The 144,179-nt window shown below is 40.4% G+C and overlaps 2 protein-coding genes across 4 annotated transcripts in view; one reads left to right on the plus strand and one right to left on the minus strand.

The window, feature by feature from the left end:
* Positions 1-2,799: 2,799 nt before the first annotated feature.
* LOC131239956 (ATP-dependent DNA helicase Q-like 5) lies at positions 2,800-72,375 on the plus strand. Of its 2 annotated transcripts, XM_058237919.1 has the most exons (20): positions 2,840-4,177; positions 4,275-4,394; positions 4,480-4,533; positions 23,424-23,533; positions 23,803-24,015; positions 24,131-24,209; positions 44,246-44,299; positions 44,421-44,495; positions 44,647-44,700; positions 44,935-44,979; positions 45,075-45,169; positions 45,323-45,452; positions 52,841-52,939; positions 53,330-53,385; positions 53,465-53,567; positions 69,657-69,785; positions 70,462-70,640; positions 70,797-70,821; positions 71,382-71,497; positions 72,045-72,375. In XM_058237919.1, exons 1-20 carry the CDS (start codon positions 2,882-2,884, stop codon positions 72,130-72,132), a joined length of 3,120 nt encoding a protein of 1,039 aa, XP_058093902.1. In that variant the 5' UTR covers positions 2,840-2,881; the 3' UTR covers positions 72,133-72,375. The 2 variants fall into 2 exon arrangements, with proteins under 2 accessions (XP_058093903.1, XP_058093902.1); XM_058237920.1 differs by lacking the exons at positions 70,462-70,640; positions 70,797-70,821; positions 71,382-71,497; positions 72,045-72,375 and adding an exon at positions 58,780-58,850 and having other exon boundaries at positions 2,800-4,177; positions 69,657-69,787.
* A 68,784-nt stretch (positions 72,376-141,159) lies between these two features.
* Positions 141,160-144,179, minus strand: part of LOC131239957 (kelch repeat-containing protein At3g27220-like) — a 14,356-nt gene continuing 11,336 nt past the window's right edge. For both annotated transcript variants that reach the window (XM_058237921.1, XM_058237922.1), the window contains exons 6-7: positions 143,813-144,019; positions 141,160-141,442 (exon numbers count right to left, since the gene is read on the minus strand). In XM_058237921.1, the coding sequence (XP_058093904.1) occupies positions 141,278-141,442; positions 143,813-144,019 (372 nt within the window). In that variant the 3' untranslated portion in view covers positions 141,160-141,277. The remainder of the gene's footprint in view (positions 141,443-143,812; positions 144,020-144,179) is intronic.

A 144,179-nucleotide genomic window follows, 5' to 3' on the forward strand; every position in this document is an offset into this window, starting at 1 on the left:
TTGGGGCACACGACCAACCTGAGATCAGGAGTTTATTATATTGAGTCTAGCTATTCAAATTTAGGTATGACACTGGTTTAGATAGAAGTCCCTTATGATGAACCCCATAGCTTACGATACCACGTACTATCATCCCGACTGCACACTCCGGCTTTGTCATTCATTTGCATTACATATTGCATTGCATCCTCGGTATATGACATTTGAGTTACTATAATTCTGCATTACATGGCCTAGACATGTCATCAGCTTATTATGTTTTTACATTGTATAACCTGAATAAGGCTATTGGTATTTATGGACTTGCCAGCATGTTTCCGCATTACTCTGATATTTGTATTCTGAGCACACTTATATTGCGCACAAACTAATACCACCCTCTAAGCTTTCTATAAGCTTATGCACGATAGATGTGTGCAGGTGACATTATGACGTAGTCGAGTTGAGGCAGGAGCATGCGACTGAGCTTCTGGAGCTTTTAATATTTCTATAGTGTATTTCCCTTCATCTCTTGTACTCGAAGTTTTTTATTATAGTGGATATGTGGTGATGTTTCTTGTTATTGATGTGGGTTATGCTTGTGGTTATGCTCCTCCTCATGAAATTTTATTTTCAAAATCCTCCTTGTAGAATCTCTGGATTGGAATCCGGTATATGGGCACTGGGAGCCGAGAATAGGGTTCTACGGAGGTTGTTGGCGCTGGATTCGGCAATTGAGAATTTTATGAGCCTAGTTTCCGAGTTTGGGGCGTGACAAATCCGATTGGCCTATGATCCTGACATTTGAAACACTTTTTGATGTATTAGCAACAATGGTGGGTCTGTGTTGACTACATGGACCTGAACAAGGCCTGTCCCAGATACAATTTTACTCTTCCCTGAATTGATCAACTTGTTAACAGCATTGCTGGGCATGAGCTACTCAATTTTATGGATGCTTATTTTGGCTATAATCAAATTGTAATGCATCCACATGATAAAACAAAAATTGCCATTGTCACCGACAAAGGTCTCTATTATTATCTACTCATGCCTTTTGGACTAAAAAATGCAGGTGCCACTTACCAGTGACGGGTCAACAAAATGTTCGCCTATCAAATAGGGCAAACGATGGAGGTCTACGTTGACGATATGCTTGTCAAAAGCATCAAAGCTACGGATCATATTACTAATTTCGAGAAAATGTTCCTCATCCTTCATAAATACCGGATGAAGTTAAATCAGAACAAATGTGCCTTCGGAGTTAGCTCAGAAGAATTTCTCGATTTCTTTGTCAGCTAACGAGGAATCGAAGAAAACCCCAAGAAAATCAAAGCTCTCCTTGATATGGATTCACCAAAGACAACCAAAGACGTTTAACGACTTACAGGGAGGATCGCCGCTCTCAATCGCTTCGTGTCTCGAGCTACAGATAAATGTCTCCCCTTATTAAAATAGTTGAATAATCTGTCTCCATCATCAATTAAATGTAACTCATCCTTAAGATCTTTTTAGTCATCATGTGACCATTCATGTGCAAGCTGCACACTTCATCGTGGACTTCTAACATGATTTTGGAAGCTTATAATTTATCCATGCACCATAAGAGGATTTGACTGAAGACCACTTGCAAAAGATTTCACCGCTAATAGTGAATTTGGGCTGTTAAACATTGAATGGCGCGACGGTCTATTGGTGTTGCGACTTTTGGGTACGTCTGACTCTCTAGATATTACTTGATGTCAGCGTACCAAGGATGGTCATCGAACATCACTTCTACTTCCTCGATGCACAAGCAAAATTCCAGGTCTTTTTGAAGCTTAACTATGAGTTCCCACTATGCTACTCTAGGGATCTCCAGCATAGATGCAAGGGTGGTAAGAGCATTAGTCAATTGATTCTTTGAGCACATCATGTGTGTGAAGGTGACTTCATCGAAGTGGGGCATAAAGTAATCTATCTTCGAAAAAACCCAATCCTCTAATTAATGCCTAATCATATCAAATTCTGAAGGTGGCAAGTAACTGACTAGTTTTTTGAATTTGGTCGTATACATTCAATACGGATGTATCTACCAATTTTAACTTGATCAGTTTAAATCAAGCTGCTGCATCCATTTATTTTGGTTTGATTGCTTTGAATCGGGATGTTGCATCGATTATGGCATGCCCGCACCACATAAAACAAACCAAGCGACTAACAACAACACGTGATTAATAAATCAGCGTACACTAAGACGAAATCGGATAGCGTACTGTTTTTCTCGGTATGCTCTTATCGTACTGAGTAAACTTAGTTGGGCCCACCTTGAATGTATGTGGTATATCCATGCTGTCCATCCATTTTTCCATCTAATTTAAGGGGTTGAGCCTAAAATTGAAGCATATCCAAAGATCAAGTGGATCATACCACAGGAAACAGTGGGGATAATGATTTCCACCGTTGAAACCTTGCTAGTTCCCACGGTGATTTTTATTTGTCATCCAACCTTTTCTATAAAGACATGGATGAAGGGAAAACACAAATATAAGCTTGATCCAAAACTTCTGTGGCCCCCAAGAATTTTTCAACAGTAGATGTTCATTTCAACTGTTTCCTATGGTGTGGTCCAGTTGAATATTGTATATGCTTCATTTTTTAGCTCAAGCCTTAAAATTATCTTATAAAATGTATAGACGGAACGGATAAAATAAACGAATCAGGATGGACCTCACAGAGTTTACTCAGTACGCTAAGCCCAGTGAGTTACTCACTACGCGATCCGCTTCCAACTAAAGGCCCGAAATCCGGACGGGCGTCCTATTACAAAATACCGGCCCAGTGGTCCGATTACTCGCCGGTACGGTTCTCCGAAACCCTCCGAAAATAAACCGGTTACCCCTTCATTCCGGTCTGGCCGATAATGAGATATTTACGACCTTGCCATCGACATTTGGCGGGAAAATCCCAGCACTCAAAAGAAAGAAAGAAAATCTCCTCTCCTCTCCTCAGTTTCCCTCGTTTTTTCCCCTTCTCTTCCATGGAATCCGATACCGACTCCGGTTCTTCTCACATCTCCGCAACTCCTCCAAGAAAATCTACGCCTCCTCAGACGATTCTCCTCTCTTCTTCTCATAAGAAATCTAAGGTCAGGGTTTCCTCCCTCTCTTCAAATCCCAAATCCCTTCCCTCGAAGAGGAAAAAACCCCACCTCAAAACCCAATCCCAATCCCAATCCTCCGTAGGACCCGAATCCTCCGATCCTTCTCCTGCCTTTACCGCTGATCTCTCTGATATCTCCGGCTTTTCCCTCAGGATTCACCGCCCCTCTGATCGGAACTCTGCTGTTTCCGCCCTCAATTCGGTCGATCAGCTCCCTGCCGGCTATTTCTCTAAATCTGCATCCTTCTCATCCCGCTTTAAGACCCGATGTCCGTCTTTTGAGCCAATTGAGATCGAAAAGGATGCGGATTGCGATCACCCCACTGCATCTCCTTCCCTACCTGATGCAGTCCCTCCTGCAACCGGTACTCAATCCTCTCGCCCGGGCCATGTTTCCAAATCCACATCCTTCTCATCCTGCCTTAAGACCCCGCATCTGCCTTTAGATCCAATCGAGATTGAAAAGGATGTGAATTGCAATCACCCTGTTGCATCTCTATCCCAACCCGATGCAGAACCTCCTGTGACCGGTGCTCAACCCAATCGTGCTGTTGACCGTGTCAGACTTGTAAAAAACCACCCTAATTCGATCTGTGCTACTATATGCCCACTGCCAGTGAAACGGCCGAAATGTGTCAGCGAAGGGAACTTTGTCAGGCTGAACATCAACGGCTATGGGCACAAGTTTCGAAAAAAGGGTGGTAGAAGAAAATATCCATTGCCGTCATTGTCACGTGGTAGGAAATCTCAGTGGAGAAGCAAAGAGAAATCCAAATCAGGAAGTGAGACTGAAGCGGTTCTTTTTGACGAGGATGGTTTGGTTTCCAAGCCTTTGCAGCAGAATGGAAGCTCGGAGTTCAATTTTGAGTTGATTGAAAAGGCTGTGATTGCTGCTCGGGAGGAGCCTTCAGATCACAATTTGAAGAATCTGCTGAAGTTGACTCATGGGTATGATTCTTTCCGGGAGGGGCAGCTGGAGGCAATTAAGCAGGTGGTTGCAGGGCAATCGACGATGCTGGTGCTGCCGACAGGCGCTGGGAAATCTCTTTGTTACCAGGTAATTTCGGTCTGTTTTCTTGTGATTCTATCCAATGGATTTTTTCTTTTTGGAAGGACCATTTGCTGATATTGAGAAGTATGCTTCCTTTTTTCAGTTGCCAGCACTGATTTTACATGGGGTAACTTTGGTAGTAAGTCCTCTAGTTGCTTTGATGGTTGACCAGCTAAGGAAACTACCTCCTATGCTTCATGGCGGTCTTCTTTGTAGCAGTCAGGTGATTGAAGACTCTCTCTCTCTTTATCTCTCTCTCTAGATTGTAGGATTGGCTTACTGGATTTGATCTTTTTTCGTGGTTTCAGACAAGTGAAGAAGCTTCAGAGACACTAGAACACGTTCGAGATAGAAAAATAAAGGTAATAACGTTTATTCACCCTTCTATTTAACTGTTGTGAGAATGCCATAAATAGCTCGCAACTTGTTTCCACATCTCATCATCATCATCATCATCATCATCTGAGCCCTATCCCAACTAACTAGAGTTAGCTACAAAAAATCCTGTTATGCTTGGATGATTACTTGGTTCCATATCTGACGCACTCATAGTACTGTATCTAAATGCAATAATTTGGTGATATCCTATTATGTGTTGCTTTTGAACATAAATTGGATGGATAATGAGCTTAGCTGGTGTTCTCTATTTCATTGCATTGCAAGTTATGTTGCTTCGAGGTCGTTATTGTCTTCATTGGAGTATAATATTACTTGTCTTTTAAGGCTGACATAATCTGTGATGGACGTTAATGTAGAAGGTTTGATAAATATCCAATATATGTGATGCAACCAAGTTGAAGGAATTAATTTTGAATTACATACCTTTAGATGATCAAACCTCCAAAGATATGGATAGGCACGAATAATGGACTAGAGAAACACATGCTGAAGTGAAATAGAGCAGCCAATGCTAGAACTAGAGCTCGAGCAGCCCATGCTGTAAAATCTCAAAAGAACTCCATCAACAATCCATCCCTATTGTTCATATGCATGGTTCTCTCTTATATATAGCCTTTACAAAAGTTGAATATTTAATGCTAGAAAGCCAAGGAAAATTCCTATTGCTCACATAAGCCCTTTCCTAAACTATCTCTAAAGAAAGAACTAAAGATGCCAAACAAAAGAGTCTAAATCTGTTATAACTCTCAAAATACCATGCACATGTCTTCTATATACAGTAGTGTAAGTATCTTGGGCTTTACAATTTGGTACAAAGCTCTCTTTTGACCTCACATTTTGTATATAGACTCCGCACTTGATTAAAACTCCTATATACGTATACATGCATGTGTATATGTATATGTATGTTGTGTGGGTGCATGTGCATGCGTGTGTAAGATGATTAGGCTCTTGTACCCTCTTTTAACCTCACATTTTGTATATAGACTCCACAATTGATTAAATCTCCTACACACACACACCCACCCACCCACCCACACGCACACACATATCTGTGTTACTCCTATATACATACATATATATCTGTGTAACTCCTATATACATACATATGTATGTGTGTGATCACTTAATCCATCTAGGAAAATTTAATGCTAATAGGGACTCCAAAATCAACTAGAATGCCACACACGCATATATCAACTGTATGTAGCTTGCATGCAATTGTATAGCTGCATTTTACTGTATGGTTGTATGGTTACCATCCTATACACAACTGAAGAGACTAGTGGTGCTGACTGTGCTGTACAGCTGCTCCAAACACCTTAAAAGAGGTCTATGGTTGTATATAGACCATATAAATACTGCAATTGACTTTGTGGGACCACAGTCCGATTGGCTTTCATTTAGTACAGGATTCATCATATGTGGGGTCCATCTTGACAACCACCTACAACTTATGTGTGGTCTAGCTGCATCTATATGTAATGCATTGGCAGCAGTCCTAGTCATGCTTGACATGGTTTATGATGTGCCGATGCAATGCAGATGTGCAATAGGCCACACCAAATTTGGGCATTGAATCAATTCCTCTCTGAATTAGTGCAAACCTATAATCAGTTGATTCATGCTCAGAATTGGTGAATCGGTCGGTTTTGTTTAGTTTTCTAAGATTTGGGTATACTAAAGAATTGGTTGTTGTTCATTTTTGTGTGAATCTGGTATTATTTTTGGGACTGGAATATGGTGATAGTTCACTGCCATTATTTTGTGTTGTCTCATCCACCCATGGTTTAAAAAATCATCCAATACAACTCAGCACTGTCTGAGTTGTATCGGTCTTGGTGGGAACCGAGATGAGTTGACTGGCCTGTACGATGGAAACAAGCGACTTGGTCTTGACTCGGTCACTCGTTCTGATTTGGGATGTGTCAGTCCAAATCAGGATGAGTTGACCTGATACAGACAGTATTGGCCAACTCATCCTGATTCAATGTAGATGTGTCTCGCTGGATGTGTACACTACCATGACTTTTGGTATATGGCGTGTTCACAATGCACCCTACCTGATAAATGGCCTGGTTCCCTAACACGTGGCCAGAATCTCTAGCACATGTGACATTGGATGGTGGGAACTAGCTTTATATGATAAGAGATGGGAGAGGAGAAAGATGGGGTTATTTGATGACATATTGACACCTGATTTGATGGATGACATTGAAAAAGGTGGAGAAAGACTAAACAATTAGTTTACATCTACCTATTGGAAAAAAGGTAGAGTGAGAACGAATATTTTTTTTTCATCATTTAATGTTAATGACACATTGACACTTGATTTGACAGATGATGTGGAAAAAAAGGTGGAGAAAAAATAAAAAATTAATTTACATCATTCATTTGAGAAAAGTTGGACGGTCAATAATGAAGAAACAAGTGGAGAGAATGAATATGTATTTTCACAATTTCATCTCAAAATGGAGGGAAATAATAAAGAAAGCCCTTCCCTCACTTTTGGTACCCTTGTGAATTGTGGTTTCAATAATATATTATTAATTAAAGTGGTTTGCTTAGAAAGTTGTTGGCGTGATAATGATTTGATTTGGCGTATATATGTGGATTGGCTTTTGATAAATGATAATTAGTAACTTGTTTGAGCATGCTTATACTTGAAAAAATGAATAATCTTTTAGGCATTTTTATATTTTTTCCTTACTATTTACCATAAAATAGAAGTATTATGTAGTTATGCTACTTACGTTACATGCTATGGAGGGCTAAACGCTATGCAACACACTGGCCACTGCTGCTATTTAAAATACTGCTTGTGATTAATGTCGATAAAGAAACTGTTGTAGGAAATGGGGTTTACAATGAATCTACTTATGCAATTATTTTGTGATAATTAAGCGGCATCCCATATTGCTAACAAATCCGGTCTATCATGGAAAAGCTACATATAAGTCGACTTTTCCTTCATAGGTGAGGTCTCTAGTGGAGAAATCTCTGCACCACATGTTGGATCTCAGGATCAACTTGTTGATGTATTCATGAAGGCTTTTCATCACAATCAGGTTACAAGCATATACTCCAAGCTTGGCATCAACAACATCTATGCTCCAACTTGAGGGGTAGGATGTGGATGTGGGCCATACCACTATATGGCCCACTTAGGCTCACTTAGATTTTTTGCTCTTTGCTTATAATAGTTTAGGACGTGATGGGGATTCTTGCTTTTATTATTAAGGGCACTTTTCATTATATAAATAGGGAGAGTGGGGGCATCAACCCTAATTTTGGGTCCCTCTCTTCTCCCAAATCTTCTCTTCTTTTTCTCTCTTTCTTTTCTTCTTCTTTTTCTGTCTAAACTTTTATAATGAGAATGGAAGGTGCAAAAGCAAAAATGTAGATGCTGAGGAGTGGCCAATCATGATGATATTTCTTGTGGCCATGCAAATTGATAGGTTGGATGAGGAGGGAGAAGAAGAAGACATTGAAAAAATAAAATTAATGGATCTGATGTCATGTCTCGAAATTTGGCATCCGGGTTGGCCAAACCCTGATCCCATATCCCAAGACATGATTCAAAATATAAGCATTCACAAACCAAATTCCACAACACAATCGATTATATGAAGATATTTTTTTCCCCAAAAGCCATGAACAGAATCTTATGAAATATACATCAACTAAAATCATCACCACCATTAAACAAAGTCGTACAAAAACTTCTTATTCCAGGCTCTTTACAACATCTAAACTCTAAAAGGAACTAACTTTAACACCAGTAAAGACCAAGGTGTTCTGTAACGGCCACCACCATTACCTTTATGATATGGGTCGTAATGGTTGTTACCGCCCCTATAACGGCCGTTACAGTCTCTTTTTTTATTGAAAGAAAATCCTGAAAAACCTGTATCTGTCCCGTAATGTTGATTAAAAAGTATGGAAAACCTATATATTCCCCATAACAGACAATTACGGGGCTGTTATGGCCTTTATACGGGACGTAACATGCCGTTAACGGCAATTACGAGTCATTTTTTTCCATAACGCTGTTATGGCCGTTACGACCCCGTAACGTGTAATGGTTGCCACTGTTACCTTTATGTAACGGCCTTTACGACACACCATGGTAAAGACAACTACGCCTCCACTCATGCTCTGACTTAATCCTAATCCTAAAATTTTAAAATTCCAACAAGAGTGCTGTGAAGCCCAATGAGAGAAACTTGCTAGGTCCAAAACAATGGTTACTTTTTTTTAAAATTTTTTATCTAAAAGTAGAACTTTCTAAAGTAAAACTTTATATAAACAATACTTTCCTTCATGAGCTCACTTTTAAAAAATAACTTTCTTTTCACAATAACTCACTTTCCAAAGATGACACTGTATTTAGAATAACAAATTTTCAAATTTAGCAATTTGTCCAAATATTGTAGTTTTCCAAATATAACAATTTTTCCAAAAATAGCTAAATTACCAAAAATTTAATGATACGTAACATTTGCAATTGAGAACAATCGCAAGATAAGGATCAAGTTTTAATTTCAATAAGAGATGCTTTTAAATATGGATGCAACATGAATGCATGTGTACTGAATGCTTTCATTCCCAATACACCAGCCATCAGAACACCTAGGCCTTTTATGGTAGGCCAAAACCCTCCCAATACAACACTCGTCCTCTAGTATTAGTTCACAATCTTGACATGTGTAACTCCACCCGGACTAAGGTGAGGGACCAATTTAGTGTGGTTGAGCTAAAACACCCATATTCCAGTGGGAGTGTCATAATCCTAACATGCTTCACTCCACGCAGACTAAGGTGAACCAAGAGGTATTAATTAAGGTTTAAGGTCTTTCAACCTAAGGGTCGCAGAGCCCCACGTATTTTGCTTTAAAGGATTTTCGACTCATAAAAGATCAATTTGCCCCACTATTTGCAAGTGTTTTGGGATACTTAGTGCATGAATTCCTCTTGATACATATGTCCAACAATATGGAATCTTTCTTGATATAAACTTTTCAAAGTATACTTTCCATAATACATTTTTTATAACCACTTCTAATGAATTTTGATATTTTGGGAATAAGCCAGGGTAGAGCACCCATAATCTTTTAGGGATAACCTAGGGCGGAACACCCATAATCTTTTAGGAATAATCTAGGGCAGAGCACCCATAATATTTTATAATGAACATGCTCTATCAAAACAATGTGTACACATGCTACATACTTTACATGGATGCGATAATCACAAAATTCATAAACTTCAATAATAATTTTAAAAATAAAGCTCGTTGAAATTATAGTGAATTTACATAAAAGTCCCTCAAAATTTGATATTTGCGCAATGGTGTAGAAATTTTGGGTATACAGCGTTGTTGGGTGTAATTTCGGGTGAATCACTTCATGAAACTTAGAATTTAGCTTCAACCACTGATCAATTTAATTAAAATACAATTCATGCAATCTATTGGCACCTATCCCATTAATGGATCAGTGGACATTTATTGGACAGTGAAAAATGAAAAATATCAAATGGTCCTATTTAAAAAAATAAGTGTCTACAAATTAATGGTTAGAATCATTCAAACAATTTGACTTTGAGATTGTGACTTAGCAACATTAGTCCCATAAGTTAATTGGTTAATTTTGAGTTGATACATGCTTCATGTACAATTTTTTTAAGGCCCTGTACATGGGGCGCACCTTGATGTATGTATTGTATATCCATGCCATCCATTTCGCGAACTCATTTAAGGGCATGGTCCAAAATGAGGCAAATCCAAATCTCAGGTGGACCACTAGTTGGTGAGGTCTTGAACATGGGGCCCACCTCGATGTAATTGCATATCCATGTGGTCAATCTATTTTGCCAACTCATTTTAAGGCGTGGTCCCGAAAATGAAGCAAATCCAAATCTCAAGTGGACCACTAATGAGTGATGCCTTGAGTGTGTGGCCCACCTCAATGTATTTGTTGTATATCCATGCCGTCCATCCTTTTTCCCAACTCATTTTAGGGCATGGTCCCAAAAATGAGGTGGATCCAAATCTCAGGTGGACCACTAGTGAGTAATGCCTTGAATGTGGGGCCCACCTTGATGTATTTCTTGTATAACCATGCTGTTCATCCTTTTTCCCAACTCACCTTAGGGCATGGTCCCAAACATGAGGCAGATCCAAATCTCAGGTGGACCACACAATAGGGATTGAATTCCCTCCATCAAAAACTTCTTAGGAACAAAAAAAGTTTTAAATCAAGCAGCTATTTGTGTTCTCCCTTCATCCAGGTCTATGTGACCTTATCGGAAGGTTCGATGGCAAATAAACATTATAATGGGCACTAGGAAATTTTTAACAACGGGCATTCAATCGCTACTGTGTGGTCCACTTGAGATTTGGATTTACTTCATTTTAAGGACCATGCCCTAAAATGAACTGGAAAAACTGATGGACGACATGAAAAAATGCAAGTGCACCAGCAACATACACCGCTGAGTATTTAAAAAAATTTAAATGCGTGGTTGTGAAACAGCCATGCCATCCATTCATTTTTCTAAAGGGGAGGAAGAAGAAGAAGATACAGGTATTTTTCTTTTCATTTGTTTTTTGTTTTTTTTTTCCTTTCTCTTTTCCCCTCAATTTCTTTAATGTTACCATGCGTAGCAACTGTTACAGGGACCGTAACGGGTGTTATGCCCTATACATTGTAGTTTCCATTTTTAGGGGGGCATTGATTTGACCTTGTACTGCGTCACAATGTCTGTTAGGGAGGCGTATGTCCTCCCCCAAAAAAAAAGAAAAAAAGAAAAAAGAAAAAAGACACCACACATAAGAAGACTTTTCAATACCGAAAGTAACATATACCTTGGATAGAGGGCTAAAAACTCTATTAGTCAACTAGAATCAAGCCCTATATATGATGTGAGTCAATCATCACCAGGTGATTGTTGCACATATCAACTCCATAGAATTAGTAGAAATCCTTACTTAAGTGATCAACAATTGACATGCCAATTCCTCCTGCCTTATGGAAAGCTCGAGACCAATATTACCTAGATCATCAATGCCCTTACATTTTCCTTTCTGAATCTCATGAGATGGGTTATGGGTCATTTGCCATTCATATCCCTATTATTACATGTTGAGAGTACAAGCTCCATGTCTTGTTTTATATTTAGTCTTGTAAGTTTAGTCTCACATCAGATACATGTGGGGAGTGGGTTGTAATTCTTATCTATATAAAGGAGCTCAAGTCATCTAGACTCATGAGTGGAGAGCGTAAGCAACGCAGAACATTATCCACCTAGGAGCTCTAATCTAGTAAGAAGGCTCCAACCCTTCTTTTAATATAAATCTTTGTATTTTTACTTGTTTAGTTTGTTGAACAAGGTATTAGAGAGGGTTAGATGTAATGGCTGGGGATTCTGTAAGCCTTTGTATGCAAACATACATGCACACTTACTTTTGTTCAATCATACACGCGTAGATCTACCCATTCATCATTTACACATGACTGACAATGCATCCATTAATTTATGCAAGGTCTGACCATTGATATGTGTGATTGATCTGTTTAGTATTAATCGTTGATTTATATATAATTAGTATGATTTCGTGTATATGTATGAGAATGTACACGCTCACTCTCACCACTCATGTGCACAAGACCACCTGTTCATCCTTAATCTAGCCTAAATCTAACCATTGAACTTTCCCTAAACCTACCCGATCATGACCCACAGCCCTTGTATCAAATACACTTGATCATGACCCTCATTAACACCAAAATCTGGCTTAGTTAGATTTCCTACTTGGACATCAAATCAGTCTCTTCTAAACCGTACAATCTAAGCTATAATGATCCATAGCCAACCCATAAATTTCGAGATCTATCTGCCTTTGTTTGACCCATGATCACTACCATGGATCTAATGATTATTGAACCCATAAGATAGATCAGCCCAGTGAACCATGTGATAATAGATTTAAACTATTCGAATCAATCCATTCAAGATGGTGGACCAATCCCTCCATTTTTATCCTAAACCGACACGTGCATTCATCCGAACGCTCACCCTACGTTCGTCATGCAAGATCTTCCAATGTGATAAACCATCCTCAAAACCGATTGCATACTTTCATATCTACCCAACAAACCATCATGTTGACCACTCACTTTTGATTTTCAAGCTCATCCAACCATTCATTGAGCATATTCATCATACCCACCATAATTACCAAATGGCTCATCTAAACATGATTTTAATAGTCCATTGGGTAGTATGAGTCTTTATCTTAGAGTTTACCGGTTTAGTTTCGAGAGAAACGGCTCATACATCACGTAAGATCCATGTTAGGGTGTAGGCGTTTTTCTAGTGAAGAAGTAAAAGAGGAAACATCTCATGTTCCTAAATTTGGGGAAGAGAGAACATAAGTAGGTTGTGAACCCTTTAACCATCCCTTCAATCTTACATTTTGGGCTGACCTTTCTTCAATCAAAGCCATCCATTTGCTACAACCTGTAGCCACCCATATATAGTGTAGATCAGTCCTCTAACCGCCCACCCATGAGCCAAAACCACAGGGACCATCCGTTTAAAATCACCCTCTTAGAACCCTCGTTTGAAAATTCGAAGAGCCCATAAGTAGGACCATTAGTACGATTGCCACATGTATGGTCATCATTTACACATGAGCCAAAACAAGTATTAAAATAGTAATAAAAAAAGGGTGCAAGCACGCAACAGGTGGTGTTGTCCTAAATGCGGGACCAACGTCCAACACTCCTACTAGACGTGGTAAAGAGAGAGAGAAGAACAAGAAGAAGAAAGAGATGAAAAGAAGAACAGAAGGAAAACCTTTTTTTTTTCTTTTTCTTTTTCTTTTAGCCATCTTCAGGTGAGGGAATTCTCTACTTTCTCCGTGTATTAGTTTTTATTTTATTTTTTATTTATTCATACAACGCAATCAAATTGTATATATACATTGCGTCGTTTTCCTTCTATTTCATTTATAATGTGGATTAGTCATGAATTCTTGTGTTTTCCTTCACTATAATGCTAGGATTAATGCTTGTATATTTTTATTCAATTTTCAAATCCATCTATCGAATATTACAAGAAATTAGTGTAGATGTGCTTGTAAGTTGGAATCTCAAGGGGGAATTGTTTGAAGATTTTTAATTCCAGGGGTTAAAATATAATTTCTGAAATTATTGATAATCTAAGGAGTCGTTTGGATGCCTGTAAAGTCCTTAAGTTGTAAAGGGATTACAGGGGCTATTTGGATGCCTGTAAAGGCTTTACAGGTTGTAAATAGATTACAACTTTTAGCTGCAATCTGAAACCTGGTAAACAACCATGTTTTATATTACAGGTAAAGTCTTTATAGCTAAAAAGGCATTATACATATTAGAACACAATGGTTAATATTCACTCATGATATCTGAGGCCTGCCATAAGGTGTATGGTACATCTAATCTATCCATCATGTACTTCCCTTGATGCTCTCTTGTGGCCCTAAAAAACAGCTTGTCCATTATCAAATGGACCGCATGAGGGAAGGATGAGACGTCCACCATTAAAAACTTCTATATTGCATTTGGGGCCCATTGTGATGGGTGGAAGACATCCAATCCGTTTAGTGTGTGCATGTTTAATGCCTTCTTACGACCCTAAAAAAATCAAGTCTTTCTTATGTTATTTTTGTAGATTTTGAAAGGTTCACCGCCCAAGCTCTTTAGTATGAATACCTACTTTATTCATGTTAAAATGAAATGTACGTGAGTCGTGAGGTATGTAATACACCAATACTATAAATAATACTAAAACCGACAATTGTAAGATGTTTTGGTATTGCATTCATTCTAATAAATTTATAATTGATATTATATGGTTAGAAAATTAAATATAAAAGGATTACAGTCAATCCTAGGTTGCCAGGTTCATAAATTCATCAGATAGTTCGATACAACATTCTCACCAAAGAATGGACCGTTACACTACCATAAAAATGTTTAAAATAAAAAATGAATGCATATTTGGAATATTTTCATTTTTTTTTTTGGATTTTTTTGGGTATTTTTTAAAAAAGATTTTTTTTGAGAAAAAACAACAATCGATATGAGGGCATATGGGCTGTAACTCCCCCTGTATCAGCTGTTACACCGATACTCCGTATTGGTAATGATGGTGACCGTTGTAGCTGCCATTATCGATATAGAACACCTTGACTTTGAGTGAAGGGTTACTATCAACATCACAAACTTGCCACAAAAGATTGAATGGACAAGAGCTTCGATTCAATCTTATACTTCATCAGCTAAGAGGTGTCTGTCCTTTTTGTTGAATTTGGTTACCCTTCCACAAGTGGGCTCTGCTGACTTGCTATGTATAGGGTATGGTAAGACGGTGGCTCCTAGAGTGAAAGAAACTTAGAGAGGTCAACTTAAAGGTGGTTGACAATTGGGAAGTTCGCTGGGGAGAGTATTGTGGTTGGTTAGGTGAAATCAGGTTTTGAAACAGATACGTTAAATAACACTTATCTTACCTTCATTGGTACTGAGTTGTACTCTTTGAATAATATATAGGACATCAACTAATGGGCAGGCTAGGCTTTGTTTTAGTTCCTTGAGCTCATGAGGCAAGGACAAGCTTTGGCCTTGCCCAGTTGTAGTTGTAGCCATTCATCCCATCATTTTTGGGTCGTTTTGTCTTTCCCATGGTAAAAAATCTTAATCCTCGTTGTTTTCTTTAAAAAGTTCTTTGTCATCTTCTGTTGTAACTCAACAAATGTTGGTTGGGGAATAAACCATTTGATGGGAGCGCACACACAAACCCTTTAACAATGTTTTAGGTATCTTTATCATTATTTGTATCGCACCTTGGCGTATCGAAACTTGTATTAATTTTGTCAATAATATTGCGTATATCGGGATATGTATTGCTGCGTGAGGGAAAAATTAGGAAATGGTGAAGTTTTCATTGAAATTTAGGAAAAGTAATTTAGGGGCTTACACCAGGCTTGAGTGGGGTAGCCCATGGGATGCGAGGACACACTCGGCGTGGGTGACCCATGTGATTTGGGGCCCACGGGAAAGGTCTCGTGTTCGAGACTCCTCACCAAGGGTGATTAATGCACATTTCACACCGGGCTCGAGTGGGGTAGCCCGTGGGATGCGGGGACACACTCGGGGTGGGCGACCCATGTGATTTGGGGCCCACGAGCCCACGAGGGGGTTTCGGCCGAGGTCCTAACCCATGAGATGTGGGGCCTGGGCTATGAGATAAAGGGATTAATTCGCCATACTCTAACAGTTCGAGCTTTTAGAGCAAGTGGTTAATTGTCTTGCATCAAATTGGTATCAAAGCGGAAGGTCTCATGTTCGAGACTCCTCACCGGGGGTGAATAATGCAGGGGCATTTTCACATCGGGCTCGAGTGGGGTAGCTAGTGGGATGCGGAAACACACTCGAGGTGGGTGACCCATGTGTTTTGGGGCCCATGGGGGAGGTCTCGTGTTCGAGACTCCTCACTGGGGGTGATTAATGTGCATTTCACACTGGGCTCAAGTGGGGTAGCCCGTGAGATGCGGGGACACACTCGGGGTGGGCGGCCTATGTGATTTGGGGCCCACGAGTGGGTTTTGGCCGAGGTCCTAACCCATGAGACGTGGGGCATGGGCTATGAGATAAAGGGATTAATTTGCCATACTCTAACTGTAACGCCCTGAACTTTTCGATACTCGACCATCGAAAGTCCTCGAGCGTTACCGTAACATATACGTGGGTATGTTACCAATCCAACTATTCTAGCCTTACATCCTTGCCCTGTCACTAATCTAACCGTTGGGAATGATCTCCATTCATAGATCAAGCCATCTGACCGTTGATTTTGTGACAAGACCATCCATCATGTAATTTGACGTACGTACCTTCTTTTAAATGAATAGACGAATAACTCCTTTTCCATGACGATTTAGATGTAAGTTCTTTTATAAGAATTACTTAGAAACGTGCCTATAACCATATGGAGCTATTAAATTTCACAAAACCCCCATATCAACAATAATTACGAGAACGCCATTAGTAAGGGCCACTGGATTCCAGACCACAAGGTTCGGTTCCCACTATCCGTTTAATGCGAAATTCTATACCATACCTTTATATCATAAAATAATCGTACGTGTAAAATTATAGCACTTAGATCATCGTAAAACGGACCCAGTGGACAGATCGAACATTAATAGTAAAATTTGGGGCCACCTGATTTTGGATATGCTTCAATTTTGGACTCAACCCCTTAAATTAGGTGGAGAAACAAATGGACGGTGTAGATCTCTCAAAAACATCGCTGTGGACCCCAACTTGAGTTGTGTACGCACGCAACACATGCACTCCGGCAGTGCACCGGACGCTAGAGGCGGTTCAAACGTATTTGAACTGGTCGAATTCGGATACGAGAGGGAGTCTCTCTCCTCTCTTCGTCGTTCGTCCGCTAGGATCAGTTGTGGACCGCCACAGTCGTCCAATAGCATAATTGGAACTGTCCATTGCATCCGGGAGCAGGGTACCGTGTCCGTTACGATACGGGCGTATCGGCCGATACGTATCGGTAACGGCCGTGGCCGTAACGGTCACCTGCCGATTCTGTAGCTGTAACGGCCGTTACAGTAAAAAAATGGCCTTTTTTTGCTTTTTAAGGTATGTTTTTTCACTTTTTTTGGAACTTCTTTCTTCTAAACTCTTCCTAAATCATTCTATTGCTATTTTCGACCACTCTTAGCTTGATATTACAAATAAAAACAACTTATATTAAGGATTTTCTTGATTCTAAGCTCTGTGGGCCATTTTCTAGAAATTCCTCAAAAATAGGTATTTATACTTTTTATTCAATGTTTTGCTGTTTTAATGGTAGAATATGATGTGTTAATCATAATAGAAGATATTAATGTCCATTTTACAGATTGTTGTTATCATTTTATATTTTTTTATAAATTTTTTTCTATTTACGCACTATTTTCGGCCTTTTTTTTTTTAAATTCGAAAAATTATTTTTTATTGAATGTTTTGATGTTTTAATGGTAGAATATGATGTGTTAATCATAGTAGAACATATTAATGTTCATTTTACAGATTGTTATTGTCATTTTATATTTTTTTATGAATTAAGAAAAATAATTGCAAACACCTACACATGTAAGATATTCTCATATTACATTCATTCTAATATATCTATCATTGATAGTGGATAGTTAGAAAATTAAATATATGAGTTTTACAGTCAAATCCAGGTTGTTTGGTTCATAAATTCATCAGACAGTTTGATACAACTTCTCACCAAAGAGTGGACCGTTACACCACCATAAACATGTTCCAATTTATAATTGAATGCATATTTGGAATGCTTAGAATATTCTGGATTTAATTCATATTTTTTTGGCTTTTTTTTTATTTTTTATTTTTTTAACCACTGTTACGGGCCATTACGTCCCCGTATCGCCGTTACGCCCTGGTATCCGTATTGGTATCGGAGGGCATCGTTACGCCAACCGATACCGATACGGGATACCTTGTCCGGGAGGTAAAACCTACCAAACCCATACCGTCCATGAGCCCCCATGCACACGCATGAGGTCACAATGTCAGATGAAGGCGATGCTACGTTGATTATTGGTGTGGCCCACCCAGAACTTGGATCCAATTCGAATCTCGACTCGTGGCCTAGATTGATATTGAGAAACCATGGAGCGACCCGGATCTATTAAAAGATCACCACAAGTGGGCCCCATCGACTCCAATGGAGAGTCGGACCCAGATTCTTCTGCAACACGTCCGTTTGGAGCACGCCGTGGCCCACTGTGACCACCCATCTCAGAGATCCGAGTCTTTCAGATGGTGGGCCATGCAAACCCGATCCCTTCCACGTCGGTAGCATGGATAGAAACGAAAGCTGGGATCTTCACACCACCTCCGATCGTGCTGCGTAAAGAAAACAGGGCTGCGTGAATGCAGCCCAATATGCACCAGTTTCCGCAACCAAACAGGCGTCCCTTACGCAACATACGCAAGAAGGTTCTAGAGAACCCTTGCCGGTATAAAAACCTCCCTATCTCACTGTTGGGAGAACATAGTGAAGGGGAGAGAGAGAGAGAGAGAGAGAGAGAGAGAGAGAGAGAGAGAGAGACCGGCCAAGTAGGGAGAGAAATGGGAGAGAAAGGGACGTGAGATCTCAGTCGAGTAGCAGTAGCAGGGTGAGATCCCAGCCGAGCAGCAGTAGCAGCAGAAAGAAAAGAAAGAAAGAAAGAGAGGAAGAAAGGAAGAAAGAAAGGAAGGAAATGAAAGGAAAAGAAAGAGAAAGGGAAGGAGAAAGAAAAGAAAAGAAAAGAAAAGAAAGAGAGTGTGCATTGAGTTGACTCATCGAGTTTTGGACCAAGTCAGGGTCGGGATCGAGTCAATTTTTGGGTCCTACGGTGCTAGAAACACTGGTGAGGGTTTTATCCTTTAGGCTTACGCTAATTTAAGTTGAAAATTTTATCCTGCCTTTTTATGCCTTCATGAATTTGATCTTGCCTTTGCATGTATTTTATCTGGCCTTTTACATATCACTTTGAATCTTCCATTCTATTATATGTTCACCATCAATTATTGGCCCGTTTGAGATTTTTACATGATATCCATTATAAGAGACTTTCTTGGATTCACGGGAGACTGGATACAAGCCTTACTCTTGCCTTACCATTAATCTAGCTCTGCCACTCTCCGTTACCAAGAATTGACGGTGGTCGCTCTTCTAATTACAGAGTTGGTCGTTGCCACCCTTATTAAAGAATCGGCCGTTGCCGCTCTTCTATTTATTGAGCTGGCTTTAACCTCTCTCCTCGTGATCGAGTTGACCTTCGTCACTCGCCTCTTATTCGAGTTGGTTATTGTCACTCGCCCCTTTTTCCATAAGGGCTCGGCAGGTGTCTTGATATTCTTAACCTTCCATTGATAAAAGAATTCTCTCTTGGTGCAAGTACTATGTTGGGAATCCGTCTTTTAGTAATCGATTAAATATTGTGGACATAATGCGTTTTCGGTAGCGGCCCTGAGGCGCCATGTAATTCCAAGGTTCTCAGGTGATGTTGCACTGGTTGGTGTACGTGAACCATTTTGTATACGCAGTACATCAATTCCTTTCTTTGGGGGGGTTGGTTGTTGCAAATAGTCGCTCCAATCTCTGGTTGCGTATTCACCTGGTCATGTGTTATGGCCGTCTTAGGATAACTGTGTAAAACCATGTTAAGCGTGGGACATGCCAGCGAATCTTTGTAGTATGGGATGCGGGGCGAGTCAGATAACTTTAATCATATTCCACATTGTAACCATCGCTAAGTGTGATACACCGCATATACTTTGCTAGGCATGCATCTCATATAGATTGATTGCGCATTGATATCTCTTGTAGTATGGAGTACTTGACGTATCAGAACCTTTACAGTGCTTTATGAATCTCTTGAATTACTGTTAATCTTAAAGGATAACCTTCACTATGAGTAGGGCGTTGACCCTCTCCCAACCATACAGTTGATTTAGGTGACGTACAGATTAAAGACTTAGAGAACTACTTCCCTATAGAAGATTATATGAAAGAATGAGAAGATAGATTTATGATTTAGTTTTATACTTCCGCTGTGAACTCGATAAATGTAATAAGCTTCCATTGGGAAGGCCGTTGATTATTCTTTTACTCTGATGAAATATAATCAATACAGTTGATTTTATTCTTGTGAATGTTACCTTCATGAATGTATCTGGATGTAAACCAAACGAAAAAAATAGGGTGCGATTTCAGAGCATCTAGTTTGTACATTATTAACACCCGCTTTTCTCGGCAGAAGTATAAACTCTGGCCGTGAAATCTCGGGCTGTTACACTAAAAGTTCGAGCTTTTAAAGCAAGTGATTAAGTGTCTTGCATCAAAAAGTTAAAGATACACACCCATGACTTGAGATTAAAAATAAATATCTATAGTAGTTTCCATCGCTTAGGGACAAAACCATGTGTTGTTGACCATAAATGATGCAATTATATCCAAAATGGGTTCAATATCATTAAAATGTCATGCAATACAAGTAATAAAACACAAACAATAAAACTGGACACTAAAATGAACCAAAACTCTACCTTGGCCTTAGACCCACATGGAGTAACGAGGCAACTCAAATTGTCATCCCTATCTCCACTGGGGTGGCTATAGTCTTATTGCTCCATATATAAGCAATACTGTGTGTTTGCTCATGAGTTAACGATAATAAGCCATGTACTCTCAAACATCTTTGGTACTCATTCTCATCGAAATGTACCAATATGCCCATCATTGGATATTGATTTTGCATCGTAACTATTACCTACACTCGCATTTGCACTTATTGTGGCCGGATACCTCGATACTCACATCCACATTCTGGATCTATAGCTATAATGTTGTCTACATTGGTACCTATACTCTTGAGTAGGCCTAACAACTCTGATGAGGACATCCGAGCACCATACCAGAGGACGAGGGTTGAGCTAGTCTCCTTATGGCTAGACAACCATTACATGGGCTCACTTGGCCCAATTCACATTCGTAGCCACGTTGAAGACCCCATGTGCATGTTCATGTATCTTTGAAAACCCAACACTAGGAAGATGCACGTGGGCTGCATATAGGAGCTTGATGGACACATCAGACCATTGGATTGGGTGGACACAATGATCGGACCATTGGAGCATCATCATCGGACATCTTGATCGTAGACTCCCATGGGCCACGAAATAGTTTAGTTGTTTAGATTGTTTACATGCTTGTTATTTTTGGTATACCTTATATTTGTGTTGAGATTAGGGAGTTAGAAACAACTTTTAATTTGTTAAGCGTCTTTGTGTTGAGAATCTTATCTGAGAGCATCTTTTTGTAAAAGGTCTTTTCTGAGACTATAAAAGAGAAAGATGGGAGTGTGAAGCCCTAATGCTATTATTTTGAAGAAAAAAAAAAAAAGCTTTGTGTTTTCTCTTCTTCATGTGATTTGAAGAATACTCCATGTGATTTGGAGCTTGGGTGTGGTGTGATTCCATTCCCCATTCAATGGAGGTGCGGGGCTTCCATCTGTCTTCTTCTTTCTCTCTTCAATTCTATCCAAAAGAGGTATTTTCTAAAAATAAACTTAATTTCTCTTTTTCCCTTCTTATCCAAAACCATCCAAATTCTTTCTTCAACTTTTCATCATCCAACCTCAACCCCAACCAAAATAAACCATTGAGGACCCAAAAACCCTAGCCAACGACTCACATGTGCGAGCTCCTAGGCTGATCGTATGGACAACCGCTCAATCCTTTGATTTCCCCTCGCTTCCCTATCAAAATCTCTTGATTCCCCATCCATAACCCTATCCTAAATCCTAGATCTCCAATTTCCTATTTTCCTCAATTTCTAAAAATCCTAATTCTAAAATCCCAAATTCCCATGAACCATAATATTCCAAATTTCAGATTTCCCCCTTCCTAACCCCGTCATAAAACGAACAAGTCAGTCCCTTGAGTGTGGAACGTGCCTATGCTAAATTGGAAGTTCTATCCTTCCATCGGGCCTAATTTTAATTGATTTATGTGATTTCTTAGCATGCGGGCATGTGATTTAGGTTAAGTCAGGTTTTATTTCCTATTGTTTACTCTTAATTACTTGGTGGGTTAACATCTTTTGTTAATTAAATTACTTTATGGACTCTTTTATAATCTCCACGTTGCATGCTAGCATTAAATCATGTGTCCTGCATCAAACTCCTCCCTAATTTCCCTCCCGTGTGGTTCTTGCTTGTTTGTGCTATACTCAAACACAATAGGTTCTTCATTTGTGCACTCCCCTACTTTGAAATAGTAGAGGGGTCCTACACGTTGCGGTAATTCCCTACCAGGGTTCCAGCTTGAATCTGCTCTTGGATTGCGGTTTTCCCCACCCAATTCATGTTTCGATGTGAAACAACTCCAGTGGAGTTGTTACAACACACCTAGGAACAGATTTTCCGAAATTTTTTGGCAAAAAGAGAAGTATTCATGGATTATATATATATATATATATATATATATATATATATATATATATATTTCTGAATTTTGCAGGTATTACATTGTTATCGTTGCTACATGCATTGTATATATACTAAAAGGAAAAACGCTGATTACTCTCGATATTTTCGATATTCCGAGATATCGGAATTTATTGTCCGATGATATCGATATTATTGGTGATATTTTGCATTCTTTATTATACCATTTTTTTTATTTTTATTTTTTGTTTTTTTTTGCATTGGTTGGTTGGATATTGGTAATATCCACCGACATTTATCTGTCGTACCGCTGGTATATAGAACACTGCTCTAATCGTCTATCACAATCAATTAAAGCATAGAACTCCCACAGGTGCAATGCGATTGACTATTACATAGGACGATTACAATCAACCGCTATGTAATAGTCTATTACATAGGTTGATTACAATCAATGAATTATAACTATAATGTATACATTTTAAAATCATTATAAATCACTCTAGTTTTCATTTTCCAGTTTTTCTAAGTTTTTCACCAACTCTTCAAGTCTATCCAACTCAATGGACTTCTGGGTCAAGTTTATTTGAACTCTGCTACATAAAAATGTTCTGAAAGACAAGGGGTTCACCCCTCAAGTGTCAATGTATACCGTTAGTTATACACCTGTTACACATCATGTTTCTGCAATTCCTCGTCTTATTTGGGTCTAGTCATATCGTCTAATAATGGATGAATTGAATGATTGTTGTCATATCTGAGGCAGCATGTTTTATGCATCAGGTGCTTTTTGTTTCACCAGAGAGGTTTTTGAATTCAGAATTCTTATCAAAATTAGGAGCCATTCCACTATCACTTGTAGTTGTTGATGAAGCCCATTGCCTTTCTGAATGGTAAGTTTTATCTTGTACGACATTTACTCGTCTTGGTTTTGGAATCATTAAGGGGTGCATCATGATTTTAGATAGTAAAGATTGGTACTTGAAAATTTACTTTTGACCAGACGCATGTTGCATTTATATTTCCCAGTCATTATCACTCGCAAATCCTAGTCTTCTATACTATAACTTTTGCACATTTATAAATTAGATGTATTTTTTTAAAATAGCAGAACTCGCTCTTTTTTGCTGTCAATGTCTATATTCATGTTTTTGCTTGACAGGTCCCATAACTTTCGGCCTTCGTATTTGAGGCTTAGGGCATCACTACTTAGAACCAAGCTCAATGTTGAATGTTTTCTTGCAATGACTGCTACAGCAACAACCAAAACCATGCATGCCATTGTGTGCGCTTTAGAGATTCCCTCTACCAATATTATTCAAACTTCTCAAATAAGGGAGAATTTACAGCTGAATGTCACATTAAGTGGAAATAGGTAAGTATATCTCATTTTGCAAATTTACTGTACTATGCTTCTTAATTTTTCTTATGCCTGTCCATGATATGTATCTTGTATGCCCTTTGTTTGAAATATAACTTACATTTTGTAGAATGAAGGATTTAATAGTGCTGATGCAGTCATCTCCCTTAGTTGAAGCTAAAAGCATCATTGTTTACTGTAAATTTCAGGTATGTCTTGCTTTAGTAGGCTTTTTAAACCCCCCCACAATGATGAAATTTACTTTAAGAGGACAGAATATTCATTGTCTTACATATGGTACAAGAGAGGTCCTCTGAAAGAAGCTACAAGAAGGATAAAGATACTAGTGATTCCCATTGTTCGATTGTCTAGGGTCTCCATCTTTCTCCAAAGAGTCCATATCTCATTTTCTCTTTATAGACAAAGTGCAAGGAATATAAAGACAAATGAAAAAAAAAAAATTGTTAATCTCTTCCAAACTGCCTGCAGGTTCCACTACACTACATACTAATCGATTTAGTCCATCTTGCAAAATTCAGTGTTTGCACTTAAAATTATTAGAGGATCAACGGCCAAAATTAAAATGGATGAACCAGGGAGACCCACATCATTCATTAACTTTGGTAAGCATGTATACATTAGCAGTAGTTCCTACTGAACTTGTCTAATAACGAAGGTAGGTGAAGAAGCTTTTGTCTTTGAACAAACATAAGCACACTGTAATAGACTATTAGATAGCGGTTGATTGTAATCATCCTATCCAACAGCGTATTATATTGCGCCTGTGGGAGTTTTGTGCTTTCATTATTGGTCCCAAGCTCAAATAAAAGAGGGTTGGGTCACTTTAGTAGCTGGCGTCAAACTTATGCCATAACTTCCATTATGAATCCGATGGAGCAAGATTCATGTAGCTGACCCCAATTAAGTGGGAAAAGTCTTAGATGATGATACACACACACATACACACATACATACAGACATACATACATACATACATACTTACATATATATATATATATATATATATATATGTCAATATGTGAATTAATAAAATATAAAGAATAATAGAAAAATCTAGAAAATGTAGAATCTAGGAAAGAATCTATTGACTTGAAAATAACTTGACAACAACTCAATGGGAACTTGTGAAAATGCGTTTCTCATAGAGCCAACTCTAAATCCAATCGTGTGGAGTAAACTCGGGTGATATTCAAGTTGACTTGAGTTTTTAATTTGTGTATTATGTAATAAAGATGTGCAGGCATGCCAACTTGTGTTGGCACGAGGAATTATTGGCCTGTTGACAAATGGTGGTAATGTCACGCCCCGAACTCGGAAACCGGGCTCACAGAATTCTCGATCGCCGAATCTGGCGCCGTTAGCCTCCGTAGTACCCCATTCTCGGCTTCCAGTGCCCATACGCCCAGATTCCGATCCTGGGCTCCTATAAGGAGGTTTTTAGTGTGATTAAAAAAAAAAATTAATTAATTATTATTTTTTTTTTTTTGTAAAGGAGCATAATCACAAGCATAACCAAGTCACAAACGACAACATCAACACCGCATATCTACTAATAGAAACATTCGAGTACAATGCCGAAAGGGAAATACATAAATAACAAAATCTCCAAAGTGATCTGCCAAAAGCTCCTGCCTCAATGCTGCTGCGACCTAGTGTCACCTGCATGCAATGGTCGTGCATCAGCTTATAGAAAGCTTAGAGGGTGCTGTAAGTGTGTGCATAAGATAAGTGCCAAGCACACAAATGTCAGAGTAAGCGGAAATACTGGTAAATCCATAAGTTATACAATATCAGAGTATGCAATGTAGATCGACTATGCAAATGCGAAGTCATAGAGAGCCAAATATCAGATGCTGAGGATGCAATGCAATATACAATTCCTGGCGAGTCCATAATACCATCAACCTTATTCAGGATATGTAATACAGAAGCATAGTAAACTAAATGCTATGTGTTGAGGATGCAATGCAATATGCGGTGCGAATGAAATGACCAAGCTAGAGCGTGAAGTTGGGATGATAGTACGTAGTATCACAAGCTGTGGGATCCATTACAAGGGACTTCTATCCAAAATGGCCCATACCTGATTTGGATAGCCGGACACAATGTGGTAAACTCCTGATCTCAGGTTAGTCGCGTACCCAACTGAAATCATGGCCATTGCGAGGGTACACATAACAAATTAGTTGCGCACCACTAGCCCGAGTGGTTAGTGAATGAATGAATGAATGAGTAAAATGTTGAGTATGCAACTCCTGCTTAGTAAGTCCACATATCAGTACCTTACTTCTCTAGAATCATCATCAGGGTCTAGTACACTCTACGCCACCTACTGCCCCATCAAGCGCACGACTGGGTAAGTGGAAGAGACCTCACTATCCGCCTGCCAATATCGGCCCGGCTCGTCGATAGCGGACCCATTTATGAGCTGGTCAGACTTAGCCTAACATTGCCTACTCCCTCGGGCGAGTAAGGCCACACCCCATTCCAACCGACCACAATGCAGTGGGAGACGCGTCCTACTGGTATATGACCCTCATGCGATTATGTATTTTCACTCGGTCTAGACATTTGAGCGTCCTCTGGTATCAAGAAGGTTTAGGGAATTTCACTCAGGATATCTATAGCACCCCATGTAGAAAAAGATTTCCGGTGTCCCATCTGGCCATCCACAATATGCCTGTGGAGGCTTCAACTTTGATGTCGCTAGGGCATACGATGGTCATATCACAAAATGCGAGATGAGTCATACCATGCAGTCATGCATCAAACCTGCGCGTACCGCGCGCTCATGTCGGGGCAACTCCGTTTCACAAGGAGTCTCATGGTAAACCAACCCAATAGCATATGCTATGATCAATCACTCCTCATAACATGCATACATATGATGCGTATGGGCATGTATCATGATGTAATAAAGTACAAAGACATGATTATCTGATAGGGCAAACACCAATAATCCACAATCGACCATCATCGACATATCACATACAAAGAGTAGGAGCTAAACGACATGCCCCTTTTATAACTATAGGAGTCCATGTGGTATGTCCTATGTTAGATTAGCCTCCCAAAGTACTAATATATCATATATCCCAAGACGGGGTCCACTGGAAGGACAGTGGGTCTAACCCATTTATCGAGATAGGCTCTACACAGTGGATATACTAAATCGGATAACACATATTCTCCCATATACAGTAAGAGGTGATGGTGTACTATCGTCAAGGATAGGCCTCACACTTGTCCCAAAGAAGTAAATGGACGGTGTGGACGATATATACGTGACACTGAGGTCCTAGCAACTGGATACAAGGATAAGATGTCTCATGGGGCGAGTCAAGTGGGTATACAACAAGTGGGCTTCCTCACTCCTTTTATCATGACAACTGGGCTTTCCAATGAGGGCCTGATACGAATACAAGGCGGCCTTTGGTAGGATCCACACATCCAGGACTACGTAACCCTACAAACGGTCCTGCTCATCATCTAAGTGGGCCTCGGGTTTGGGTTACTAAGCTTGGACAAACACATCAATCTAGGTGGGCCACATTCCCTATGGAAGGCTCGGTACGAACACAAGATGAGCTCCAAGGCTTGGGTGGTCCTACATGGTATGGTGGAAAGCATCATTATCAAATGGGGGCCAAACAGATTGGGATAGCCTAATCAAGGGAAAGATGGGTAATATAATCATCAATGGTGGCTCAACGGTTTGGGTTAGCCCATTAAGGGGAGATGAGAATGGGCTTAACAACGGGCCCTAGGGAAAGTTACAATGTGGACATTTAACCATCATTGCTCTTACAACGTGGACATTAAATCATCATTGCTCCTAAGGCATGGCCCATTTAATATCATCTAGGAACCTAGATGGGCATCATAAACATCATTACATACATCCTGGTGGAATCACACATCACAATGGGCCTCATATACATCACCTTGGGCCTCACGCAAGGGCTTTATATACATCGCATTGGGCCTCACTCATGGGCCTCATATAGATGCCATTGGGCCTCATACTTGGGCCTCAAATACATCAAAATGGGCCGCATCACATGGGCCTAATACACATCACAATGGGCCGCATCACATGGACCTAATACACCTTACGATGGGCCGCATCACATGGGCCTAATACACATCATAATGGCCGCATCACATGGGCCTGCGGGGTGGCCCATTTGATGGACGGCTTGGATTCAATACATACAACGGGTTTGCCCCACCGTCCCATGTTGGGCGGTGGAGATGAAACACACATATAAGGTGGGGTCCACAAGTTTGGGTAGTGTAGATAAAACCCATAGGTCACGTGGGCTACAGAGATGGACGGCTTGGACATAACACATACCTCACGTTCAGGCCACAGAACTTGCTGACGTCCATACAGATGGACGGTTGGGATATAACACGTACCTCATGATCGGATGCACAGAACTTGCTGACGTTAATACATCAGCTATATATCTGGTGGGACCCACAGAGCTTGTTGACGTCAAATGGAATGGGACCCACCATCCTAGCTCTGCTAGACGGACGACTTAAATATATAATACATATATCTGGTGGGCCCCACCCTCACACACGTGGGGTGGATCCCACGTCCTAAAAATGGACGGGTAGCTGTTTGATACATGCGCTGAGGTGGGCCCCACCCATCCCAGCCTATGGACAGTGTGGATAAAATAGACCCATCATGTGGGTCCCACAGATGGATGGTTGGATAAAATATATATGTCAGGGGGTCCCACAGATGGACGGCTGGATGAAACAATACATCAAGGTGGGCCCCACCCGTCCAGCAAATGGACGACGTGGAGGAGACCCATACATCACGGTCGGCCCCACACAACAGCATTGTCCAACACTTTGGATGGTGCAGATATAAAATACATACATCAATGTGGGCGTCCACGTCCCAGCTGGACGGTGGAGGTCCCACACGTGCTGAGTGGGTCCCATTGTCCAGCAAATGGACGGACAGTTGGGATATAACACATACCTCATGATCAGACCCACTGCACTGGCTGGCGTCCGTACAACAGCTATATAGCTGCACCAGCCAATTTGCTTCCAGGCAGGTGGGTCCCACCGTATATAATAATAATATATATTATTTATTATTATTATTTTTATAACTGCTCCAGCGTCCAAGCCTACTGGACGGCCTAGACACAAAACGTCCTCAAGGTGGGGTCCACGTGCTGGATGCACATATCTTCAAGGTGGGCCCCACGTCCAGTGGGCCACACATGTTGCTATGCAGCATGAATGAAATACATATATCACGGTGTGGCCCGTCAGATGAACGACGTGGATGCAATAGATGGATGGTGTGAATAAAACCCAAATATCAGGGTGGGCGACCCTACAGCTGCTGGACGGTGTCCAGCAGCGTCCCATGGACGGTCCAGTTGACCGTTTGGACAATAAGATGGACGACTTGGATGCATTCCACATCGAAGTGGGGTCCACGTACATGTGGCCCACCGGCCTTTAGATCAAAGCTGATATTGGTGTTTTCCCATCATCCAAACTGTCCATCTGGACGGTCAGTCCAACAGGGTGGATAGCAAGGCCGTCCCACTTGCTGGACAGTCCGGATTGCCCCTAGGTGGGCCAGCAAAACAGGAAAGAGAGAGAGAGAGAGAGAGAGAGAGAGAGAGAGAGAGAGACGTGTGGTGGAAAGGAGCTCTGCCACTATGAGCTCCTCTCTATCATACAATGTACACATCAAGATGGGTCCCAAATCATGTGGGCCCTAAATCAAAAATCAAGATCTAATGCTATGAACACCCACCGATTTCACTTCTTCTTGGCTCCTTGATCTCCCAAGCTCCTAAGCTTCCTCTTTGATGGAGGATGATGAAGGTTAAAGGGTTGGATGATGAGATCTTGGGATAGGAAGTGGGCCACACTTGGCTCTCCTTCTCCCTTGGAATGCTTGGACGATTCCTCCCTTTGGGTTGCTTGGGATGGGTAGAGAAGATGAGAGAGAGGACAGGTTGTTGTAAGGGAGATGGGATGGAGTGATGGGTGGTATGGGTTGTGTAAGAGAGTGACATGAGAGGCATGGATTGTGTTGACTTTTGGGTGGGAGAGGGATGGGTGTGATGGGATGTGTACTTGACTGTACTAGATTGATTGATGTGATGTTTGGGTAGAGATTCTCTCGAGATTCGCAACGCGAGGCGTTTTCCTCGAAATATGCGCGGGCCCACAACTCCTGGCCTGGGTATTGTATCGGTGCGCAAGTCGCAGCGTTGGAACCGCAGCGACGGTGTGGTCGCTAGGGTACAAGTCTCGGGTCGAGTCGACTCAGATATATGGGAAGCGACTTAGGGCCGCACACAAACGTCGATTATAGGTCGCGGGTTGCTGGAATTCGACGGGGAGGATCGCGGAAGTCTAAGGAATGGTACGGGTTAGGATATGGGCCTTACAGGTAATGTATTAATGTTTGTGCAATCGTCTAACCATTTTTTTTTGTTTAATTGCTTTCTATGTTCCATCAACTTAACTTTGAACATTTGGCCCATTATTGTAGGAACTCCGAACTTGAACTCAATATAGGAACTTAGAATTGAAGGAGCTTTGAAGAGAATCTATGATAAGATTGCATATAATTTCTTTTTCTATCATTCTTCAATTCCATTTATTGCCAAAAGTTGTCGTTGAATCACCTGAATGGTTGAAAGGACTATGGATTATTTCTTTATTTGAGAAATAATTGTGGCATTTGGAGTAAGTTGCTAAATAATTGATATACGGCCTATTTCACATATCCGTCCAAATATCAGACATGTGTGCGTCCATTTAAATTTCATGACTTGTTAACTCCGTTTACATATCATCCAATCATCTTTAAGCTGTATAATATGATGACGTTATAGCCTAATCCAATTGGTCAAGGAGAAAGGGAACTAAATGCTTCAAGAAGTCCATAAAGAGGAAACTGAGGACACCAAAAAGTTGGAGGGAACTTGTAAGCCTGGAATCGACAATTAGTCGTGAGTCAGGATCTAAGTGGAGCAGTTTGAAGAAGGGTAGAGGGGGCGAGATTGGTTTCCCAATGAAGCTAGCAAGTCAGAATGTTAGGGGCTTGGGAAGCAAGGATAGAAGGCTTAAGGTGAAGGACATATGCCGAAGGGGAAAGGTTTAGTTCATTTCCTTGTGGGAGTCTAAACTCCAATTTGTGGGTGCTAAGCTGATGGACTCAATTTGGAGAATTAAGCACAAGGACTGGGTGGCCTTGGGATGCGGTTGGCTCAATAGGTGTATTATTGTGGCTTGGAACGAGGAGGTTTGGTCTAGGGATGACTGGTGGTGTGACACTTTCTCTTAATCAATGGTTCTAAGGGATGTGGAGTTGGGATTTCAGTGGTTGTTTACCTCAGTGTATGACCCTTGTTAGCTGGAACAGATGCATCTCTTATGAAGGAGCTGAATTCTGTCCAGGTTAAATGGAAGAGGCTGTGTTGTGTGCGGGGTGACTTCAACGTGATTAGATTTTCATACGAGAAGTCTAATGGTACTATGGTAGCAACGTTGTCAAAATCCTATGATTTATGATTTGAGTTAAATCTTAAGCAAAATGATTTGAATCCCACCTTGAATCCCTTTTTAGATGAGTCATACGTTTCTATGATTTGGATAGTACAATTTACTATTCAAATTATGCTTGTTATTCTCTATTTAAGTTTTACATGCCTTTCATTTTATGTTTTTATATTTGTGGGGGCTTTAAGAATAGTTTGGAAGAGGTCAATTATTTTATTATCTTTGCTACAAGAGATTACATGATAGATATTCTCTTCGATGTTAAATCGTTTTACATTTTCTTATGATTTCTTACTTCATAATTGGTTGAAACACCATTTTGATATAGTATTTCAATAACGGTAATGTCAGCCATGAAGGCCAGCCTTATGGCCGTTACACTGTGGATCATAATGGTCATTACACCCTTGTAATAGTTGTTATGGCCCTCTCGTGCCCCAAACCCAGTATTTCGTACAACCAGTTCACAACACCTGGACCTAGTGCGTGACATTGTCGAACCCCGAGCTTGGTACCCGATGCCCATACTCCCAATCTTGGCTCCCGACTATAAAATTTGGATTTTTTCTTTGTTCCTTTGTGTAATGGTATCAAAATCCGAGATAAGTAATTACTGTATACAAAATAACCTTCACTATGTATACAACATCTATGTACAAAGAGTTTGAATACAAACATCTATTTACAAATTTCCAAAATTCAAAAAAATAAAATAAAAATAGAACACTATTTCAGGTACGTGATCCTTTTTCTCTTTATTTGCTAGATTCAGCCTTGTACTCTTCCTTCATCTCGATGCGTGGAATTTACAAGTATATCCATAAGTTTAAGGGCTTGTAAGGTATGTGCGGGATGCATTATGCTTACTCTAATGCAAAATGCCTCAATGTCAGGAGATGAGTTTAATACTTAGCCAAAATGCAAGAATGCACATGATGCATGATTATAACTAACAAATCCACGGAGTGAATGCCAAACTCAAATTGTAATTCAGTGGGCCGCCACAGTCATAATCGTACTACATAGTCCATACAGTCGCTGAATCACTTAAGAACCATTGGGGTTGACACCCATGCTTCAGACACTAGTTGTCGATCTCGCTACCCGCTAGTGGGGTTGTATACCACCACTAGGCGCGCTAGTGATGGACCCTCTTTCGCGCTTCTCCTCGCTGGTGGGGTCAAGCCGGTCCATGTTCGCACCTCAGCCCTAAAGCAGGTTGGACTTACCCCATCTCATCTTGGCCTCGGCAGTGGGAGTCAAATCCATGACCCATGTGTCCACCTATCCCGATAGAAAGGCATCCCTAGGTACCCTCGGGGTTTAGGGACCTTCAACCAAGGGGCCTTTTTTACCCCTACTATTTTGCATTTCCGGTGTCCCGCCCTTACAAGGATAAACAAATCATATCATATCATCACCAACATCAATTTACCAAGTATTGTCTATATCATACGGTATGACTATGGTGGACTTAAGTATAATTGGTGTCATGCATGAAATCAAGTATTCATGCCATATGACATTCATCCAAAGCAAGTGGTACTCATGTGCACATGGATGACTTAATCAGTTTTCTTGAAAGGGAGCTCATACAATTAAACTAGGAACCACTTAATGCATAATCAAGGATATGAGGTAACACTACCAAGCACTTTATGAATGTATCAAGCATTCATGAGTTCATCATACTCATGATGCATGAACCGAATCTATATGCAAATATGCTATCACGTGCCTTAATTAGCCCATACACATTTACCAAACCGCTCCCTCAATCATGATCATTAGGCCGGCTACTATCCATCACTATATTAATACAAAATACTATCATTACTACCGTTTATAGGCACTAAGATCATGACTACATTGATTGCCTTATTAGTTTACTAGTAATCTTTTTCATGACTAGGGCGGCAAAGAATTACCTTGCCTTTGATTGTTTCATTATTTAGTCCCAATTAGTTCTTAAGTTAGCTTTAATTGTGGTTTCACCCTTTGTATTTATCATCACACCTTTAATTCCATTAGTAAGTGGTTGATTTAAGATGTACATAGTGGCCCAAGTGAAGGTCCGAGCCCACTCTAGTCGGGTTCACGAGAGGCCCATTAGCTTTGTCTGGGCTTAGGCGTTTGGGCCCTAAGATGTGATTTTGGGTAAGGCCCAAAAGAATCACGTTGGTTAATTTGACGGTGTAGTTGAAGGCAAAGGCGAGAAACTTAGGCCAATGTATCGATAAGTATTGCCAATGCATTGATATCGTCAAAGTATCACCAATATTTTCAACTGTGTAAATTCTAGGTACCGTTTGTATTGCCCATGTATCAATATTGCTAATGTATTGCCAATATTTTTGACTGCGTAAATTCCATGTGTTGCTTGTATTGACAGTGTATCAGCAATATTTCGATAATATCGCCAATGTATAGATGTCGCTAAAAATCAGTTTATTATAAAATTCCCATTTCATATTTTTTATATGGGCACATGGTTGTATGCAATGTTCAATTTGTTGACAATAATATCACGATATTATTATTATCGTAACATGGGCGGTATTGAGACTACAATTTTTTGTTTCCTTTCCAGTTGTCGATGATTTATTGGAAAATATTGTGTTGCTGATATTTTGAAATATTAATGGATGTTTGGATGGAAGGTTGGAGGTTGGATGGATAGATGGGATGGTTGGACTGATTTCTTAAGGCATCACATGCTTTTAGGCCTCTATTAAATGGAAACTTATCATGTATGCATTCTTTTTGCATTTTTTTAAAACTTAAATATGCAAATATGTATATTTTAACATCTCCTGAAGTTTCACTAAAAACTTCCACTATTTCCCCCCATGTTTCCCCATATATCCGGTTAACAGCATTATCAATAATATTATTTCCATATCCTCGGCCAACAAAACTTGTAGTGATACCGACACTTCGAACATTGATAACACATATTTCATGATGGGTGACTAGGGCTTGGAATCCAGGGGAGAAAGGGAATAAAGTGAGGAGAGAAAGGGGGGGGGGGGGGGGGGGGGATTTCACCTTCAGCCTTTGGTGGGCTACACGTTGGAGCACAATGTGTGGGCCTCACACAGTGGGGTCCACTCAAAAGGGTCCAATAGAATACATTAAGGTGGGGTTCATTTAGGTCCCTCATTAAGTAACACATCAAGGGGAAAGAAAGAAGGATTATTATACAACAAATGGGGTGTCCTGCAGTTTGCGTGGCTGATCGTCCTTCCATCTTGGCCCTTGATCTTCATGTAGGCCATCCTTGAACTTGAGATCAAGATACCACATCCGGTGGGCCTCGAGAACTGACGTCCCATCGGGATAGTAAGAGGTGTATGATAAGAGGAACTACTTGCCTCTCGAAAACAAGGAGGTGGTTGATCGGATGGATGTTGGAGGGTGATTTGGGCGCTCGAGTGGCCCACAAATTTGGACGGTGGAGTTGGAATCTGGGCGTCCGTAGATAGTCTCTTCCTCCCTCCAATCCCTCTTCTTCTCCTCTTCCTTCTTTTGTGTTGTTGTGACTTAAAGGCGTAGGATTCTAATGGGTTGTTTAAACCATGTAAGGGGGGTGGAATTGAGAGAAGGGGCTGGAATTCAAGTGTTCTGGGCTTAGAATTTAGGCACTATAGTGCCCAAAAATTAAGCTATGCTAGCCTTTATATAGATGAGGGTTGATTAGTCTTAATTTTTCTAGACTTTTGGTGAGGTGGATGGCCCACCTCGATTCATGGGGGATTTGTCCCTCCAATTACATGCTCAAGGGAATGGAATGACCCTTTATTAGTGATTTTCTACTTTTCTAGAAACAGTGATGCTAGGTGTCCACCTTTTCCTTAAATTATGGAGCATGGTTTTGACTTTAGGGAAAAGGTGCTAGTCACCTTTATTATGGGGTCTTAACACTTAATTAATTAGGCTTAATTGGGAGCTAGAACCTAGTTAAAGTATGTTTAAGCATATTAATGGTTTTTTAGAATTAGATGAGGTGTCCAAACCTCCTTGATTCATGGGATATTTTTGACTTTTATGTCCATCACTTTATTAAGCTAACTTAAGTATACTTTATAATGGTTAAACATGGTTCATGGTTCAGGAATTTCAATTAATTTAGTATAATGTTGGTCTAGGTGTCCCACCTCTCCTCATTTTAACGAAAACTTTTGACTTTTGCTAATAAAGTTGGATTGCTTTATTAGTTCATTTATAAAGGCACTTTTTAAGAGATGGGACATGATTAAGAGGTGTTGTTAGGGTTTATTTACCCTTAAGAGAATAATAATCCCTGTGGTGTTGTTGTGACGTCATCTTGATGCCATCATGGTGATGCAATATAGAGGTTTTAAGCAGATATCTGCGCACATGAGAGTTGAATTGTTCTTCATGCTATTCCTCGAGATCGGGAGTGCATACCCGCGCACGGAAAGTACCGTCAAATACATACTGATGAGGTGGTCATCCTGATATAGGTTTCAAGCCTTTCTGATATTTTTTTTCTCGGGTGAGCACGTTAGGGTTTTTCCCGGGTACATTAGGTAACTGTTGAAGCGTAGTTTGAGTCACGACCTAGTCGAGGAGGGGTATGGGTGTTACAAGTTTACCCTCCTAAAAAATTTGTCATTGAAATTTCCACTCTTGGCCAAGGAGCAACACAATCTAAAAGAGGAAGATAACTCAAAAGTTTTTTATTACAAAAGTTAAACGTTTCTTAGTTATTTATATTATATAATATAAATAACTATGGCGCCCCACTGCACCTTCATGAGCAGGATGGTGTTGGTTCGGAGGATCCAAGATGTGGAGTGGATGCTCTACATATGACACGTTCTTATGAACTTCGATTGGTTGCTAGTCGATGATAAGCTCGGTATCAGGTTCACACTTCCGCAGCATGGATACATGGAACGCATCATGCACATTTGTCAGCTGTGGAGGCAAGGCAAGCCAATAAGCTATAGGAAATTGGAGATAGGACCCCAGTATAAGAACTTGAGAGTACATAGGAATCCCCACAAGAACATAAAATTCAATATTCAGAGATTCCTAGGTTAAGAACTTAGACAAACACATTAGGATCCGATAATCTTAAGAACTTAATTTTATGTTTGATAGCCTAGTAAGCGAGTTCAATCAAGTAGCTAATAGTCGGTGACCATTTCTTGTTGTAGACTATAGCGCTCAAAAGGAAAATGAGGGCTAGAGTTGCAACAAAGCACGTGTCTGAGGAGCCTCGACCCCAAGCACCAAATGCCTTAGGAGATTCAGTGACTATTTAGGAGATACTGAGGTCTATGGCCTCCTTGATGGAGCGTTGGGAGCGGAAGTCTGCTGAGGCATCCACCGTGATCGAGCATACTACCTTACTACATGAGTTCCTGGCTCTGAGACCCCTGCGGTTCAAGGGCCTGCCCAATCCATTAGAGGCAGATAGATGGAAGACTCAAATAGTAAGTTTTTTCTCACTGTAAACTTCACCTTTAACCCAACATCCTTTCTAAATTAGGGTTTTTTTCGGATGAGAATACCCTTGCTACTACAAACCCATTTCTTGAAATCTTCTCTTCTTACGAGAACAACCTTGCTATAAAAAATCCATCTTCCTGAAATCTTCTCATCTCTTCATATTTCTTCCTGAAATTGTCTCCTTTCCATTTCTAAAGTTTAGAGCTTTTTTTGGACGAGAATACCTTTGATACCAGAAACCCATCTTCCTGAAATCTTCTCATCTCTTCCTAGTTCTTCCTGAAATCTCCTCTCTACCATTTCTAAACATTTTCTTCTTGCTATAATAATACAACAAATTTTTACTTCTTTTTCTTCCTTTTCTTTTGTCAATCTCCACCTCAAACCTGTTACGTTGAACAGGTATTTGAGAGATAGAAAATGAAGAAAATGGTGGTTTCATCCAAGAAGCCACGCATTGCATGTATATTTGAAGAAATTCTTGTAAACCCTAAACCCTTAACCCGTCACCCTATAATTACAAGTACTTGGTCAATTTGCATCACTCTTTAAACCCTAAACCCTAAAAATTTGCACTCGCACGAGTTCTCGGTCAACTTCACCGAGTTCTCCGTCAATTTTGCACGAGTTCTTGGTCAATTTGCCAAAGTTTCTCGGTGAATTTCAGTGAGTTCTCAGTGAATTTCAGTAAGAAACTCGGGCAAATTGACCGAGAACTAGCTGAAATTCACTAAGAAACTCAGACAAAATTGACCGCGAACTCACTGAAATTGATCGAGAACTCCTTGAAATAGATCGTAAACTTGGGCAAATTGACCAAGAACTCGCTGGAATTGACGGCGAAGTCGTTGAAATTGACCGAGAACTCGGGCAAATTGAACGAGAACCAAGAACTCGCTGAAATTGATCAAGAACTTGCTGAAATTGATCGAGAACTTGCTGAAAATTGACTGAAAACTCGCTGAAATTGAGTGAGAACTCATGCAAAATTGGTCGAGAACTCGTGTAAATTCACCGATAACTCGTTGAAATTGACCGAGAAATCGGTGAAATTGATCGAGAAGTCATTGAAATTGATCGAGAAGTAGGTCAAATTCGCCGAGAACTCGCTAAAATTGACCGAGAAGTTGGTGAAATTCACCGAGAACTCGGGCAAATTGATCGAGAACTCGCTGAAATTGACCGAGAACTCGGGCAAATTTCATCGAGTTCTTGGTCAATTTCAGGGTGTTCTCGGTTAATTTGCCCGAGTTCTCAGTCAATTTCAGTGCGTTCTCGGTCAATTTGCTCGATTTCTTGATCAATTACACTAACTTCTCGGTAAATTTCGGCGAGTTGGTCAATTTCGGTGACTTCTCGGTCAATTTTATCGAGTTCTCGGTCAATTTTTGCGAGTTCTCAGTCAATTTCACTGACTTCTCGGTCGATTTGCCCGAGTTCTCGGTAAATTTCACCGACTTCTTGGTCAATTTCATCGAGTTCTCGGTTAATTTCATCGAGTTCTCGGTTAATTTCATCGACTTCCAGCGCGTTCTCGGTCAATTTGCACGAGTTCTCGGTCAATGACTTCCAGCGCGTTCTCGGTCAATTTGCCCGAGTTCTCGGTCAATTACGGCGAGTTCTCGGTCAATTACACCGAGTTCTCGGTCAATTTCACCGACTTCTTGGTCAATTTTAGCGAGTTCTCGGTCAATTTCACCGAGTTCTTGGTCAATTTCGTCGAATTCTCGGTCAATTTCACCGACTTCTTGATCAATTTCAGGGAGTTCTCGATCAATTTTACTGACTTCTAGGTCAATTTCAGTGAGTTCTCGGTCAATTTTACCAACTTCTCGGTCAATTTCATCAAGTTCTCAATCAATTTCACCGACTTCTCGGCAATTTTGTCGACTTCTCAGTCTATTTCAATGAGTTCTCGGTCAATTTCAGCGCGTTCTCAGTCAATTTGCCTGAGTTCTTGGTCAATTTCACTGACTTCTCGGTCAATTTTGGCGAGTTCTCGGTAAATTTCAGTGCCTTCTTGGTCAATTTGCCCAAGTTCTCAGTCAATTTTGGGGAGTTCTCGGTCAATTTCATTGAGTTCTCGGTCAATTTCACCGATTTCTCATTTATTTGGGGTTTATCTCTCATTCCCTTTGAAGGCTTGAGTGAGAAAGAGTTGTTTGAATCAATCCCTAATTGGAGTCTCCCATTGATGACAAAGGGTCTTCATCTCTTGGCATGGACTCTCTTGAATCCAACTCCTTGCAGATTACCTCTATTAAGTTGAATGGTGACAACTATCTTCAATAAGCATAATCTGCAAAAGTGTTCTTGGGAGCCCGTGAGAAGCTGTCGTATATTTTGGATGATCTTCCAAGCTCTACAGATGCTACCTACAAGTTTTGGACAAAGGAGAATTATCAAGTTATTGCATGATTGTTGAATCGTGTGGATTCTTCGGTTAGCCACTCAATGATGTTTTTATCCTCGGCTAAAGACATTTGGGATACGCTTCATGATATGCTCTCGAAGTCTCAAAATTTTTCACAGGTATTCCAGCTTATTCAAGAAATTGGTCGGTTCTAACAAAACTCAAGATCATTAAAAGATTACTATTTGACAGTTTGGGGCATGTGGGATGAGCTAGACCTGTGTCAATCTCTTCCTTCCAAATGTAAAGATGATCATGAACATGCCTATAAGTAACGGGATGATACTCGTATCATGCAGTTCTTAGCCAAGTTGAACTCTGATTATCTTAATATTCCGAATCAGGTTGTTGTGTAGGATCCTCTTCCCCCATTGACGACAGTTTACGTCATGTGCCAGCGTGCTACTGTCACCGCTCTTCCCATTCATTTATGTCACTAGAGCGTTTGACACATCTTGCTAGCGATCAGTCTTCTATTCTTCTTGGCCTTCAGGCACCATTCTTGAGTTTAAGGCACATTTTTTGTTATGGTGGTCGAGGTAGAGGCTGCGAGGGAGATTGCAGTCATGGCAGTCGTAATCTTCATAGTCGTGGTGGACGTGGACGAGGCATGATGGTTAATGCATTTGTTCACATTGCGGTGGAATCAATCATGCTGTTAATTATTGCCAGTAGCTCCATGGCCATCCTACGTGTGTTGCTGCTTGCGTTGCTTCCACAGTTGCCCCTGAGGGACAATCTTCCATCCCAACAATTGAGCAGTCTTCTTCAGGGGAGTCTCTCATCATTTCTCGGGCTACATATGATGCCTTGATGCGGGTTCATGTTCGTGATATTCGTGAACCTTCTCACGCAGTTTTGGCCTAGTTAGGTACTGCTCTTCTTGAGTCATCCTCTCCTACCTCCTGGGTCATAGACTCTGGAGCATCCTCCCATATGACAGGTAAGTCACAACTCTTTTCCTCTTATTCTCATTCTCCCTACACTCAGTTATGTCACAGTCGCAGATGGAACTCAAACTCCCATCTCTTGCATGTGCCTCGTTTTCCATTAAACTTATCGTCTGTTAGCTCTCTTACTAAATCATTGAATTGTTCAATTACCTTCTTCCCTTCTCATTGTTTCTTCCAAGACTTACAGATGAAGAGAGTGATTGGTGGGGGGTCATGAGCGAGGAGGCGTTTATCCTCTTAATGATACACCCGTTGTGCTTCTAGCACCCTTTCTATGGATCGAGAGTCCATGACACAGTGGCACCGCTGCTTAGGCCACCCATCATTAGCTAGATCGAGACTTTTGTTTCCCTCCTTATTTGTCACTAAATCGTTATGCTGGATATTTGTGAATTGTCTAAACATCATCGTGCTACGTTCCCTCCTAGCTCTTATTGGAGGAAACCTCAACCTTTTGTTTTGGTTCACTCGGATTTTCGGGGACTAGCTCCAGTTATCTTTACTTTTGGATTTAGATATCTTGTAACCTTTATTGATGATTATTTGCGCATGACTTGGGTTTATCTTTTTAAATCTAAAAGTGAAGTGTTTGATGTGTTTTATTATGAAGTGTGCACTCATTTTCAATGTTCCATCAAAACCTAATAATTGAGGGGGGGGGGGGATACATGTCCACTGCTTGTGTCCTTACAGGAGCATGGTATTTTGTCTCGAACGTCCCGTGCTCTCACACCTCAACAAAATGGTATTGCAAAATGAAAGAATCATTATCATCTTGAAGTTGCTCACGCACTTCTCCTTGTTATGCACCTACCTAAACATTTTTGGGGTGATGCTTTTCTAACTGCTACCTTTCTTATTAATCGTATACCCTCACGTATCCTATCTTACAAATTTTCATTTACTATATTGTATCCTCATGACAGTCCCTTTCCTCTATCACTTAAAGTTTTTGGTTGCACATGCTTTGTTCAAATTGTGGATGGAAGTAATGATAAACTTAGCCCCAGGGCAATTAAATGTGTCTTCTTAGGGTACACTCGGAGTCAGAAAGGGTATAAATGTTATGACCCCTCGACTTGTAAGAAATATGTCTCTGTCGATGTAATCTTCTTTGAGGATGTTTCTTTTCTCCGATCTCTCTGTGATCCTCTTGCAAGTCAGAGGGAGCATGACTCTTATACTCTTCCTATTTCCACTAGTGATCATGAGGAAACTCCTCTGCCCTCCGTTCAGCATCCTATTGGTGATTTGAGTGACCTTAAGCTTCTGTGGGTATATCATCGTCGGGATAAATCTTCACATGCTCAACCATCCACCCTTCCACTCACTTAGGATGTTGGCTCATGTGACTCTTCTACCCTGAGTCTGGATCTCCCCATTTCCTTGCACAAAGGGTCACGATCTTGTACTTAACACTCTATTAGTAATTTCGTTTCATATTATCATCTTTCACTGTTCTTTTAGTCGTTTCTAGCTTCCCATTCATCACAGACTATTCCTCAGTCTCTCTCACATGCTCTTCAAAGTCCTGACCAGAAGGCGATGATAGAAGAAATATATGCTCTTGAGAAGAATCATACTTGGGAGCTTGTGCCTCTTCCTTCAGGGCATAAATTTGTTGGACGTCGATGGGTTTGCACGATCAAGTTCCTTCCAGATGGCTCCATTAATCACTATAAATCTTGGTTTGTTGCTAGGGGCTACACGCAGAATCATGGATGATTGCGTGTATCTGCAAGGATTAGTCTCACTTCAAAAAAGAGGTGGGGACACCCCGTGTCTTCAAAAAAAGAAAAAAAGAAAAGAAAAAAAAGAATGCGTTTCTCCATGGGGATCTTGTAGAGGAAGTCTACATGCATCAACCTCGAGCTTGTATGTCGATTGAAGAAAGCTCTTTATGGACTCAAACAATCCCTGCGTGCATGGTTCGAAAAATTTAGTCAGGCTCTCATGGAGTTTAGCTTCGTTCGTAGTCATGCTGATCTTTCCCTTTTTATATATCATCGATCAACAGGCATCATGGTTCTCATTGTGTATGTGGATGATATTGTTCTATCCGGTAGTTATTCGGTTGGAATGTGAGATGTCAGAATTTCTAAAGACGAAGTTTGAGATCAATGATCTTGGTCCTCTTCGTTACTTCCTAGGAATTGAAGTTGGTCACTACTCATCCGAGGTAGTCTTGTCACAATGAAAATATGCGCTTGATATTCTCATGGAGACTGGCATGTTAGGATGCAAACTTGCTACCATCCCCATTGATACTTTGCAGAAGTTTTGGCCAGATGATGGTGCTTTCCTTTCTAATCCCGGGATGTATCGACGTCTTGTAGGCTGGCTCATTTACTTGACTATCACTTGCCCAAATCTCTCCTTTGCGGTGGGCGTTGTTAGCCAATTCATGCAAGCTCCTCGTTCTTCACATCTCACAGCTGTATACTGCATACTTTGGCATCTAAAATCAGCCCTAGGTCTTGGCCTCCGCTTTCATTCGCATGGTCATCTTCATCTTTCTGGCTATTCCGATGCCGATTGTGTAGGTGGTACTTATGATCGCCGCTCTACATCCGGCTTCTATACTTATAACTGGTTGTTGCTCGGTCCTTGGTTGAAGCAGAATATCGTGCTATGGCTCATGCGACGTGTGAGCTCATTTGGCTTCGCACCCTTCTTGCAGAACTTGGCTATCCTCCGACTCCCATTCCTCTTCATTGTGACAACCAAGTGGCCATCTATATTGCTTATAACCCGGTTTTCTACGAGCGAACCAAGCATATTGAGGTCAATTGTCACTTTATCCGGGAGAAAGATACCTCTAAGGAAATCATCACCCCTTCTATTCGATCCGAGGATCAACTTGCTGATGTTCTTACAAAGTCTTTGAGTCAAGATGCTCTTCATTGTGTTCGTGACAAGTTGGGCATGATCGACATTTATGCTCTAACTTGAGGGGGAGTTTAGAGAGTGTTAGTTTATAGTGTGTGTGGTTAGTGGCTCTTTAAATGTAAGTGCATGTGCACTCTTTCCTCTTCTCATGTAGTGTACTATATGCTCTATTCTAATAAAATGTTGTGTTAGGGCATGTTGGCTAACAAACAACATTTCCCCAAACTCTCTTCTTTCCTCGTCTTCTCTCCCACACTTCTCCTCTTTTCTCCACACCATAATCATCAAATCATCTTCTACTCTATTTTCTTTTTGCACAAGCGATTCTCAATGAACAATTTCAGTCAATGTTTATGTTGAATCTGATTTTTGCTTCCTAAAAGCAATGCCAAATGGACCCTAAAAAAATAGAACAATTTCATTGGTGCGCTTTGCCTAAACATATGCAAAGTCCATTTTCATAAGGAACATGGATAATTAGTCTCCTATGATGAACTGCTACAACCGTAATCTATATTTTAATGGGGGTAGTAGTGGCTATATTTTATCAAAGCTGAGTATAATAATAACCATATTTTTTATGAAGGAAAGAAGAATTTATTACCAACCATATTTGCTTAAACCAGTTGTAAAATACACTATATGATGGGACCACTCAAAGTTAGCTATAACATTCTTAAACTGAATCCTGCACTACTGAATTAGAAGATCTTGCCCTGATCTCCGGGTGCCACATTCAACCCACTATTTTAGGCAATGACAAAAGTGTCGCTTCTTTGTGGTTAGAACTTTTTTGCCTGTCTAGTAAAGGAACTTTCTTTATGCTAGCAACTCTTAGGAGATTTCATCCTCTCATTTGAACCACATTATAATTTACTTTTCTCCAATGTCAGGCAGGACTTATAGTGTACTCTTTTTGCAGTCTGAAACAGATTTAGTTAGCAAGTATCTTCGTGACAAAAATATCTCTGCAAAGGTCAGTATCTCATTTTCAAGTTTCTACTTTAAAATGGGTGCATGTTTCTTTTGAAAACCATGGTAGTTTTTCTAATAAACTGGAACATTGTAAATTGAGGTGATTACTGCTTGCTTTGTAGAGTTACCACAGTGGTATTCCAGCAAAGGAACGGAGTCGCATACAGGAACTATTTTGTTCCAACAAGATAAGAGTGGTAATGCTATGATTCTGGTTGTCAGCCTGACAGGTTTTTGTATGCCTTATATTGTATATGTGCTTTTTATTGCTTGGCATCTTCTTAGATATAAATAGACTGTGCCATTTGCTTTCCAGAAGCATTTACTCTGTTTTCTTTTGTGATGAAGGTAGTGGCAACTGTGGCATTTGGCATGGGTCTCGATAAGAGCGATATTGGAGCTGTATGGATGAATAATACTCATTGTCCATTAATTTTTCTGTATCTTTTAACATAAAATTGTTTTTATTCTCTTTCTACAATAATCTTGTATTAGTCTGTTGTCTCCACGGTTAAAACTTTCCCATAATGTGCTTTTCATCATCATGTAATTTCCCATAGTGCAGTATCCATGTACTTTTCATCATATGTAGTGATTATAATTTTCGTGCTTCCTGAAGGTGTCTTTCCTTTTCAGGTGATTCATTATAGCTTGCCTGAAAGCTTAGAAGAATATGTTCAGGTGGTTATAGTTGTCAACTTCTAGAAGTTGCAGAAATTTCTGTTGGTTTTACTCAACTAGTTTAAATTCAGATGATGGATTATATGTTTTTGTAGGAGACTGGGCGTGCTGGAAGGGATGGCAGGTTGTCTTATTGTCATCTCCTTCTTGATGATATCACTTATTTCAAGCTTCGCAGCCTTTTGCACAGGTGACAATCCCACCCCCCCCCCCCCCCCCCATACATACATACATACATACATACATATATACATATATATATGTATGTATGTATATGTATATGTATATGTATATTGTATGGGTGCTCTGAGATAAGGAATTTACACAAAAAATATGTTTGCAGTGATGGTGTGGATGAATATGCAGTAAATAAATTCCTTTTTCAAGTTTTCAAGAATGACATGGTGTTATCTGGGAATGTTTGCTCCTTAGTTAAAGAATCTGCATCTCAAAAATTTGATATGAAAGAAGAGGTACTTTCTTTATACTTGTGTTACGACGTCAATGTTTCTTATTTCTCTGGTCCTTTTCTTTTGATTCACAATCTAGGCTCTCGGGCTAGTTCTGCACTGCCCAAGCTTTTGTTCTTGACTGAGTGTTTTGAAACATAAAAGTTTGGCTCGTATCATATATGATATCTGTTGTCGGTAAAGATGATTCATGTAAAATATCTGAGGTTATTTATCTGTTTAGAAAAGTTCTCTACAGATATCCTTTGATGCACAATTTGCTGGCATCTCAACATGATGAGGTTCTATTTTGAAGCATATGCAATTGCAGTTTGGTATTACTGATGCAATTTTTCATTGACAACTTGCCAGCATCTTTGCTTAGTGTAGTGATATTGTGGTCCATACATGAAAATGATAGTCAAAACCATCATATTGCATCAATTAATAAGAATCATTAAGAATTAACACTTTGCCATTAATAAATGTTTTAACACCAAAATTAGAGGTTGAAAGAAACAAAAACAGCTTAAAAACTTAATTTTAGCAGGTTACACTAATAGGTGTGGGTTTTACCAAAGAATAGTAGGATGCACCATTGAATACATGTAAAAACAGAAATGAATGACAAATTCATGTTTCCCAAATTTTTATTTTTATCTTTTAAATTCTTTTTGCGTTTTTTGGTAAGAAAATTCATGCTGATATAGGTCCATATCATATCGATTTTGGGTTTGTACATCCTACATCCTTGGATACTAATATTTGAAATCATGCTTTATAGCCTTCCTCCAAACCTCCAATTGAGGGCCTGTTTGGTAAAACTTATTTTCACCTCTTATCATTGAAATGGGCTATTTTCAATGACTTTCCCGATTCAGATTATTCGGTAAATCCAAAAAGTTAAGTGCTTATTAAGATTTCATTGAAAAAATAGAACCTTTTTTTCTTTTTTCTTTTTTTAAAGATTCCCTCATCTGACTTAACACTTAACATGGAATGTGGTAAGTGTTTTTGGATTTTTTATTTTATTTTTATTTTTTTGAAAATGATGAGTTTGTCGTTTTTCTAACTTTCGTGCAAGCTTTTATAGGGTAAAGGCCATTTTTAGGTGGCAAAGCTTTTGGGCCCCATATAATATATGTGTTATATCCATACCATCCATCCATTTTGCGAGATCATTATAGGGCATGAGCCAAAAAATGAGGCAGACCTAAAGCTCAAGTGGACCACACCATAGAAAGTTGTGGAGATAATGATGCCCACTGTTGAAACCTTCCTAGGGCCCATTGTGATGTTTATTTGTCATTAAATCTATTTATAAGGTCGCACAGACCTGGTGAAGGGAAAACACAAATATTGGCTTGATCAAAACTTCTGTGGCCCCCAAGAAGTGGTAGGCCTTCAATCTCCACTATTTTATGTGGTGTGGTCCACTTGAGCTTTGAATTTGTCTCATTTTCAATTTCATGCCCTAAAATGACCTGACAAAATGGATGGATGGATGGTGTGGGTATAACACGTACATCGTGGTGGGGCTTCAAGGACTTTGCCATGTCAACACGATACCTACCTAGGTGCCATGTTGTACGACACACGATCTGAGTAAAAACAGTCTGGATGAGCTATTACCAGATATCACGTTGTGGGTGTTTCCCTGTGGGGCTCACCTTGATGTACGTGCAATATATCTAAGTCGTCCATCAGTTTTTCCAGATCATCCTAGGGCATGGTCCCAAAAATGAAGCAGATCCAAATCTCAGGTGGACCATACCATAAGAAATAGTGGTGATTGAATGCCCACCATTAAAAAATTCTTGAGGGCTATAAAAGTTTTGGATCAAGCTGATATTTGTGTTTTCCCTTCACCCAGGTCTTTGTGACCTAATCAATAGGTTGGATGGCAAATAAACATTCCAGAGGGCCCTAAGAATTTTTTAATGGTGGGTGTTCAATCACCACTATTTCCTGTGGTGGGGTTTACCGGAGATTTTGATCTGCCTCATTTTTTTGCTCATGCCCTAATATTAGCTCACAAAATAGATGGATGTAGTGGATAAACACATACATCATGGTGGGGTCCATACAGCTTTTCCTGTACCGAGAAGTACCAGGTGAGTACCGATGGGATCACTATCGAATTTGAGTCCGCGTAGAACACAATGTTTTGAAACCATGTTGATGTGACAAAGTTTTGTGGGCCCCACCATGATATGTGTTGTATTCATGTTGTCCATCCATTTTTTTCAGATAATTTTAGGGCATGGCCCAAAAAATGAAGCAAATCCAAAGCTCAAGTGGACCACACCACAAAACAGTGGGGGATCCAACACTCGCCATCGAAAACTCCCTAGGGCCATAACAGTTTTGAATCAAGCTGATACTTGTGTTTTCCCTTCATCCAAGTCTTTGTGACCTCATGAATAGGTTGGATGGCAAATAAACATCATGGTGGGCCTTAGGAAGGTTTCAACGGTGGGTGCCATTGTGGTGTGGTCCACTTGAGATTTGGATCTGCTTTACTTTTAGGCCCATGCCCTAAAATGAGCTAGAAAAACGGATGGATGATGTGGATATACAACACAAACATCAAGGTGGGTCCCATAGTCATGGTCGCAACCACCTGCTGGAAGCCTGGAACTAGTTCATGGAAGACTATTTTTATAGTTTGTCACAATGTTTAAAATGGTGGTGACTCATCTATCATGCACGTTGCATTGTGTAGATGTATTCCTGTCCAAACAGTCCAAGCTGTGGGTCCCGTTGTAAATAGATCATAGTCTCAAAATCAAGGTCATCTAGAGATCTACCAATTCGATGATTGTCAAATGGATGGTTAAAACTAAATTGGTTAGAATATAATATCGATGTGTTAATCGGATGGATTAAAATCATCCAATCAGTATGATCTTTGAATTATTTCTCCATTTAAAATGGAGTCTATCAATGGTGTGGCCCGTCTTACCAATGTGATTTGACCACATAGAACTAAAGGCCACATGTATAAAAACGGAAAATCTGAACATACAATGTATATCCTTGGGACGAGTATCATCTACTTGCCTCCTTGCACAATTAATTCATATTAATCCATGTGGCAAATATAGAAGATCTAGACCATTCATCTACTTGGCTTTATTTGGTGAGGAAAGTATTGAAATTTTATTAGATTGCGCAAAGGTGTGCAAATTTGGAGGCATGACAATAACATGTTTTGTCTCATGCTCTACCAAGATAGAAATTGGGATAGTAGGGGCAAATATGACAAATTTTCAATTTTCAGACATTTGTAGCTTATGTTAACCAAACTCTTTTTTTTTTTTTTTTTGGGTGAAAAAAGTTCTTATTTTCAGATATAAGGACTTTTTCTTTTCAAATAAATTACCAAACAGATTTTTTAGTACTTATAAGTACTAAAATTCAACACTTAAATTAATGGGATTTCCCATATAACTGCCTAACTTTTAGGCTATTCCTGGATAAACGCATGCTTTCAAAATATTTAAAGCAAAACGCCTAAGTTTTGCAAATACGGAGAAAAAGCCACCTCCTTGACCTGGACTAACGCTAAGAGAAAGCAATGTGATGTTAGCTTGTCTAAATGACGGATTTAGCCCTGCGCCCTTTATTATTATTATTTTTAAATGGTTATAGCCCATTGCAAGGGGTAGACGTGCGTATGATTCTACGGGGCCCACCTTTATCTATATGTGTGTGATCGACTCCGTTCATCCATTTTGCAATCTCATTTCAAGCCATGAGCCCAAAAATTGGCTAGATTTGAAGTGCAGGTGGACCCACCACATAAATGCTTGTGATGGAATTCCTGCCATTAAAAACATGTTGGGGCCATGGAAGTTCGGTTCAAGCTGATTCTGCGATTTTCCTATGTTTATGTCCGTGTGGCCTTATCAACAGGTTGGATGGCCCTAATAAACATCAGGGTGGGCCCTAGGAATTTCTCGACGATGGGTGTAAAAACATGAGAGGTAGATTGTGCACTGGTAGGTGTAAAAGCATGGAATGCGGATTGCCGGGCGTGGCTATGGTGGATGTGGGGATGCACCGAGTTGGGTGGAATCCTTGATTGTGTGGCACACCTTGATGTATGTGCTTAATATCCATGTCATTTAGCCATTTTAAAAACTCAGCATGATCCCAAAAAATGAAGCAGATCCAAATCTCAGGTGGACCATAGTATAGGGAAAAGTGGTAATCAACCATTAAAAACTTCTTGCGGGCCACAAGTTTTGGATCAAGCTGATATTTGTTTGGTCTCTTCATCTAGGTCTTTGTGGCCTTATTCACAGGTTGGATGAAAAATAAACATTCTGGTGGCCCTATGGAGTTTTTAATGGCGGGGATTCAATAACGATTGTTTCTTGTGGTGTGATCCGCATAAGATTTTGATATGCTTCATCTTTGGTTTCATGCCCTAAAACGAGCTTTCAAAATGGATGGACGGTGTGGATATAAGGAACATGCAGCACAATGGCCCAAGGATCCACCGATGGCACCCAAGATTGCCTACTGACAGACACAGATTTCCCACTAAAGCCTTTTGCAGCCCACCTTGATTTTTTAAATTTTTTTTGAGAAATCCACCTCGTCCATCCGTTTTTTCCATATCATTCTAGGACATGGGACCAAAAGTGAGGTGGATCCAAAACTCAAGTGGGCAACACGAGAGGAAATACTGGGGAAATAAATGCCTACTATTGAAATCTCCTTAGGCTTCACCTTGATGTTTATATGACATCCCAACCATATATAAGGCCACTCCCACTGGGATGAGCTGAAAACACCAAAAACCTTAGCTTGATACAAAACTTGTGGCCATACTAATGTTTCAACGGTGGTCACTCAATCCCTATTGTTTTCTTTCGTGTGGCCCACTTGAGTTTTGGATCCGCCTCATTTTTAGTGGCATGTCCTAAAATGGTCTTAAAAAATGGATGGAGAGGGTGGATTTCTCACAAACATCAAGGTGGGCCTCACCTAGCTTCCCAATGGATGAACTTCTTGCCAAAAGGCTTTCCAAGAAATCCACGTCCCTACTGACACTGCCAGTAGTGACGTAGCTACTGGACGGTGCTCTGTGTGCCCCTCCATGGTGTATATTTTTATCCACGCCGTCCAACCATTTTTCAAGATTGTTTTAGGGCATGAGCCCAAAAATGAGGGAGATCAAAGTCTCTAGCGGACCACACCACAGGAAATCAATGGTGAATAAACTCCTACCATTAAAAACTTCCTAGGCCCACTGTAATTTTTATTTGCCATTCAACCCCTTGATTAGGTAACAAAGACCTGGATGAAGTGAAAACACAAATATCAGCTTGATCCAAAACTTTTGTGGCCCCCAAGAATATTTTAATGGTGGGCATTCAATGATCATAGTTTCCTATGGTGTGGTCCACCAGAGATTTTTTATCCATCTCATTTTTGGGCTCATGTCCTAAAATAAGCTGGAAAAATGTATGGACGACATAGATTAAACACATACATCATGCCAGGGCACATAGAGCAACATTCAGTAACGACTGTCAATCCCTGTCCAAAAACATGCTGGGGCATAGAAGTTCGGGTCAAGTTTATATTGTGTCTTCCCTTTGTCCAGGTCTCTCTGGCCTTATCAACAGGCCGGATGGCCCTGATGAACATCAGGGTGGGCCGTAGGAAGTTTTCACTGATGGGTGTCAATATCCTCACTTTCATTTGATTCGGCCATTGCATGAGCCATTAGGGTTTTAGCCGTGGTAGGCTAAAACGGGTTTGGAAGGAATAGAGGGAACAAGAGAGGAAAGAGATGCAGAACAGGAGAGGGGAAGATTCATCGGCTTGTTGATGTTTTAACCTAATGAGAGGGAACGAGGAGATGGTTTAATCGAATGAGAGAGAAAGAAGGTAACTTTGTCATTTTAAAAATGCAGTTCCTAAACCGTATATAACTGTAATGGTATATGACGGCAAGAGGCTGGATGTCTAACGGTGCAAACCTTAAGCGGTTTACTTTAAATATTTTGAAAGCCTGCGTTTATTCGGGAATAGCCTAAACGGTAGGCGGTTATATGGGAAAATCTCTAAATTAATTTTCAGACCTTATTTTTCAGTTTATCAAATGGCACCTCAGTGTTTGCCTCCTCCCTAGTCCCGTCGATTGACATCATGCCATCCACAAGCAACCTACACCAAGAAACCTCATCCTAGAACGTAGCAGTTAATTTATATATAACAACTATAGAAGGGTAAAGTATGAATACGGACCCTTAGTGAAGAGTCTCTGCTACTGGCCATTAATCAGTCTTACCACAAGCATTCTCATTCTTGTAATGGCACCCTCATACATGTCTTTAAATATGTCACTATATTCTCTCCGGTCCCCTTACTCCATTCCTCGTCATCGCCCACCACATAACCTCCCTAGATTCTCTCTCTCTCTCTCTCTCTCTCTCTCTCTCTCTCTTTAGTTTTTTAATTTTTTAATGTCATACTGCTTTCTCTAGATCTATAAATGCCATGTGTTGATTCTTCATCTCCTCTCTATACTTTTGCATCCGTTGTTTCAGTAGAAAATTGCTTCATTTATTGATCTACCTAGCATGAGCTTTGAGGTGAAAACTAATTTTTTGGTGTCTGCATTTCATGTTATAGTCCTTATTCCACCACTCTCAGCTAGAGGTTCACAAGTTCGATCCCTTGATTGTTGGTGCAAGTTTGTGCATCTCCTTTGTAAATTCAAAATTTTCGGAAAAAAATAACCCATTGAAGTTATTTCTGTTGTACTTGAGAAGGACACCTACTTGCAAATATCCCAGTACATTTAAAATGCACTGTCTCCATGAAGCTGCTTTCAAATGCTTAACATGATTAAATGATTAAGTACAGCCAGTTGACATTTTGTGGTGTCTTCTCAATTAGCTATCAGTAGTTGGCGTGTCTGATTACCAGAGAAAATGTTAAGAAGATTGGATTACAGCGACGTGTAACTTGATAATCTGCTGGTAGAAGGTAGCTTGGGAATAGAATCAACTCATAATAGTGCCAAATGATGATCTTATAGATTGATTCATGTTGATTTATGAATCTGTATGTTTAGAGAACTTCAGTAACTTGGAGACCATGGGGAATCGTGCTTTTGAGTCTCCCTCTAAATAACTGAAAAGTTCTCATTCAAGCTGTAGAACTTCGCTTACATGCTTCTTGCAATAATCATCATCACCTTATAGGTGCAAAATTTATATAATTATACTGCGTTATTGTTCAAGTTAAATTGTTTAGCGAGAACATATTTCACATTTTTGATGAAAATGAAACTTATTTCACATATTTCACGTTTTTCTGCGTTATTCTTGTCACTCATTGTGAGATTACTTGTACATTTAATTGAGATGGTATATTGCTGGAACTAGGTCATGCTCACAATTCTAACATACATGGAATTGGGTGAAGTGCAATACCTACGGCTACTTCCACAACTAAATGTGACTTGCTCTTTGAATTTTCACAAGGTGGGAAGATAAATATATCTTGATGTTTGTCATATTTATAACTATTCATGAATTCCATTAACATGTGTCGGTAGGTTCTGGGGCTTAACCAGATCATCTATCTGAGCTTTGGGAATCATGTGATGTTGATCTCGTTGCCATTTGCCACGTGAGGACATAGCCATAGATCTCAATGCAATCAAACAATGGGGTGCCAATCATGCTAATATTGGGACAAGTAGTGATCCGGATTTTTCTGGCTTGGGGCTCCAAAGTGTACCGATGCATTAAATTTCCAATCATTTGGAAATTGTTACAGAATAATAATCACTGCAAGTTTTATAATGGGCAATTGGATATAAATTCACTCTTTTCAATGTACTAAGATTCTTCAAATTTTCATCATTGCAGACGTCTCCGGAATTGCTATCTAGCAAGGATATTGTGGTGGCAACCATTTTGAAAAAGTACTTTTTATTTGCTAATCATTCAAATATTTTGGGTTACGGAACAGTTGATATCTTACATTTTGGTTACAATGTTCAGGTCCGAAACTAAGCAAGGTCATTGTGTTTTTGACATTCCCACTATAGCAAATGGTGTTGGGATCACAACAACAGAATTATTAAATCAGTTGCACAAACTGAAGGTATGGATAGTTCAAATGGTAATCTTATGACAGCCATAGTTAGAAGTTAGTAGCTGCTGCAAGTTCTTGCTTGGTATAAATGGCATTTTTGTATTTGGTCCAAAATGACAAAATTAAGCCTGCCTAAGGATATGGTGGTTCACATGCTAATCTTTTGACAATTGAACTAAATCAATCGCAAAACCTGAGTGGATAGTTAACACACTAATATTATTAGTGCAATCATTAGAAGTTAATTTCTGTTGTCATGTTCGTAATGCTTATCAGTAGCATTTTGCAGAATGGATGGTTCACATGCTAATCTTAGTTTGAAGTCGCACTCTGCAATCAAGTTCTTGATTCTTCTCATCTTATCAAATAGCTTTTTGTGACTCTTGTAGAACCAGGAAAAAATTAATCTTACAGTATGATGGATGAAAAGGCCCAATCCAGCCTCCTCTAGATATACTTCAGTCATAAATGTTTATTTCAAGCAGTCAAGGTCTATGTCATGTATATGTAATCAGAAACATGAATTTTTAGAATCCTCAGTTGTTGCTTGCCATCTGCGTTGCAACCCATCTTTGTATCTTTTTTCATGGTTCTTGGTGATTCCTTCAAAGTTTTGCAAAGTTTCTCTTAGTATTATCTATGATCTTAAATACTCTGTAGGAACTTTTTTATTGCTACCATTATGCAAAGTTGTGGAGTCTTTCTTTCTTTCTTTCTTTCTTTCTTCTTCTATGGCAATTCGTCAACACAAGGAGCACACATATTTTCACTTGATATCACATAAGATCATCATCTCATGTCATGTTACTGTTTCCAACAAAAGTGAACTTCTTTTATTCAGTCACATTATGAGATTCAGTTTGTTGGAAGGTAATACAGAACGTTGTGGAGAATTGAACCTTGACGTAGAAATACTGACAACTGACAATGGAATATCCAAGGTTCAAAAAATCAGTATCACATTGGACAATACCGTCCATATTGATCGGTTCCAATGCTCGATAAGGGGTGAAACGGGCTTAGTGAACATATCAGCTAATATAGGCTGTATCAATATCAACACACCTGGCCTGTATTGGTTGCAGGCTGGGACAGAAAAGCTTCCCCTTTCAGATTTGTTTTTTTTTTGTCACATTTTCTCATTTTATGCATTCTCTTCTTTCCAAGTGTAGAGGGAACCTAAAAATAAAAACCCATTTTCCACTAGATCTAGGCCTATTTTGGAGATCAAAACATAAGATTTGAGAGATTCGATGGCCAACCGTCCACCCCACCCCCTTTTTCTTCTTCCCTTTGTTGTATTTCAGCACAATAGGCCCTATGCCACTACATCATGCTCGATTTGTGTTCCATTAAGTCATATTTGGTTGATTATCCCAATTTTTCATGTTTTAACCATCTTTTCCTGATTTGACTGATTATTTATTTATTTTTTCAAATAACACTTTTAAACAGAAAAAAATGAATGATGCATGAATAAGTTGTTTGTTGTCTAGATCTACAAGTTGAACCAAAACATTAGTTGTTCTAGGCTTCTTTTTGCATTTTTCGGCCATTTTTAAGTTGAACAATGACCTGATTACCATCCATCTAATTCTTTTTCCCCTTTATTTCTTAAAATTTCTTTGGATAAATGGGTGTTTTAACCATTTTGAGCCTAGCCAGTTTTGAGATGAATACTAACCTTTACTATTAATTTCATTCTTCCCTTTTTCTTTTTTTCTTTTTTAAAATTTCTTTGGGGAAATGGGTGTTTTAACTATTTTGAACCTAGATTTGTGCATGTATGAGATCAATCCCATGACTTCTGCAAAAAAATAAAAAATTCTACCTTTAATGTTTTCGCTTTTTTATTTTTTTAAATGACTGTTTGATTAAATGAATACACACCTCATATCGATTTTGAGCCTTGCTAGTGCGCCCTCTGCAACCAATATTTAGAGCCTTAGGAATACCTATCCAGTTTGAAGAACATGCTTCGAGGAAGAACCACATGAGTGGAGTATGGATGTTTTCTATAATAGAATAGCCATCAATCATTTGATGTGTATACAAATGTCATCATCATTGTTGTCTTTGTTGCCATCATCATCATCATCATAGCCTTGTCCCAGTTATAGGTGTAGACAAATGAATTGGACTATATGCGGTGGAACATGAGAGATTGCACTAACACGAAACCTTTGCCCTAGTTTTGAGACCTTTCAAAAGTGTTTCTGAATGCAGGTGGGTTTATGAGGTATGTTCCTTTACACCTTAGCCCAAAAATTCTCATTCAGAAACTTTTAAGGACTCCTCACACATTTTAAAGGTCCTTTTTAAGTGATGGATTGATCTCTAATGAGTAAACTACTATCACGACACAAAAGGTAAGGGGCTCCATTTTTTAAAGTTGTTGGCACAAGTTGGGTTTTCCAAAGGTTGCAGATTTATGGGAAGGTTTGTTGGTTGATTGAACCCTTTGAAGTAGATGGGATGTGCTATGGAAAATGCTTCCTTTCGCCAATTTGTGTGGTATTGGAAGGGAGATAAGGTCTTTAGAGATGAATGCCTTTCTTTCGAAACTTATGCAATGCATTGGGCTTTTAATTAGAGAGTTGTGGGGCACTGATACGAAGGATTTGAATTGCAATTGGAGGGTTCTTCAAGGTGGAAATCTTAAAGCAAGAGTGTTAGAGAAATGAAAGGAACTCTTGAATGGAGCACAACTTAATTTTCATGGGAAATTGGTTGACCATTCTGGTCATGCCAGTAGAGGAATGTTAGTCAGGAATGAGAAAGACAAGGTGATGAGGACATCACTTCACGTACACCTTTGCGTACGTATAGAGGAGGTGGGCCACACCAATTTCCCTGTGGCAAGGCTACTACCCGCGATCGTGTTGAAGACCCCATGTGCATGCGCGAGCAATCTGGAAGACCCCACGCTGGGAAGATGCACATGGTTTGCTATATGGAGTGATCTAGACTGTTGGATTAGAGGGACGTGATGATGGGGCCGTTGGATCGCATAGATCACATGATCGGGCCATTGATCGTCGATTGATCACATCAGTTTTTTAGATTTTATCATCTTTTAGGATTTAGTTTTGATTATTTTATGTTTAGACACCTTTATGAGTGATTTAGTAGATTCTCTTTACACTAGGGCCATTTTTATTAAAATTTCATAAGACGGTGTTTTTTGTAATTAGTGAAACTTGTTGGAGCTATAAAAAGAGGGTGGGCATGTGACTCTTTCCGTCATTAGGTTTTGTGAAAAAAGAAGAAGAAGAAAGAGGCTTTTGCTCTTTTCTTCTTCTTCTTCCATCTTCATGAGATTTGAAGATACTTCCATGTGATTTGGAAGGGAGATTGGTGTAAGGCTAATCTTAATCAACGGAGGTGCGGGGTCTCCATCTATCCCCACAACATCACCCTTTCATTATCCATCAATGTATTATTTTCTTCAAAGTTCTTCAATTCTCCCATCTCATATCTTCATCTTCTTCTAAACCTCACCTTCCCATACCCATTAGCAATCCAAACCCTAAAAGACCTAAACCCATCCAACATAGCCAGATGTGTGACTGTACTGCCACACCTTGACCCTTTTGGTTTCCCATCACCCTTAAATTAAAACCCTCTTATCTTTTCCCCAAAATCCCTAACTTACCTTCATCCAAAACCTTAATTCCCTTTTACAAATACATAAATCCATCAATCCCCTTAACCAATTCACCCAATTTATTCCTAGATTTCTCAATCCCTTTTAACCCTAATTTCACCCCAGGGTGTATTGGGTCTTCTACATAAAAAAAGAGGCTTTACCCAATTCTAATTGGATGTCCCTACATCTATTAGATCCTAGTTTCATTTATTTAATGATCTTGTGCTATGATGTTGGTAACCTAGGCTAGGATTATGCATGATGTTGTTATGGTTTACTTGGTATCAGTGATGATAATGGTAAGTTTTATGTTCTTTTGTTAATTACCTTAATTTTGCTACTTGATATCACATAATATTTGGTTCATGCATCGGTCTTGCATCACAAGGTCTTATAGCTTATTTTGGTTCCACAAACTGTAGGGTTCAAATGAAATTGAAACAAGAGAACTTTTGGAGGTTTATGGTTCTTTTAGTTGCTGACCCAATTAATCGGGATAAGGCTTAGACGATGATGACAATGGTTCTTTTAACTCTATTTTGGGCCCTCTTAATGTTGAATGCACACTGAGTTTTCTTCATTCGTGATAAAATTCCTCTTTGTAGGATCTGTAAATGCCAATTTTTTCAACTCAATCTATTGTGAAATTGATTTTAAGAAAGCCTTCATTTTCTAAGAGAAGTCTTGTTTCAGAATTGTCTTTGAAGTCCTCTTTTTGTTAAAATGATGACATAAAAATACATCATGTAAACTTCAAATTGTGACATAGTTTCTCACTAGTTTGACTTGTATAACACTTCCATTGAAGTAAATTGACTTGAATTAAATTGTTTTGATCTACATTAGTGTTCGTGACTTTTGAGTATGGTTGCATATCCAAATTTTGATCGGTCGAGTTTTCCATATGAGATTCAAACCACCCACCTTAGCTTTATTTCTTTTCAACAAGGGTGTGGCCCTACATAAAGAAAAGCCATAGACTAAATTGTAGCACTTCATTTCTATTAGATCTCAACCAAGGTATTTAAAATTGGTTATGTAACGGCCGTTACGTAACGGTTACAGTCATAACCGTCACGCGTTACATGGTCGAAACGGCCGTTACGTAACGGTTACAGTCATAACCGTCACGCGTTACATGGTCGAAACGGCCGTAACGGCCGTTACAGAAAAACAGGCCGTAACAGTCCTGTAACAGTTTTTTCAGAAAATAAAAAACGGCCATAATGGCCGATACGGGGGCCATAACGGCCCTTACAGCCCGTATCATTACGGTAACGGTTGTGGCGCCGTTTTGGAACACCTTGATCTCAACCCCAGTTTAACTCTAAGCAAAAGCCCAATGAGTCCTTTTCTATATTCAACAATTGCATAAAAACTCTTAGCTGATGGTTCCTTCATTCATGTGGTTGGAAAAATGCCCATCATTCATAGTGAAAAAATTTCCCCACCAAAAACCTTCTCGTGTGTGAAGTGAAAGTCAACTTCAATATGCTTGGTTTTCTCATTATAAATTAGATTATTTGCAATATGAGAGGTTGCTTGATTATCACAAAATAATTGCATTTGCAGGTTTACTATAAAATCCATCTCCTTTAACCACTTCATTAACTTCACAAGCTTGCATGTGGTGTGAGGCCAAGGTATTCCAAAACAATTACGTAATGTTTTTAATGGCTATTATGTTATGGTAATGGTGGTAACTGTTAAAAAATTGCTCCGTAACAGCTCCATAACGGTTCGTTACGGGTTTGAAATAGGTTTTTATTTGAAGAAAAAGCCGTAACAGCCATTGCGACCTGTATCCTAATGGTAACAGCTACGACCACTGTAACCGTTACAGAATACCTTTTATGAGTGACAACTCTCTACTTTGTTTCAGCACTTGATCAGCCTACAATACTCTATTTCTTATTTTTCATGTAATGAAATTTCCTCCCACAAATATCCAATATCTGGTTATGAACATCATATCAATCAGTTAACCTGCCCAATCCTTATCAGAATACTCAACACGAAGACGATTATGCTTTTTATATAAGATTCTTGGGCACGGTGCTCCTTTAAGATATCATGGAATCCAAATTGCTGCATTTATATGAGGGATCCTAGGAGAAGCCATAAACTTACTAATAAGCCTCACAACAATGATATATCTGACCTGGTAATGTTGAGGTAAACGAGTTTCCCAATCAGTTTTCAACTACACCCTCTTAATCACTAACCAATTTATTATTTGAATCCATTGGTGTATCAGCTGACTAGTAAGCAAATGAAAGGCATTTCCTTTGAGATGGATTAATTGCCTTCCTTTGATCTTGCAACTTCTATTTTAACAACATACCAAAGATGACCCAAATCTTCATAAAAAAGCAGTGTTGAAGATATTGCTTAAGATCTTCAATCCCTCTACTATCACTTCTTGTAACCACATTATCATCCCCATATACAACTAACACAATCAAACCAAAGGCACCTCTCTTTATGAGGATTGAATGATCAACATGACTCTGTAAGAACCTGTAGGTCAATATGACCTTATTGAATTTGTCAAACCATGTACGCGGTAACTGCTTCAACCCATAAATCGCCTTTCTTAGTCTACACACCTTATCTAACTCCCCTCTAGTAACAAACCTAGTGGCTGCTCCCTTTAGACCTTTGTCAAATCTCCACAAAGAAAGGCGTTTTTAACATCAAGCTGGAACATTTGTCAACCATGATTAACTACAATGGAAATAATTATGTGAATGGAGTTAAGCTTGGTAACTGGTTGTATAGTTGATGCTAAAAGTTGTATATCCCTTTGCAACTAAGCGAGCTTTCAATCTTTTCACAGTATGGCCATGCTGAAATTTAATGTTGCATACTCGCTAGCATTCCACTGCATGCTTGCAGGCTAGAAGATTGGTTAGCTACTAGATGCTGTTACGTTGGTGTGCAACCATCTCTTTCTCCATAGCCTGCTTCCACCTCTTACAAGACAAGGCTTCTTATATGAATTGAGAACAAAATGAGATGAGGAAAATTTACGAAAACAGGAGGAAAGACAATGAAAGGCAAAAATTTGGGATGTTCAATTCTTATACATGTATGTCTATCTTTCCTAAGAGCGATTGGAAGATCAGAAGAATCACGAGGTACATGGGAAGGAATTGGATCTTTAGATTCATAAGTTGTGGTGAATGGCATGTCACGGCTGGCTACACTCTCTCCTTTTTCATCATGAGTAGGCTCAGCTGCAGGAATGGGTTGACCACTGGAAGAAGATGACTGTGTAGTGTCTACTTCAACATGTATAGGTACTAGGAAATATGATGAGACGATGAAACTTCCATTTCAATAGACTTACCTTCATTTAGAAGAATGGAGTTTAAAGAAGGTAACATCAACACAAACAGTCTTTGAAGATAAGGATTATGATGTCTGTAACCCATTTGGGTTTTGGAATACCCAAGAAACATGCATTTAACTGCTCTAGGATGTAATTATCAAACTCTAACCAATAGGCGCACACACCAGAAAATTGTAGAGTGAGAACAGTGGAACACTAGGAGCCTGCTAAGATAATAGAAGGCATTCTATCGACCAGGTAACATGCTGTTAGAATTGCATCACTACAAAAACTTTTTTAGACATTTGAATCAACAATGCATGTGTCACCTTAAATAGATGACAATTTCTGTTTGACGATGTCATTTGTTGTGTAGTGTGAGCGAGCATTTTTAAAAATGCAAAGTATCATTTTCAAATAAATACATGCTAAAAGAATGAAATATATGCTCCTTAGCATTATTCAAATGAACCGCAAATAATATGGAGTTAAACTGTTTATGCAATTCCATATGAAATAATTAAAAATAGATAACAATTCAGACCAATCTTTCATTAATAAACCTAAGTCATTCTTGAAAGATCATCAACAAAGTAATAAAATACTTGTATCTTAACACAGTAGGGGCTCAATAGGTCCCCAAACATTTGAATGGTCTAAAGTAAATTTAACTAGACAATGCTTTTCCACTTTTGATGGAAAGAGACTCTACGGTGCTTACTCAATTCTCGCACTTCACTATTTAACATTGACACCAACAACAATGAAGGAATGATACATTTTAGAATCTTTAGGGATGGGTGACCAAGATGACAATGCCATTGGTAAGGTATTGTTCTGCCTTCTGCGTTGTTGCTTCAATTGATTCAAGCTCAAGATAAGAAAGTGCATTGTGTTCATCTCTCCTTCACTATTCTTTTTCATCCTTAGATCCTGAAAGACACAATAGGAAGGATAGAAGGTCATAAAACAATTAAGGGATTTTGTGACTTTACTAACTGACATAAGGATAAAAGGAAATTTAGGTATGTAGAGAATAAATGGCAATGAAAATGAGGGCTTGGGTGGAACAATACTCATTCCGCATACTTTGGACTGGATATCACCTGCTAAAGTAACCAATGAACTTGACACCAATGTAACAATAGAGAAAAAGACACTTAGCTCATTTGTCATATGGTAAGATGTCTTGGAAACAATGACCCACAGAGCGAAGTACTTGGAAAGTAAACAAGTTGTACCTGAGTTCACGTATGTAGCCATGAAAGTGGAAGTATCACCGAAGATGGGCTGATCCTTAAACAACTTGAGCAATCATCCTTGGTAAGCATGACCTTATCTCTAAATGTACATGGATGTTGAGGTGTATGAGTGGAGCCAACTAAATGGGACCCCTTGTTCTTTTAGAATAAGATACTTGATTTGCCTCTTCTAACTTCTCATCGATGTCCTAACATTTATCAACATTGTAATTTGTAAGCCCATGGTGAGGAAACTTCGTAGGCCCATGACCTCCGCTGAACCATGTTGCCACCACAATCACCACCCCCTTTTTTAGTTTGAATTCGGCGTCGACAACCTCTATAGTACCCCGATTCCGGCACCTAGCACCCACATGTCAAGTTCCGAAAGTGGGATCCCACAAGGAAGATTTTTAAGATGATTTTTTTTTTTGAACGAGCATAACCACAAGTACATCAAAATATTGGCAGCACATATCCACTATATAAAACTTTTGAGTACACTGTTGGAAAGGAAATACATGGTATGACAAAAATCAAAAGATTAGGCACACACTCCAGCCTCACCACTGTTGCGCTCTACCGCCTCGTGAAACATAAGCTAATATCCATGAGCTTTGAAACGAAGCCAAGTAGAGTGCGTGTGTGCATGCGCAATTATCAGAGTAAGCGAAAATAAGGGAGGGCTATACTGCCGAATCCATGAATGTTATCAACCATACCAAGGCTATGCAATGCAAAGGCCTATAGGGCCAAGTGTCATATGTGTCAAATGCAACGTGAACATTCCAATCCTCATCTAATCCACATATCAAAATGGTTCCCAACTGGAACATCACCAGGGTCTCGTACACCGGCACCGATCCGCAACGCGCGATCATGCAAGCATAAGAGACCTCACTACTCGCCTCGTTAGTGGTATGCCAATGCCCACCCGACTTGCTAGTAGCGGACCCATTTCCAAGCTAGTCAGACTTAGTCTCAATCGCCACCACACACTTCGAGCAGATGTGGCCATACTCTATTCCAACCGACCACGACATAGTGGGAGACACGACGTACTAGTATTCGGCACATGGGTGCTTATTGATCCTCTCGGTCTAGCATTGGAGCATTCTACTGGTACCATAGGGGTTTAGAGATTTTCATCTAAGGACATCTTTAACATCTAGTAAAAGTAACCAATTTTTGGTTTCCATACTCATATGGTGTCCACACTCGAGATCTTCTACCATAGCCCCTAATTGAGTGGCCTAATGATGTTTTTAGTGAAAATAAATGGGGCATTTAGTGGGTTCCACGATCAATCACAGTTGGCACTATATGGGGCTTCAATGTAGGCCCTACAAATGCTCCAAAGGCTAGGCCAAATGCGGCCACCCATGGCTACACAAATCATGGCCCAAATGTGGGCTCAAACAAGGAATCCTATGGGCCCTAAGGGAAGGCCTCAATGACCCTCAATCGAGTGGTCCTTTTCTTATATAGAAATCATTTTCCCTAATTACAATATATCCTTTAATTACAGTATCCCCTAATTACAGCATAATATCTCCTAATTGCAGCAGCATCTATATCTCCTAATTATAGCATCTATATCTCCTAATTACAGCATCTATATCCCCTAATTACAGCATAATATCACCTAATTACAACATCTATATCCCCCAATTACAGCAACATCTATATCCCCTAATTACAGCATAATATCACCTAATTACAGCATCCATATCCCCTAATTACAACGCATCTATATCCCCTAATTCAGGAAAGATATTTATAGATCTGTTTCTTAAATAACTGTACAATTTATTTATGGTAAGTATGTTGTCTATCCTATTAACACATGTGGCATGGACCATTTAAGACTTGAATTTGCCCCATAATTGGGCTCGTGCACTAAAAAGATCTAGCAAAACGGGTGCATGGTGAAGATGTAACACACACATCAAGGGGGGGACCTTAGCGGGCCCCAACTGATGCCCTAAAGGGGCTCGCACGCTAGACAGTTTGGGCAATGCCCGAGCTATGCCTTCACTTTACCAATTCGAGTCATACATAATTACGACTTCAGAAACCAATTCCACAAACCCCTTTTCCTCTAGCCACATTAACTCGAATCTAAAAGGAGAAGGGCCCCACGAGTCTATCTGAGAGTCAAGAAAAATAGGACAATGATCCGACACTGGTCTAGGCACCGAAAACTGATGGACGTTCGGATACAACTCACACCACCTCGTGTCAACCAAAAAGCGATCAATCCTAGACATCACCGGATCCTCCTGATTATTGGACCAAGTGAATAAAAGAAGCCAGTTCCTTAGTCTCTTCCCTTTCTTCTAACTTAGGAATGAGTGTGCGATTCCGGTCTTCTTTCCGGTTCAATCGACGACTGGCAACAACTTAACATTGGCTCTGGCTTCTGCGCTCTATCAGCGCGGGCGATCTGTGAATCCCGCCTATCTGAATCTATTGTAGATCTGGATAGAGTCTCGCTCAGTAAAGAGAGTTGTAGATTCGTTAGATCATGATAGAGTCCCCGTCACGAGCAAGCAACGGCTAGCTTCAAAGCCGTTGCGCTTTTCAAAGGCCCCCTTTAGGGCCCAGGCCCCTGACTCCATAGCCCTAACTAAAGTGAAAGTGACTCCATAGCCTTATAATAAAGAAGGGGGGGCCTTCCCGCTTGTGAATAATCCAAGGACTCACTAGGGATGGCCTGGATGGAACATATACAACATGGTGGGGTCCACAATGGGCCCACGAATAGTTTGGATAGAAAATAAACATTTTAGTGGCCTTAGGAAGTTTTGAATGGTAGGCGTTCAATCATCACTATTTCCCTTAGCGTGGTCCACTTGAGATTGGGCCCCAGTCCCTAAAATGATCAATCAAAATGGTTGGATAGTGTGGATACAAGGCATAGATCAAGGCAAGACTCATAGAGGGGCCCCATAGCATGGGATAACATGCTGGACAACAACGTTGTCCAGTAGTGTAATCCACTTGAGATTTGATTCTGTTGCATTTTTGGTAGGCCCACAAGGCTCGTAGCCCACTCCCATCATCAAATGGATGGACGGCTTTGGGAGGCTCATTTACCACATGGTGGGGGTCCACAATGGGCCCCACCTCGCCTAGGGTTGCGAACAAAAAAAGTCATGGGCCCAGCCCCCTAGTGGAATCCGCTTGAACCTTGGATCTGCCTCATTTTTTGTAGGCACGCCAGGGCTCCTGGCCCGTTCCTATAGCTAGATCTAGTGGGCCATTGGTATAAAACACGTACATCATGGTGGGACTCCACATTGGCCCCACTTGCCTAGGTTGGGTGGTAAATAAAATTCATGGTGGGCCCACAAAGTTTTCAATCGTGGACGTTACATCCCCATTGGCTCCTGAAGTGCTATCGAACTAAGATTTGAATCTAGCCCACTAAATGGGCTGGCAAGATAGATGGTCGGGATGGATGTCATACACACGTCTTGTGGGCCCCACCAATCAGTGGGCCCACACCCTAAATAAGTTGGAAAAACAGGGACAATGTGGATAAAATAGATACATCACGCTGGACCTAGGCTTGGACCTACCTGGGTCCAGGAAGGTTTTAACAATGGGCATTCCCCACTATTTCCAAAGGTGGGGCCCACAGAAGTTTTGGATCAAGCTAATATATATGTAAACCCCTCATCCAGGTCCTACGTGATCTAATCAACAGGTTGCTTGGAAAATAAACATCGCGGTGGGGCCACACAACATTTCAACACTGTCTTGACAACATGCTTGTGCATGCTGTCTCAACAGCGTGGTCCACCTTGGGTGGACCCCATGGAAATTAGAGAGATAGAGGGGGAAAGAGAGAGAAATGAGAAGGGGGGAGATGTCGCAAGTGGGCCCCCGCCACTATGGGGCCCATGTACATTACATCACATACATCAAGGTGGGCCACATGCTGGTGGGTCCACTATCAAACAAGATGAAATGGAGGGACAACATGAATATTGCACATACATCAAGATGGGTCCCACACCAGTGGGCCCACTATCAAACAAGAAGACAAAAAGATGGGTTGATTGATCTGTTGCACTTACCGGAGCTTTTGACATCCTAGGGGCCTCAATCAACAGTCCGGATCGCCTCTATCCCACTTCCAAGCCTCACAAACTCTCTCTCAATCTCTCTTCTTTTCTCTCAAACACTCCCTCTCTCTATCAATCTCTCTTTTTCTCCTAATTTTCCTCTCTCTCTCTCTCTCTCTCTCTCTCTCTCTCTCTCTCTCTCTCTCTCATTTCCTTCTCTAACTTAGCTAGCAATTGGGATGGCTTCATACGTATGGGGCTTATGGGTCTTGTAGCATGAGGTGGGATAAAGAGGGAAGGGAGGAAAGAGTGAGGGCTAGAATGGGGAGGGGAAAAGAGAGAAGGGAGAGGGAGGGGTAGCATGGGAGAGGGTATGAAGAGAGATGGGTGAGGGGATGGAAGGGATGGGTTGTTTTGACTTTTGGGATGTGAAGGAATGGGTATTAGGGGTGTTTTGGGGAGAGTAGGGGTCCGGCTAATGGTTGTTGAGATGAGGATCCATAGGTGCATTTGTGGATTTGGCACGCAATATACCCGTCTCTTTTAACAAATCACAAACATATTTCCTCTGACACATTTATCCCAACTTTATATGTCACCACTTATATATTAAAAAAAAAAAGAGAGTAAGCTAAGGTCTTTAATTTGGAATTGGAAGTGAAGGTATGACTTTAGTTGATCAATCCCACCAAGTCATCACCTGTAATTACAATGTCATCCACTTATACAACAAGCATAACATGACTCGATGTGGTATGGCGAGAGAAAACTGAGTGATCTACTGATTTTCAAACCATACGATATTACCACATTGCTAAATTTCTCAAACCAGGTTCTGGACAACTGTTTTAGCCTATAGATAAATTTGTTTAATCTACATACTTTAGAGGACTCCCACTAAGCAACATATCCAATAGGTCGCTCCATATACACCTCTTTTTGCAAATTCTCATGAAGAAATGCGTTCTTCACGTCAAGACGAAAGAATGGCTAATCACAATTGGCGGCTACAGAAATAACAAGTCAAACAAAATTAAGTTTAGCCACTGGGGAAAAAGTATCCAGATAATCAACTCCATAGACTTGGGTGTATCCCTTGGCTACTAATTTGGCTTTCTAATGCTCAATGGAACCATTAAGCAAGAATTTAACTTATAAACTCACCTACACTAAACCAGTGTCTTACTGGATGGACGATCATTTAACTCTCATGTATTATTGGAATACATGCATTCATCTCCTCATCCATAGCCCCTTTCTAGTTTTAATCCAATAATGCATCCTTAACTGACTTATGAATAGAGATAGAAGATAAGGTAAGGACAAACTGTTGGTAGTTGGAGGAAACAAAAATTGAAATAGAAAGTATAGGAGCGTTTACCTTTACGGACAACAATAGGCAGATCATCAACAGCCTCAGTAGACACGAGATGCTGGAACCTCAATTGGAGCATGAGACAAGGTGTAGTGTGAGAAGAAACAATCTTCAATACGTGGTCTTTTCTCCTTTTCCTGTAATAGGTCTGTATGAAATCTTTCTAAGGTGGTGTCGCCTCAGTAACAAAATCTGTTGGGAATACAATAGGTAACGTAACTTCCAGAGATGTGACTTTTGCAGCATGCTCGGTTTTAACATAAAATGGGACATTCTCAAATAAAGTTATAACATCTGTCATAAAATGTCTTTTAAGTGAAGAACAATAGCATTTATGTCCTTTCTATGTATAGGAATACCCTCCAAAATTGTGTTTAACAGAATGTGGAGCAAGTCTATCTTCCTCAGGTCTAAATAGGTGAACAAAACAGGTACAATCGAAGACCTTCATAGTGATAAAAAAAAGATTGGATTATCAAGAAACAATAATGAGAAGGGTGTTTTCCCATCCAAAACAAAAGAAGACATTTGATTCATCAAACAACATGCATGAGCCAAAGAATGAGGCAGATCCAAAGTTCAAGTGAACCCCACCACATAAAACAGCGGGGATTGAATGCCTACCATTAAAATTTTCTTGGGGGCCACAGAATTTTCAATCAAGCTGATATTTGTGTTTTCCTTTCGTCCATATCCGTGTGAGCTTATGAACATGTTGGATCTCAAATAAACATCATGGTGGGCCCTAGGAAGGTTTTAACAGTGGGCATCATTGTCCCCCTGTTTTCTGTGGTGGGGTCCACTTGAGCTTTGGATCAGTCTCATTCTTTGGCTCATGCCCTAAAAAGATGCCTCCAAATGGATGGATGGTGTGGATATAACACATACTTCATGGTGGGGCCCACAATCAAGGTCCCACTTGCATCTCTGGTCTTATGTGTCATAGGTGTAGATTGGGTACTTCCCAACTCCGTCAGAAGTGGGAGCTGATTATGTGAGACCCTGGATCCACCGAGGTGCATGAGACCCATGGTGCCCACCTTGATGTATGTGACTGCATCCACGCTGTCCGTCTGTATTGAAAACTCATTTTATGGCATGATCCAAAAAATGAAGCAGATCCAAATCTCAGATGGAACATAGTACACGAAACAGTAGTAATTGACCATTAAAAACTTCTTGTGGGCCACAAAAGCTTTGGATCAAGATGATATTTGTGTGGTCCACCTAAGATTTGGGCATGCTTCATTTGTGGGATCATGCCCTAAAATTAGCTTTGAAAATGGTTGGAAGGTGGCCCAAAAAATGAAGCATATCCAAAGCTCAAGTGGACCACACCATAGGAAACAGTGTGAATTGAACGGCTACCGTTGAAAAATTCTTAAGGGCCACCGATGTTTTGGATCAAGCTGACATTTGTGTTTTCTCTTACGGCATGTATGTATTGCATATCTACGCCGTCCATTTGTTTTTACAGATTATTTTAAGACATGGTCCCAAAAATGAAGCAGATACAAGTTTCAAGTGAACCACACTACAAGAAACAGTGGTCTACCAGTGAGGTTTATTTGCATGCTGCCTTATATGCAGAGTCCCAAACAGTGGTGCACCAATGAGGTTTCAAGTGGACCACACTACAAGAAACATGGTCCCAAATGCTGAAAAAAGTGGCGATTAAACACCTTCCCATTGAAAATTTCCTGGGACCCACCATGGTGTCTATTTGACATCCAGCCGTTGATCAGGTCCACTGGATGTGGACACAGGGCCCACTCGTGAGGTGGATTTGGAGTTCAAGTGGCCCCCACTACAGCAGGACATTTGGAATGGACTTTGGAAATGGACACTATTACGTTATTCTGGTTGAATTTGGATGAACCTGTGAATTTAACATTTTCAGTTTACTAAGAAATAAGTAAATGATATTTCCTAGTGTGCGTGGTGAAGAAGTAGGTTGAGTATCAATTACATTTCTTTCAACATCTTGAAAGTAATGTACTTGCAATTTGGAGCTCAGACCTGCAATATGAATGCTAAGGGAACTACACTTTGGTCATCTTCACTTTACTGTGGTAACATTCAAATCGATAATGCATGAAAATGCATCCTTACTTTCACCAGTATCATATTTGGAACTAGTATTGTGCCTCTTCTTATTGTTGCCCATCTCATATATGAGAGGAAGATATTCAAGTTCTCTTGAGCCAAATGTTTCATGCCATTATGTGCATTCATGTACCTTTATGAGTGTCCTAATGGGAGAAATTGGATAAATTGACCATATGATACATATAGCATGCTATATTGCTCCACGGAATATATCATATCTTACAATGTATTTGAAAAATGATGTGTCATGCTACATTGTGTTTTTTTTTATTAATGTATATGAACTGACAAATATTTTCACTTTTCCTTTTGTGAAGTCCATGGGAGAAATAACTTATGATATGAAGGACCCAGCCTTTTGTTATATGATCATGAAGAATCCAGAAGATCTATGTTCTCTTGCAACACAACTCACGAGATGGTTATCTGAGGTTGAAAGTTGTAAGGTGGAAAATTTTGATGTTATTATTTTTCTGTCAGCGAAAAGTATAATTTACCAAATGTAGAAAAAGGTTATATCCAAAGTTGTGATATGCTTTGTGGTGTTTATTTAAGCACTGCTATTGGTTTGTCAGGGTTTGCTAATCCCATACATCCATATAAGGTGGTCTGTTTGCTACCACATGTTCCAACATGGCAAAGATGTACAAGATCCAATCCATCCATCAGGTTGGCTAAAAGTCAGGCTGGTCCACTTTTGCATGGACCTAGAAATAAATGGATACTTAGGAGAACTCGTTGAAGTTTTGTCAGCTATCCATTTGTTTCATATTGTAACCCACCTGATCAGTCCACCCTGATTTTGGGCAAGGGCATCATGCGGCAATACCCACTTGATGGAAAACTTGGATCTCGCATAGGCATGCCACACACTTTCTGACATGTAGATGGCCTGCACGAGCATGGGCTTAGCAGTCCTTTTTGGTCTTCTCATTGTACCCAAATCGCCGTATGCATCTTACATTGCCTATGTAAGCACAGCACAAACAATGTTATTTGAATGGTATTCTATCAGTGTTGATTAGTTGCCAATAGTACCAACACTTTTTGAGTTTATTTTAATCTTTGAAAAATGTCCAACTAATCTTTTCAAATTACATTGTTTTTTCCTTTTCTGAATAGGTATGGAAATTGGATGCAATGTTTAAAGCTGCAATGTTTGCTGCAAAAGTCTGCAGTAAAGTTGATGGATGTTCAGATACTATGCATACATCGTGTTTGCATAGAAAGATTTTTGATTATTTTAGTAGAGATCATGATGTCGGCCACAATGACTTATCAAATAAGATGGGAGTAAGCAGGTTGGGGCTATTCTTTTACCCTTAATTTATGAGTAGATGCATTAGAAAGGAAAAATAGAATTAAACTAGTTGCCTTATTATTTGGAGTCTTCGAATGCTATCCACAACCGATGTTTTCTTTTATTGTACTGACACAATGACCATTTGCATTTGCAGCCTGTTTCTTCGGGCAGATATAAAGGTGCGCTATTACTTCAGTGTTTATGGATTTTGTTTGGATTTCAAACGAGGGTGAAAAATTGGTTTACCATATTGGTGACCGCTGAAATCGATGTGTATCAACTGATACATACATGTGGCCCATCTCCACCGGGGGGATTTCGACACTGGAACATAGGGTAATGCTGACGTCATGCTGATTGTGGACACAACATGGTGCTTTTGTGGAATCCAAACCCTGAATAAGTTGAGGCCCACGATGAAGATTGGACACCCCAAAATATTTGGGAAACAATGAAAAAATTGGGTGTGGATTTCAAATAAAACAATTGTAGGCCTTGGCCTTGCACAACTAACATGAACCACCTACTTAGGGGTTGACTTGGTATGAACTGCTTTGATTCATTCGAATTGACCTGATACTGATGAATCAGGGGCGATTCCGACCAAGTCACCACCTACATTGTGTACAGATGGGGTGTACCGGATTGCTAGGGACCAAAATCGGCACATATTGCCTGGTACTTCAAACCTCGATTTCAAGAGATTTATGCACTATTTTTGTGTGTGTGTGTGCAATAGGTGTTTCTACAGAGTAATGCACACGCCAAGTTCACCCCCAGAGCAGTTGCTAGGATAATGCATGGCGTTTCCAGCCCAGCTTTTCCTTCGGCAACTTGGTCCAAAAGCCATTTCTGGTCTCTTTTCATTCTCTCTTTTCATGCAAGTGAATGTGGGTCCATTTATTTATTGGCAACAATTGCAATCTATTAGTGCTGCATGTCAATTATAAACAAACTCACAGTTTACTAAAGCTCTCAATGCTTTAAATGAGAGGTCCATGACTTGGCCATCCATACCATTTATCCAACGAGCAACATTGATGGACCATGACTCCCCAAAAAATCCCAGATTATAAGATCTCAGCCATTTGTTTGGTGGCCTACAACTAGACGGGGGAAAAACAACATGGTCTACTGATGGGAAAAAGGATTTGGATGGCTAGGATCTTCCAGACCAATGATCTGGATCACTGAACCTCAGCCAACACTTTGTTGTGAACTAACCCAATTGAATGCGGCTTAGGATGCAGCAGTGTTAGTTCCACTAGACTGCCAAGTCACAACAAGCAATGAGAGACGGCCTAAACTCCACACTCTGTTAACAGTAGTTGATTGGGATAGTTGCATTTTCCTTACCATTTGAGAAAGCTAGTAAGCTACTTGTGATAATGCTTGTTGACAGGGGACGGTATTCACAGACGGACTTTGCAGTGGTTATGGAAGCTGCTACCTCGGAGCTGATGAATTTTGTGGGCAAGGGTACTGCTTGATCTTTATTGCCTATCCCTTGTATTAATAGCGAATAAAAGGCATCTCGAAGGGAAATAAAATGATTGGTGTTAAATTATGAAGAGGCCAATCGATTGTGTAAAATGTTGTTGTGTATCTATAGCCAAAAGCCTACCTAGTTGCTTCTTTGACAAGAAAATGATTTTCTTCACATCACTAATACACGTGGCATGTGGATGATCCTTGATAATGTTCGGAATCGGAGAAATTCCAATTGCTTTTTCTGTATTATTTTTCACCCTAAATCGGGTTTAAATAAAAAAGTTACATGTGTATATACAGAAATCTTACAATGAAATCTAATTACAACCAATCCTAATTAAAGTATTTCTATACAAGACTAATTATAAATATGGTGAATAAAGCTAATACGATACATGACAAATGTACAACCAATGACATCTAATATAATCTCACACCCTCACTTAAACTGATGTGGGAGAGCGAACCAAAATTAGTTTTCTACTGAGAAACTTATGTCGGGATAATGATATGGATTTTGTAAATAAATCAACAAGTTGTTCTGATATCATATGAGGGAGAGATAATTTCAGTTGTGTATTTTTCTCGCACAAAGTGGTAGTCAACTTCAATGTGCTTAGTGCGCTCGTGAAATACTGGGTTAGAAGCCAACTGAATAGCACTCAGGTTATCAGCATATAATGGAGTTGGTGAAAGCAAATGAATCCCAAGATCTGTTAACAATCCTCTGATCCAAGTAATTTCACTACAAGCTTTTGCCATCATACGGTATTTGGCTTCTGTGTTGGATCGAGATATTGTGGTTTGCTTCTTACGTTTTCAGCTAACTAATGATTGCCCCAAGAAAACACAATAGTCAATAGTAGATTGTCATGAAATGAGACATCTTGCCTAGTCTGCATCAGAATAAGCAAATAACTGTAGATCATTTGAGGATAGAAATAGAAGTGTCTCATTGAGGGTACCTCGAAGATATCGAATAATGTGATGAACTGTTGTCATTTGCAATGTACAAGGTGATGTAACAAACTGACTAACAACGTGAACTGCATGTGCGATATCAAGACGAGTCATAGTGAGATATACCAAGCTTCCCACCAACTGCCTATAGGTTATAACATTTGAGAGAGAATCTCCATCATCTTTCCCATACTTCACATATAATTCTAGAGGAGTTTCATAGGACTTGAAATCTTTAAGGTATGCTTGCTTGATCAAATCATTAGTATATTTTCGTTGACTAAGGAGATATCCCTGAGATGTATGAGATATTTCGAGTCCCAAAAAAATATGTTAATGGCTCCAGATCCTTCATATGAAATGAGGCGTGGAGTAATAATTTGAGATTGGCAATGCCTTGCACGTCACTGCCGGTTATGATAATATCATCAACATAGGCCAATAAAGCAACAAGACCTGAACTAGTCTTGAGAATAAACAACGATGAGTCATATTGACTTTGGGAACAGCCAACCTGGGTTAACACTCCATAGAACTTTTCAAACCATGCCCATGGTGCTTGTTTGAGCCCATACAAAACCTTAGATAATTTGCAAGCCAGTTTAGGATCCTTTGATTTATAGTCAAGTGGTTGTTTTATATAGACATTCTCTTTAAGATCCCCATGGAGGAAGGCATTCTTAACATCAAGCTGATTTAGTTGCCAACCTTTGGAAGAAGAGATAGTAATCAACGATAGGCATTCTCAATCAGGATCTTTATCATAAAGGAGGAATGTTAGTGACTTTCTATTTATCAAGACACTTGATGGTAATCGATTGATCAAATATACCGCTGTTGATTTTACTTTAGCCCATAAAAATTTAGGAACAATTGCATAGTTCAACATTATGATAGCCATTTTAGTTATGTGCTTATTTTTGCGTTCTGTTACGCCGTTTTTCTCTGGTATGTGAGAGCAAGACCGTTGATCTATAGTACCATTGGAACTAAGAAAGTTCTGAAATTCTAAAGAAATATATTCACCACCACAATCTGATCGTAGAATTTTAATTTTCTTTAAAAATTGGGTCTTTACATATGCTTAAAATTTTCTATAGCAAGAAAAGGCTTCTGACTTGTATTTCATGAAATATATCCACGTGTACCTTGAAAAGTCATCCATAAAGATAATATAATACACAGAACCACTAGAAGTAATAATAGGAGATGGACCCAAGACATCAGTATGAACAAGATCAAATAGGGTGGTAGCTTGAGAGTTGCTTAATGGAAACAGTAATGCCATAGATTTACAAAGTCTACAACTAACATAAGTCATATCAATAGAATTAGGACTAATATTTATATCATCATTCAACATACCAGACTTAAACAAGGATAATAAATTTTTGGAATTAGGATGGCCTAAACGACTATGCCATAATTTCCAACACTTATTAGCAAAAGAAATGTCACTAGAAGATGGTAAAAAAAAAAAGAAGAAAAAAGGATGGGAGAACAATAGGACCAAACTCCAGGAGGAACAACCGCCGCCTCTTATGGCTCTTCTCAATCAGCCTCCCTATTTCCAGATCCTGTATGAAATAACCAAATTGAGAAAACCATACCAAACAGTTATTCTCAACGAGTTGGGCAACAGAAACCAAGTTAGCAGACAACTTGGGAACATAAAATACTTTTTGAATGAAGAAATTACAAAATGATGAAGGTGAAACTTTCAAGGAATCAATATGTGATATAGATAACTGGTTACCATCTGTAGTAGAGATGGAACCCACGCCTTTATATGGAACATAGTTAGTTAAACAAGAAATGTCACCAGTCATTAGGGCTGTACACGAACCAAGCTAGCTCAGTTAGCTCGCTCGACTCGACTCGAAAAAGCTCGATTTGACTCGGTTCGAAGCTGAGTTCAAGCCAAGTCGAGCTGATTTTTTGAGCTCGAAAATGAGTTCGAGCCGAGTTCGAGCAGGCCCCAACTCGAATCCATCTCGAATCGAGCTCGGATCGAACTAGTTTGACTCGGATGTTAGAAGCTTGCTAGTTTGGGCGAGCTGTTTTTCCTGTGGTTGATATTCCGAATAGCTGCTACCTCAACTTGCACCTTTATGCTTGCCAACCTAGAAAGTGTGCAGAACCAACTTACATGATGCTTGAACACACAAGAAGCTTGCCGCATTGGCATGGGCGTTGCATGTGGAGAGGTGCATAGGGCTAGCAAACCTATAATATGAGGGGATTTGAAGAGTTTTCATCCAATTTATGGAGATGATTGATGAGCTAATCTTTGTTCTTCCTAAACATTTCACATACAGAGGAATTTTGAAGGTGCAGTCAAGGTGTTTGTGGAAATGCCTCAATGGCGAACTCGGTTCGATCTTGGCTCGAACTTGGCCCGAGCTGGCCAGTCAGGCTTGAAGACCAAGCCGAGCTGAGTTCGAGCTGAAGTCAGCCAGTGGCCGAGCCGAGTCGAGCTAAGGCCAGCTCAACTCGGTTCAACTTGATGTACACCCTTACCAGTCATGTGATTGGAAGCCCCTGAATCAATATACCAGGTTTTGGTATAGTTAATGTTACTTACAGAATTTGAGGAATCCATAGCCCGAAGAATCTGTTGAATTTGTTCTGGAGAGAGTAGATTTGGCTGCACCAATGAGAGTGATACGAAAGAGGAAGAATCAGTCTTCTCAGAAGGAGATGCCACAAACGCACGTCCACGTCGCTGGTACTGAGGGGGTAAAGGAGGTCAAATTGGGCAGTTTGCTATGTCATGTCATTTTTGTTTGTAGTATCGACAAAATAGAGAACTTGAATAGGATGATTTCAGAGGCTTTTTTCTTGTTGGTATAATGAGTAGCTCTGATACCATGATAATATCTGGAATCGGAGAAATTTCAATTGTTTTTTCTATATTATTCTTCACCCCAAATCAGGTTTAAATAAAAACTTACATGTGTATACAAAGAAATCTTATAATGAAATCTAATTAGAACCAATCTTAATTAAAGTATTTCTGACAAATTATAGATATGGCGAATAAAGCTAATACTATATATTGCAAATGTACAACTAAAGACATCTAATATAATCTCACAATCCTAACCTTGTATCATGTGGGCTCCACCGTTAATTGCCTAGTAATGAAAATTTGCTTTGATGGGACCATCCTAACCATCTAAATTGCAGTGATTTTTGTACCAAAATGTCCCCACTTGTACGAAGTGATAAAAAAAAAAAGCTAGTGTGCATATCCTCTGTTTAAGTCCCGTTATAAAAGAGCTCGCGGTTCTCTACGCCTGAGGGATGTTCAAATCTATCTCAATTCCAAAGTTACCATCTCTCGAGTCATTGGTTGCAAAAATCAGATTGATTCGCTCATTATGCTGGCCACATTTGTACTTCATGTCCATTTCGTTCTGCAGTTTCCTACAGTAGGTCGACCTGATGAATAGGTCAGCTTGATAGTTTTGCTCAATGATCTTTAATTGAGGCCATCCTTTTCAGCGGCTCATATGTCATATGCACGGCACGTTTGGTTGCAGCACTCCTGTGGACTAAAACCATGTGGTCTATTGAAATGGATGTGGACAATCTTCCGTTGCCCCAACCTTAAGTTCTAACTTCTTTCTAAGATAGGTAAATGCTTGATAGAATCGGAGGCTGTGTTTGCTTTGGCCCATCAACTCTACGGATGGAGCTACTTTTTGTGATCCGTGTCTCCTCTGGTAAGCCATGCCATATGTCGTTGATACCACAGAAATCTTATCCATTAGAAGTCCTAGTTGACATGTGTTGTCTTTATGTTAATGGGGCTCATGTTTTGACGATCTCGGGCATTATGTTTATGGGATCTACCATGTTGAGGGTGGATAGTTGTAGTAATCTTAACCTTCGGTCTGTTGACCTGCAAATTTACATTTAAGTAAACAATACAATAACCGTCCATTGAGGGTGATATTGTAAACTTCCAATCTTGAGGTTCTTTCAGGACACTACGATCCATACTCAATGGGACCCCAGACCAACGGTACCATGAATCCCACTTGTACGAACTGAGGGCCTATGTTATGTATAACCATATGAACATGTTTGGTAGCAGGAGTCATTTTTACATGGACACTGATGGTTTATGCCCAAATTATTTATCATCATTGTTGTTGTCATCTAAGCCTTACCACAATGATTTGGGGTTAGGTACATGAATCTTATAATGCATTTTTACCTTATGAAGGGTTTTATGGGTCATGGAGTCCTTTCTTACTACCTCCGTTCATGTCCTTTTGGCTTGTATCAATTCACTCCTAACTGGTGTAGTTCTTGGTCTCTATTGTACGTTACCAAACCATTTAAGTCTACGTTACCTCGTCTTATTTCCTATCGGTGTAATCCTAAGCTCCATCAAATGCATGTTTTTCTAATTCTATCATGGTCTTATTATTCATCCATCTCAACATTCTCATTTCGCCTACACTTGTCTTATGAACATGTTGATCCTTAATTACCTAACATTCTGCCCCATATAGTATGGATGGTCTTCCGACCATCATATAAAATTTCCACTTTAGTTTGTGTCACGACCCTAAATCTAGTGTTGGTAATCCATGATTACTATACACTAAATTTTGGTTGATAGCCTCCATAGAACTCCGATTTTGGGACTTCCAACTATCACATATTAAGTCTCACAAGCGGGGCCCCTCAAGGAGGATTTCTGAAATAAAGACGACAAATACGTATCATTTCTCAAAATTTCTTCATATTCAACATATATTATTGTGTACAACTGAGCACATCAAGGCAAAACCAAAACATAAACCATGTCATATTTATTATACCTGATGTACATATTCAGGGTATTACAAATACACACACACACACACACACACACACACACACTGATATGTACAAAACAAAAAGGACAACTGAAGTCTGTAGCCTTTACTCCTGCAGCTCCCTACTCTCACTTGTAAAAAAAAATAAAAAATGAAAGCTTGAGCTACTAAGCCCAGTGAGTGCGTGTGTGCAATGAAAATGTATGTTTCATGTCATGCTCACATAATGCACAGGCTTTCTGGATCGATAACAATAAAATAAAGATACAATGCATTATGCAACTTTTTATGTTCCAAATCATTTTTATATACAGAGGTGAGACTTTTACCCACTTATAACATACATACTCTTTCAACGTTTTCACAACTTTCCATATTTCCCAATTGGATCACCAAAGTCTGAAACAAAGGTGGGACTCGCATATGATTGCTACCCACTTGTATAGACTTTTCTGCCGTGGTCAACTACAGAGGTGGGACTACATAGTTCATGGGCCGAACTAATCTAACCCACTTGTGTTGAACCTCAGTATCTGCCTAACAGCGAGAACTCATAAGTCGCTTGGAAAAACGATAGCGAACAATTTACGAGCTCGTCACACATAACCTATCTTTGCTTGCTCATAAGCAGGTCAGGTCAAACCTTTCAACCAATCAACACGCGTCGGTGGGAGTCGCTGCCTACTTTGGTATTTCGGCATTTCAACGCTCTGTTCTTGCACCCGGTCTAGGCATTGGTTGCTCCTAATGGTACCAATTGGGGTTTAGGGACTTTCATCCACGAACCCTCTAATCATGTCCAGTTGAATTTTATATTTTCGGTGTGGTGTCCAACTCAAGTCATAACAAAGTATGTTTCATCGCATTTACAATCACCATATGCATGAGTCCATATACAATAACAATATATATATTTTTAAAGACAAGCAAAGGATGACCTTCCTCATGTGGTTTCCTTATGAAGTTTAAGTGTCTCATTGGGGTCTCATGTAATGCATCATATATCTAGACAGTTCACATACTAATCATAGACACATCGTCTATCGCAACACAACCCACTATGATCACCATACCATGATATGAATCATTCACTCTAAATCATATAATGATACAACACTTATAAACCATGCATATGATATGCACATGACTTAGCCAATCTAACTTCAATCTGGGATTCATTTCGCTATAAGACTTCATACTACAAGCATGCTTTTTCTCAAGAAATAACTACATCAAAAGGAGGAAGAATAATTCTTTTAAACATTTTGTCAAACAGGTAGCGGGCAGACTTTGTAAGGGACAGAGAGAAACCGATGGCAATACATATGAATTTAAATAAAACTAAATCATCTCTATTATCCAACCTTTCATTAATAATCTCACTAACTAAATCAGAAAATCCAACAAGAACCTTCAGACAATCCGGCAATAACCTAACCCTAGATTAGTAAATTCAACAATCACTTAACTCTAAATCAGAAAATCAAGAAATAACCTAACATTTAAGCAGAAAATCCAGCAATCACCTAACCCTAAATGAAAATCCAGCGATAGCCTAGCCCTAAAACAGAAAATCCAGCAATAACCTAACCCTAAAACAGAAAATCCAACAATCACCTAACCCTAAATGAAAATTCATCAATAACTAACCTTAAAATAGAAAATCCAGCAATAACCTAACCCTAAAACAGAAAATCCAGCAATCACCTAACCCTAAATGAAAATCCAGTAATAACCTAACCCTAAAACAGAAAATTCAGCAATAACCTATCCCGAAATTAGAAAATTCAGCAATAGGATTTTCAAGAAAACCCCAATGTACACATATGCGTGCTCCTAATCTTTGCACTCACCTATAACTATTAGAGGATTGGTTCTCAACCTCAACTTCTATTTCCTTTTCTTCTTCTTCTTCTTCTCAATTAGAGTGCTGGAAATGGGATATTGAAAGAGTGTTTTTATGTATATATTTATGTTTGAGAGGTATTTTGTGATGTTTTTGAGAAGTGTAGGCTTATGGTAACAATATAACAATATTATTTAAGTAATTTGAACTAACGTATTCCAGGGAGTTTAAAAACGTTGAGGTCATTTGAGTATATTTTCTCAAAATATACATATGCATATCTATATATAACTTACAATCCGGGTGTCCTATTGATATGCCGTTTTCGCCAGTAACTCCATAACTTGACTACGGCCACAACGGCTAGGCTCTCGGACCTAACGGATTTTGAAAACTCGATGGTGGGGCTCCACCAGATAAAATAAGGACATAATTATCATTTCTCAGATTGTTTAATTTTAAGTTCATATCTTAAAATTCAGACATCGGGTTGAAATATGGCTTGCAGATTGATAACAGAACAACATTATGATCAGTCAAAACATTCTCGGGGCCAATGGACTTACAGCCAACGGCTATCCAGTGTACGAACCAGATTTCGGGGCCTCGGGTCTTACAGTTTGATTAATACACAGAGATCACTTTAAACTCCTTAGGCACATCTCTATTCCACTTCAATTCTACAAAAAGCATCTCTCTCAATTTCTCTGCTCATGAATTCTTGAGCCAGGATATTGAAAATTATCATTTTGGAAAACTTTTTAGTTAACAATCTTAACTAATTTTTCAATTTGGCTCCTATTGTTACTAGAATTGTAGTCCATATACTTTGTTAAGAAGCATCATCATCATCTAGGCCTTATACTAACTAATTAGGGTCGGTTATATAATTCTATTATGCCATTCCACTATCAAGGGCTATACTTTCAGTTAGACCATAGGTTACCTAGTCTTTTCTTAGTACCTTAATTCATGTCCTTTTGCGTAAAGCCCTGAAAATTGGCACCTGAGTACATATACTTTAATCCTGAGTTTTCGGGTGTTAACTTAATAAAATGCACATGTGTCCTCATTCAGATTCACATTCATTCCATACACTGTTGAGAGTCAAATATTACATATTGGACCCCACTTATTGCTTGGTTTTATGAACATGATAATGTTTAATGTTCTATTTTAATCATGTTTGTGTCGTACGGTGAATTCAAGAAGCTTGGATTGAAAAAGATGTTAAATGCATGGATTTAACGCTCAAGAATCACTGAGGCCGGTGTGTAGACCCCTAACAGGGGCTGTTAAAAAGAATGGATGGAGCAGATTGCTCCAAAACATCAAGGTGGGACCCACTTTATGTGGTTGGAGTACACAGAAGCTGTGCACTGAATCATCCAGACCGGTCAAGGACCGCTGACCCGACCCTCTCGGATTCAAAAATCCGATTCCGCCTGCGAAAGCCAATAGTGACTTGCGGACGGATTCGGGTGGGCCACTATTATCATACAATTCAATGATCCACACCGTTCATTGAATTCAGGGGGCCAAACTGACCGTACCCTGATCTGCGGCCCGATTTTCTCGAATGTTGCATGTACATGAAGTCTCAAATGCAGGACGTACGACATAATAGAAACTTCGTGGGCCACACTGAATCCAATCCAAAACCGTCCACCTCCGATTGGTTCTTCAACGTGAATCCATTGGATGGAGTGAATTTCCTTACCAGAGCTGATCAGGGGCCCACCGATCATCACAGTGCAGGTTCTTGTGCATGGTGTGTGTCCGAGAAAGCCGGACGATCGGAGCTGTTGTCCGATCAAGATCGGGACCAAGATGATGATCCAAACCGTCCTAGCTTCAGAATCAAGGATTTCGACCCTTCCTAGTGGTTGGATTGACCAGACCGGATGATCCTTCGTCTCAGATTCATTTCAAACGCAACCAGTTTCTGTGTTTTCTTGCGCAGAAACAGAGGTCCGCGATTTAGTTCCGCTGCGAACTGAAATGCGTAAAGAGAGTCAGTTCTCCGACTCCTGTCAATCTACAAATAAAAATTCTATATAAAGAGGAGGAGAATGGACGTGAAGAAAAGGAAACGGAAGTGAGCAAAGGAAGAGAGAGAGAGAGAAATCACGTGGAGTGCGGCCGGTTAAAGGAGTTTTTCTTCTTCCCTTTTCTTAATTTCTATTTATGTTTTTTTTTTCTAAGAGATTTTTAGCTTAATCATGTCTATAAGTGACTAAACCTCTTAGCTAGGGGTAAGAGATGAAGCTTGTAGCATGACGGGATCATTTTTATCGACGGGATCATTTTTATCGCTTTGATTCATGTTAAATTGATCTCTCTTTGATTTTGGTTTGATTATAAGTAATATTCATAGTTTTTAATGTTTTGTTGTGACTTAAATTACAATAGATCTACGATAGGTTTGAGTATGCTCTTTTCATTTTAAAGATTATAAACTTAGGAACCCTATTGTTCACCATCATCTCATGGACATGGTTGGATGATGGAATCCTTCCTAACATTCATAATTCTCTTAGATTGGTTGAGGATTGGTTAAATTCTGTTGTTTGCTTTGTCTCATGAGCATGGTTTTGTGATGGAATCACTTTTAGTTCTCATACCTATCATTCATTGAAAACTAGATCAAAGAAGTTCATAATTGAATTCTAATGCATATCGTCCAATTGGATGAAGGTGGGACTCTGATTCCAATTGTGTTTTTGAATCAAGCATAGATCTCCCTGATCTCTACAAGTGGATCCTTGGAAACCCTAGTTTCCCACCTTTGAATTTTACAAGTTTTAGTTTAATAATTCACCATTATTCTTCTACATTCTCCTAATTTAGATTACATCTTCTTCTAGTTCTAGTTCTGGTTACTTTCAGAATATGTACAAGGTTCAATCCTTGTGGATTCAACCTCGGTCTTATCGAGAATATTACTACATCGCGACCCTATACTTGGGGTTGTGAACAAGTTTTTGGCACTGTTGCCGTGGATTGACGGTTGCGTTTTTCTAAGATTAACTAGTTTTAAAATTAAGTCAAGAGTAGAGTTTTTTTTTTTAGAAGCTAACCTAACTTTCCAGTTTTGTAGGATCCCGATATAGACTTTCTAAATTAGTAATCTCTTTCTAATTTTTCTATTTTTAGGATTAGAGTTTATTTTCTGTTTCTAAAAATTACTTTCTAATTTTAGGTTTAGAACTTTCCTAATTTAATTTTAGAAACTTTCTATTTTTAGAATTTAGAATTTTTCTTTTTTAGAACTTAGTCTACTTTCTATTTTTTAGGAACTTTCTAATTGTAGAATTTCTATTTTTAGAAACAGACTTGTTTTGTTTTGTTTTGCAGGATCCTAACTTAGGAACTTCTAATTTGGTAACTTCTTTTCAACTCTTCTTTCTTTCTATTTCTAGATTTTTATTTCCTTTTTTTCTTTTAGGTTTAGGTTAGAATCTAAAATTGAGGGCTAAGAGTGTTTCATGCCCAAGTGGGTCCATGATAACACTCGACGTCTTTTGAGTAAAGGATGATTGGTTGAGGGGTTATCTATCCATCACAGGATTAGACACCACTCGAGATCCTCAGAGTTAATTGAAGTGATGGCTACAAATCAACTGGTTAATCAACCGGGAAGACAACCTCAACCTGGGGTTGGAAAAGTTTAGGATGAGAATGAGGTGCATCAAGCACCCTCACCTCGTCCTTTACGAGATTATTTACAACCGGCGAGGGTGAGCATGCCCTCATGCATGGTTTTTTCAGAAAATACGGAACACATGAATATTAAGCCAGGGGTGATCCAACTCCTTCTAAAATTCTGTGGACTTGAATCTGAAAGTCCATATTTGCACTTGAAAGAGTTTGATGAGATCATAGCCACTTTATATTTTCCAAACGTATCTGAGGACACGGTCAAACTGAAACTCTTTCCCTTTTCTTTGAAAGAGAAAGCTAAGACGTGATTGCATTCACTACGTCCCAGATCTATTGGCACATGGAATGACATGATAAGAGAGTTCATAAAGAAATTTTTTCCACATCATAAAATGAACACCCTTAAAAAGTCAATCATGAACTTTGCCCAAAAGGAGGATGAAACATTATTCCAATGTTGGGAAAGGTTCAAGGATCTTGTCAGTTCATGCCCACAACACGGTTTTGAAACGTGGCGCATTACACACTTTTTCTATGATGGTCCGATATCTTTCATGCACCAATTGGTTGAGACAATGTGCAATGGGGAATTCATGAATAAAAATGTCGATGATGCGTGAGACTACTTGGATAGACTTGCTGAAAACGTACAATCATGGGACACTTAACCAAAAACAATCACCACTTCTAGGCCCACTCAATCAAAGGAGGGGTGGATTATACCTTTTGAAAGAGGTTGATGATATCAATGTTAAAGTTTATAATCTCATAAGAAAATTTGATGCCATGGAACTAAAGAAGGATAAGGTTAAGGAAGCTGTTTGCGGTATTTATGCTTGTAACGTTCACACAACTGAAAATTGTCCAACAATACCTGCCTTTCAAGAGGTGTTGAATGAGCAATCCAATGCCGTGAACAATTATCAAAGACTTTTCAATGGACCTACCTCCAATACATACAATCTTAGTTGGAGAAATCATCCAAACTTCAGTTGGAGGAATGGACAAATTGCTACTCCTCAGGGTTTCTTTAATCAAATTCCAAATCATGTGAAACCTCAAGAAGAACTAGTTCAAAATTTCATACAAACTTAAGAGCTTACTCAAGCAATACGAGAACTTATGAAACATATGCAAAATATGGACTCACGTGTTACAGTTATAAAAAGGGGGATGCTTCCTGCTCAACCTCTCCCCAATCGTAAACCGCAATACGAGATAAGTGATCCAAGCTCTTCAAATCAGATGGAGCAAGCTAAATCTATCACCACTCTTAGGAGTGGGAAGACCATTGACAAAACTATTCGTGTTAGGGCTGAAAAGCCTAAGGACCCGGAAGAGGATAACGATGATAGAACTAGCACTGCTCCATAAGAATTAGAACCGGAACTCCAAGGCAAGTCGGTTGCTCCATTCCCCCAACGGTTGGTTGCACCAAAACCTCTCCGTAACTCTCAAGACATTCTAGAAGTGTTGAAACAAGTGAAGGTCAATATTCCTCTACTGGATGTGGTTAAATAAATACCTTCATATGCCAAATTTCTAAAAGACTTGTGTACGGTAAAAAAAGGACAAAATATTTAAAAGAAAATCTTTTTAACTGAAAAAGTGAGTGTCATCCTAAAGCAAGATGTGTCACAGAAATTCAAAGATCCCGGTAGCCCAACCATCACTTGTGTAATTGGGAACTACCGAATTGAACATGCACTTCTTGACTTAGGAGCAAACGTAAATTTGATTCCCTACTCGGTCTACAAACAGTTAAGTTTAGGTGAATTAAAACCCACCCTAACCACATTACAACTTGCTGATCGCTTAGTTCATGTACTGAGAGGGATAATTGAGGATGTGTTGGTCCAGGTTGACAAATTCTACTACCCGGTAGATTTTATTGTCTTGGATATGGAACCCATCAGTAACATGAGCACTCAAATTTCAGTCATTTTTGGTCGCCCATTCCTTGCTACTTCAAATGCAATCATTAATTGCAGGAATGGAGTCAAGAGTATGTCTTTCAGGAATATGACATTGGAGTTGAATATCTTTTTTAACATAGGCAGATGGTTAGAGGATGATGACAATTTTCATGACATTAACATGATTGACTCTTTCGTGAAAGATAGAACTTTGATGACCTTATCCTCTGACCCTCTAGAGACGTGCCTGGCCCACTCCCATGATTTAAATGATGATATAATTAGGGAGACAGGTGTCATACTTGATACCGCGTCGGTACTTAAAGTTAACCGGTGGAGACCACAATTTGAAGAATTGCCCTAAACTGATATAGTGCATCTACCGTCTAGCCTCAAGGCGCCGAAGCTTGACCTAAAACCTTTGCCCTCTGATTTGAAATATGTCTGTTTAGGTCAAGATAAGACATACCCGGTGGTGATTTCATCTCACCTTGAGTAAGAACAAGAGAGTATGCTCATCTCTACTCTCATTGAGCATAAGGGAGCCCTTGGATGGTTGATTGCGGACCTCAAAGGAATTGACCCTTCGGTTTGTACTCACCACATTTATCTTAAGGATAATGCGAAGACCTTTCGGCAATCACAACATAGACTAAACCCAAACATGAAAGAAGTGGTTAAAGCCGAGGTTCTTAAGCTGTTGGATGTGGGTATCATATACCCTATATCCGATAGCCAATGGGTGAGTCCAACTCAAGTGGTTCCTAAGAAGTCCAGAATCACCATCGTAGACAATGCCAACTAGAGTTACTATAGGTTGGAGAATGTTCATCGACTGCAGGAAATTGAATACCGTCACAAGGAAGGACCACTTTCCTTTGCCCTTCATCGATCAAATTTTGGAAAGGCTAGCTGGTCATTCTTATTATTGTTTCCTTGACGGGTATTCGGACTACAACCAGATAGAGATAGCCCCTAAAGATCAGGAAAAGACCACATTTACATATCCTTATGACACTTTTTCTTACCGAAGGATGCCATTCAGACTATGTAATGCCTCTGCCACTTTTCAACGATGCATGATGAATATTTTTTCTGACATGGTGGGGCAATATCTAGAGGTCTTCATGGACGATTTCTCTGTCTTTAGTCCATCTTTCAACGAATGTTTAAAGAATCTTAAACATGTGCTGAAAAGATGTGAAGAAAAGAATTTGGTACTCAATTGGAAGAAGTGTTATTTCATGGTTTATAAGAGAATTGTCCTTGGACATATCATCTCATCCAAAGGAATCAAGGTAGATAAGGCAAAAATTGATCTTATCTCTAACCTACCTCCACCCAAGAACATACGAGACGTGCGATCCTTCTTAGGACACACCAGTTTTTACAGAAGATTCATAAAGGACTTTAGTCTCCTTTTTCGTCCTTTATGTAATCTACTTCAAAAGGATGCACCATACAAGTGGACTGAGCAATGCTTAAAAGCTTTTACCAAGCTCAAGGGCATGTTAACCACTTCACCTATCATGCAGCCACCTGACTGGAGACTTCCTTTTGAACTTTTGTGCGACACGTCTGACTATGCTCTTGGGGTGGTTTTAAGCCAGAGAAAAAGAAAAGAAGCCCTACGTTATTCATTACGCAAGTAGAACTCTAAATCCTTCCCAAGTGAACTATTCGACTACAGAAAAGGAACTCTTAGCCATAGTGTTCGCTTTGGACAAATTGAGGTCCTACTTGATCGACTCTAAGATCGTCATTTACACAGATCATGCGGAACTCAAGTATCTTCTATCTAAGAATGATGCTAAGCCCCGCCTGATTAGATGGATCCTCCTACTTCAAGAATTTGATTTGGAAATAAAAGATAAAAAGGGAGTAGAGAACGTAGTGGCTGACCATCTTTCCCACCTTGATCTCCCTAATTCCTTTGAGACGACACATATCAATGACATGTTCCCTGACGAACAACTGTTCAAAGTCTCACATTCACCTTGGTTTGCTGATATTGCTAATTATCTTGCCACAGGTTTCACGCCGACACATAGGACTGCGCAAGATAAGAAAAAATTCTTTACTGAGGTGTGCAAATTCTTCTGGGATGATCTTTATTTGTTTAAATATTACCCAGACCAAATCTTAAGGAGATGTGTGCCAGACAATGAACACCGAAGTGTCATCTCCTTCTGTCACTCACTTGCCTGTGGTGGTCACTTTTCTGCTAAAAAGACTATGACCAAGATTCTGTAGTGTGGCTTTTACTGGCCCACTATATTTAGGGATACTCATGAGTTTTGCAAAGCTTGTTAGCGTTGTCAGAAATTGGGAGCATTGTCCAGTCGAAATATGATGCCCTTGAACCCCATCCTTATCATAGAAGCATTTGATTGTTGGGGCATCAATTTCATGGGACCATTCCCCCAATCCTTTGAAAATTTATATATTTTGCTCGCTGTAAACTATGTCACTAAATGGGTCGAAGCGATTCCGTGTCGGAACAATGACCATCGAACGGTCATTAAGTTTTTAAAAGAGAACATCCTTTCCCGGTTTGGAACGCCTCGAGCCATCATTAGTGATGGAGGTTCACATTTTTGTAATAAGGCCATTCACAAATTTAATGAAGAAATATGACATCTCTCATAAGGTGAGCACTCTATACAACCCACAAACAAGTGGGCAAGTTGAGATTTTCAGTAGGAAAATTAAAGACATCTTGGAAAAGATAGTTAACCTTGAGTGTAAGGATTGGTCAATCCGATTGACTGATGCCTTATGGGCTTACCGTACCGCATTTAAGACCCCTATTGGAATGTCTCTCTTCAGACTTGTCTATGGGAAAGCTTGCCACTTGCCTGTGGAGTTGAAACATAGAGCCTACTAGGCGATCAAAAATCTGAATTTCAATTTGGACAACAGTGGCTCACTACGCAAACTTCAGTTGAATGAACTCGAAGAAATTCGGAATGATGCGTACGAGAACTCGAGAATTTACAAAGATATGATGAAGGCGTTTCATGACCAACACGTTCTTTGAAAATCATTCACGCTAGATCAAAGGTCCTTTTGTATAATTCTCAGTTACATCTCTTTTTGGGTAAACTACGATCTCATTGGTCCGGCCCTTTCACTGTTATCAATGTTTATTCTCATGGGGCTGTCAAGATTCGAAATCCAAACAATGGCAATGGGTTTAAAGTAAATGGACATCGATTAAAGTCATTTGTTAAGAAATTTGATTCAGAGGACATGTTTATACCTCTGACTGATCCTGTGTACCAGGATTGATCTCCTAGTCTGATGGAGGTATAGGTAGCTTTACTGCGTTCATACGACTAGGGTAGTTTGCTTTATGCCATTCTAGGATAGTCGGCTTTATGCTGTTAGGATAGTTTGCTTTATGTTGGTTTAACTCTTGTGCTGACCCACTTTCACGCTGAGATCCTTTTGGAAAAGCCTCTTGATTCTTTCCTCAGGCACTGCCTTTCCATCACTTCTCCTTTACTTTCGTTGTCTCATGTGCATTACATGCTTATATCTTTTACATTGAGGACAATGTAAATTTTAGATTGGGGATAGGAGATTAGGTTACCTAATCAGTGTTTTCTCAGTTTTGAGCAAAATTTATAAAATTTTATAAAAATTTCTGAAAATTTTGTGAATTCGAGTGATTTTGAAGGAAGGTCATCCATGATTTAGAAGTATAAGATACTTAATGTTGGTGATTTATGACTCTTGAATTCAGTTACTTGTTGAATTTCACAGTTAAGTTCGAATTATTAATCCATGATCAAAAGTTTTAAACATTGATTGAGTTATGATTTCACATGTCACATCTAGCTTGCACATCAAGGTTCAGTTCGATATTGAATTATTAACTTGGTGATCATTAAGCATGGAAGGAACCAACCTGAGGAATTTCTCCATCATGTTCATGAGTAAAAAAAAAAAAAAAAAGAATACCCAGCTAAAAAATAAAACAGTGTCATCGAAAATGGCTACCTATTAAAGATCTTTAAAAAGGTTGACATAGCATAAAGCCATCGATGAAAAAAATTGAAAGCTGGAAGAATAAAAAGGCTGAACTGTAAGGCAAGTTTCGGTTTGAGTTGGGTTATTCGGAATGCTTTTTTTGGTTATCAATGTTATCATGAAAATTGACGATTGGTCCTTGAATTGTGATAAGTAGAGGTTGCACTACGCACCCATGGAACTCAATGTTTAGAATTATTCTAATTAATGGAATAATACTTTGAACTTGACCATGAAGTTTATCGTGCACTTGAGTTTAGGAGAAGGTAATACTCAACATTAATGCATCTTAGAATTCTAGTATCTGGATTGTTTTTCAAAAACCACTTGAGTTTATAGAAATTGTCCTGTAATTCTCAAAATATTTTTCGCATACTTTGCTCGGGACTAGTAAAATGCTAGTTGGGGATTGTGTCACGCCCCAAACTCAGAAACCGGGCTCACAAAATTCCCAATCGCCGAATTCGGTGCCGACAGCCTCCGTAGTACCCCATTCTCAGCTCCCAGCGTCCATACACCAGATTCTGATCCTGGGATCCTACAAGGAGGATTTTCCAATGTACTTTTGTCTCGTAATAAGCATAGCCACAAGTTTATCCAAATTATATATCCACTAATATAATCATTTGAATACAATACTGAAAGTGAAATACATATATCGAAATCAAAGCTCTAGAAGTTCACTGCACGCTCCAAGTTCAATGCTGCTACGACCTAACGCCACCTGCATGCATCTATTGTGCATAAGCTTATAGAAAGCTTAGAGGGTGGTGAAAGTGTGTGCACAAGGTAAATGTCAAGTAAGTAATATCAGAGTAATTAGAGTAAGCGAAAATATTGACAAGATCCATGAATCATATGATATTAGAGTAAGCAGAAATACTGACAAGATCATGAATCATACGATATCAGAGTAAGCGGAAATATATATATACTGGTAAGTTCATAAGTCATATAATATCAGAGTACGCAATGCAGATCATAATGAGCTAAAATTATATACTGTAGATGCAATGCAATATGTAGATCCTGACGAACCACGAATACCATCAACCTCATCTAAGCCATACATCAAACCTGCGCGTATCACGCGATCATGTAGGGATAACTCCGTCTCACAAGGAGTCCTATAAATATCTCAGCCTAATGACATCTACTTTAATCAATCATCCATCATAACATGCATACGAATGATGGGGGTCAACAGAAAAATGGCGGATCTAGTCCAAATATCAAGATAAGCTCACTGATTTAAAACGCGTTACGATAGTTAAGGAAAGAATCCAACTTATAGCCACCACAACATCGAACGATGCAACCGATGTGGGACAAAGTTCTGCCTTCACTGTGTGCACAGTAGCCTGCCAGCACAATAACCTGCCAAATGGGTCAAAAATATATCATAATAGGCCACGTCCCATGGGCCTCAAATATGTCACAATGGGCCTCTACCCATGGGCCCCAAATTTATTACAATGGGCCTCAACCCACGGGCCCTAATACATCACAATGGGCCTCAACCCATGGGCCTCAAATACATCAAATGGGCCGCATCACATGGGCCTCTTATATATTAAGGTGGGCCTCAACGGAAGGCCACAAATACATCAAGATAGGCCTAATCACATGGGCCTCATGTATATATCAAGATGGGCGTAATCACATGGGCCTCATGTATATATCAAGATGGGCCTCAACAACAAGCCTTATACACATCAAGGTGGGCCTTAACAACGGGCCTTATAAATTCCCAAAAATGAGTCATATGGAAGGATCATTTGGACCATACCACAAATAGCAGTGGAGATAATAAATTCGCACTGTTAAATAATCATAGGGCCCACCATAACGTTTATTTTCTATCTAATCTGATCATAAGGTCACACAAGCCTGAATTAAAAGGAAGACAATTTTCCTATTGGTCCAAGACTTCTGGAATCCAAGGGTTTCAATTGTAGATGTTCAATCCCACTATTTCTATAGTGTGGTCCACGTGGTACTAGATCTGTCTTATTTTTTTATCTCAAGCCTTAAAATGAGCTTTTAAAATGGTTGGACGGTTTGGATGCAATACATGCATCATGGTGGGTCCCATAGGGATGGACGGTATAGATAAAGCAGGTGGGACCCACAGACTTGGTGACACCACTACAGCAGCTATGCAGTGAGGTACACCAACCGTCCCACCTCCCCATGCGTGGAGAGGTGTGGTATATAATGCATACATCAGTGGGTCCCACGTGGGGCCCACCATAACATTTATCTTCCATCCAACATGTTGCTAAGGTCACACGGACCTGAATGAAAAGGAAAAACAAATTTCATAAAGATCCAAAACTTCTGTAAACCCCAAAAAAAAGGCTTCAATGGCAGCCGTTCAATCGCACTGTTTCCTGCCATGTGGGCCACCTGAGTCCCACACGCGGCTGATTTTTGGATGGGGCCCACTGCCCTAAGGGGCCTACCACATGCACGGTGTGGATGTTCTACCACCTCATGGTGGGGCCCACGGTTGGGACCCATGGTCCCTGGCCCAGATGCAGCAGCGTCAGCAGCAGCAAGCACTGCCTATAGATTTTTTTTATTTTTTATTTTTGAAAAGGGAGTTTTTCCGTGGTTTTTCCTAAGTGAGGCCTACATCAGTTGAATATGCTCCACCCATTGGATTCTAAGACTCAAGACGGTCCAAACAAGCCCAATATTCAGCATGTATCGGTGTGTAGAAAGATCATAGTGGATTTTAACGGTAAAAACCACTATTTTCCATGCTATGGCCCACCAGATCATCGGATTGGCTTCATTTTTCGGCTCAATGCGTAAAATGAGCTGGGGAATAGGGTGGACAGCGTGGATTGAATTGATACATCAAAGTGGAGCCTACATGAGTGGTCCACCGTAAAGCTTTGAACCAAAGCTATTTTTTTTCTTTTAAATTCACACTTCATGATGGCCACGTTTAGTGTGACGCTAGATGTTTTGGGTTATAACACATATATTTTAAGGTGGGCCCTACCTACTGATGTACTACCAGGTGGGCCACCAAATGGTTGGATGGTGTGGGCAAGGCATACATCAAAGTGGGGTCTATCCGGGTGGGCCACACGACTACATCATCACACAAAAAAATTGAAAAAGAGAGGGAGAGAGAGAGAGAGAGCAAGGGACACGTGCGATGGAGGGACCCCGCCATTATGGGCCCTCCCTTCCATACATCACAACATAAATCAAGTGGGTCCTATTACATGTGGGCCCACTGAATCAAAGATCAACGGTAGAGATTCCTCCTCCATTAAAATGGAAGGTCTAGATGACCCTATTTATGCAAGAAAAATAAACATCATGATGGGGTCCATGGAGAATGGGCCCATCATAGAATGATCATGAGAATCAAAGTGGGCCATCGGCCATACCTAGGGTCCAAAGTAAGATCCATACCATCAATCAATAGGCCTCACTTGGCCCATCATTAAAACATGAAAATCTAACCTATCCCACCGTTCGATCTCCTTAGTCCGATGAAACACCGACCTCCTTGTGTCCCTCTTTGACGGAAGGTGATGAGAGATGAAGGGCTAGGATGATAGATCTAAAGATGGGAAGTGGGCCACACATAACACTCACTTTTCTCTCCCTCTGGAAGTATATAAAAACTATGCACTCACTGTGCACTGAATCATCCAAATCGGTCAAAGATTGCTGACCTGACCCTCTCGGATTCAAAAATCTGATCCCGCCTGCGAAAGCCAACAGTGACTTGCGGATGGATTCGGGTGGGCCACTATCATCATACAATTCGATGATCCACATCGTTCATTGAATTCAGGGGGCCAAACCGATCGTGCCCTAATATGCGGCCTGATTTTCTTAAACGTTGCATGTACATGAAGTCTTAAACGTAGGACGGATGACAAAATAGAAACTCCGTGGGCCACACCGAATCCGATCCAAAACCGTCCATTTTTGACTGGTTATTCGACGTGAATCCATTCGATGGAGTGGATTTTCTTGCCAGAGCTTATCAGGGGTCCACCGATCATCACGACGTAGGTTCTTGCGCGGGGTGTGCGTCCGAGAAAGCCAGACGATCCAAGCTATTGTGCAATCAAGATCAAGACCAAGATGATGATCCAGACCGTCCAAGCTTCAGAATAGGGGATTTCGACCCTTCCTAGGTGGTCGGATTGACTGGACTGGACGATCCTTCGTCATATATTCATTTCAAACGCAACCAGTTTCTGCGTTTTCTTGCATAGAAACAGAGGTCCGCGATTTGGTTCCGCTGCAAACTGGAATGCGTAAAGAGAGTCGGTTCTTCGACTCCAATCAATTTACAAAAAGCGATTCTATATAAAGAGGAGGAGAATGGACGTGAAGAAAAAGAAACGGAAGTGATCAAAGAAGGAAGAGAGAGAGAAATCACGTGGAGTGCGGCCGGTTAAAGGAGTTTTTCTTCTTCCCTTTTCTTAATTTTTGTTTATGTTTTTTTTCGAAGAGATTTTTAGCTTAATTATGTCTATGATTGACTAAACCTCCTAGCTAAGGCTAAGAGGCGAAGCTTGTAGCGTGACGGGATCGTTTCTATGGCTTTGATTCATGTTAAATTGAACTCTCTTTGATTTTGGTTTAATTATAAGTAATATTCATAGTTTTTAATGGTTTGTTGCGACTTAAATTACAATAGATTTGCGATAGCTTTGAGTATGTTCTTGTCATTTTAGAGATTATGAACTTGGGAACCTTGTTGTTCACCATTGTCTCATGGACATGGTTGGATGATGGAATCCTTCCTAACTTTCATAATGCTCTTAGATTGGTTGAGGATTGGTTAAATTCTGTTGTTTGCTTTGTCTCATGGGCTTGGTCTTGTGATGGAATCACTTCTAGTTCTCATACCTATCATTCATTGAAAACCATATCAAAGGAAGTTCATAAATGAATTTTAATGCATATCTTCCAATTGGATGAAGATGGGACTCTAATTCCAGCTGTGTTTTTGAATCAAGCATAGATCTCCCTGATCTCTACAAGTGGATCCTTAGAAACCCTAGTTTCACACCTTTGAATTTTACAAGTTTTAGTTTAATAATTCACCATCATTCTCCTACATTCTCCTAATTTAGATTACATTTTCTTCTAGTTCTAGTTTTGGTTACTTTTAGAATACGTACAAGGTTCAGTCCCTGTGGATTCGACTTCGGTCTTATCGAGAATATTACTACATCGCAACCCTATACTTGGGGTTGTGAACATACACGAATGATCATAGTAGCGCAATTTAACTTAGCGGAACCAAAGCGAAGTAGAGATAACAAAAATCATAAATATAGGCTAAGAGTAAAAAATACAATTCCAATAGTGATGATCGCCCAAAATGGGAATTATACAAGCCACGATATACATGCCCAAGACGATTAAAGAGTAAATTTTTCAGTTTTTGCCATATCCTTCAAAGCATAACAACGGTGGCATAAGTCGATATATGCCTACCTGTCTGAGGTTTCGCTAGTACCTGCATCAATCATATTGCATGGTTGGTGTTTTAAAATATCGTCCTAGGTGGGGTGAGTAGCTAACTGATGTAGAGCGGGTCACGGACAGTTACATGGCCAAGATAGATCAGAAAAGGCCCGGTCGACGACAGAAGTGATCCAGACCATCGAACCTTAAATCGGAGTATCTTGCAATCCGGAATGAGTTATCTGACGCAAAATATATGATTTTGGGGTAGAACGAGCTACTAAAGCCAACCAACCCACTACGTCGGGTTGCGCAGCCCGGAATTGCGAAAAACCCCTGGATCGACGGTCGTTTCCTTGTTTTAATTTCATTTTTACTATAAATAGTAAGTTTTAGTTTGATTATAACTCTTCATCCGTCGGGCTTTAGGAGTTGCGCCCCACATGAAAAGAGCTTAGAATAATTAGGAGAACGGTTTGGTGAAGCCAAATAGGACACTTACTATTTTTGGCCGAAAACCTTGCGCACTAGTAGACATCACGACCGTCTATAAATAGTAAGTTTACTATTTATTGTAAGTCGCGGATTCTAGGAGTTTGAGTTGTAGTTTGATTCTAATTTCTTTTCCATTGCTTGGTACCCCTATTTAAAGGGTTTTGAACTCATTTTTATTCATCAATTAATCAATTTCGAATTTCTTAGAATTGATTTCTATTTTCTGCTTTCTTTCCTCGTGGATTCGAGAAGTCTCTGTGAGGAGTCCAGAGAAGCTTCGTGGATTCGGAGTAGTTATCCTCATCACGTTCATCCCTGCGTCACTAACTCAGTGGTTAATTAGTTCTAAGTTATACATGTTATCAACTCAATCAGCGCGGTTAATGATAAATAACAAATCAAGCATTTCTTAAATACTCTCGTTAAATGCACGAATGAGATTATAGAATGAAGCATACACCTTACAATCTAATACTCCCTCACAAGCGACTTTAACGCTTATTTCGCAAATGTCAATACTCCCTCACAAGCGACTCCAACGCTAAATCGCAACCTATCCTTGGGTATGCATGATTAATCAAGTGATTATTAATTCCAATTCATACAGTAGATTGGCGAAGCTACGGTATTGACATTATATTACGAGTCCTTATCCGGATCACGTGACTTTTTGCAACACGTAGCAACTCCTCACTAGTGTCCCTTGATCCAAATTTTGATATCACCCATTTATCTCACAAATCAAATATTCCAAAGGTACGACATGATACCCAAATGTATGAGGATCAACTCAATATAGGTCATTACCCAAACACTAAGTATGATCACTCAGTTTTGAGGTGTGGGCTTATCACATAAAACCAAATTGCTACAAGGGAAGGTCTCATCACCTAATTCCATTCACGCCTGGGTCGTTCGAACGGTACTCTGATATGAAAATATCAGCCGAGTAATTTGACCGGGGTCTTTCGAACAACAATCTTTCACCTCCATCAATGCTCACTGGTCACTACGGGGAGACTCGTCACCCATGCATAGGCCGATAGCTGAGACGCGGTGTCCCACACCACCATGCTCGGCTTATGAGTTTTTATAGGATCGTATCGCACTAACGGTTATGAATGGACTCATTCATTGGGAATGGAGTATCTTAGATTCAATTTAGTTGTATCATACATTATGAACATACATGATCAGCCAACTAGTGGACTAATTTGATTGACTTGGGAGAACTCTAATGCAATCGGCATTGGATGCAAGCATCCCGTGTAGTCCAGCTACTATCGGTCGTTCGTGTTCGGCCTGGGTCGATCGAACAAGCCTAGGGTGGCTGACCTAAGTCGGGTCACCCTTTGGTTTGGGCGATTTACTGACTGACCCAACATCGTAAGAATTTATAAACTCGCTAAAGACTAACAATTCATTAAGTAATCACAATAAGATTTCATATGAAACCTAAATTTAGCAACACAACCACCTAAGCATTTCATCGAATATGTAAGCATCTATAGGTACTACATTCACTAAGGTATTAAATCAAACATGTGAGTATGTACAAAATAATACAATCACTTAAGCATTAAATCAAGCATATGAGCATCGACAAAGCAACACATTCCACCACTTAGGCATTTCATCAAATACGTGAACATCAATATCCAACTAATAGCATATATTATACAAAATTTAAAATGTTAGCATATTAATATGTACAAATTTATATACAAGTATCTAATCATTGACTGAGACCCTCAGGGGTCATTAAAAGATAACTTAAAGATAATGGTCTACACCTTGGGTTGATTCGTCGAATTCGGACTTGCTCCTAGGGTTAGGACTCCGCGGGATGGTTCACCGATGCCCTATACCATCACAATTTGCTTGTAAGGATCCATGCATTCAAGCTTCAAGACTCAAACCTCAAAAGGGAATTCGTTAATTACCTTCACTGGTCGTCGAGGTGGATTCGGCGATGCGATGCGATCGCGGCTATGTTGCCGACTAGCAGGGACGAGGCGAATCCTCTAACTAACCCTCTCCCACATTTCCTCCTCTTCTCCTCTTTGCAAATGAAAAATTTGTATGGGAGTGAGAGGGTGGAAATGGGGGGCTATTTATAGTGCCAGAATATGAATAAATAGCCCCGATGCCCCCTTCCTTAATAAAACTACCCTAAGGGAGGTTGTTCTTGGGCCCACTGACCTATCTACACCATGGAATAGGTGCCCTGCTACAGGATCTATGTTTTGTTACAACCCGACAATGATCGGACACTTCGATCAGTCGTAGGGGCCCCACTAATGATTGACGGTCGTTAGTAATCAATCGGGGTCATGACTATATGAACATGAGCAAGGAAATATCTTTAACTCGCACCTCGAGTTTGGCCGTGATCTAATGGTCACAAAGCCATAACTTTGCAAAAGAGTGGAAGGTTTATTTCACTTATGTTTCAAGTTTCAGCTTAGGGCATTCGCATATTTTAAGCACTCGGCATTTGGCCCAAGTTGAGCAGTTTTGGGTACTTTCTCAGTTCGCCACTCTCGATGGGCGTCGAGCCTAGTGAGACAGACATTATTCTATTATTTTGGGACTAGTGGCCCATTAACAAGTGGTTTAGAACTTGTTTGGATAATTAAGGCATTTCTGGAATGAATTAGGTATCAAGATTTCTTGTGCGCAATGATTAAGATTTAAATTAGCTAAGTTCATAGTGTGGTCTATTTGTAATTAGCGAAAATGATGATTCATTCATAATCTCCCCAAACCATCGGTTCTTATGCTAGCCAGATGAGTAACTAAGTCAACTTGCTTTATTAATTAAGATTTAACCCCTAATCGTCTCGGCTTTAGGTAGATCTTTATTTAGTTATAGTTGTCTTGATTAGTCAGTGATATGTCAATTAGATTTCAACTCTTTGTGAATAATTCATGTAATTAAACTTGATGTTTAAGTAACCGGGCAGATTCGTTGGCTTTCTACGGTTGATTAATAGGATTTATGCGGTTCCTTACCGGTACCACTCGTGTATAGGCTCACCTCGAGCATTAAGGGTTACTCAGTGACGACGTAAGCTAATTATAGTGAAAAATTTTCAAGGATTTTTGGAAATCCAAAATAGCGAATATCTGGGACGTTACATTTTGAGCTTTCCTTTGCCCTTTTAAGAGTTGTTTTTTCCAATCTCATGAACTTAAAAGTGGTCTTTAGCCACATAGAGCATATTCCCTTAAATAATTTCCTAAGTTATTGTATCATCAATGAAAATGAAGGAAATAAGTTACTTTTATCTAAGTTTAATAACCAAACTAACTTATTTAAGGAAAGTAGCTTATTAAGTTTTTTTTTTTTTTTTTTTTTTTTTTTAAAGCTACTTATTTGGTAGTATCCAAATGGGTTCTAAGGGGGCATTTGGATCATAAGTTATTTTGGATAAACTACTTATACCATGAGTAGCTTATATTGGTTTTTACTTATTCAATTGATAAGTATGTTTGGTAACATACATACTTATCAATCAAAAAGTCAAAAAGCATGTTTAGTTTCCAACACATAAGCAATTATCCCTCAAGTTTATTTGGTCCCCCTCACATCCGCCATCCATCATATGGGGCTAACCTTTGATGTGAACCATTCATTGTATGGGCCCCAACTTTGATGTGGGCCATCCATCATACATGGCCCACCTTGGATGTGAGTCATTCATTATTATGGCTCGACCTTTAATGTGCACCATTCATTATGTAGGGCCCACCTTTGATGTTGGTTATCCATCAAGTGAGGCCCACCATCAATGTTATTGTCCATAATGTGGGGCCCACCTTCAATATCTACCACCCATCATTTAGAGCCCACCTTTAATGTTGACTGTGCATCATGTGGGCCCTACTTCTGATGTGAGCCATCCATCATATGGGCCCCACCTTAAATGTGAGTTGCCCATCATGCAGGCCTCGCCTTGGATGTGGGTCATTCATCATTAGGGGCCAACCTTTCATGTGGACCGTCCATCATGTGAGGCCACCTCAATATGGGCCATCCATCATGTGGGGCCCAACTTCAATGCCCATTGCCTATCATATGGAGCCCACCTTTGATGTGGATCATCCATATGTGAGCCCACATTAATATGAGATCATCCATCATGTGGGGCCCACTTTTTATGTGGATTGTCCACCATGTGAGCCCCACCTTCAATGTGGATAGTCCACCACGTGGAGCCTCCTTTAACATGGACAATGTGATAGAGCCTCCTTTGACATGTACAATGAGAGAGAAGTAGAAAAGTCAAAAGTCAAAAAGCTTTTTTTAAAAAACATTTATTAAGATAAGTAGCTTTTGGAGCGTAAGTTACTTTTACATTGTTGCATACCAAACTAACTTAAGTAAAAAAAAAAAAAAGTAACTTAATTAGTTAACTTAAAAATTAACTTGTTTAGTGGTATCCAGACATACCCTTAGGGGGCATTTGGATCCTAAGTTATTAGCCCAGGTAGCTTATCTTGCTTTCTACAAAATGAGTTGATAAGTATGTTTGGCAAACAACATATTTATCATCCAAGAAGTAGAAAAGCATATTTGGTTTCCAACACCATGAGTAATTATTCCGAAAGTTTGTTTGGTTCCCCTCACATCAACCCTCCATCATGTGGGGCCAACCTTTGATGTGGATCGTTCATTGTGTGGCCCCACCCTTGATGTGGGCCATCCATCATGCAAGCCCCCCCTTTGATGTAGGTCGTCTATCATGCAGGGCCCACCTTGGTTGTAGGCCATTCATCATTAGGGGACGAACTTTAATGTGCACAGTTCATCAATGTTATTGTCCATCATGTGGGACACATCTTCAATATCTACTACCCATCATGTGGACCCACCTTGGATATGAGCCACTCATCATTAGGCCGACCTTTGATGTGGACTGTCCATCATCTGGAACCCACCTTGACGTAGATCATCCATTATGTGGGGCCCACCATTATTAATTGCCCATCATTTGGAGCCCACCTTTGATGTGGATTGCTCATCATGTGGGCCCCACCTTCAATGTGGGTTGCCCATTATACGGGGCTCGCCTTGGATGTGGGTCATTCATCATTAGAGGCAGACCTTTGATGTGGATCATCCATCATGTGGGGCCCACTAGATCATCTACCCATTCATTGAATGATTTTCCAACCTTATAACTTAGAAGGGGTTCATGACCATAGAGAGCATATTATCTTAAATAATTTTTTAAGTTGCCGTGTCACTAACAAAAATGAAGGAAATAAGTTATTTTGGAAGTTGAAAAGCAATAAAAAAATAAAAATAATAACTGATAAAAATAAGTTGATTTTTCTAAAAACTACTTATTTAAGTTTAATAATGAAACTAACTTATTTAAGAAAAGCAACTTATTAAGTAACGTAATTTAGAAAAGCTATTTATTTGGTAGTATCCAAACAGGCCTTTATAGTCTTTATCTTGTAACAAATCACTGTAACATGGAAAGTTCTAGGTCATTGTTGCACATGACAATACCATATTTTACTTTTCCTTGTCTTATTACTTATTGTGCTACTCTTGAATTACCTTGACTGCATTGATTTTTAATTTTATCTTTTCTTGTTTTGGTACTCATCTACCTTAACATCCTAATTCTATACTGAACCGTCGGGTAGCAAGACCTGTTGCAGATGGTTTACAAATCTAAAATCAGATTGATTGAACGATGCCTGCATCTAGTTAATGATCATTTGTTTGTTTTGAATATTTTTCATTTAAACCGTCCAATGGATGTCTCCTCAATCCCAGTCTTCCAACTAGGACATCATTTGTGTGAAGTTGTTCGTTCATATATAATCCGTTTAAAGTGGGGCCCATCATCTGTTTGGCTACCAAAATTATCAAAAGCTTCTCCATTAGCATTCACATGAGCCGTACAACTGGGGTGTATGAAGTTTAAGCTGATTGGGGGATTGGACAGGAATATGGTAGAGTCATCTCTGCAAAGCAACTTTGGCAGGTGCATCAATCGGGACCGTATATGTAATGGGACCCATCATGGACGGCCAATATTTCAAAATCTTATGTATCAGACAACTTTGGACATCCGTTTTCTTCACTTTTAGTGCTAAATCTCGACTGGTAAGCCTTTTCCTTTTGAATAACCACGACCCTATTTTTATTTTTATTTTTCCATAATGCGTTTTGCCAATTTCCTCCCTTCTCACCGCTTCAATCTCGCGCGTGTGAGAGATCCTAAGCCGTTCTCAGGGAGTGCATACTATCAACATCCCTGAGCATTAAATAAATAAATATACATATATTTGTCTGATAATAGGAGTAGCTTAGATGAAAGGATTCCATGAAATCTGCAGATGAGGAAAGAAACTTTTCCACGGCTTACATTCAACTCTCAAAATCAAAGACCAGGATCTTGAGTAAATCGTGAACATTGGATCATATAGCATATGTAAGGCAGTATTGAGAAAGTAGACAATTTAAATCATGCGACCATCTCAGCACGTGAGGCATGGTGAGGATCCTAAGTTGTGACTTGGGCAATAATCATTATTTTGAACCATGGTATTCTACCATACGTATCAAATTGCTTTATGGGTAGATATTTGATGCTCAAGCGAAGTTGTGATATTTGCCATGCAGGCATTGAAAGATGGCCTGGATGGGTGGGCACGTAGGATTTGAAGATGGATGGTTTGTTGTAGTCCGTCTAATCATTATGAGAGCAAAGAGGATTTTATTGTCCATTTAATCCTATGGTTATGATGGCTCACATATTACAATCAACGTTTTAGATAATTCGAGGTGGGTCAAGGGTGGACAAATATTTTCTCTCCTTCCTACTCTTTCATTTTTTGAATTATATAAGGGAATCCCTTCCCATTTTATAAGTGGATGATTGAGAGATAAGGAGGCGATTCAATGAGACAAGGGTTATCCAATCTCATTAAATCTCACCCTTTTCCTAATCAAATCATTTGATTTGAATTCAATAATTTTGATAGATAAAGTAAAAAGAGGGATATACTAAAGAGAAATTCATGAGACCCACTCATTAGTGGTTGTCTACAAGTTATATATCTACACAAGCCAATGTCCAACATCTCATACTTAATCATGTTATGAGGTGAGAATAATATAAAATGTCCATCTAACTCATCTCATAACAACCAAAACAAAAAATCATAATTATGAGAATCAAATGTGTGGGACTAGTTGGATCACCATTGTCTCTCATAGGTGTTTAAATACTTATTATGACTATTCTAGTTCACATGACCACAGTGGATAAAGTTGTCTTACAAACATACATACTTATCCTACTCATCAAATTTTATTTAGAAAACTCAATTTTTTCATAAACATCGATTTAAGTTCATTTAAAAGTAATGATATAAAGCATGTACTTTTTGAAAGAACATTGTTTGTAGGAAAACTATTACTCAATAATGCCAACAAATATCTTTTCTAGTGCATACTAATAGTACGTTGCGTAGCTATCACAGGATCTTCTACACATAGATATGTAATTTGGAATTGATTAAGTCATTCTCCTAGCCCAACCATGTCCATCCAATCAAAGGACCATCATTTTTACAGTAAAGTAGTGTCTCATCCCCATGTACATAGGAGGAGGTAATTGAGGACGCAAAGAGTTGCCTATGAGGCTGGCTACTCATATGTTGTATGATTAGAACAAATAAAAATAATATGTAGGTAATTGGTCACTACACATGGCTACAATCCATGCAATAAATTATACTAAGCATATGTCAGATCTATGATATGCAGGTCATTACGCATGGGAATGAATCATCATATATCCTTATGACCTGCCTTTTAATCAAGCTATAACATTAATTGCGTAGAAGAGTAATTGATCAATTATGCTATTTCGACTTTGATTAGTCCCATCCTCCGTCCCTTAAGATCAAAGGTGGATACAACATCTCATTAGTCATATTTTCATCCTCTATTCTTCATAATAAATGGTAGTTACACCTCAATGTATGAATATCATCTCAATTATACCTCTCTTGTACGTTTAGGGGTTGGTCTACTCATGCAATTGGGTGATTGGCCTACCAACAAAGGTAAAAAAATTTCAAGACCTTAAGATAAATGTTAATGATTTATGCAATTAGTAATCAAAAGTGTTCGATATTAAAGAAAAAATATTTATTCATTGATGAGAGATAAAAGTATATTATTCATGTATACATTTTTCGTTACTTAAGCTCTTCTCAATCCCATCTGCTTGATGTAAACCTTGAATAGATTTCTAGCTATAAGTTTCATCATGGGATTCACCAGCATCTCTTTGATGGGAATGTAGCTAAGAATAATATTTTTATCTCTCACTTGATCACGAACATAATAATACTTTATCATAATGTGCTTGGACTTCTGATTGTATTTAGGGTTTTTTGTCGAGTCAATGGCAAAAGTATTATCTATTTTTAATGATCCAAGCTCACAAACACCTATCACAATACCCAAACCTTGTAAGAATATCTAGACCTATACACATTCTTGAACAACAACACAACATGCAATGTACTTAGCCTCTATAGATGTAAGGGTTGTGGATGTCTATTTCTTTCTTGACCATGAGATAGTATCTCATTCAATTTCTTTTTATGTCGGTTACTGAACTCAATTTAAAGATTGTTCCAAGTGCGATTAGGGCATGTTAGAGACGAATGGAGAGATAAAGGGAGAGAGAATGCAAAGGTGGAGCTTCTTCTTCGTCGATTTCTTCTTCCTCTTCCTCTTCAAGTTCTTTTATAGTTTAAGTTTTTTGATTTTTTTCCTTTGAGATTAACTATTCTTAGCACTATGGTTAGCTAATCTCTTAGCTAAGGCTAAGGAGTGAACTTTTTTATGAATTCTTAATGTTTAATTCATTTGATTCAATATTAAAGCTTTGATTAATGAATTTTAATTGAATTTCTAGTTTGGTGAAAGTATTAATCTATAAAATCCCTTGATCTATTATTAACTCCAGGTATAATAGATGCTTAGAATTACTTGTGATCAATTACTTAGTTCTTCATATTTAGATCGATCGTTGATATTCATATCTTTGTTTGGAATTATAAATTGGTTTAATTACTTTATCTTCCATTTGGAATGAATCCTTATTCGATTCCAATTGAGTTACAAGGTTGAATAAGTAAATTAACATTGATGATTGATTAAAAGGGGATCGCTGGAACCTTAGTTTTCTTTTATTGATTATTTCTACACAACTTCGATTCATCATAATGGGAAAAACTCATATTTCTTCTAGTTCTATTAGTGTTTTTATCCTAGCCCCTGTAGATCGACCTCGAACCTACTAAGTACTTTATTACTTCACTACCTAAACTTGGGTATATAATAGCACGGTTGTAGCAGCACGTGATGCCCATAGCGGCTAACCAGCCGGTAAAATATAGAGAAAAGTACGTCCATACTAGTTAGGCACAGAGTAAAATTTTCATGCTTCAAATGCGTATATACAACCCAACCATTATTAATCTAGTTTACAAGCAGTCCAATTTATAAACATTCCAATCTACAAGCAATCGAGTCTACCAACAGTCCAATCTACAAGCAACCTAATCTACGAGCAACCTAATCTATGAGCAACCTAATCTATATTAAGTCCCACCAATTAATGGCCCTTCCAAATTGATAATAACAAATTTTGTTAAAAGATCTTTTCCATCAAAAGTGTGATTATAGGCATGCAAAGGGTTCAACCCACGAAAAGCCACTTGGGGCATAAAAGTCCAATAAAAAGTCACAAAGAGGGTTCATCCCGAAACCTAGATGGAATTCATCCAGCCGGTTAGGCCACTAATCTGAGGTGCATTTCCATCAAAACAGTAGAAAAGGGCAATCCTAATGTCCCGTGCAATTCGAAAAAATGGCGATTCAAATCCAAAAATAATTCATATAAATGGCAAATCACAAACCACAAACAATTTTAAAAGTGACAAATATAACCACATATAAATTTCGTAAAAGGTAATAATTAAACCCTACATGCACAATTCATGAAAGTGGTAATTCATATTATATAAATGATTCAAAAAGAGAGAAAGTAATCCAAACAAGATTCTAAGCATATTTACAACCTAGAACAAGCTACCTAAAGCAAAACGCACTAATATTCACATTCCAGGGGATTATTCACGAAGTTCTCATGTAAGCATGAGTTAGAGAACTACAAACGAATTTCAAGGCAGTCATATGGTGCATATACTAAGCAATTACTAAACTAGAATGTCAAGAAAAGCTTGAAGGATATATCTTCACCTCTTGAAATCATGGCTCCTACATTCTAAGCACTCCAACAAGGACATGCTCCGATCGCGGAGGATCCAAGGTTGAAAGTTAGGGAAAATTTTAGAAAAATCCATTATAACACAACAATATGAGGTTAAAATCCAAATTAATTAAAAATAACCTTAAATTAGAAGCTCATTAAGGGTTTCTACTCACCTAATCACTTGGGTTGACTCGATTCGACAACATTGCCCTGAATTCAGGTCTACAAGGACAATCCAACTCCGTTATGCTACCATGAAGCTCAACCATGCATCTAGGTAGCTGCTATAGGCAAATCTAACTCTAAAAATAGCTCAGGAATGTGAGAGTTGGAGCGTGCGGTGCACATACGCGGTATTCTAATCTCTCTCTCAATCTCGATCTCCCTCTCCCTCAATCCCCCTCTCTCAATCTAAAATGAAAAAAAAAAAAAAAACTAGAAGGGATTTATATAGCCCCAATTGAAAAAGTCGGTGGTTGCAAGTCTATTAAAATTCGAGGACCATCGGTTGAACTGGCAGGGGCTGTCAGTTGAACCGATTCGAATCCATAATTCTATCGGTCTAACCAACAGAATATAGTTTTCTCAGGTTTTTAGGCTAAACAGGTTGGTCAGACCGATAGGGTTGTAGGTCAAACCGATAAAGCATGGTTTCACTTGAAAATTAGGCTTCTTGCCGATCTAAAGCCCTAGGGTTCCAACGTATGTTATGTAGTGACTTATTCATTCAATTTCAAACCTTTCTCTTAGCACACCTAGGCACGGATTTCATTTAATCATGCAACAATGCCTAAAGGATTGGGGATCCGATGACCTGGGTCCCACTGACAGTTAATACGATGTGGTATCTCAAGTGCAGAGTCTACTAAGTTTTGGGGTTCTGGAGTGAAGGTTTGCTGAAAAGTTTTTGAGTTATTTGAGCTTAACAATATACAGGGTTGACTTGCGTTAACGGTTTCTAAAATTAGAGTTTCCTCTCACAATTCTAAGTTTCCAATTTGGAGACACGTGTGTTCATGCGTGCGATCATGTGACAAATCAAAAAATTTCCTATTGACACATGAGGATATCAAATACCCGAGTATTGAAGGGTTGAGGCATTACATGTGTTGAGCCCAAAGATTGTCTCATTAAAAAAAATGTGTCATCTACACCGTTTGTGTGGGCGTCATCTTAATCCTAGGTGTGGGTCATTGTGAGGAAATGACGTTGGAGTTTATGATGACTACGTTTACGATTATAATTACCGTTATGGGTAAAAATGGACTGATTAGATGTACAGACTCGAAGACTATGGAATATTGCTTGAGAGTCGAAAAATAACCTCGGCCTTAGAGGTCACTAAAGACCTCGACCTCGGAGGTCATCCTCGGTTACCAACTTTGGATGTATTTGTATTACGAATTCAAATAAACTTACAGTATATTATCTTATCCTTTGAGATATTTGCCGAGTATTTCAGGAAATCAATCACGACACATACGGAGGAAGACATCTTCTGTAATACGCAATCACCATCCAAGAGGCCTCGTTATATATGCCACTACCCTCAAAAGGTTATAAATACATCCACTGACATGAGTAAAGGTACACACAATCTTTAGCCTAAAACCTCTGCTCTAGTTAGGGTCTCCTTTATCTTCTTCGTGTGCAAGTACTCGAAGGTCCAAAAGGAGTGGACTAGATTTTTGCATCAATAGTTTAGCACCGTCTGTGGGAACAACATCAAAGTTGTTCCTACTTTACCAGAAAACTACAATGGTGAAAAGAAAGAAGAAAGCTTTAACTGTCATTACTGCAGCCATCCCAGTTCCTCCTGAATCATCAACCAAGCAGGGTGCCCAGCCCTACCAATATACCAATTGACATCCAAAAAGTCGCTTCCATTGGTATACTCCCTTCAACACCGAGCTGGAATAGGTACTGAAAGAATCCGAGCTGAACCAATTAACTAAGCTCGATAATAAAGCTCATCGGCCAAGTTCGACCTCGACATCAAATACTAAGGGATGTATCGACTAGAAGACATGGGGGGCTCTTACGTCACCCATGGAATGCTGACCACAAAAGATCTACTACTCCTAAGGACTCAAGAAGTCCTCCAACCAAGGACGCGTCGACTGACCGACCTACTCGACAAGGGTGACCTCCCTTTATAAAAGGGAAAAAGGTGCTCGCGACATTATCGTCGTGCTTTCTACTGTTCGACGATTTCTAAAATAAAAGAAGTTCCCCCGGTCAAGGGAAGAGAATTTTTTTCAAATTTCTACAATCTAAGCTACATGAACTACTGAGGACTTTCTTTAGTACATGGAAAAAATAGTCCTCAACCAGTCGTCCGACCCTTGGAGAAGAGGTCGGACCACTAATTAACAAAGAAAGTTCTCCATTATGAAAGAACCTCCTAGGGTCAGGGGAGGAGAATTTCTTTCAATTCCTTGCTATCCGACCTTACGATCGACTATGAGAACTTCTTTTAGTATAAGGGAAGAAAGTCCTTCTACCGAGTGCTCGGCTTACTACTATGTGAACGACTGGGACTTCCCTCAATTGAAGGGAAGAAAAGTCTCTCCTATTAATTCTACCATGTGCGATTTACCACTGAACAATTGACTTATCGATCTTATGATTGCTCGGCCCACTAGCTCTACTCTGTCCGACCTCTTCGGCGCAAGGCATCACATAGTGTCAGTCCACGCTAACTTCCTGAGCTCCTGAAGAATGCTCAGAAGTAGGGGCTTACTGTTATGGGTAAAAATGGACTTATTAGATGTACAGACTCGAAGACTATAAATTGCTTGAGAGCCAAAAAATAACATTAACCTCGGAGGTTGAAAGTGCCCTAGTTTGTCAAATTACGTGAATGTTGAGTCTGTCTTTAAATGAGTCCCAAGATAAGGATTTCAAGATGAAGACCTCAATAAGAGAGAAGCCCGAGTGCTCAAAACAAGTAAATGAAGCCTCTTTTCCCTAAACCAAACACTAAGGTATACAACCCCCATCCAACTTAAACCTACCTCAAATTCATTTAAAAACACCTTTGGTAAGCTTAAGGGTAGAACACTTAGAATGTTAGAGGAGTAAAACATGAACTACACAGATATATTTGATTACATCGACTTACAATCGAAGTCAGTTTCGATTCTATCGAACATGGTTCGATTGCATTACAGATTAGGCTCATTCTGTCCAGCAATAAAAAGACCAAATGCTGAGAATTATCGATTATATCGAATGATGTTCGATGATATCAAAATTCAAACTTTGATAGAATCGAACCCTATTCGATGACATGGACTTAAGGCACTCCCTCTACATAGATTACATTCTAAAATGTGTTCATCAATATAATCAAGTCACCTTCAATTACATCAAGAGTAAGTTCTCGATTGCATCAAAGTGTATTCTCTTACATCGAAGATAAGGAACATTTTGTCTAGCAAACTATCAAAGAAAATACAAACTCTTCGATCACATCGAATACCATTCGATGTAATCGAACTTCAAATTTTGATAGCATCGAATGATGATCGAATATCTGGACAAAATCTTTTGGCAACCAAAGGTAATTTTCTGAAGAAAATCCGATCGGATCAAACTACCTTTCGATGACATTGAAGTGCACATCGATAAAATCAAAGGGTACTCAATAAAATCGAGCAGAATCTATTCTACACAAAAATGAATATATATGTGTAGAGAGTCGATACAATCGAATTAGACTCGATACCATCGAAATTCAAATTTCGATGATATCGAACACTATTCGATAGTATTGACAATGATAGATTTCTGTCCATTTTTTTACCATTGGGATTCTTCTTCTATAAATACCATAGGTTGTCTCTTCGTAAAATGAGCTAGAATCCAAGAGAGTTTGAGCCTGTTCTTTCAAGATGCATATACCTTCTTCCTCACTCTCTCTTTTCCATTAGAGTTTATCATTCAATCTTAACATATGCATTAACTCACCATCTTAAGTGCTTAAGATTGAATTATTAACTCTAGCATTCAGTGAGATTCCAACAAACCTCTATGTAGGTCAATCATGTTATTGGAACTCTTGAATGTATAGCTCATGGGATCCTTCTCTATGTATTTAAATCATATCATTTAAATAGAGAATATCAAAACCCTAAACCTCACAATCTCGAAGCATTCATCAAAGCATCAAAAGCAGGTTGCGGTTCAAGGGAGCTGAAGACTCTTCATCATCATTGAAGATCTTCACATTGTGTGAGAACGAGACTCCTTCACTTACTAGTAAGTACTTAGAGTCTAATGTGTCTGAAGCCCTTTCCTTGTGTAGGGTTGGGATTCAGAGTTTGAGTGTCAAACTCGCCAAGTCCTAGTTATAGGCCTCTGACGAGAGAATACATGTTGCCTTATGTAGGCATGGGTTTGTTGCCTTAAGTAGGCTCCTAGTTGTGTCCTTACGTAGGATGTGTCATCGTGTGTTGGCGTAGGTTGCCTTTGTAGGCTCCTAAGTGTGTCATTGTATAGGACTCGTTGCCTTGTGTAGGCACCTAGGGGAACTTTGTGTAGGTTTCCTAGTTAACCTTGTGTGGGTTGTAAAGGTTCATGGTTAACCTGATTTAAAACCATTAGATAGAGAAATCCGGTACACCCAAGGAGAGAGTGCGTCCGCTAGGAGTGGAGTAGGCAAGTAACCAAACCACTATATATGACTGTTTTGGGATTGCTTTGAGTACATTTATCTAGTTATGCTTATGTTTATCATATGATTATTATAATAAATGATTTAATTAATGTATAAGTGTTGATAGAAATCACATCCCACACACCATCATATACACTATCCATATATGCTTGTCCCTTATTTGTAAATCCTGTGAAAGCTTATGTGAATTGGACCATCTATTGGCTTGGAAGCCTTAGAGTTACTTTACCTTAGCCTTCTGTTTAAAAGTTAGGCATTGATTATACTTACTGGAAAAGAATCCTTAAAAAGTCCCATTCACCCCCCTCTAGGACATTTAGTCATACTTCATACTTCAGTACTAGCGGTTCTACTGTAATTTCAATTGGTATCAGAGCGAGGTTTTAATTGAAGGGTTTAACAACCTAGAGGGAGATCCTTAAACTGAAGTCAGAATTATGACAAATAGAGAGGGAAAAGTGTTAACTAACACTGAGGAGACAAGTGAACAAGAAACACTTATCTCGGATGTAGAAGAAGGGGAAAATATACAAGATGCCTATGATCAGCTCTATACTCATAGCATCAATGTCCTTAAAAATCTTGGTATTGCTGAAAACAAAAACAAACATTTGCAAAAAGATCTTGATAAAACATTGGACATAAATACACACTTGATCAATGATCTTCAACAATATCATGCCAACAATGACAAGCTTAAGAGGATAACATCATGTCAAGTTTCAGAAATTAAAAAATTGAATAAACAAGTAAATCTTTTAGAATTTGAAAAAGACAAACTGAAATCAGAAATCTCACATCTAAACTCTGAAAATCTCTAACTAAAAATAGATGTAGAGAAATCCAAACATTCAGTTGAACTTAGTCACAAGTTTTCTCATAGCACTGAAAGACTAAAAAGACTTTTAGGGATGGGAAGAAACATTAAAGATAAGAGAGGTCTATGATATGAATCATACAAATCAAGCTCCTCTTGCATCACCTGTGACTGGATGTGTTGCGTTAAGTAGTAATACAAGAAACACTCCTACTTGCAATACATATGGAGATTTGGGACATTACAGAAATGAAGGTTTAACTCTTAGTAAGTCCCACATCACTTCCTAGTTGAAATATACAGAAAATTTCAAAACAACCGGAAAACTGGTACAAAAGTCAAAAAGATCTTCAAAGAGGACATCAAGGAAGATAAACAATATCCCACTCCACCCAAAATGGCTGAACGAATGGAGGAGTTACTAAAATAGGTAGCTCAACTGAATCAGAAGACTGAAGAATTGATGAAACAAGGAAATCTAGTTCAGCCCAAACGATTCAAAGAATCCTTTGTTTATCAACCTCTAGGAGAAAAACAAAAGAAATCATCCTTTCCAAAGAAGATGATAAACAAGTGAGTAATAAAAAAATAAGAACAATTGCCTTGTAATTCATACTGCACTAAAAGCAGGCAATAGCTAAAAATGGTATCTTGATAGCGGTTGCTCCAGACATATAACTGGTGACCAGACCCAGTTTTATGATTATTCAGAATTTGATGGTGGTTCGGTCACATTTGGTGATAAGAGCTCCGTTAAGATAATTGGACGGGGAACAATAGTCAGACCAGCGTTGCCCAAAATTGAAAATGGTTTTTTTTTTTTTTTTTGCTTAAAAGGATTAAAGGACAACCTTCTAAGTATTTCCCAAAATTGCGACAAAGAACACTCTGTCTCATTCTCTAAAGATATGCGCAAGATCTTAAATCTCAGAGGAAAACTAATTATGAAAAGTCTTCGCACTAGTGATAATTGCTATGTGATAGATAGCAAAGGAGATAGTACCCCATCCATGAGATGCCACATGGCCTTAGATACTGAGTCCAAGCTATGGCATCAAAGACTTGGATATGTACATTACAGTAACTTGGCCAAGCTATACTTAAAAAATTTGGTGAGAGGACTTCTTATGATTGGAAAGAAAGAAAAGATTGTATGTGGTGATTGTCTCAAGGGAAAACAAATTAAAGTTGACATAAAAAGACAACCACCATAGCAACTTCCAAAGCACTTGACTTGCTACACATGGATCTAGTGGGTCCCACCAAAGTTGAGAGTCATGGCAAAAAGAGATACTTCCTGGTAGTGGTAGATGATTACTCTAGATTTACTTGGTTCACTTTTTTTCGGGACAAATCCGATGCATTTAATGAATTCCTGAAAATAACTAAACGACTCCAAAATTAAAAGGGGATATTGTACCAAAAGAATAAGGAGTGATCATGGTGGGGAATTTGAGAATGAGCGATTCCAAAAAATTTGTAATCAAAATGGAATCCAACATGAATTCTAAGCCCCAAAAACACTACAACAAAACAGAGTAGTGGAAAGAAAGAACTGCGAGGTTTCTAGAGCCACTATGGGTGTACCTCAGTGTATTTTATCAGGTGACTTAAAGTTATCAGCACGTGATGCCGTTCCATTATCGGTGTCCTTTCTGTATGGACTTTATCGAGTGGTTGATCACTATAGGCATACCTGAGTGTATTTTATCGAGTGATTAGCTTACTATGGGTGTCCTTTCTGCATGAATTTTACTAGACAACTAGTCAATGCGAGCGTACCTTAGTGTATTTTACCAGCTAGCTAGTTCACTATGGGCATCCTTTTCAGTTGGATGTGCATCCCCAGACTGAATGTATTTCATGCATCCATGCATATAAACAAGATAAATTGTGTGGACTTCTATGCTTAGGGGTAATATGCTTAGTGCTGACATGCCTAGAAATAATATGCTTAAGATTGTAGACTAGAGATAATATGTTCAAAATTCATATATGCTAGAAGATCACATGCTTAGAAGTCATATGCTAGAGATCACATGCTTAGAAGCTATATGTTAGAGGTAATATGCCTAGGAATAATATCTTTAGAAATGGATATTGTGATAATCTTATATGTAAATCAAAGGCTGAGAATATAATCTTGAGGGTATTTCTTCACTAGGTTGGTGATTAATGCCTCCTATTTGACATACGCAAATACGCTGACAATAGCTTTGGATGAGGGACCATAGGAGAGAGCTCCTATCGAACCTAGCATGGAGCTGGGTGATAAAGAACCCAATAACATGTTTCCTTCTGTTAGCTACATCAATACATTTGGTGGTTTAATGGTTTGTATGACGCCCCATGAATGATGAGGGATGGTACTTTTTTTTATCTATACACACACACACACACACACACACACACACACACACACACACACACACACACACACATATGGATGATTTACCATAGTATGCCACACTACACTTATCTTTACTTATCTTTGAATACCCATTGCGCTAATGCATGCGACTCTGATTGTTAACTGGTAACATGGCTTGCAGGCACATGGGAAATTGCCCACATGCAGTCACCGCATAGTTGTAACACTTGGGTCTCTGCCGTAAGGACATTATACTTGGGTAGTGGAAACCGGGACATTACACGCTCGCTCTTGGAAAAAGTTTCCCTTCTCTCCAGTTGGCTCCAATAGGGCGTGGTAGGTGGACTGGCAAAGCCTACGTGGTAGGTGGCTCATGAGGAGCTGCCCGGGAATCCAATCACACTGAAATTTGGACACAACGCTCTCCAGACCCTTAGAATCTTTCCTTAAAGCTCATCACAGGATTAAAGTCTCTTAGGGTTCTTTTGAAGAGCCCATCAAGTCAAAACATGGTAGATTGGCAATCGAAATATAGGAAACATGACTCAAATAAAAGTTGTATGAGGTAAAAAAAAATTGGACACGATCATTAGCAATAAAAGAGTAAATTTATTTCATAAAGAGATTACAAGCATCAAGAAGAAAAATACAATGTAATCAGCCATCTGGGCCAAAAGGATCATCCTCTTCACCCTTTTCTCGCCACTCTTAACTTGGGGCACTTGAATATCCATGCCGACATATTGCATGCCCTCACCCAGAGTGTAATGAGATTCCAAGATGCAGCCCTGCCTAAACTCATGATAACAAGTGAAGTACTTATGTCGCCAATTAATGAATTGCTTAGTGTCTAAACCTATAACGACTGCTTCGAAGTTGGAAGTAGGAAGATCATTCCTACATGCGAGCTTGATAAGTTGCTTGCTAGTTACCCAAGGTATGCTTAAATGAGACAACAAGAAGAATGCAGAATTCGACTGTAATCAAATGATGAATTCGGTCCCACAGAGGGGACCTTTGGTGCCACCAAAGGCAACACTCAGTGACACCAAACTAAGCCTCAATGAGACAACAATCAAATTGCCAAATTTGGCTACAACCAAATGCTAAATTCAGTGCCACCGAAGGTGACACTCGGTGAAATCGAACTTTGCAAAATCAGGACAGCATGCACAACTTCAAATTCGGCTACAACCGAACTCTAATTTGTTCCAACCAAAAGGCACTTTTGATGCCATCGAAGGTGCCAAAAACTGTCCAGCGGCCAGAGTTGATTTTCAAACTTATTTCAATGCCACCGACAACTAGCCATTTTTTTATACCATTTTTCACATGTTTCATTAATTCTATAAATCTGATAGTTGGGTTTCAAAATAAGTGGTGAGAAATAGAGAGAGTATTGTGAGTGTGTAATTCCATAGCCAAAAACCCTTCTCCCCAGCTCTTTCCCTCATGGAATTCATTATTCAATCCTTGTGATAAAGCACATCTATTAAGCATTCAAAGATCGGATTGAAATATGAACTCTGATATTCATTAATGCCCTAGTACTTATCTTTAATAGCAAATCCCTTGTACTGAAGGGCATGAATGCTTATCTTTGGGAATCCTAACCCTATCCTTAAAGACCCATCATCTTGAGTTAGGATTCACCTACCTTTTACCCTACCTCAACACTAGCAAAGGCACATTCATATCAAGGTTGCGGCTCAAGGAAGCTGAAGATGCTTTCATGATTAAGGAAGATTTTCAACAAAGGTGCTTCAAGGGGGCTCATCCACTTTAGGTAAGAAATTTTTTTTGAGTTCACTTTTCTGGAAACTGATCCTTGTGTAGGATTGGGTTTCAAAGTTTAATCAGCCAAACTTGCCAAGTCCTTGTGTAGGCCTCCGACGGGAGCATACGTCCTTTTCGTCCTTGTGTAGGGCATCTTGATTGAGTTTGAGATTCAAACTCACTAAGACCTTGTGTAGGCCATCGACGGATGTAAAATGTGTATACCTTGTGCATGTTGTAAAGGTTTATGGTAAACCTAATTTAAAACCATCTGCAAAGTGAAATCCGATACACTCTATGAGAGAGTGAGACAGTCGTGAGTGAAGTAGGCACATAGCCAAACCACTATACATCTTGTACAATGGGTTGAATGATTTCTATTTATAATTGTTCTATTTTGCTGAATGATATGAATGACTATCTTAAACTGCAACAAACATGTTTGACAGAATGCCTACATGATGTTTCCCGATTGTGCATTTGATATATCTACTCCTTATTTTTATTGGTTTGTATGAACAATTAAAAGTGAGCAATTGTTGTTTAATCTATCCGTCCCCCCCCCCCCCCAAAGACATTAGTCCTATATCCAAGCTTCACTTGTAGCGATAAAACCTCAATTTCATATTAAACTACAAAGACAATATAAAGGTGAGGCTCGGTTTAGAAAGTCAAAACATAAGAAAACATGTAAGGGAATCATGTTTACATCTGAGTGTACTAGGTTGTCGATGTTCAACGTCAAGTCGATTCTAAACAATGGGACGTACAACATCAATTCCCACTTGCCCACAATATCATCCTACTAGCAAGAGGGGATCAATCTTTCAATAGAGATGTCGGATGATTGAAGTAGTAAAAAACGCAAGCCTACAAAAGGAAATCTTTATTCAAAACTTTGGGCAAGAAAATGAGGGGAATATAGAAGTGAAGCGGGTGTACCTCCAAAAGAAGGAAAAAGCTAGTGAAGGGTTTTCTTATGCACCAACTAACCTTATCCAGGTCCTCATACAGGTGAGCAAGGAGGGTTCATTCCAATTGTAAGGTTCCAGGAAAGTAATGTCCCTCACCAAGTGGAGCAACCGCATGCACATGCGCTCATTGTCATAACTGAAGATCAACACCCCAAGAGCAAAAAAGATGAGGGCTCGAGCTTTATGGATCGTAGCCTCCTTTGTCTGAGGAATCGTATGGGCAAATTCATTAGAGAGTTAGTGGATCTTGAAGCATCCACTTTGGATTTTAAAGGAGGGTGGAGTAGCACCAAGAAGAGACTCCTGTTTTTCAGTGGTGGAGATTGAAAGTTCCTCCTCGAAAGGAAGAGGGTGGCCCTCATATTGCTGGCTGGTGTGGATATACACATCCAATGTGGTGATGCCCATTCACCATAATGGAGCTGAAAAATATGTTTCTTGGCTCACCACCGCTCCACCAGGTAAGTCAACAATCCTAAGTTCCCATACCCAAAGAAAAATTGAAAGAGGCCACTCAAGGGAGTCTACTCCAAGACCCTATCAAGGAGGAGCTGGGGACCCTCAAACCAGGTGTTCCATACATAGTAACGCACAAATAATCACATACAGGAGGTGAATAACTAAGCATGTTATCATCATGTTATAACAAGTACAAGACATAACCAACACATGATGTGGTCAGGATACTACTGTGCAGTTTCATGAGCTATGGGGTCCAGCACAAAGAACTTCTATCAAAGTTATTCTCATGCCTAATTTGGATAATGAGTTTCAAGGTGGTAAACCTTAATCTTAGGTTTGTCCCATACCTAACCAAAATCTTAGCCGCTATGAATACGCACTTGATAGTCTAGTTGTGCATCCAACTCGGGTGAGTAATGTATGAATGGATATGGATGGAATGTAACATGCATGCAAATGCATACGGTGCACCATCTCTCCAGATACTTCAAATAATAACATCAAGGACAACCTCACATCCCTCCTATTAAAATCGGGGAATGGACGTAATTCACATTTCCCCTATGGTAGGTTCGTCATACTCTCTCCCTTGCTCTCAGCACATGCACATGAAGTCAATGGGATTCCCAATGGGCAATTAGGGAAACTGACAGGTATCGTACCTTATGGATCAAATTACCTCCCTAAGATGGAAGTGGAGCTTCTTCACACAGAAGAAAGTTACTCCTACGTCCCTCGAGGCGTCCATATGGTTCCATGTCTAAATCGAACCATCCACAAATTTAATTAGACCAACACGGGGGTCGTCACCAAGTATCCATACAACTCCTCGAGTTCCGTCACCACATCGAGGGAATACGAAGGATTGCCCATCAATACAATATAATCATCGGGTCCGGTCACTGCACCGTGTATAGTGGGCCGCCCGACCTTTTAGGAATCGATCCGGGGTAGACCACCCCCTCGAGCCTTATCACCTCATCATACAGATGGGCCGTCTGGCCTTTTAGGAATAAATCCTGGGCAGAACACTCTATCGGGCCTTGTCACCATACAGATGGACCGCTCAGCAATCATATAATTTAATGTATAATCCACTTGGTCAACACAAGGGTCTGATATTATATCACATATTTTACTTAGCCAACACGAGGGCCCAATATCATATCAAATATCTCACTTGGCCAACACGATGACCTAATATCATATCACATATTTCACTTAGATAGCACGAGAGCCTAATAACAATTCATCATATATTTCACTTAGCCAACACAAAGGCATAATATCACATCACATATTTCACTTGGCCAACATGAGGGCCTAATATTTCCTTTAACTAACATAAGGGCTAAAATCTGGTCTTCCTCTTCCCGAGATGTATGCATGGATATGCTAAACTAATACCAAATGTATGCAAAAAGCACATACTATCCTATCATTAGTAAGTTATTATATATCATTCTTTCAATTGGTTATGAGCCATCTATAGTAAGCTCATGGCAAGGTCCAATTCTTTTAGTGGGCTTTCACAAGACCTATAAACAAGTGGGCATTCCCAAGGCCCATGAACAAGGTGGGCTCTCCCAAAGCCCAATAAACAATTGATAATTAACTATATACATAATTATTATATTACAACACGCCGAATGGGCCAAATAAACTATAAAATCTCAAATGTGATCATCATCATAACCACACATAATCATAACCAAACATTATTATTTTCGCATCAAGTGGCTAACTATGTGGCCGGCCCAAAAGTCAAGTGTGGTCCAAAACTTGGCATCTACATGCCTACGTGAATGGGTCAATTCAATGGTTGACACACATTTTGTGATAGGGTCCACATCAATGGTTTTATTATGTATGTCAGAATCAGCCTGTTCAAAGGCCCAACACTCTTATCAAAAGGGGGCCTGCAGTTATGGGCCACATAAGTATGATCACATACATGAATGTGGGCCTCATTGTCTTAGTATAATAATCAAGGTGGGGCCCATGGTTGGACCAACCACCATAATAATTCGATGTGTGTATCAAGTGGGTTTCACGGTGTAGTCGAATTCCAGCGACCCGCGATCTATAACTAGCGTTTGCGCACGATCCTGAGTTGCATCCTGTATTCCAGAGTCGGTTCAATCCGAGACTTATATCATTACGACCGCGCCATCGCCGCGGTTCCAACGCCACGTATTACGCGGTGAGGTGATACCCAGGCCAGGAGATGTGGGCCCGTGTTCAGTTCGAGGAAAACGCCGCGCATTTGTAAACCCAAGACAATCTTTCAAATCAATCACATCCCATCCCATCAATCAATCCCATCAATCACCTCACATGTCAAGTACAACACTCATCCCCAAGCAACCCCAAAGTCAAAGCAACCTTACATGTCAAGTACACCTATCACTCCATCACCTTTCACCCATCCCTCACCCATCACTCACACATCTCTCTCTCTCTTACAATTCTCTCTCTCTCATTTCTCAAACCTATCTCCCAAGCAACCCAACGTCCAAGCTCCTCCAATCTCCATGAGAGAGCTTGGTGTGGCCCACCTTCCTACCACCCAATCCCACCATCTAAAGTCCATCTCAACCGTTGAAAACGTTCCCTCGGAGCTCTAGACGCTATAGGCGGAAGAAGAGGAGATCTTGAGGTGGGTGATCTAACCGTTGATTTTGTTATTTGAGGGCCCACATAGGGTGTGACCCATCTTGATGTATGCATTATATAGGGAGGGCCCATAGTGGCGGGGTCCCTCCCCTCCACCGATCTCTCTCTCTCCTTCCCTCTCTCTTTTACTTTGTGTATGATGGCCCACCTTGATGTATGATCCATGCCGTCCAACCAAGTGGACCAAACCGGATGCCCACCCACGTGGACCCCACCTATCCCCGCTGTCCGTCCTCAAACAGACCTGGATGGGAGGGAAATCACAAATATCAGCCCTATTAGAGCTGTTGTTGGGCCACACGTGTGGACACCTATAGTATGGATTTTATCCATGCCACCACCGTCCAGTCCCTGGACGGTGGGATGGAACTTGATGTGAGCCTTATCCCCACCGTCCATTGCTTGGACGTGGGGCTTCCTTGATGAGTGAGTGGGATCCACGCCGTCCATGGGGCCCACGTAATATATGTGTTTTATCCCTACCGTCCATATCACTGAACGGTGAGCCCACCACTGATAAATGTGTTGCATCCCTCCTGGACGCTGGTACAAAAATAAAATAGAATAATATAAAATAAAATATCAGTTTGGTTCAAAAACGGGTGGGCCACACTGACGTGGACCCACCTTGATGGATTGTATTCCTTCACCGTCTGTCCAGTCGAAGGAATGAGGTAGGTTCAGATATCAGGTGGAGCACACCACCGTCCAAATCATGGGCCCGCCTTAATGATGGTCATCCGGACCGTCCAGCCCGTGTGAAGAGAAAACACAAATGGTAGCTTGATCCAATATGGGGTCCACCATCTTGACGTGCTACATCAGCTGTGGGACCCACCTGACAGCCATGTATCATCCAGGCCGACCGTCCACTGGCCTGGATAAAATGAAAACACAGATATCAGCTTGGTACAAGCTAGTGGGCCACACGTGTGGACCCACCAGATGTACGTATTTCATCCATTTCACCCACCGTCTAGCCCTGGACGGTGGGGACCCATTAATGTTTTATCTATGCTGTTCATCTTGATTGCGTGGGACCCACCTTTCGTGTATGTGTTACATACACGCCGTCCGTGGATCCCATCCACGTGGCCCACCCTCAGGTGATGTGTGGTTTTGATCCACACCGTCTAAATCATGGGACCCACCTTGCTTGTGTTCTAATATCCACACCGTCCATGTCTGGACAGTGCAGAGAGATCTGCCATGATCTATGTATTTTATACTCTGTCCATCCATTTTCATGGTGTAGGGCCCACCCACACATGTGGCACGTGTGGGGGAGGGACCCACCTTGATGTATTTATTTTATATCCTCAGTGTTCGTACATAGACGTGTTGTGGGACCCACCATTATATATGTGTTTTATTCAACAGTTCGTCCGTCCTGGACGGGTGGGGCCCACACTGATGTGTCTTGTATCCCCACCGTTCATTTGGACGGTGCTGAGTAAGGCCCACCTTGATGGCATATGTATATTCACACCATCCATGCCTTTGACAGTGGTAGGGACCATCATGACGTATGTCTTATCCCTGCTATCTGTCCATGGAATGCACCATGGTGTATCCGTCTTATCCTCACCGTGATGCAAGTATTGTATATCTATGCCGCCCATTGATGCAGCGCCCACTTGTCGTTTATGAGGCCCATTGGTGCGACCCGTTGGTGCGGCCCATATGATGCGGCCAATTTGATTGAGGCACACATGATGCGGCCCGATTTGATGTATTCGGGGCCCATGCATTTCGACCCATTTGATGTATATGAGGCCCGGGTGCAGGGCTCACCTGTTATGAATTTGAAGCCCGTGTGATGAGGGGCCAACGTGATGTGTATGATGCCTAGGTGCAGGGCCCAACTCTTGTGTATTTGAGGCTCGTGTGATGAGGGACCAATGTGATGTATTTGAGACCTAGGTGCAGGGCCCACCGGTTGTATATTTAAGGCCCGTTGAGATATGTGATTTCACCATGATGTATGTAATGATGTTTATGTGGGCCACTCCTTGGGATTAATGTTGGTTAAATGTCCACATTGATGGGAAATGATGGTTGAATGTCCACATTATGATCTTCCATTAGGCCTTGTTAGGTCCATTCTTGCTGATTGACCGAATAGCGATCGAGGCCGATTATCGTAACGATTTACCGACTCTGATTATCGATCGATCCCGATTGTCGTGACCGATTTTCTGACTCTGATTATCGATCGATCCCGATTGTCGTGACCGATTTACCGACTATGATTATCGATCGATCCCGATTGTCGTGACCGATTTACCGATTCTGATTATCGATCAATCCCGATTGTCGTGACCGATTTGCTGATTTTGATTATCGATCGATTTCGATTATCGTGGCCGATTGCCGATTGACATGACTGATTTGTCGATTCTGATTATCGATCGATTTCCATTGTCGCGACCGATTGCCAATTCAGATTGACGTGACCGATTTGTCGATTCTGATTATCGATTGATTCCGATTGTCATGACCGATTGCCGATACCGATTGACATAACCGATTTGCTGATTCTGATTATTGATTGATTCCGATTGTCATGACCGATTGTTGATACCGATTGACGTGACCGATTTGCTGATTCTGATTATCGATTGATTCCGATTGTCGTGATTGATTTGCCGATTCTGATTATCGATTAATCCGATTGACATGACCGATTTACCGATTTTGATTATCGATCGATTCCGATTATTATGACCGATTACCGATCCGATTGTCGTGACCGATTTTCCGACTCTGATTATTGATCGATCCCGATTGTCGTGACCGATTTACCGACTATGATTATCGATCGATCCCGATTGTCGTGACCGATTTGCCGATTCTGATTATCGATTAATCCCGATTGTCGTGACCGATTTGCTGATTTTAATTATCGGTCGATTTCGATTATCGTGGCCGATTAACGATTGATATGACTGATTTGCCGATTCTGATTATCGATCGATTTCGATTGTCATGATCGATTGCTAATTCTGATTGACATGACCGATTTGCCGATTCTGATTATCGATCGATCGTCGATTCCGATTGTAGAGGCCGATTCCGATTATAGAGGCCGATTCCGATTGTCGAGGCCCAATGAGATGCATACGCGACCGTATTTGAGGCCCATTGTGATGTGCATTTGGCCCATGTTTGAGGCCCAATTTGATGTATATACGACCCTTATTTGAGGTCGTTGTGATATGTATTCAACCCGTATTTAAGGCCCAATGTGATGTATATGAGGCCTATGTGGTGAGGCCCATTGTGATGCATTTGAGGGCCAAGCGATGGAGCCCATTGTGATGTATGTTAGGTCCATGTGAGAGGCTCATCGTGATGTATATTAAGCTCTTGAGTGATGCCCATGGTGTTGTATATTTGGCCCTTGTATGAGGTCATGGGTCCACTATACGTTAGACTCTATGTGGGTCATTCCTTGGGGGCAATGTTGGTTAAATGTCCACATTGTCGAGGTCGATTATCGATGTCGATATTAATACCGATTATGAGTATGTGACCGCATAACATTACGATACATGTCATACGCATCATCTGCATGTTTGTTATGAAATGTGGTTGACCATTGCATATGACATTGGGCATGTTGTTATGAGACTCCCTGATAGGCAGAGATTTGTCTCACATGAGTACACGGTATGCGCAGGATTGATGCATGACTGGATTGTATGACTCATGCATCTTGCATTATGTGTTGTGATTACTGTATGCCCTAGCGACATCAGGGTCGTAGCCTCCACAGGTATTTCGTGGATGGCCAGATGGGACACCGGAAATCTGTTCTACATGGGGTGCTATAGATATCCCTGGGTGAAAGTCCCTAAACCCTCTTGGTTCCAGAGGTTGCTCCAACGTCTAGACCGAGTGGATGCATGAGCGCATGAGGGCCGTATACCGTTAGGCCGCGTCTCCCGCTGTGTCGTGGTCGGTTGGAAGGGGGTGCGGCCTTACCTGCCCGAGAGGAGGGGGCAATGCTAGGCTGAGTCTGACCAGCTCGAGGAATGGGTCCGCTATCGACGAGCCGGGCCCGATATTGGCAGGCGGATAGTGAGGTCTCTTCCACTCACCTTGTTGCGCGCGATGGGGCGGCAATCTGGTTTGGAGTGTAATAGACCCCGGTGATTTCCCAGAGAGTAACCGTACTGATATGTGGACTTATTAAGCAGGAATTGCATATTCATTCATTCACTACCCACTCGGGCCGGTGGTGCGTAACTATTTGCTACATGTACCTTCGCATGGCGAAGATTTCGGTTGGGCGCGCGACTAACCTGAGATCAGGAGTTTACCACATTGAGTCTGACTATCCAAATTTAGGTATGGGACTGGTTTGGATAGAAGTCCTTGTGGTGGACCCCATAGCTTGCGATACTACGTACTATCATTCCGATTTCACACTCCAGCATGGTCATTCTATTCGCACTGCATATTGCATTGCACATATAGCATTTTAAGTTGCTATGTTTATGCATTATACGGCCTAGATACGACGGTATTCATGGACTCATCGAGATTTGTATATTGCATTGCATCGGCGATGATATTTTGCTTGTTGTCTCGGCATTGCATAGTTGATCTACATTGCTCCATCAGTATATGATATCGCTTTTATTATATTTCTGCATCGCATAGCCTGGATAAGACTGATGGTATTCATGGGCCTATCAGTATGTTTTCGTATCACTCTGATTTCGTATGATTCATGATCTTGTTAGTGTTTCTGATATTGTATGATTATGCGTTTATCAGTATTTCCGCTTACTCTGATTACTCTGATATTGCTTACTTGGCACTTACCTTATGCACACACTTTCACCACCCACTAAGCTTTCTATAAGCTTATGCACGATAGATGTGTGCAGGTAATGTTAGGTTGCAGCAGCATTGAGCCTGGAGCGTGCAGCGATTTTTTTAGAGCTTTGATTTATTTTATTTATGTACTTCCCTCTCAGTATTGTACTCAAGCGATTATATTAGTGGATATGTGATGATGATGTTGCCTTTGTGATTTGGGTAATCTTGTGGTTATGCTCATTACGAGATAAATGTACATTGGAAATCCTCCTTGTAAGATCCCGAGATCGTAATCGCGTATTAGCGTGGGAGCCGAGAATGGGGTACTACGGGTGCCCCGATTTGGCGATCGAAAATTTTGTGAGCCTCATTTCTGAATTTAGGGCGTGACAGAAGTTGGTATCAGAGCATAACTTGGGAATACCTGAGGATAACATCACATATCTGTTGTTAGCTACCTTACACTCTATGATTGTTGAGAACTTAGAATGATTAGATCCCCGAGTTTGAATAACTTTGAAGATTTTCTGATTTAGCTCCTTACCGTTGAGATTGTGAGGCTGCATATTATTCCAGTTTCGACCATTTTTGATCCAGGATCCGAGGATCAATGGGGTCATCGTAGTGCTAATGAGGCATTTTGGGAACAAGAGGTTGAGATTCGTGGGCGTTGTCCCCATCTCTTAGGTGTTTGATTATGTTGGCATGTCGTGTTCTGATAGGATTTCTTTCTCCCTTGGTGAGCTCTGTATTGGTCGGGTTGTGATTTAAATTTCGAGGACGAAATTTTTATTAGGTGGGGAGAGCTGTAAGTCCCGTATCCTTGACCGTACCGTTCCATAGGCTTTCGCGGTCCTCACGGTCGAATTCCGGCGACCCGCGATCTATAACTAGCGTTTGCGCGCGATCCTGAGTCGTATCTCATATTCCAGAGTCGGTTCAATCCGAGACTTGTATCATTACGACCGCGCCATCGCCGCGGTTCCAACGCCGCGTATTACGCGGTGAGGTGATACCCAGGCCAGGAGATGTGGGCCCGTGTTCAGTTCGAGGAAAACGCCGCGCATTTGTAAACCCAAGACAATCTTTCAAATCAATCACATCCCATCCCATCAATCAATCCCATCAATCACCTCACATGTCAAGTACAACACTCATCCCCAAGCAACCCCAAAGTCAAAGCAACCTTACATGTCAAGTACACCTATCACTCCATCACCTTTCACCCATCCCTCACCCATCACTCACACATCTCTCTCTCTCTTACAATTCTCTCTCTCTCATTTCTCAAACCTATCTCCCAAGCAACCCAACGTCCAAGCTCCTCCAATCTCCATGAGAGAGCTTGGTGTGGCCCACCTTCCTACCACCCAATCCCACCATCTAAAGTCCATCTCAACCGTTGAAAACGTTCCCTCGGAGCTCTAGACGCTATAGGCGGAAGAAGAGGAGATCTTGAGGTGGGTGATCTAACCGTTGATTTTGTTATTTGAGGGCCCACATAGGGTGTGACCCATCTTGATGTATGCATTATATAGGGAGGGCCCATAGTGGCGGGGTCCCTCCCCTCCACCGATCTCTCTCTCTCCTTCCCTCTCTCTTTTACTTTGTGTATGATGGCCCACCTTGATGTATGATCCATGCCGTCCAACCAAGTGGACCAAACCGGATGCCCACCCACGTGGACCCCACCTATCCCCGCTGTCCGTCCTCAAACAGACCTGGATGGGAGGGAAATCACAAATATCAGCCCTATTAGAGCTGTTGTTGGGCCACACGTGTGGACACCTATAGTATGGATTTTATCCATGCCACCACCGTCCAGTCCCTGGACGGTGGGATGGAACTTGATGTGAGCCTTATCCCCACCGTCCATTGCTTGGACGTGGGGCTTCCTTGATGAGTGAGTGGGATCCACGCCGTCCATGGGGCCCACGTAATATATGTGTTTTATCCCTACCGTCCATATCACTGAACGGTGAGCCCACCACTGATAAATGTGTTGCATCCCTCCTGGACGCTGGTACAAAAATAAAATAGAATAATATAAAATAAAATATCAGTTTGGTTCAAAAACGGGTGGGCCACACTGACGTGGACCCACCTTGATGGATTGTATTCCTTCACCGTCTGTCCAGTCGAAGGAATGAGGTAGGTTCAGATATCAGGTGGAGCACACCACCGTCCAAATCATGGGCCCGCCTTAATGATGGTCATCCGGACCGTCCAGCCCGTGTGAAGAGAAAACACAAATGGTAGCTTGATCCAATATGGGGTCCACCATCTTGACGTGCTACATCAGCTGTGGGACCCACCTGACAGCCATGTATCATCCAGGCCGACCGTCCACTGGCCTGGATAAAATGAAAACACAGATATCAGCTTGGTACAAGCTAGTGGGCCACACGTGTGGACCCACCAGATGTACGTATTTCATCCATTTCACCCACCGTCTAGCCCTGGACGGTGGGGACCCATTAATGTTTTATCTATGCTGTTCATCTTGATTGCGTGGGACCCACCTTTCGTGTATGTGTTACATACACGCCGTCCGTGGATCCCATCCACGTGGCCCACCCTCAGGTGATGTGTGGTTTTGATCCACACCGTCTAAATCATGGGACCCACCTTGCTTGTGTTCTAATATCCACACCGTCCATGTCTGGACAGTGCAGAGAGATCTGCCATGATCTATGTATTTTATACTCTGTCCATCCATTTTCATGGTGTAGGGCCCACCCACACATGTGGCACGTGTGGGGGAGGGACCCACCTTGATGTATTTATTTTATATCCTCAGTGTTCGTACATAGACGTGTTGTGGGACCCACCATTATATATGTGTTTTATTCAACAGTTCGTCCGTCCTGGACGGGTGGGGCCCACACTGATGTGTCTTGTATCCCCACCGTTCATTTGGACGGTGCTGAGTAAGGCCCACCTTGATGGCATATGTATATTCACACCATCCATGCCTTTGACAGTGGTAGGGACCATCATGACGTATGTCTTATCCCTGCTATCTGTCCATGGAATGCACCATGGTGTATCCGTCTTATCCTCACCGTGATGCAAGTATTGTATATCTATGCCGCCCATTGATGCAGCGCCCACTTGTCGTTTATGAGGCCCATTGGTGCGACCCGTTGGTGCGGCCCATATGATGCGGCCAATTTGATTGAGGCACACATGATGCGGCCCGATTTGATGTATTCGGGGCCCATGCATTTCGACCCATTTGATGTATATGAGGCCCGGGTGCAGGGCTCACCTGTTATGAATTTGAAGCCCGTGTGATGAGGGGCCAACGTGATGTGTATGATGCCTAGGTGCAGGGCCCAACTCTTGTGTATTTGAGGCTCGTGTGATGAGGGACCAATGTGATGTATTTGAGACCTAGGTGCAGGGCCCACCGGTTGTATATTTAAGGCCCGTTGAGATATGTGATTTCACCATGATGTATGTAATGATGTTTATGTGGGCCACTCCTTGGGATTAATGTTGGTTAAATGTCCACATTGATGGGAAATGATGGTTGAATGTCCACATTATGATCTTCCATTAGGCCTTGTTAGGTCCATTCTTGCTGATTGACCGAATAGCGATCGAGGCCGATTATCGTAACGATTTACCGACTCTGATTATCGATCGATCCCGATTGTCGTGACCGATTTTCTGACTCTGATTATCGATCGATCCCGATTGTCGTGACCGATTTACCGACTATGATTATCGATCGATCCCGATTGTCGTGACCGATTTACCGATTCTGATTATCGATCAATCCCGATTGTCGTGACCGATTTGCTGATTTTGATTATCGATCGATTTCGATTATCGTGGCCGATTGCCGATTGACATGACTGATTTGCCGATTCTGATTATCGATCGATTTCCATTGTCGCGACCGATTGCCAATTCAGATTGACGTGACCGATTTGCCGATTCTGATTATCGATTGATTCCGATTGTCATGACCGATTGCCGATACCGATTGACATAACCGATTTGCTGATTCTGATTATTGATTGATTCCGATTGTCATGACCGATTGTTGATACCGATTGACGTGACCGATTTGCTGATTCTGATTATCGATTGATTCCGATTGTCGTGACTGATTTGCCGATTCTGATTATCGATTAATCCGATTGACATGACCGATTTACCGATTTTGATTATCGATCGATTCCGATTATTATGACCGATTACCGATCCGATTGTCGTGACCGATTTTCCGACTCTGATTATTGATCGATCCCGATTGTCGTGACCGATTTACCGACTATGATTATCGATCGATCCCGATTGTCGTGACCGATTTGCCGATTCTGATTATCGATTAATCCCGATTGTCGTGACCGATTTGCTGATTTTAATTATCGGTCGATTTCGATTATCGTGGCCGATTAACGATTGACATGACTGATTTGCCGATTCTGATTATCGATCGATTTCGATTGTCATGATCGATTGCTAATTCTGATTGACATGACCGATTTGCCGATTCTGATTATCGATCGATCGTCGATTCCGATTGTAGAGGCCGATTCCGATTGTCGAGGCCCAATGAGATGCATATGCGACCCGTATTTGAGGCCCATTGTGATGTGCATTTGGCCCATGTTTGAGGCCCAATTTGATGTATATACGACCCTTATTTGAGGTCGTTGTGATATGTATTCAACCCGTATTTAAGGCCCAATGTGATGTATATGAGGCCTATGTGGTGAGGCCCATTGTGATGCATTTGAGGGCCAAGCGATGGAGCCCATTGTGATGTATGTTAGGTCCATGTGAGAGGCTCATCGTGATGTATATTAAGCTCTTGAGTGATGCCCATGGTGTTGTATATTTGGCCCTTGTATGAGGTCATGGGTCCACTATACGTTAGACTCTATGTGGGTCATTCCTTGGGGGCAATGTTGGTTAAATGTCCACATTGTCGAGGTCGATTATCGATGTCGATATTAATACCGATTATGAGTATGTGACCGCATAACATTACGATACATGTCATACGCATCATCTGCATGTTTGTTATGAAATGTGGTTGACCATTGCATATGACATTGGGCATGTTGTTATGAGACTCCCTGATAGGCAGAGATTTGTCTCACATGAGTACACGGTATGCGCAGGATTGATGCATGACTGGATTGTACGACTCATGCATCTTGCATTATGTGTTGTGATTATTCTTTTATGCCCTAGCGACATCAGGGTCGTAGCCTAGTATTTCGTGGATGGCCGGATGGTTAGTTTGAGCATATGGGCACTTTGGATGTCCGTGGGTGAAAGTCCTTAAACTCCCATGGCTAGGTGATGCTCCAACGTCTAGACCGAGTGGAAGACATGAGCGCCGAGTGTTGACTACTAGGAGGCCGCACTTCCCTCTGTGTCATGGTCGGTTGAGAGAGGGTGTGGCCTTATTCGCCTAAGTGAGGGAGCTGTAAGCTAGGCTAAGTTTGACCGGCTCATAAATGGGTTCGCTATCAACGAGCCGGGTTAATATTGGCAAGCAGGTAATGAGGTCTTTTTCACTCGCTAGGCTGCGCTATCGGCAGGGGCGGTAGCTAGCTTGGAGTGTACTAGACCCCAGTGATGATCCCAGAGATGTACAATACTTATATGTGGACTTACTGAGTAGCAGTTGTGTACTCAGCATTTGATTAATTCATTCATTCACTATCCACTCAGGTTAGTGGTACGCAACTACTTGTTGTGTACCTGCGTGATGGCAGGGGTTTCGGTGGGGCGGGCGACTACCCTGAGATCGGGAGTTTACCACATTGAGTCCGACTATCCAAATTTAGGTATGGGACTGGTTTGGATAGAAGTCCTTGGTGGTGGGCATAACTTGGGATACTACGTACTATCATCCCGACTTCACACTCCGAGATGGTCATTTCATTCGCACCGCATACCACATTGCATCTGATACTTAGCATTTTAAGTTGCTATGTTTATGCATTATACGGCCTAGATAGATCGGTATTCATGGACTCATCAGATTTGTATATTGCATTGCATCGGAGGCATGATATTTTGCTTGTTGTCTCGGCATTGCATAGTTGATCTACATTGCTCCATCGATATGATATTCGTTTTTATTATAATTTTGTATCGCATAATGTCATGGTATTCATGGGCCTATCAGTATGTTTTCGTATCACTCTGATTTCGTATGATTCATGATCTTGTTAGTGTTTTGATATTGTATGATTATGCGTTTATCAGTATTTCCGCTTACTCTGATTACTCTGATATTGCTTACTTGGCACTTACCTTATGCACACACTTTCACCACCCACTAAGCTTTCTATTAGCTTATGCATGATGCAGGTAATGTTAGGTTGCAGCAGCATTGAGCCTGGAGCGTGCAGCGATTTTTTAGAGCTTTGATTTATTTTATTTATGTACTTCCCTCTCAGTATTGTACTCAAGCGATTATATTAGTGGATATGTGATGATGATGTTGCCTTTGTGATTTGGGTAATCTTGTGGTTATGCTCATTACGAGATAAATGTACATTGAAATCCTCCTTGTAAGATCCCAGATCGGAATAACATATATACGCTGAGAGCCGAGAATGGGGTACTACGGTCAGCTGATGAGGAATTTTGTGAGCCCGGTTTCCAAGTTGGGGCAGAAGTTGGTATCGAGCATAACTTGGGAATACAGGATAACATCACATATCTACGATAGCTACCTTACACTCTACGATTGTTGAGAACTTAGAATGATTAGATCCCCTAGTTCGAATAACTTAGAGATTTTTCGATATAGCTCCCTACCGTTGAGATTGGAGGCTGCATAGTATTCAAGCTGTTTCGATCATTTCTGACCGGGATCCGAGGATCGGTGGGGTCATCTAGTGCTAATGAGGCATTTTGGGAGCAAGAGGTTGAGATTCGTAGGCCTTGTCCCCATCTCTTAAGTGATTGATTATGTTGGCATGTTGTGTTACGATAGGATTTTCCTCCCTTGGTGAACTCTATATTGGTTTGTGATTTAAATTTCGAGGACGAAATTTTTATGTGGAGGGGAGAGTTGTAAGACTTGTACGTACTGTTTCATAGGCTTTCGCGGTCCTCCAGGTATTGGCGACCCGCGATCTATAACTAGCGTTTGCGCACGATCCTGAGTGTCCCATATATCTGAGTCGGTTCAATCCGAGACTTGTATCATTACGACCGCGCCATCGCGTGGTTCCAACGCCGCGACGCGCGCACCGATACCTCGGCCAGAGATGTGGGCCCGTGTTCGATTCGAGGAAAACGCCGCGCATTTGTAAACCCAAGACAATCTTTCAAATCAATCACATCCCATCCCATCAATCAATCCCATCAATCACCTCACATGTCAAGTACAACACTCATCCCCAAGCAACCCCAAAGTCAAAGCAACCTTACATGTCAAGTACACCTATCACTCCATCACCTTTCACCCATCCCTCACCCATCACTCACACATCTCTCTCTCTCTTACAATTCTCTCTCTCTCATTTCTCAAACCTATCTCCCAAGCAACCCAACGTCCAAGCTCCTCCAATCTCCATGAGAGAGCTTGGTGTGGCCCACCTTCCTACCACCCAATCCCACCATCTAAAGTCCATCTCAACCGTTGAAAACGTTCCCTCGGAGCTCTAGACGCTATAGGCGGAAGAAGAGGAGATCTTGAGGTGGGTGATCTAACCGTTGATTTTGTTATTTGAGGGCCCACATAGGGTGTGACCCATCTTGATGTATGCATTATATAGGGAGGGCCCATAGTGGCGGGGTCCCTCCCCTCCACCGATCTCTCTCTCTCCTTCCCTCTCTCTTTTACTTTGTGTATGATGGCCCACCTTGATGTATGATCCATGCCGTCCAACCAAGTGGACCAAACCGGATGCCCACCCACGTGGACCCCACCTATCCCCGCTGTCCGTCCTCAAACAGACCTGGATGGGAGGGAAATCACAAATATCAGCCCTATTAGAGCTGTTGTTGGGCCACACGTGTGGACACCTATAGTATGGATTTTATCCATGCCACCACCGTCCAGTCCCTGGACGGTGGGATGGAACTTGATGTGAGCCTTATCCCCACCGTCCATTGCTTGGACGTGGGGCTTCCTTGATGAGTGAGTGGGATCCACGCCGTCCATGGGGCCCACGTAATATATGTGTTTTATCCCTACCGTCCATATCACTGAACGGTGAGCCCACCACTGATAAATGTGTTGCATCCCTCCTGGACGCTGGTACAAAAATAAAATAGAATAATATAAAATAAAATATCAGTTTGGTTCAAAAACGGGTGGGCCACACTGACGTGGACCCACCTTGATGGATTGTATTCCTTCACCGTCTGTCCAGTCGAAGGAATGAGGTAGGTTCAGATATCAGGTGGAGCACACCACCGTCCAAATCATGGGCCCGCCTTAATGATGGTCATCCGGACCGTCCAGCCCGTGTGAAGAGAAAACACAAATGGTAGCTTGATCCAATATGGGGTCCACCATCTTGACGTGCTACATCAGCTGTGGGACCCACCTGACAGCCATGTATCATCCAGGCCGACCGTCCACTGGCCTGGATAAAATGAAAACACAGATATCAGCTTGGTACAAGCTAGTGGGCCACACGTGTGGACCCACCAGATGTACGTATTTCATCCATTTCACCCACCGTCTAGCCCTGGACGGTGGGGACCCATTAATGTTTTATCTATGCTGTTCATCTTGATTGCGTGGGACCCACCTTTCGTGTATGTGTTACATACACGCCGTCCGTGGATCCCATCCACGTGGCCCACCCTCAGGTGATGTGTGGTTTTGATCCACACCGTCTAAATCATGGGACCCACCTTGCTTGTGTTCTAATATCCACACCGTCCATGTCTGGACAGTGCAGAGAGATCTGCCATGATCTATGTATTTTATACTCTGTCCATCCATTTTCATGGTGTAGGGCCCACCCACACATGTGGCACGTGTGGGGGAGGGACCCACCTTGATGTATTTATTTTATATCCTCAGTGTTCGTACATAGACGTGTTGTGGGACCCACCATTATATATGTGTTTTATTCAACAGTTCGTCCGTCCTGGACGGGTGGGGCCCACACTGATGTGTCTTGTATCCCCACCGTTCATTTGGACGGTGCTGAGTAAGGCCCACCTTGATGGCATATGTATATTCACACCATCCATGCCTTTGACAGTGGTAGGGACCATCATGACGTATGTCTTATCCCTGCTATCTGTCCATGGAATGCACCATGGTGTATCCATCTTATCCTCACCGTGATGCAAGTATTGTATATCTATGCCGCCCATTGATGCAGCGCCCACTTGTCGTTTATGAGGCCCATTGGTGCGACCCGTTGGTGCGGCCCATATGATGCGGCCAATTTGATTGAGGCACACATGATGCGGCCCGATTTGATGTATTCGGGGCCCATGCATTTCGACCCATTTGATGTATATGAGGCCCGGGTGCAGGGCTCACCTGTTATGAATTTGAAGCCCGTGTGATGAGGGGCCAACGTGATGTGTATGATGCCTAGGTGCAGGGCCCAACTCTTGTGTATTTGAGGCTCGTGTGATGAGGGACCAATGTGATGTATTTGAGACCTAGGTGCAGGGCCCACCGGTTGTATATTTAAGGCCCGTTGAGATATGTGATTTCACCATGATGTATGTAATGATGTTTATGTGGGCCACTCCTTGGGATTAATGTTGGTTAAATGTCCATTGATGGGAAATGATGGTTGAGTCACTATATCTTCCAGGCTGTGCATCTTAGATTACGAATGCATAGGCCGATTATGTAACGATTTACCGACTGATTATCGATCGATCCCGATTTCGTGACCGATTTTTCGATTATCGATCGATCCCGATTCGTGACCGATTTACCGACTATGATTATCGATCGATCCCATGCGTGACCGAACGATGATTATCGATCAATCCCGTGTCGTACACCGATTTGCTCGATTTTGATTATCGACGATTTCGATTATCTGGCCGATTGCCGATTACGAGATTTGCGATTCGATTATCGATCGATTTCCATTATCCAGACCAATTCCGATTACGTGACCGATTTGCCGATTTCGATTATCGATTCTGATTGTCATGACCGATTGCCGATCGTCGAGACATAACCGATTCTGATTCGATTATTGATTGATTCGATTGTCATGACCGATTGTGGATTTCGATTGACGTGACCGATTGTCGATTATCGATTGAGTGATTTTCGTGATCGATTTGCCGATTCCCGATTATCGATTAATCCGATTGACATGACCGATTACCAATCTATTTCAGACTTTAGCCCAAACAAGGATAATCAAATATCCACTATTGACTTTGCCACCTTTACCAAGGGCTAGATTATCATCTTCCCGTATGTGACATGTATGGCTAATCTATATCCATTTGAGCCATTTGGTTTATTGATCATTATCTGCCACTTATATACTGTATGCAAAGAATAGCCACACTATATACAGTTGCACCCAAGGCCTAGTATCCATCTAAAAGAATATTAAAATAATGTCAAATTAGAGGGCCACTTGAGCAATTGACATTGCAATTCATACCAGACAGATGGTCGTAAGCCTATATCACGTCCAATCATTGGCTAATATGAGTAGTCACGATGGGCCAACAAATAATGGATTTCCATAGTCCAATCAAGGACATTATAATTTGCTCAGTGCCATACTATATCAAAAGCAGATGGCAATAATGAAATATAAGTGGCCAAATGTGGCACACAAGTACACATTCATTAACCGTCTAGACGACATGGTTATAGTTTCGATCGCTATCAGGGCCACACCTACAGCTGCATGTATAGTCTCGTAATGATGGTCATCTACATTGTGTAAAACCAAGGCCCATGGGCAGCGTCCATGCCACGCATATCTGCAGCGTGATCACTGCCATCTTTCATGGTGAACGCGGTTCGACCAACAATCTGTCAAGGTGACCACCTGATATATCAATCCCCTGTTATAGGGTGGCCCAATTATATTGCACTAAGCATGCCACCTCGGTAGTATTCACACGTTTTTCCCAATGGGCCTTTGGACCACCACAATTTTACCCATCTTTCAATATCCACCCTCTCCAATCCCCTTTCCCTTGGGCAGTTCCCATCCCCACAAATCCCCTTAAAGTCCTAATTAATTCCCATTTTCCCCAAAAAATCTTAATTTTCCCCCTTTTTTTCCCAAGCCCCCAAAACCCCCTTTGAGGGAATTTTGGGGGGGCCCTTTCCCCCTCCAACCCCCATTTTGGGCCCCCAAACCTTTCCCAAAAAAACATCCCCATTTTTTTCCCACAACACAATTTAAGCCCAACCCCCCCCAAACCAAATGAGTATATACACTGCTACAGGATCACGTGGACAGTATAACCATTCTATTCGGATTGTCCGCCCACCTATAACATTGCATAGGAACCAGCCTCCTAAAAAGGGGGAAAAAAAAAAATAAGGGTTTTTTCCAAGGGGAACCTTGTGGTTTACCTTCCCTCCCTTTAAATTTACCCCCCCGTAAACTTCCCCGGGGCCTTCTTAGGGGAAAGGGGAAAAAGGGGCCCCTTTAAAATTTGGGGCCCTACCTTATTTTTAGGGAGCCCCCAATTGACCCCGATTTGAAATAAAAGGGGTTTTCCCCCCAAAGGGTTTTCCCCCCCCCCCCCCTTTTTTACCATTTTTGGGAATTTTGGTTGGAAAAGGGGACCCCACCGGGCCCACCCAGGGCCCCCCCAAATCCCCCCGGCCTTAAAAACCCAAAGGGGAAAGGGGAAACCAAATATGAATTGGCCTTTTTGGGGGCCCCAACCTGTCACCCCGGGGGGAAAAACCCACCGGTTTAAATTTTCCCCCCGGGTGTATTTACCTTTACCCCCCAGGGGGGGGGGGCCCTTTTTTTAATTTTTTGGGATTTGGGGCCCATTTCTATTTATATTAAATCCCTCCTTTTTTAACCAAAAAGGGGACCCCCACCCCGTATGGTGACCCTTTTGTTTTTTCCCAATTTAAATTTGAAAATTATCCCCATTTGGGAAATTTTCCCCGGGGCCCATTTGGGGGTTTCCCCTTAAATTTTTGTTAAAGGGAAGGGGGTTTATTATTCCCCACCCCGAAAAACTGGGGCCCCCTTTAAATTGGTCCCATGGGGCCCCCCTTTAAAACCAAATGAGCCCTTGATTTTTCCTTTGTACGGTCATATTTTGGGAAAAAAATTTTAAAACCCCCCTGATTTGCGTTTATCGATTTCCGCTTACTCGATTACTTGATTTGCTTACTTGGCACTTACCTTATGCACACACTTTCACCACCCACTAAGCCTATATGCACGATAGATGTGTGCGGGTAATGTTAGGTTGCAGCAGCATTGAGCCGGAGCGTGCAGCGATTTTTTTTAGAGCTTTGATTTATTTTATTTATGTACTTCCCTCTCAGTATTGTACTCAAGCGATTATATTAGTGGATATGTGATGATGATGTTGCCTTTGTGATTTGGGTAATCTTGTGGTTATGCTCATTACGAGATAAATGTACATTGGAAATCCTCCTTGTAAGATCCCAGGATTGGAAATCTGGCATATATACGCTGGGAGCCGAGAATGGGGTACTACGGAGGCTGTCCTCATTGTCTTAGTATAATAATCAAGGTGGGGCCCATGGTTGGACCAACCACCATAATAATTCGATGTGTGTATCAAGTGGGTTTCACGGTGTACCCACCAAGTTTTGGATCAAACTAATATTTGTGTTTTCAGTCCAACTTATAAGAAATAACCTTATGAATGTTCGAATGGCATATAAACATCACAGTGGAGCCCAGGATCAGTGAGTCCCACAAGAAGTTCTAAGACAAGCAGATATTTGTGTGGTCCTTTCATCCGGATATATGTAACCATTTGAACAAGTTGAATCGCAAACTAGGATCATGGAGGGGCCCGCTCAGGAGTTATACAAATCAAATTAGCCTCAAATTTGGTACATACATTGTCTATCAAGTCTACATCCATCATACAAAATTTGAGATTAATGGGAGCATATTAGGTGAGACCTTGAGTCCACCGAGGTGGATGAGACCCTTAATTGTAGGCCCTCTATGATGTATGTGACTACATCCACGCCATCCATCCATATTAAAAGCTCATTTTAGGGTATGATAAAAAAAAAAATGTAGTTCCAAATCCCAAATGGACCATAGTATAGGAAACAACAGTGATTAACCATTAAAAACTTCTTGTAGGCCACAAAAGCTTTGGATCAAGATGATATTTGTGTGGTCTCTTCATCTTGGTGTTTGTGACCTTATCAACAGATTGGATGCCAAATAAATATTCTGGTGGAATCCATGAAGTTTTTAATGGTGGGGATTCAATCACGGCTGTTTCTTGTGGTATGGTCCACCTAAGATTTGAGTCGGTTCCATTTTTGGGATCGTGCCCTAAAAGAGCTTTCAAAATGGTTGGACAGTGTGAATTTAAGGCATGTACATCGCTATGACCCCACATCCAGGGGTCCCACCCACCCCAGTGGATCTGGGATCTCACCTAATCCACTCTCGAGATTAATTAGATATTTGTGGATCTCACAAATCCTGAACTTTCAGAAGGGTATAAATGTTGACCACTGCGGTGGACAGCAAACCTGGTCTGAATTACATTAATCGAACGAATGGGTTAGACAGATTGGATTGACCCTAAATTTGGTACATACATTGTCCATCAAGTCTACTATCATTACACAAAATTTAGGACCAATCAAATATCTATGGGCCCCACAATCTAATATGTTTTGAGGGGTGTCAGTACTAACTACTGCATTAGATAACAAAGTAGGTTGGAATTACATAAATCAGATGGAGTGGTTAGACTGATCAGATTGACCCAAAATTTGGAACATACATCATTCATCAAGTCTAGTATCATCACAGAAAATGTGGGATCTATCATATATCTGTGGACCCCAAAATCTTGTCCGTTTTGAAGGGTGTCAATGATGACCACTACATTGGATAACAAATTTGGTCTGAATTGCATAATCAAATGAATGGGTTAGACCAATGGGATTGACCCAAAATTTAGTACATACATTCTCTATCAAGTCTATTATCATATCACAAAATTTGGGACTAATTGGATATCTGTAAACTCTATAAATCCGGGTCGTTCAAAAAGGTGTTATTGTTGACCACTACACTGGACAACAAACCTAGTGTGAATTACATTAATCGGATGAAGGGATTAAAAATATCAAATTAAGCCCAAATTTGGTACATAATGGTCCATTAAGTCTAACATCATCACCCAAAATTTAGGATCTATTATATATCTGTGGGCCTCACAATCTGATCTAGTTTGAGGGGTGTTAGTGCTGACTAGGACAAAAAAACTAGGTCTGAATTATGTGGATTAGATGCAAGGTGTAGATTGATTAGATTGACCCAAATTTTGGCACATACATCGTCCATCAAGTATATTATCATCACACAAAATTTGGGATTTATTAGATATATGTGGACGCGACAATCTGGTCTATTTTGGAAACCACTATACTAGACAACAAATCTGTTCTAAAATGCATTAATCAAATACAGGGGTTAGGCCAATCGAATTGATCCCAAATTTGGTACATAGATGGTCCATTAAGTCTACTCATCCCACAAAATTTGGGATCTATCAGATATCCGTGGGCCCAAGTAATCTGGTCCATTTTAAAGGGTGTCAGTGTTGACCATTGCACTAGATAGTAAACATAGTCTAAATTGCATAAATCAAACGAAGGGGTTAAACCAAGCTGATTGACCCCATATTTGATACATAGATTCTTTATCAAGTATGTGATCATCACACAGAATTTGGGCCCCACAAACACAATCAAAGTATAAAAAAGAAAATCATGTAGAAACACATACACATAAGTGAGCCTCCATAGGATTCAATATCTTTCATTCACATGCTTCCCCAAAGGAATTTCATTCCCATAAATCCTCAATGGGCTAGCCCACTTGGATGTGGTTTAGGGCCACCCAAAAACCACCATAATCTCATGTTGGGGCCCACTTTAATATACATAAAGAATAAATGAAAGAAAAACAAGGGTTAGATCCAACCACCTTATGTTTGGATGGCTTGGATCCCCCTCCTATGGTGGCCCACCTCTCTCTCTCTCTCTCTCTCTCTCTCTAAATTTTTTCTTGCTAGAAATGTCTTCCCACCTTGGTTAGCCCTCTTTTGTGTAGAGATTAACCATAGGTTAGGAGCAATGTTAGTTTATTTAGGTTAGCTAGTTAGTAGGGTATGATGACATCGCATGGCCATGGCTCATACATGGGAGGATGATGTATCACAAGGAGAATTTGCACGTGGTGTAAGTAAAGTGAGATGTCACATGGAGAATGTGCATGTGGTATAAGTGGGGTGAGGTGTCATGTGCATGTGGTCCATGTGTGGTGAGTAAATCATGACATCATGGTGAGGTGTGGATTAGGAGAGTGGAGAGTGTTGACATTCTCCACTAAGGCATGAAATGTGCTTTCTAGGATCGTCCATGGACTATAGGCCCAAGCCCATATGAAGCGTGTATATGCAGAGGTCTTCGCACACTTGTGTTTTCAAGTTCTTTGCAACGTATGTTACAAACGGAGTGCCGCACGGACGAACAGATGGTACTTTTGCCATCAGGGCAACATGGCAGTTGATATGGCAGAAGTTTCAAGATCTTGAGGTTTGGGTCACCTAGGTGCGTACTATGCACAAACATTTGGGTTCTTCGTGGTGTATCTTACAAAAGAAGTGTCGCACGAACAAACGGATGGTACCTCCATGATTTGTGCAACATGCCGGTCAATATGACGGGAGTTACAAGGTCTCAAGTTTGGAACACCCAAGTGCGTACTACGCACGAACAGTTTGAGTCCCTCTCTGAGGCTTCAGACGATGCGCGCTCATGCATGGAAGAGATATGGGGTACTTATGTACTACAACAGACGAAGATTACTTAAATGCATGTAGCTAAGACAAGCGTTCGAACATGCTGCCAACCATTGGGAAAACTTGGGATATTACATACTTGTTTTTCCATGCGATAGCCTCATAAAGAGAGCCAAGGTACATACAACACCCTCACACATCCTTTGGTTTAAAATTTAATCAAGTTCTAATGTGCCATCAAATCTAATCCAATCGAGGCAAATGGGCGCCTATTATAGGGGCCTAATCTTCATCGACAATTGAAAGTGCCCACTAGGTCTACAAGATCTTGCACACATGGCACACTCACACTCCCATAAAAGGTAGGGTGAAGATATTACTGATACTATCAGCCCCGACTGCGACTATTGTCCATCCTAACTCAAGTCAACCCCCTAATATGGAATGACCACAAGTACATCCTAAAACTTATGATAGTCATGGTATATAGAGTATTGAGATCATGTACCACAAGTCTCCCTTGGTCAACAAGGTTGTGTCCAATTGCAAGTTTTCAAGGACATTCAAAGTACTCCACTTACCCATATTAATGTATGTTTAAGGTAACATCAAATATTATCTAAGGCACAATAATTTAATTTTTTCCACCTAGACACTATGCCATCATGATCTATGACTAAGATCATCGTTATCACATTTACATTGCGAGTTTCTCTCTCTCTCTCTCTCTCTCTCTCTCTCTCTCTCTCTCTCTCTCTCTCTCTCTCTCATGCAATACTCTGAGGACTAGGCATGTATTATCTTGGAGGCAGACTTAACAGTTTAACTAGTGTGAGGGCATTTGATTCTCTCAAGGAGAGCATGTCTCTTCAATTTCTTTTACTAAAAACATACAAGAGAAACAGATTTTCTAGAACAGAAACAGAAAGATGATAAATTGCAAGACCTGAAGGAAAAATAAATAAATAATAATAAATAAAAAAACAAAAACAAAAATTTCCAGAGCTATTGCCTGCATATTTCAGTTTACATTTGAATGACCAAAAATGATAAATTGATAAAAAGTCATAATCTTAACTTAGTTCTCCACATAGTTCCAATGACTTTGCGTGGTGCCGGATCGTCGGGTCCACGGTCGCGCTGTCCAGACGTGAAATACAGCCACCCATCCCAGAACCCAACTAGAGTAGTTTTGACGCGGCATGGCATCTTCCCAATAACTGACCATTCCTGTTAATACAATGAACATACCTCCTCTAATGAGATTAATCATAGTCATAATGTTATAATGATCATAACATGCGGAGATTATGAGAAAACGTAAATGCTTGTGACTTTCTTTCACTTATTAGCAACTACCTTCTGTACACGTGGCAAACATGTTCGAGATCTAAACCTATCATCCACTAAGTTAGATGGGTCAGATCCCAAAGTTCATATGGAGAATCCATGCCCTTGGACTTGCAAAACCTTGTCAAAGAACTTTGGTTGAATTATTTTTATAACCATTTATTTTCTTTGAGAGGAAGTTCTCTAATCTGTATGGCTAGGATTGTCAAAGCGATGTGATTCTTGGAGTGTGGGCCATCCAAGATAAATCCTAGCTGATGATTGATAGGCTCAGATGTTGCACATGCTGGTCACATGGAGGAAGTAAAACACGCCATAGTCTAGACCAGAAATAACATATTCGACTGGAAAACTTGGCCGAGTCAACTTGATGGCTCGGTCGACTGGGTGTGATTCAAAATGAGTCACCTCCAGGGTCAGGGTGAAGGAAGCAACACTTTATATTACTTATTACTATTAGTTATAATAAATTTAGCTATTTTAAGTATCTATTTACGTTCCAATTATTTTAAATATTCATCAAGTCCAGTTGAGTCTTCAAGTCAACTTGAACTGGCGGAATTGAGTCAAATGAAGTTTTTGGACTTTTCAATTATGTGTTAAGATGAACTTCAAGTGGCTAGAAATGTTAATCATGGTGGCATATATATATATGGCTGTGAACAATTGATTGAAAGATCTTTTACAAACCTAACTTCAAGAACAGAAGTTTCAATCTACACAAACACATGGCATGCGGCACATGCTCAAACCAGAGCAGACAATAGAACTCTAGAAGCTGTGACCATCGCAGATACAACTAGGGCTGTCAATGAGTTGTGCTTGGACCTAGCAAATGGAAAGTTTTGAATAGGCCTGTCCCAGTGACAGCCCTAGAGACTTCACAAGCTTTAAATGACAAGAGGAACTTGCATCAACCAAAGAGCATTACATGCATAGCTTGCTTGTAACCAAAGAACCAACACTATTCAGACTTTCAGCTTCCATCCTATCTGGATGTAGACTACTCTTGTGGAGACTCCATTTCCAGATTTCATCAGTTTGTCTCAGTTCCAATGAATTATAAAGAAAGATAATAGACAATCCCATGGTGCCACTGCAGCTGTTATGCATTAGGGGCTACGAAGGCAAACCATACGGAATGGTTCAAGGAGCCATAAAGCATGAAGTTGACCTTTGCGAGGTGAGGATCCAGGCCATTCATCAGGTGGGACCCACCATGTGTTATGACCCATGGCTCGGAAATCAGGCTGGTCTAGAAATCAAGTGGACAACATGTGAGCATCAAATGTGATCCATTTTCTTCATATAGATGCATAGTCTGCCTGATGGTCTGGATCTCGCGCAGACATGGATTGCATGCGACAGCCAAGCACAGGAAGTTCCTGCAGTCAGAAGCAAGTTAGGGCCCACCGTGATGTTTATGAGAAATCCACCATCCATCCATTTTGCCAGCTCATATTAGGACATGGGACCAAAAATGAGGCTGATCCAAAACTCAAGTGGTCCACATGACAGTAAACAGAGGGGATTGAATGCCCACTGTTGAAACATTCGTTAAGCCACAAAAGTTCTGTATCATGCTAATTTATTTATTTATTTATTTTTTTGCATTAAGGTGGATCCCGGGAAGGTTTCAACGTTAGGCATTTTTCTCCCCACTGTTTCCTGTTGTGTGGCCCACTTCAGTTTTGGATCAGCCTTGTTTTTTTATCTCATGTCCTAATATGAGCTAGAAAAACAGATGGTCGGGGTGGATTTCTTGCAAACATCACGGAAGGCCGCACCTAGCTTCTGACCACAAGAACTTCCTGTGCTTGGCCATCGTAGGCAATTGCGTCCATCTCGTGCGCACATTAGAACATGTGTGGAGTGGAGGGTAGGATTCACAATCCAGAAAGCACAGGGAAAGAATGGGGAATATGAATATCAGAAATATGAGCTAGCAAAACAGATGGATGGGGTGGATTTCTCACAAACATCACGGTGGTCCCCACCTAGCTTCTGACCACAGGAACTTCCTGCACTTGGCCATCACAGGCAATCCGCATCCATCTCGTGTGCACATTAGAACATGTGTGGAGGGTAGGATTCAAAATCCAGAAAGCACAGGGAAAGAATGAGGAATATGAATATCAAAAATATGGCAGAAATGATGACAGTAGAGTATTTCTATCAGAAGAAAATAAGTTTCAGAAAATGTGCATGATCCATCATTGAAGCATGTGAAGGATAGGGAAAGATGAGTACCAACGTATCCAAACGAAACCGGAACACTTCTCCAACAAGTATCATCTTTTTGGTCACAGGGTGCTTTAAAGTTGTGCCGCCCACGATAATAATGGAATTGTTGACAACAACCCATGCAAACTCAATATGGGAATTAGGCTTAGGCATAGAAGGCAATTGCTTCCACTTCTTCCCATCTTCCAGCATGTAAACATCACTGTATTGTACCTGCAACAATTGAAATATTAAAGATATGCCATACAAAGGAGCTCAAGGAGAGAAGAAAAATATGTAGCAATCTAAACTAGAAACACAAGTAGTGTATTTTTCATCCATCATTAAAATGTGACCAGTATGACAAATATAGCCAAGATTTTGAAAATCTTGC

This window comes from Magnolia sinica, chromosome 3 (assembly GCF_029962835.1).
Source record: "Magnolia sinica isolate HGM2019 chromosome 3, MsV1, whole genome shotgun sequence".
NCBI lineage: Eukaryota > Viridiplantae > Streptophyta > Magnoliopsida > Magnoliales > Magnoliaceae > Magnolia > Magnolia sinica.

Coding starts and splice junctions, on each gene's coding strand:
- LOC131239956 (XM_058237919.1), top strand. CDS start 2,882: ATGAGATATTTACGACCTTGCCATCGACATTTGGCGGGAAAATCCCAG. Junction 24,210..44,245: donor TTGTTTACTGTAAATTTCAG/GTATGTCTTGCT, acceptor CTCTTTTTGCAG/TCTGAAACAGATTTAGTTAG. Junction 45,453..52,840: donor AATTTGATATGAAAGAAGAG/GTACTTTCTTTA, acceptor TGCTGGAACTAG/GTCATGCTCACAATTCTAAC.